Source organism: Pygocentrus nattereri, chromosome 14 (genome assembly GCF_015220715.1).
Source record: "Pygocentrus nattereri isolate fPygNat1 chromosome 14, fPygNat1.pri, whole genome shotgun sequence".
Classification (NCBI taxonomy): domain Eukaryota; kingdom Metazoa; phylum Chordata; class Actinopteri; order Characiformes; family Serrasalmidae; genus Pygocentrus; species Pygocentrus nattereri.
In genome coordinates, this window is record NC_051224.1 from 16,700,904 (window position 1) to 16,845,082 (window position 144,179).

The following is a 144,179-nucleotide window of genomic DNA, read 5'->3' on the forward strand; positions in this document are numbered from 1 at the left end:
TTTGATAAATGCAATGCAATAAATGCAATAACGATGTAGGCCTAAAATCTAATGTTTAAGCACCTAAATCTGGAAGCGAGGATATTTCATGTTTCATTTATATCATGTTTAGAATAGAATATAGACTGCTTAGACCTCTTATAGGGGGAATCTTGCTCTGGAAGCATAAGTGCAGAATCACCTCTCCAGCTCTGCAGTGACAGGGATCAGTGATTTCTCTGTCCAAAGCACAGAGCGAGCATTTCAATCAGCCTGTAAACGCGGAAACATGAGCGTATTGACTGATTAGCTTTCAGTGATGGGAAACGAATGAACTTCCTTGAGCTCACTTCTTTTGTATCTCGAGATCTGGAGAAATATATCTGAAGGGGTAAATAATGAGAGCGCGCTGAAACATCCTGAAGCCAAGACACGCCCCCCCCCGCGCCATGATTGGTTAGCGTGGCGCAGCGTCTTGCATTAGGATTGGATCGTTGCGTCCCAATTGGCTAATATTCCGCCTTCTGCGTTGGGATTGGCTGATCGTGTGCTGCCTTCTCGTTAGTGTCGGTTGCTTGTTGAAACTCCTAGCCAGTCCTAGCGGAGGGGGCGTGGCTCGCCCGAATACAGGCGGGCGGGGGGTGATAAAACCCACCTGCTCTTGCAGCGTGCGCTCAGGCAACGCGTCCAAGCGCGGAACACATGCTGTGCGAGATCCCAGCACTTCAGTACTAAGTCCGTGGCGTCTTTCGTTCTAACGCACGTTCTGAAGACGTTCTCGAGGCTTTACCCACACAAGCGGGACACCATGTGGTCAGCGCACCGGCTCGTCTTTTCACTGGCCGTGGTATCAGGTAAGGTCTGAGGCTGTTGGAGGGAGCTAAGCTGCTCTCGCAAGGCTTTAAGGTTTCAGGGACAGTGACCAAGCCTGACCAGTTCTCTAGAAGAACGTGGAGGAGCGCGATGGATGATGAGGGGTCAGAATGTGTCCATTCCCTCAGCTCCGCGTACTTCTGCACAGTTTGATGGACTAACACATTCTTCTGCACTCAGATGGATCTTCAAGGGTTCTTTAGAAAAAGGAACGGTTCTATCTAGAACCATGAGTATTACGCTTAAATGGTTCTGTGGTTCTATATAGAAACAAAAAGGATTCTTCTTTGGTTCTGATGACAAGCTTGTTACAGTAGCAAAACGCATATTGGCGCTTTATAGAATCACAGAACCATGAGTAGTATATAGAACCATTAAATGCTTAAATGGTTCTGTGGTTCTGTATAGCACCAGAAAGAGATCTATGGTTATGATATCAAGCCTGTAACAGTAGCAGAACGCTTACTGGTGCTATACAGAACCAATAGATCGGTTCCATGCTTAAATGGTTTTGTGGTGCTATAAGGCTCTTCTGTGGTTATGTTGTCAAGCTTGTGGCAATAGCAGAGCGCATATTGGTGCAGGACCATGAGTACTATATAGAACCATTTATACTTAAATGGTTCTATATAGTACCAAAAAGTGTTCTTCTCTGGTTTCGATGTCAAGCTGGTAACAGTGGAGGCTCTTTTTGGTTCTGTATAGAACCGTTTTCAAGTGAAGTGCTGTGTACAGTACATTCTATCAATCTAAAGAACACTTTCACTACACAAAGAACCATTTCAGCATGAATGGGTCGTATATAGTGCTCATGGTTCTAAATAGAAGCCTTCCCTGTACTAAAGAACCCTTGAAGAGTCATCTTTTAGAGAGTGCAAGTCCTTTTTATTTCATTTTTAATCCCTTTCTGGGCCGATTTCATTCTGTTTTTTTGTTGGTTCTTTTCTCACTTTGGCGCTCTAGTGTTTTATGTTCGACCTAAAAGAGAGGAACAGACTTCAGTTCCTATGCTGGCCGTTGCTGGATCAACTAAGACGTTCCTCTGCAGTTGAATCTGATACTTTCTTTCACTCCTACTCAAGTCAGAAGCAGCTACTTTTACTTCTATGCTGCATTGTTTCATTGGGCTGTTTGAGAATGGGTTTAAGTTGCTCTGCTTAACTTGGACAACAGATCTTTTGAATCTGCCTGGCAACATCAAACATGCCACTTGCCGCAATATCCCCTAGCTGGTGAATGAGTAAACCTGATCTTCAGTACGTCAAAAATTTGTTTATTCCCAAGCATCATGGAAGGCTTAGTGAAGGCTGGAGAAGGGGACTTTTGTGTTCTGAGTCAAGCAAAACCTTTTAGTTGATAGATGAACATTCATCAGAGGATGAAGCTGCTTTTGTGCTTCTTTTCTGACTGTGCTCATGTGATGCGTGTTTGGACATCAGTGACACATTCAGAAACTTTGCTGCCTGCTATAGAAAGTAGTGTACATGCATGCAGCATTTACAGAATGTTCATGAAGGTGTCCTGAGGCTTTGGCCTTGCTCAGGGATTCCCATATGGCCCTGAATGTCTCGCCTGCTACTTCGAGGCTTTACTCTGGAGTGAGTCACTGTGCCGCGCTCAAATGCTCATGGAGACGCTTGTGCCTGAGTCAGTGCTTTGGGATGATGGTGAATGGCTGTGGATGAAACACTTGGCTACATTCCTGCAGGTTTAGATTTGGAGAAGTTTCCAAATAGCAGCTGTGACGCAGTAGCCGTGCTGCACGTTTGCAATGATGTTGGCAGGAACAATAGAGTCTGTATGAGCAATGATGGAACAGAACACTGGTATACCAACTGATGCATTCTGGAATTTATGATTTAGGTTAATGACTTGTGGGGATGACCTGTCTTATTTGATCTGCTCTGGTCAAGTATAGGCTGTTTTGGACCCTGAAACTCTAAGGGCCCCACCCTTCATTTCCTCACTTTCAGACTACTAACTTTTTAGCTTTATAGTAGTTACTGAATGATATGTCTTATGTTTAATAAGTGAGTAATAAGCATTTTCCCCATTGTCTCCACATTTTACCCCCTAACAGATCTGTTGCGTTTATCAGTTTAAATGGTCAGGCATATTACTGTTTCATTAATATGTAACGCGTGTTCTGAGTCGATACCAGTGCTGTATGAAGGCCACAAGTACATAAGCTTTATTTTTAGACATTGTCTAAAAAATACAGCATAAACAGAAATACACAGGCCAGCTGTTCTCTGCTTTAAGCTTTAGCTCATCTATAGCTGCTTTTCTCTTGTCTTCACCAATAAAATGTCTCTTAGTGTTGCTGCTTCTCTTTAGCCAACTTCTTGTTCTAATTTTCCAGTTCCACCTTAAATGGTGCTTGAGGTACCAGAATATAACTGCTGCACCATTTAAGGTGGAACAGGAGATTTTGGACAAGAAGCAGGTGAATGAGAAACTGACTTCAGCCTCACGACTATTTATTGTTTGTCAGCTTCTCGTTGCAGCTGAAACGTATCAGGAAACCAGCTGGCGTGACTGTAAATGCTAATAAATATATTGATTTCCAAATTATCAATGCTTGTCTTAAATCTTGCAGTTTCTTTAGCTACTAGCTAGGCAAGAGTGTTGCTATGGTGACCAGCAGTTTGTGTGCCAACCTCCAGTGTCAAAAGGTAAATTAGCAGTTCTAAGCCACATTAACTCCAGTGATCATTTATTGTTAAAACTGCGTTTATAGATCAGCAGAGCTTTATTTAACTGTAAAGGAGGATTATTATATTTTTTAACCTACAAATCAATTTCTGCTGTGGAGCCACAACAGGGCAGTAAAAGAGCCGCATGTTGCCGACCATTGGACTACATGGCTCATGGCTTGAATTCATGGTTCTAGGAGGAACCCTTAACAATGAACAGTTTGAGGAAGTTAAATTCAGCTTTTTTTGTACTTGAGCCTTGAAAGCTGAAAGCCTGACTGACAGTTCACAAGCTCTGTTAGGTTAAATTTCACCACTTGAACTTAAAACAACATTAAACAATATAGCATATAATTAATATTACTGCAATTTGAAAATTGCACTTTCAAGGTTGATGTAAATATGATAAACCAGTCAGCCATAGTATAGAAGCTTTACAGTGTGTGGTGCTTCTTTAAACTTTAAGATTCTTCACACTCACAGATCTCGTCTACAAAACGGAAAATGTGTGTTGTACAAATTGTCAGTTCCCTCAAAATGCCCAAAAAAGTCTCTTGAGCTGTGTTTCACATGGTGTTTTGAGAATGTCACCTCGGTTTCAAGAAATGAGCCAAACCAATTGAAAAAAAAAAGATCAACTTTAATTTGTTCAAAATGTGCACCAACATGCCACCATACTCAGGACATGCCCCCTCCTTCTACCTAACCATTAGCACTATCAGTCCTCTTTTATGCATGCACAGGCTTGCAGGTAACACACTATTCAACCTACCCCCAGCTAATCTATGTTTTTGTATTTTGCTAGCCAGCATGGTCAAACAGTTTTCATCCTTATCCTTCTTTTCTTCAAAAAAAAAAGGTTTTGTCTATTTATTCTTTTAAATTTTTATTTTTAACTTTTTCTTCACCTTCTTTTCTTCTTTTTTATTAGCCAGCATATATTATTATTGGCCAGCTTATTTTGCAGTTTTCAAATAATATTCATATATACATACATGTAACAATGTAGAGAAAAGAAAGAAGGAAATGGAAGGGAAGAACAGGAGAAGAAAAAGCAGGTGAAGAAAAAGGTCAAATTAAAAAATTAAAAGAATGAATAGACAAAACCTTGTATTTTTTGTGAAGAAAAGAAAAAGAACAAAAGGGGAAAGAATATGTGGGCATAAAATATGTTGAGTAATAAAAAAAAACGTATTGGATGACAAAAAGAAAATAAAAAGAAAGGAATGAGAAATATTTTTTCATGTTTTTGACTAAGGACTAAGATATGAAGTAAATAGAATTCAAGTATATAAAGTAAGAAATGCATATATGTAAATTGCAATGTGTCTATTGATTTTGTAAGAATTTTTTCCTGTGAATAATCTTGCTGGCAATTCCTGTATGTTTCTTGAAACAAGCTCACTCAGGCCTGTCTGTAGAATTTGGGCAGAGGGGGATGAGAGGTGTTTGTGTGTAGGCAGACTGTGGGTCTCCCTGCAGATTCCTCAGGTAATGGCCACATTTACAAATGAAAGGATGCTAATTGGAGCCATCAGAGTCATCAGTTTGGACTAAGGGTCTTTTGACCCACTTTCAGGACTTCAGGGGGTAGGTTGAAATCTCTGGGACTTCTAGTGTTAAAGAACTGCTCACTGGAAGGTTCTTTATGGAACCAGAAGTGGTTCTTCTTTGTCAAAGAACCCTTTTTAGTTCAGTTTAGTGGTGCTACAAAAACACTTAAGTGCAAATTATATGTTATATTCTTTTAGAATCTAAAATGGCACATTACACATTTATTGTAAATGTATTACAATATTGTAATACTGACATTAATAATTATATGATAAAAAATAATAATATGGATTAGTGACATTTGATTTAATAGGGTCAATAGCAGCGCCGGTACTGATCCAGTAAAATAAGATCAGTGCTTCACCAATTCACATTGTCCTCAGAAGACCCCCATATCTTTAGAGTTTGGACCTGAGGGCTCGGTCAGAGATTTGATGTGAACTGGAAGATGCTGACGGCCACACAGGCAGGGGCAGTGGCCCGGCCGAGCCTGGATCTCAGAGTGCTTGGCCGGCCTCAGGGTGTGTCTCTGTGTCTAATAAAGTGTATGCGTGGCAGGCGTAAAACCTTCAGAGCAGGAATAGAAGACTGGCCTTGAGGGTCAAGTCCCCCCTCTGTGTCTGGCGCCACATCCACTGCTGCTTGCTGCTGCCCACTGGAAGACGTCTCGGAGAGAGAGAGAGCGAGAGAGGGAGGGAAGGGAGGGGGAGAGAAATGTAGCAGAGGGCAAAGGAGACTAAAGCTGGGCTAATATCTCTCTGGGGGAGAGAGATATACTCAGCGATGGCAACATATTTGCAGAATCATGCACATTCTTAAAGACCCTGCTGGAACCACGCAGCCCCCTGACCTAGTGCAGATATGAGGGGAGGTGTGCGAGGGCTGTGACAGAGCGAGAGTGGTGGAGAGAGGGAACGATGAGGTGAAAGAAGACAGAAACCTGGGAGATCATGTGAAAGAATGTCTCTGCTGTCTTTCACTAGCCTTTATTCACTGAGTGTGTTCTGTACCGCTGATATAGAGGGTAAGAGTGTATGAGTGCCTGGCTAGAGGATCGGTCGTCAATTCATCCATGAGCGATATAATGATCCAATAATCTAAATGAAAATAAATCAAATAAATTTCTTTAGATTTAAACTGTTCTGTGAAACATAGTCAGAATTATATTGTAGTGATAACAGAAAACTGAACATATGAAGAGTTTAATGCCTATTAAGCTACTTCACAGACAGTTACTACTTTGGTGAAATGGTGGCAAATAGTCTGGCTGATGCTTCTGACATTGTCTTGTGATAGTTTTGAGAAGGTTTTGGTTGAAAACATATATTTATAAATCCATTCATGGCAGAGAGGGCATATTTTTCAGATATATCACCATTATCAACGTTCCATATTAAACACGAGGAGGTTCACTGGTTCACTGGTTACTGTTATTTTGAAGGTGTGTGTTGTTTCAGTACTCCCTGATTGAAATGTGCTGAAAAGGTGCAGACCTGACCAGAGCTGTGCTGAGGTCATTAGGGGTCAGGCGGTGGGGTGTTCCAGAAAGGCTGTGAGGTAAGAGGCTCGTTAGTCTGTGTGTAGACATTGGTTGACCCCTGGTTCCTATCACCACCACTGTACAATTCTCTGCAATGGTTCATTTTACACTGAACCCAATTTGATTGTATACATCTCAATAATTAAATAATGCTGAATGGAATTTCTCTTTGAGGATAGATAGAACATTTTATCAGTACCCACAGAGGAAACTCATATGCCAATACACAGCTTACATATCAGCTCCACAGTTACAGAATAATTCATGGTAGTTATTGAATAATACATCTTAAAATGAATAACCTACTGGTGAGCCTGCACTTTAAAGCAGCCATTTGTATTTGGGGATTTGGACCTCTCTGGTGGAAATGTGTAATTACACAAAACATGCAGAAGAACATTTTGGTTGTACTTCGGACCCCCACAAGCAGATTAATCTGACTTTTGTAAGTTGACAAAGAGAACTCAGTGAAAGCCTAGTGAATGACGTGTTTTCTTAGGATGTGAAAAATGATCTACTAATTGTCATCAAATTTGCATTAGTATAATGTTGATTTTACATTTGAGACATTGAGCCGGGCCTTCTTCTCAAGTCTATGCGTGTAACATTCATATGTAAAAACATATAAGGTGGTTCAAAAAACTCTTGCCAAATCCGTTCCAGTACGGCTGACTTTTTAATGATTATTTCAGGCTTTATAGGGTGAATTATAGCGGTGCACACAAACCATATTTTAGCGTGTTCTTTTTTCTCCTTCCTCAGCAATGCTACTTCTTTTAGGTTTAATAACAACAAAAAATTACATAGTGCTGCTTTATGGGCTTAAGTGAATGCAAGTCATTTAATTTTCAGTTAAATCTAAACATTTCTATTCTTTAACTGGGATTTTTATTACTTAATGTGTTTCACATAACAAGGTAATGATGTTAAAGTCTGTGAATTAATGTGGTCACATTGTGATGATTTTCCTTTTTAATCACCATAAATGGTAAGAACACGTGGTAACACTTTATTTGAAGGCTACCTACATAAATGCTTCATAACACACTCATTTGGTTTATGAGGCACTACTTGAACATTTATTAAATGCTTATGTCAGTTCTCGCAACCTGACATAAGATGTTTTATTAAATAAATTACATTGTACTGACATAATAAGAATAAACCTTGAACATATTTACAGCACTAAACATATTTAAAACACTTCATAAACACATTATTCAGTGCTTATGAGTGTGTTATGAAGCCCTTATGTAGGTAGCCTTCAAGTAAAGTGTTACCGAACACGTTAGGTCCACATTTCTGTTCCTCTCTTAACTACAATAATAAAACCATGTTCAAAATAATAAGACAGGCCCATAATAATATCAGTAAGGGGCACTTAAAGGTAAGCAGGGTAGATATAACTATTTATATATCTACGTTGCTCACCTTGCAGGATTTAGTGGGATCTGTTACTGTTATTTTGAAGGTGTGTGTTGTTTCAGTACTTCCTGAATGAAATGTGCTGAAAAGGTGCAGACCTGACCAGAGCTGTGCTGAGGTCATTAGGGGTCAGGCGGTGGTGTGTTCCAGAAAGGCTGTGAGGTAAGAGGCTTGTTAGTCTGTGTGTTGAAGTGCGCAGTAATCTGGACATAGTGGGGTAATACTAATCTGAGAGTTTGTAGGTTAATGAAGCTTTGTTTCAGTACAGATTTTCTCTCTTCTCTTCGGAACAGCTAATGTACATCATTCATGTGCATTCAACATTCTTATGAGAATTTCTCACTGTGTTTGTTTAGTGAGGTTTAAGTTTCGTCTTCCTTCGTTATGATTCATTGTTTGCAGGAAGGCTTATTATTTTGTATTTGTTCTTTCTCTTCCTTCTCTATCTATCTCTCTCTCTCTCTCTCTCTCTCTCTCTCTCTCTCCTCTCCCTTCTCTCTCTGACTCTTGTTCCCATCTGTCTTTCTTTCCCTTTATGCCACTTTATCTCTGTTTTTTTACTGGTTTTCTCCCTCTTTCTGTTTCCTCTCTCTTTGTTCTTCCTTATCTCCCTTTCACTCCTGTTCTTTTTTACTGTATTTCTTTCCTCTCCTTTTATCATGTTTTTCAGTCTCTTCCTTATTGCTATCTATCTATCTATCTATCTATCTATCTATCTATCTATCTATCTATCTATCTATCTATCTATCTATCTATCTATCTATCTTTTTTATCTCTTTTCCTCTTCTCTCTCTCTCTCTTTCTCTCTATCTCTCTCTCTCTCTCTCTCTCTCTCTCTCACCCTCTCTCCCTCTCATATCCTATCAGATTAGAGACAGTAAATCTGCCTCTTTAATTGGAGGCCATGTGCTGGCTATGCTTTAATAGGATATGACACTGTGCGAGTGTATGTGCGCTTCTTCCGGGTTCTTCTGCTTCTGGAAGCCATCTGTTACCTAAGAGCCATTTAGAGCACTCAGACAGAGCAGGAAAGAAAGGAAATAGAGAGAAAGATTATAAAAAGACAGATAAGTTGAGGAGCGAGGGGGGGGGGGGGCGTATATAGCATTATTATGGGCCACAGTTTGATCATCATGGATCCATATTTTAGATGGAGAGTAATAGAGGTCGGGATGGAGGGCGGAGGGTGAGAGGCCTGCCAGAAATACAGTTTGAAGGGCCCATATCCTGAGAAACCAAATTACCTTCATGTTTCTGGAATAGAGAGCGTACTGTAGTGTTTAAAGATTGGAAAAGTTAAATATACCATTCAGAACACACACATACTCATATGTGGAAGCTGCACAACCAGCCCTCATTGTTTTAGTGATATCACAAAAAACAATGCACTTACTTATATTAAGCCTATAAAGAATACAGCTTTTGCTCCACCCATTCACAAGAAATGCACAAAAACAGAGCAGCCAATCAGAACAAAATCGTTTACTTATATTGGTCATACAGGGCCCATATCCTATGTTTTTGTTTATGAGATTTTTTTCCATATATGGTTTTATGTACCAAAACATAATCATAATTCATTTGTACATGACCAGTTTCCAACCTCTGCTTAACCACAGGTTGATTGAGTTACTGTGCCTTTAAGGATGACATACTTAAGTGAGCTCTGTTCTGATTGGCTGCCTTGTATTATGCCACTGTTAAAAAGCTGCACTCCTGATAACTTCAGTGAACTGCTGTAGGCTGAATAAGTAGATATACAGTTGATATTTGAATCAACAGCAAAACAAACAGACCCCTCCTTGTAGCGCTCCTTCAGAAGTTCCACCCACAAAATGCCTGGACCACCATTGCTGAGGCAAATGATGCTTTTTTAGATCTTTGTGGCCATAAAACTCTTCACAAACATTATAAGACAAAAACCCATTACATAACATTAGAGTGAGCAAGTAATGTAGCTAATGTTTGGGTTGTGGGTTAGCAAACTGTTGCTACAATTGCTGCAGTGAAGCTAACCTGTTGCCATCACAAACATCCGCAAACAGGTCAAAACAATACTGACCTATTGATTCTGTGGAACACAAAAAATGATGTTACCCACCTGCAACCTCCTCATCCCTTTTCAGGCATTTTAGCTCTCAGTGAAGGTGAGATCAGCTTCTTTTTCGTCAGCCTTATAGCTTTTTTCCCATTCCACCTTAAGAGGTTTAGCAGCTAAGACTACATTCCAGTGCTTCAGGTGCTCACAAAATGCTGTATGTGGGGCACTGCCTGGGAAGGGCAAAAAAGTGTAGGTAGGATGGGCAACTTTTCAACATACACACTCAGCCAGACCAAAAACCAGAAGATCAGATTACAACAAGCACAGGGGGTGTGACTTCATTCTCTGCTCAGGATGCTATTCCACTGTCTTCACATAGAAAATAACTGTTTGCTGCTACATTAAAAATGTATATATATCATGTTTTAAAAAATGAGAAAATTTCAGTTTTCTATGACAGAGGTCTTTTGAAGTACAGTATGAAAAATAGCCTGTTTAATACTAACTGCCAAAGAGAGGTCAGAAAAAGGTCATTTAAAATTATGGTTGTGGTATATAACACCAAAGCGCCTCCAGGAAAAATGGAGGATGTGGGTTCTTTAAAACTCCTGTAAAACGCAGTTATGAAAGTGACCAACTGTATGGAACTACTTGGGGTTTAGATGGAGTAGAGATGATAAATAAGGCTGCCTGTGTGAGAGAGAATGTGAGAGAGGGTTTTGTGTGTGTGTGTGTGTGTGTGTGTGTGTGTGTGTGTGTGTGTGTGTGTGTGTGTGAGAGAGAGAGAGAGAGAGAGAGAGAGAGAGAGAGAGAGAGAGAGTGAGTGTGACAGGTGTGCCCAAGGTGGAAGTGAAAGCTGCCTGTGGCAATCAGATACACACTCCCCTGGCATCTGACCAGTGGCGGACGAAGTACACAAATCATGTACTTGAGCTAAAGTAGAGATACCCAAGGTAAAATATTACTCCAGTAAAAGTAGAAGTCCTTACTCTAGACCTCACCTTGAGTAAAAGTACAAAAGTATTGAAATGAAACTTAAGTATCAAAAGTAAAAGTACTAAAAGATTAATTATGACTTTAATGTCCTTTTAACATTTTTGTACCAAGACTCCCTTCCTGAACTCATTTCAGGTGAAAATCCTCCAGCGTCTCTCTTGGTAAACCAGTCTTTCAATAGAACGTCATTAATTTGTGATGCTGACGTCTATTAAAATGATCATAAGCACAAAACACTGAAGGCAAGCAGTTTCCATCAGGGAGAACCGAGTGGCTCTGAAATCACTTTTACAAACAAACAAAGTTTCAGTTTAAGATTACTTTATAACTTAGTAACAAGTTGAACTTGCTTTAAACTCAGGATCACAAATAAGTTTTCCTTTACTGTATTGATCTGTAGGTCTCTGCTCATAAACGTAAACTAACCGAAACTAGTTTACTGTAAAATGAAAGTGTTTGTATGAATTCAGAAAAAAAACATGCCAGTCAAAACTGGATGTGTGTACATATTTCTATATTGTGGTCTGTTTACACAAAGTTTAATCATTTATGTAGATGTAGGTGCTCCCAAATCTTTACACTGCTGTGCTGACGTTGAACCGTGTGCTGCACTGGGTCGGTATGACCAACAGGTCAAAACAAGCTCAGAACAAAGTGACCGCTGTGCCCTGATTGGTGTTCTTGCTTTGGACTTCTTTTGTTTTGACATGTTAAGTTTTTTATACACACAAAAACCAAAAGGAACGTCAGATTTCTCAAAATGTAGGAGGAAAAAGTCGGATATTAGACTCTGAAATGTAGTGGAGTGAAAAGTCAGATATTTGACTTTGAAGTGTAGTGGAGTGAAAGTAAAAAGTTGCCCAAACTGGAAAAACTTCAGTAAAGTGCAGATACACAAAAAAACTACTCATGTTCAGTAACGAATTACATTAACTTAGTTACTGTCCACCACTGCATCTGACCTGCGCCTTTGTTGTTGTAGCGACCCACAACTGCAGAAAATGCCATCCTCAGGACCCCCTCTCTCTCTGTTACTCACCCTTTATGAGGAACCCCCTCCACTGTGCTCCTGGGAAACGCAGAGCTAAGCTTATATCCAGTATTAACTTTATGAGGTGATTTATTGGACTGCTCTTGTTTGTGTTCCTCCTTAATACTCAGATTGAGGGGAGAAGATGGAGGGATATTGAGGAAGGACCCTGAGGAATGAAAGGAAAAGGGCTCTTATTTGGTGCGCCCTGTGGTGAGCTGCAGGGTCCTCTCAGTCTTCAGAGTCTCACACAACCTCATACACTACTTATAAACTACTCCTCAAACCTGCAAGCACACTAGGTCAGGCTGGTCCCTTTTCACCATATAGATCTCTGAAGTTCCGTTCATACAAAAACTCTGGGTCTAGGCCTTTTCTCCTAATGTTCTCAAAAATCACTTCAACTGCAGGGTGTGGTGATCAAAAACATTCCAAAGTTAATGTATTTTGACCTAATGCCTAATATAGTTGACCAAATATCATTGGATCCTATGAATCCTATGAATGAATGTTACTTCATGCAAGCTAACACTGTTGTGGGGACTAGCAACCCCACCGAAATACCAAAATAGCTCACATATGCTTTATCAAATGTGGTGGTTAAGTGGCTGTATTATCCTACAGTTTGTGGAGTTGGTGTTGATACATGACAATGTTGAAGTACAGTGGTGCTTGAAAGTTTGTGATCCCTTCAGAATTTTCTATATTTCTGCATAAATTTGACCTAAAACAGATTTTCATAAGTCCTAATAGACCAAATTAAACAAATGAGACAAAAATATTAGACCTGGTCATTTAATTATGGAGGAAAATGAGAGTCTGTGAGTTGCAAAAGTCTGTGAAGTTTTGCGTTCAGTATCTAGTGTGACCCCCTTGTGCCACAATAACTGCAACTAAACATTTCTGACTTGGCCATTCCAAAACTTAATTCTTCTTTAACCATTCATCGGTAGAATAACTGGTGTGCTTAGGGTCATTGTCTTGCTGCATGATCCAAGTTCTCTTGAGATGTCCTGACATTTTCCTTGAGAATTTGAGGGTATAATTCAGAGTTCTTGCGCCGAAGAAGTCTCCAGTGTCCTGCCACACTGACCACTGTCCCTTTGCACTCACTCTCATCATCATGAAGTGCTTCGAGAGGCTTGTCTTGAGGCACATTAAAGACCAGCTTCCTCCTTCACTGGACCCACTGCAATTTGCATATCGCCCCAACCGCTCAACAGACGACCCCATCTCCACCACACTCCACCTGGCTCTCACCCACCTGTACAATGAAGACACCTATGTCAGAATGTTGTTCATAGACTTCAGTTCAGCATTCAATACCATCATCCCTTAGCAGCTGATTGGTAAACTAAGCCTGCTGGGCATGAACACCTCCCTCTGTAACTGGATCTTAGATTTCCTCACTGAGAGACGTCAGTTAGTCAGGATAGATAATAATATCTCCAGCACCACCATACTCAGCACCGATGCCCCTCATGACTGTATGCTTAGTCTGCTGCTGTTTACTCTGCTGACTCATGACTGTACTGGAAAGTACAGGTCAAACCACATCATCAGGTTTGCTGATGACACGACTGTGGTGGGTCTGATCAGCAAGAATGATGAGTCAGCGTACAGAGAGGAGGCACAGCGGCTAACAGACTGGTGCGGAACCAACAACCTGTCTCTGAATGTGGACAAAACTAAGGAGATGGTTGTTGACTTCCGAAGAGTGCGACGTGAACACTTAACATCAATGGCTCTGCTGTGGAAATCATCAGGAGCACCAAGTTCCTCGGTGTCCACATCGCAGAGACCCTCACCTGGTCACTCAACACCAACTCCATAGCCAAGAGAGCCCAGCAGCGCCTCTACTTCCTGCGGAGACTGAAGAAGGCTCATCTCCCCCCTCCCATCCTCACCGTGTTCTACAGGGGGACTGTGGAGAGCATCCTGAGCAGCTGCATCATCGCCTGGTTTGGGAATTGCACCGCCTCAGATCGCAAGACCCTATAGCGCATAGTGAGGACAGCTCACTCTCCCCTCCCTTATGGACATCTACACCACACATTCTATCTGGAAAGCCCCTAGCATTGTGGACGAACCCATCCATCCCTCATACAGACTTTTTTCACTGCTGCCGCCTGGCAGAAGGTACCGGAGCATCCGTGTCACCACTGCCAGACTCTGCAACAGCTTTATTCCTCAAGCAATCAGGTTTTGAAACTCACAAAGACTGATCTGAAAGCCCCCCTCACATGCATACTATACACACAAACAAACACACACACACGCACACACACCTCTTTTGATGCTCTACTTGCACTATCATTGCTGCTACACTGTGTTTACACTGTTTTACTCAGGTTTTTCTATCTCAGTAACTGCTGTGTTTATGTTTGTCATCTGACTGCGTGACTCTCAAATCACAGCATGTTAAATATCTCTGCACCTTATTCCACTACCTCATGTCCAGAATGAGTGCTATGTCAGTGCTGCACTGTCCTGTCTGTTTACTGTCTCTAATGTCTGATGAATTTATCGTATTTATTGTTTCTAGTTTAATTTTTTGTTTGCACACTGTCTGCATGTTCACACTTTGTACTTTGTGTTCTTTCTTGCACCGTGTGGAGTTAATTTCACTCCACTGTGTACTTGTACATAGATGAAATGACAATAAAAGCCTCTTGTACCATATCGTATCGTTCGCGATAATACCGGTATAACTTTCTAAACGATAAAAAAAATCCATATTGTGATAACAGCGATATTCTGACTTGTTGACGTAATGACGTCATGCGCAGGCGCACAGCAGCTCTGGTGGAGTAGAGTGGAGGTGGTTTGGTTATAAAATCTCGGATGTACAACAGATCACAGTAATATGCAAGATATACAAGAAGCCCGTAACAACAAAAGGGGGAAACACAACTAATCTGTTTCACCACCTCAAGCAGAAGCGCTCAGTTGAGTATGAGGAAAATCAAAAATGGCTGTTTACACGCAAAGACTTTTGCCAGTCTGTTCCACCGCCGTCTTTTAAAGCTCAGTGTATAAACCTCGTTTCCTCTGCAGACCAGTTTGTTGCCATGTTGAACGTTATAAACCTTTCTGTTACGCGCCGCGCATGCGCAGAACGCACTCACACGTTCCGATTGGAGTGTAATCAGATTAAGGGGTTTACACGGCTGTTATTCTTCTATTTAACAGATTATTTAGAGGGTTACCCACCTTGTTCAATCGGCTAGAAACTGTATTCCGAATGTCCTCAATCGGACTAGACTATTCCGATTGAGGTGTTTACATGGACGTATTCCGTTCCATTCTCTATTAAACGTGGCTAATGGCACAAAGACTGCTCAGCAGCTGATAGCCATGTTTAAATGCACTATTAATAATCTGTTAATAATCAGACTAATATCTCAATCGGAAGCAGTTTTTTGTGTGTCTACTGAATATTTGAAATATACTTATACTAAATAAAACGCTAACATTTATTTTGTTGCAATAGCATGTTTTTGAAATTAATAAAATGTTATTCAGTGTTTTGTCATATTGCCAAAAATATTGTTATCACAAAAATACCCTGAAATATCGTGATATTATTTTAGAGCCATATCACCCACCCCTACTATTGACTTGACTAGAGTTCCATCAATGATGGCAAGCCATCCTGGCCCAGATGCAGCAAAACAGGACCAAACCATAACACTACCACCACCATGTTTCACAGAAGGGATAAAGTTTTTATGCTGGAATGCAATGTTTTCTTTTCATTCTCTTAACATAACTCTTCTCATTTAAAACAAAACATCTATTTTCAAATTAACTGCTAATGCTAAAGTTTTACATCCTTTCGCAACTCACAGATATGTGTTATCTGATCATTTTCCTCAATAATAAAATGGCCAAGTCTCTTTAGGTCAAATTTATGCAGAAACGTAGAAAAATTTTTGCAAACTTTGAAACACCACTGTATAGTATTAGGCTTGCCTACCTTACTTCAGTATGCGGGAATGTTAGTTTGTGTGTAGCATGGATGTAGCAGTATTTCAACTACTTAAGGCTGCATTATTCAAGTTTTTTATTTATTAAAACTAAAAGCATTACTGAGTCAGGAGAAAAAAAAACTCTCTAAAAATTATGTGCATGATCTGCTGTCAGTTGCCCTGTAATAATATAGGGCCTGAAATAATGACTTAAAAATCAGGGGCGCTGGGTCAAATTTAGAGTTTACTGACCACCTCATACATCTTTATCATTAACATCACACACATAGGCTCAGAACAAAAATCTGTGTCCATGTTTACATCACATCAACATTACACTGATGAAGATGTGATGACAAAAGTAGAGAATTGACGTACATCCACAGAAAACATCCTTCACCAAGTTTAGACTGAGTTCTCTTTGAATTTGCTTTCAACACACTCGCAATCGTCAGATTCCTCCACTTGGGAAATGTTTCTCTGCATGTTACACATTTCCAACAAAGTAGTCTCCAAATCCCCCAAACTTACATAGTGTAGTTTTTACAACTTCATAATTCAGAGGATCCAGTGACATTTGGAGGAGAAAAATATATCAATGTTGTCACAACAAATTTTTGTATCTGTGCATTCTTAACTTGGTAGTGGAAGTTAATGTAACAAAAACATTTTTCTGGACCAATTTTGGACCGTTTTTATTGGTTTGTTCACGCTTACATTTTTAAACAACACAAAAGATAAAAAAAACAACAACAAAGATGGTTATTGTTTATGTTTTTGTGTACCAGTTATGAAAATGTGAATCTGGTAATTCCGTTGAATGCAGCTTCTGCATTTCTTCCACAATGTAAAAAAAAAGTTTCTCAGAGTTGCTTTATTTCTGAGTGTAAGTGGATTTGTGGGGTAGGAAAGAAATGAGCTCCAAGGTCAGTCTGCCCCCTGCACACACACACACACACACACACACACACACACACACACACACACACAGTGATTCATTCAGTAGCAGAAGTTGCACTCCACATACACACACACACACACACACACACACACACACACAGTGATTCATTCAGTAGCAGAAGTTGCACTCCACATACACACACACACACACACACACACACATACACAAGAAGACTGGAGAAAGAGGAGTGTCCGCTTCTCTCTCCAACTGAGTCACATTACCAGCAAGCGGTTTCCATGGCAACTACATCACTCTCCGCCTGTGCATCAGGGCCGAATGGCTGGCTGATGGAGTTCCCCCATAATAACAATAATAAGGGTGCATTCACAGGTTCCTGTGCTTTTCTGAGCCTTTCACAATGTTTTCCACAGCCTGACAACACTGGGCTGTGAATCAAAGGCCTCATGGTGCTTTTCCATTAGGGCTGCACATGATATTGTACACTTGAGGCAAAACAGTGTAATCAGTTAGTGGGTAGTTTGTATAACAAGTATGCTAGCTAGCAAAGTAGCCAATCCAGCTGAAGTGTTAATATATTTTTAAGAAATTGTGATCTGTAACTTACTAAAACTTCAGCGACATGAGCTGGCAACTTCAGCCAAATTAGCAGTTGTGCTAACTAGCATGCTTGCTATCCAAATTACATGCTAGCCAAGGTTTTCAGGTTATTTCCTTTAAACACAGCGTTTGCTGCATGTAGCACCTAGTTCTGCCCATCAGACTGACTTTTTTATGAACAGAAGGTTCGTCATTTGGGCTTGTATTGAACGTGGTGCTGCTGCAAGCTGTGGGAGAACAATACTGCAGCGATGGCTAAGTGGAACTAGCAAAACTGACAGGCAAAGTGGCATACCTGAAGTTGGAAATGAAAGTCTTTATTCTTTTACTACTTTAAAGCTGTTAGTCCTGATATTTAGATTTGTTTGTGTTTATTTCTCAGGCTGAAATTTCACAAGACTTAAGTTAAGGGCAAGTCCGAGCTGCTGACTTGAGGCCATTAGTCTTCATTTTTGAATTGAAAATGGGCTGTTTACGAAGCGTAGCTTCCATGTGTATATTGTACATGAACACTATATTATGAAATTCTAATTAGGTTTATGTATTTATTTTAAAATAATAAATCACTACAGATACCAAATATTATTCATGTGATATGAGTGTCCTGAGTTGTGCTAGATGTTCCAGAAGAGTTTCTGTGGATGTTTTAAGGGTGTAAAAGGTTAAATGTTATGATATTGTCTTACATTTTAAATTAATATTCATAATTTCTTCTATTGCTGCTAAGCTTTATCACCTGTCTGGGAAGCACTTTGAGCTGCCACTGGCATGACAAGGGTGATATATAGATTTCACTATCATTAGGTATTTCAGGACACGTCACATGGTGTTTTGTCTACAGCACACAGCCCTGCTTTCCAAAACAGATCTGATGTTGTTTTATATCCTTTTTACCCTTATGTTGGCATAAATGAAGAGCAAACATACTAGCTATGTTTCCTGGCATCATGGACAGATATCGACAGGCTTAATGTTGACTGTCTTGCTCCAGGAAGGAAAGAAAGCTTTTATCTGCAAAAGAAATCATGATGGGAAAGAATCAACATTTGTTCAGCTGCTAAACTCATGTTAGAAACTCTTTTGAGGGCAACATGGCCAGGGTAAGCTGGTACATTCAGAAAGGCTTTGCTGTTGGTTTAAAGGTGAATTTGACTGGTTGCTGAGATATGTGGCTACTCCCAGCACGGAGTACCCGGCATGCCGGTGTTAAAATATGACATGATTAAAGAATAAGTCCAGTCCAAAGTGCTAATGCTGCAAACAATGAACCACCAGTTAGCTTGATGCCAATGTTGTCAGGCTACCAGGCTTCCATTCATCAAAGTCCAGTTTTTCTCTTAATAGTGTTAGTGAACAATTCCGTGTTTCATTAATAAACATATACATCTTCATATCACGGTCAGAGTTGTGCTTTTAGCAGTAAATCACATAAAAGCCTCAACAAGTAAATAACATATTAAATCTATCAGTATTTAACATCACATGTCCGTACTTTACTTTTTTGCACTCTACTGCCGCTTTATCTCCTCCAGGGAAAGTAAAATAAGAAACAGAAGTAACTAGAGTTTCAAATGATGAAAAGATACAGAGAAAACTGGGCTGCTAACAACCATGCAACTCCTGGTAGACCGCCCAAATTGTCCCCATCAGATAAACAGCACTTTCAGCTTTCATCATTGAGAGAGAGGAGAAAATCAAGCTCCACTCTTGCTTCATCTGTCATCTGTCTGTCTGACGGTAAATGAAGAATTACTGCTCGTACCCAATATTTTCCCCCAATACTTTTAAACAATGTCTCTTTTATATGACTTAAGCTGGAATTCTATTCATTCTTACTTATTATTTCTAGTAGATCATAACTCTCCCCAACCTGAGTGGAGTGAGTGGTTCAGTGTCTGTTCCACCTCTACCCGCATCAGTCTTGTTGACAATAACAGCACATGTTCATGAAAGCAGTGGGGAGTTTGCTGCTTATTTACAGTGGCAACGATCTCAGAGCGCATGAAGCATTAAGTAGAGGCCTAACATATTGTCTGAGGATAATTATGTCTTGAACCCTTCATTTGAGAGCGAGGTGTTGATAGCAAACACCAAGAGAGATGAAAGGAGCAGGGAAACATATTACATCATATATAATGGTAATTTTGCAGAGGAAAGAAAAACCTGCGTTACTTTTAATTTTAGTTAGTGGAACCAGAATTTTTTCTCATAATAAATGGACCAAACGAAATGGCCCACAGTTACTTGAAAAAAATGTTTGGTTCCATTGCCTTACGTTAAAAGTACAGTAGTTTTTATTTACTTTTCATTTTGGAGATATATAGATTTATTCTATATGGCGACCTGTCCAGGGTGTATCCTGCCGTCCGCCCGAAGACTGCTGGGATAGGCTCCAGCACCCCCCCGCGACCCTGACGGAGAAGCGGCTTAGAGAATGGATGGATGGATGGATGGATGGATGGATGGATGGATGGATAGATTTATTCTGCAGAAAAGCAGATGATAGCTTCTTTTGTCTCACCTTTTGCCTGTGCATTCAGATTTGTAGGAAGTGCATGACATTTATCTGCTGAATTCAGTGGTGTGGGACTCTTGTCCTGGAGGACCAAAGTCCTACACAATATGGTGATTTTCTCACCTGATTCATCTTATCTTTTACAAAGCTTTGCTGGATTAAGGCCCTCAGTTCCCCACCCCTGCTTCACTTAGGGTCCTTTTTCAAGAACAAGTATGTGCTTGGACAGTTGCTCAAGATACAGACAGCTAAAGGCCCAGACACACTTGCTTCTCCCAGCAAGTGAAATTTCATTAGTTGCAATGGAATTGTCACAAATTTCTGGGTCGAATAAACTTTGTGTGAAATTTTGTAATAAGTGTATCTTAAATTTTGACACTCAAATTTGTTTCCACTTACAGTAGCACTGCTACATTGGCTGTGTTGACCTCTGAAGGGAAGGCCTTTCATATAGCAGCTCTGAACCTCCAAAATGGGAGAACTGCTAATTTAATCTGTGTCTAAAGACAAACCTTTTACTGTTTTTTCCCCACAGGCTGTTCATGAAAGAGAAATTCATCTGTCAGGAGGCTGTATTATTAGCTTTACTTCTGTGCTTTTACTGTTTGTTTTAGTTGCGTTAGCCAACTTGCTACCTGCAGTGTTAGTTCCTTGGCAACCACACGGGTTATTTACACTTTTTTTTAGTACAGATCAGTGGGCGTCATTGAGTATGTTGTTATTATACATAATTATGTTCACTTTTGTGTTTTTCTGTTTATGGAAAGCGACTTAGCCAGCTTGATAAATGCTTTGTTAGCTCTTTGGCTAACCACAGCTGCACACAAGTCATACCTCTGCCAACCACACCAGTTATCTATATACTTTCTACAGATCAGTGTGTAGCACTATAGCCTTGTACATAATGATATAATTATATATAATTATAAATAAATATAATTGGGTTTTTAGACTGAATGTTGAGTAAAAGTGGACTGAAAACTTAGCAGTTTGCCATTTTTGTCTTATTTGACAGTACATTTGATGGCTCACAGCCATCAACACCTCTGCGTGTGAGTCCTGGCTCGTAAAAGTTTGGGAACCCCTAGACTAGCCTGTTGTGTTTTTGCAGAGTGTATTGTTCTTCATTATTTCTCAACTGCAAGCCTTTCTTTACCTGCAGTTAATACATAAGTCTATCTCTGATATTAATTCATTTTTAATTCATATGGAGATAACCTACATGTAGGTCTACTGATTAGGAATTTTGTCTATATGTGCGCTCACACCTGTGAATGCTTATGTGAATACACTCCTGAGCTGCTGAGGAAAGTGTTTATTTGGGTGATGATTAACTCCTGAGTACCTGTATTTGTTTTGCTGTGGGTGTGGGTTCTCTATATGAGAAACAAATGGCAATAAAAAGCAGTTCAGACAGGTGGGTGTGTTCCCGAACTCATTTTTTTCCCCTTTTAATCTGTCATTGCATTTTGGTTACTAGGCAATAAACTTTGACGCACTGTATCACGGCGTGTTCCTGGAAAATAATCAAATTAACTGTCAGCTCCCAGGATCTAATGTGTGTCTGGTAGAGAGAAAGTGAGAGAGAGATAGAGAGAGACTGTAAAAAGGCCTTTTATGCATCCACTGCCTTTTTGTTTTGCTTCTTTATTTAACCTTTATGCGATCAGGCTTGCCAGCTGAGAACAATTTGTTAGAACACTGATGGCCTGGCATGCTCACGCTCTCTCTCGGCCTGTTAGGTTCAATCGGCGTGTGAGATTATCCATACACTGCCTGCATACAAACACGAAGCTGTTAAAAAAACACAGAAAACTTCTAGCCCCTCATTCTCAACCCATTGTCAATAGTACTGGTGCTGGTGGTAATAGCAGTGTTAAGTAGCAATAACAGGAACAAGCAGGTCAGCTGCTTACAGAAAATGGTATTATAACTTTTTTATTTTTCATTTTTTAAATACTGATTACCTCAAGTTATATTGTTATAGTATTTCTTAATATTCTGTGTCATTCAAGCACACATTTTGTAGCTGTAATGTCTTTATAAAACTAAAAAAAAAAAAAAAAAAATATATATATATATATATATATATATATAACTATAAAACTTACAGCCTCTTACTTACAGCCCCTGTGATTATTTCTGTTACTGCTGTAATTCTGCAATTGCTCTATCCTTGCTCTGCCCATAAATGTGTTCTTTCATAGCAACTTTTGCAGTAATGATCTACATATTACCTGTCATATTTTGGCTGATACAGATAAAATTGTGGGTTATCAAAGTTGACCGTTATAGCTTTGCTGTCGCTACAAAACCATATCACCAAAATGTAATAGCAGCAAAACTTTCTTAACTGTGAAGGTTAATGGGATAAGTTTGTTGTAGCGCTGTCATCTCACAGCAAGAAGGGCCTGGGCTCGATCCCCTGGCCAGGAGACCAGGGTCCTTACTGTATAGAGTTTGCATGCTTTCCCCGTGTCTGTGTGGGTTTCCTCACACAGTCCAAAGACATGTAGTCAGGCCATCTGGACATTGCCCTCAGGTGTGAGTGAATGTGTATGTCTGTCTGCCCTGTGCTGCACTGGTGTCCATGTTAGTGACTCACTTTATTTAGACTTTTGCTGAGTTTTCAGTTTAAAATGCTACTAAGCTGGACTGTGTTTATAAGCATGTGTTATGTGTATCTACTGATTTTGTAGTATTTCTTGTTTACTTCATTTTCTGTTTTTAATGTTTACAGCGATCATGGCAATGGATTCCAATGTTACCCCTCTCACAACAACAGACTCTCCTACAACACTCTCAACCACCAATACCTCCATTACCAGTGCCTCCCCATCAGATCCTACCTCCCCCACTTCACCCCAGACTATGGTCTTCACCCACACAGGAGCAACTAACACCTCTTCAGCACCCACCACACTTAAAAGTGAGGTCATAGGACCAGACAGTCCAACAGTGTCCACTGAAAACTCAACAGTACCACACTCCCCAAATCCAATGACTACAACGGACCCTATGAGTACCACCCACGTCACAACTGACATTACAACAGGAATACATTCTAGTCCTACAGTAACCTCAAAAATCCCAGAAAATGGCACAACTATGGTTGCTACAGTAACAGTTTCCATCACTACTGGTCACCCTGATCCAACCTCTCCAGGTAATGGCACGACCTCAACCCTGATTCCATCAGATAGTCCTAAGCCCAACACTACAGCAGCTGCTACCACAACAACTTCCATGAATACCACCATGGTTACGGGTCCTGCAAATGCAACAATGACCCCCACACCTTCCACAGGACCAGACCATTCAACCACAACTGCACCAAATGGTACGATAACAGAACCTTTACCATCACCTACCACCCTAACCACAATCTCCCTTAATGGTTCCACCACCATGTCACCCAGCAGTAATGTTACTCAACTGACCTCCACCCCTGCTCCAGCTACTAACCTTACAGTACAGCCTGTGAATGGTACTTCCCCTACCACCGCACCTCCTGGCACCATTGCCACCAACACTACTATGCCTGTTCACACCTCTGTCACCAGTCCTTCAACCCCTGCTAATGCCACCACCCATAACACCACCATCACCTCCACATCAACTGCAGGTATAGTGCTTCGTACTAACTGCTAACTGCTTGTAAATGCAGAATTAATAGAGTTAATTCTAGACATATGGAATTTGTTTGAAGGAATGGTTCTGTAATTTTCCATGTATCCCAGATCTAATCAGTCAGCCAAGACATTTCATTTACTTCTTTAGTGCTGAGCTATGAGGCTGTGATACTAACAAACACTAGAAGTCAATAGACACCCAAATCTTTTCCATGAAATACACCCAATAAAATTTCTCCCAACCCGCTCAAACCATGTCCAGGTCTTCATTAAGGTTGTTGCAGATCTGGTGTGGTTTAGGACTGGGGGGACTAAGGGGGACCATTTTGGACAACAAGTGTGCCAAATTGTGACTCCCTGCAACATCCCTACATATGGACACATCACGTGGACGTTTGGGAAATAACCACAAGAACATGAATTTTGAATGTTCAAAATAGGAAAAAGACAAAGTGTCCCTATACATTTGAGTATATGAAAGTTAACTTCTAAAGGTTAATGTAGGCATTTATATGTTTTAGAATAATTCTCTAAATTTTCCGTTGTAATGCCAGGTTGAAATAAGTGCTCCATTACCTACATTTGAGAGAAGTAAATCTGGCTGGTCTCATTTCCAGCATCCAGAACACAACTGTTCACTTTTATTATGCAGTTTAGCTCACATGATACCAGAGTGACTGCCTGGTAAACAGTGACAGGGTTGGTAAACAGGTCTAATCCTTTTGGGACGATACATAGCAATTAGACATATATTACACAGTAATAATAATAAGAAAATTATGTAAGCAATGATGATTTTCTTAAAATACTCCTTTGTGAAAGCCTTGCATTGTAGGTGCCTTTGGCACAATCATTACAGCAGATCTGTAGGTTTTCTTTGTTAGAAATGTTCTTTACTAGAGGAAAAGGCATGGAGTTTCTGTTCTTAAAGCACAGTATTTGCTTTTCTAAGATAAAGAATTTTCATAGCTACACTTCCTATAGCTGTTCTATACCCGCTGCTCCGTATCTTGTTCTCCCTTACAGAAATGTCTCTGCCAAATGCTATCATTAAGGCAATTTCCTGTTTTATTTTTCTTTTTTTATGGCCACTTGTGCTCATTTATGACTTGCACATGACAGTTGCAGTTATGATAGGGGTTCATGTCCTATGGTTAAACCATTTATGAAAGCAATTTTTATGGCACTAGCGTATTCAAGAAGTGCAATGTGATATTTATGAGAATGTGAGCATTGATGACATGTGATAAACATGCTACAGTGTTAGTACTGACATTAGCATAGTCAGAAACGTCAGGTTCTGTTTGGATTTTTGTGTATAATCTCTTTCTGTCTACTTGTGTAAGTATTTTTTTTAATGTTCTAACATTTTGACCACCGTACATTCATATTTTAACAGTTCACTGATTTATGAAAACACATATATAGATATTATTTAAAAATCCGATCTATATTTGTATATTTATATATATGTTTTCATAAAGAAATCAGTGACCAGTCATAATATGACCATACAGTGGGTAACATTGTCTCAGGCATGAATCAGAATTGTTCACAGCATCAAAGTTCTTATACTAATCTATTATGAATACACTGCCTGGTGCCTGAGACAGTGTTTTACAAGCTTTTGGAAGAGGCTTTGGTCCAAAACACAATTTTTAAAAAAACGGATGTACATGCAGGTCGTTGGAAGGCAAAATAGTCCACAAAGAAAATGGTTTACCACTAGTTTACCATTAAAAGCTTCTTTACTTTTACTGTAAGTTGGAACAAGACTTAATAATTTTGGGTTGTTTCCTTTGGTCTATTATTCATTATATTTAAAGGTAATTTAAAGGTGTAAAGGACGACCGGGATTTTTAAATGATGTCAAAAACTGAAAAACATTTACTGATCATGTCCTTCTTTGGGCTGTATTTATGATTCTTGTGTCATACTTTATTATTTACAGAGATCAATGAAACCAGTACAGCACCAAGCAATACAACTACACCCTTAACGACACCAGCAACAGCTACAACACCACCAATGACACCAGGCAACACTACAGCACCCTTAAATGCGACCACACCAAGTGCTGCTGCAACCACACCAGACAACACTACAGCACTCATAAATGTAACCACACCAACTCCTCCTGCAACCACACTAGGTAACACTACAGCACCCTTAAATGCAACTACGCCAACTCTTGTGGCAACCACACCAGGCAACACTACAACAACCTTAAATACAACCACACCAACTACTGCTGCAACCACACCAGGCAACACTACAACAACCTTAAATACAACCACACCAACTACTGCTGCAACCACACCAAGCAACACTACAGTAGTCTTAAATGCAACCACACCGACTGCTGCTGCAACCACACCAGGCAACACTACAACAGTCTTAAATGCAACCACACCGACTGCTGCTGCAACTACACCAAGCAACACTACAACACTCTTAAATGCAACCACACCGACTGCTGCTACAACTACACCAAGCAACACTACAACACTCTTAAATGCAACCACACCGACTGCTGCTGCAACTACACCAAGCAACACTACAACAGTCTTAAATGCAACCACACCGACTGCTGCTGCAACCACACCAAGCAACACTACAACAGTCTTAAATGCAACCACACCGACTGCTGCTGCAACTACACCAAGCAACACTACAACACTCTTAAATGCAACCACACCGACTGCTGCTGCAACCACACCAGGCAACACTACAACAGTCTTAAATGCAACCACACCAACTGCTGCTGCAACTACACCAAGCAACACTACAGCACTCTTAAATGCAACCACACCGACTGCTACTGCAACCACACCAAGCAACACTACAGCACTCTTAAATGCAACCACACCAACTGCTGCTGCAACCACACCAGGCAATGCAACAACAACCTTAAATACAACCACACCAACTACTGCTGCAACCACACCAAGCAGCACTACAGTAGTCTTAAATGCAACCACACCAACTTCTGCTTCAACCACACCAGGCAACACTACAACAGTCTTGAATGCAACCACACCAAATGCTGCTGCATCCACACCAAGCAACACTACAACACCCTTAAATGCGACCACACCAACTGCTGCTGCAACCACACCAGGCAACACTACAACACCCTTAAATGCAACTACGCCAACACCTGCTGCAACCACACTAGGCAACACTACAACACCCTTAAATGCAACCACACCAACTGCGACCACAAAACTGCCTGTGACAACAGTAACAACACCACCCAACATCACAATTACAGCTGGAACAATACCAATGAACACCACAACAGGCACTACACTCTTACCAGAAAACACTACAGCAACACATCCAGGCAATGCTACAACTCATCAGCCAACAACCAATGCCACAGAACCAGCCTTGAACACCACCACTCCAGAGAACAACGCCACGACTGGACCACCACTTGCCTCTACTACTAACCCTACTAACACAACAACCGCACCAGGTGTGTGAATTGGTCCCTGGCTTTAATATGTGTATAAGCCTATCCCAAAAACAGTACAAGCATTGATGTTCAGTTTTGCTCACAGCTTTTAGACTGATGTGTAGATCCTAAGTATTTTTTGACCTCATCACCATCAATATAATTATTAATTATATTAAGAAATCTCAGATGTCATACTTATTCAGTTATTTGGGTACAATTCAGAATGACCTACCATGCACCTTCCACAAGTGGATTTTATCATAGCAACTGTTGCAAGGTTGGAGGTTGGAGAACTTTACAGTCTATTTCACCTAATGAGAAATTGTAATGCAAAACTGTGTTATTGATTTGAATGTATTCATATTTGAATGGTCACAGTATTAGAATAGATCACATGTAAGTTGTAGGTTAACAAGCTGTAACTAGCTATTGTTTCTAGTGTGCCTGGATTGGGTCAGCTAAACAGCAGAGTGTAGCTTTTTATACTGGAAATCTAAGTAACTCAAAAATGTTGTGGTGATATAGGGCAGTATTTTAGGTGTTTTTGATAATGTTCAGTAAAGCTTGTCCAACCTTACAACATATGCTACAAAAGAATGCATGTAAATAATAGGAACAAATGTGAATAGAGTGTGCATGTATATATATATATATATATATATATGTGTGTGTGTGTGTGTGTGTGTGTGTGTGTGTAGTTGATTTTCTAAGTGAAAATAAGTTAAAACATACTCTACAGAGAGCACACTGCTGCATACTTTAATGTTTAATGCATTGAAGTACATAATTACTGATTATTTCCTGCATTTAACATGCTGGAAAAATTTTATGTATGTCTGTGTGTGTATTTATTTATATTATAAATAATAATTCATTTTTGATGAATGGACACCATCAAATCGATACATTGATACAAATACATCACGATAGCCCAATGTATTCAGCACCCCTAGTAGTTCCACATTAACATGATAAATAACAATGTGTGACTGTATGACTGACTTGATTAATGACCTGACTGCTCTCTCTCTCTCAGCTACCTGTCCAACAATTCCCTGTCCAACTCTCAGTGTGTGCATAAACTCCACCTGTCAGTGTCTGGCTGGGACGTTCCTGTCGGGGGGCCGCTGTGTGGAAGGTAAGAACTCGCGTCAAAAAATCAGTAATGCAAAGTCAGTAAAACCCAGCTGCTTTACTGTTATCTCTCTTCTCTCTCTCTATCTTTCTGTCTATCTCTCTCTGTCGCACTTCAGCAAAAGTGTTCCCAGGTAATCTGCGTGTGAATCGCACATTTGTTGAGGAAATGAGGAATCCCCAGTCTGCTGCATTCCATAATATATCTTCTGAGATTGTTGCAGCGGTAAGAAAGAGGTTGTATTAATTACACCAGTAGTTCCAACTCCAGTCCTGAGGATCCACTACCCTACCTAGTTTCAACTGTTTCCAGCCCCAGCCCACCTGATCCAGCTCTTCAAGTAATCGTCAAGCTGTTAATGAGCTGGATCCAGTGTGTTGTGGCAGAGAATAGTTGAAACTATGCAAAGCAATGAGCCCCCCGGAAAAGAGTTAAGAACCACTGGATTAGATGACTGTATATTGTCTAGTTGAAGCTGTGGGCAGCTGTCGGCTCCTCAGGGACAGATTTTAGCAGTGAAGTATGGTGGCGGCAGATCAGTAGTGAACCATTCTACTTCATTAGTATAGAAATACTCCATGAAGCCATTTCCACATGTTATATAAGGAGACGCTGGAATATAACAAAAACACCAAAAAAAGAATCTGCCGCCAGCTGCTAGCAACAAGCTACCAGTAAAGTACTACATTTAAGTTCAGATTAGTCTTGTTTTTTTATGGCAAATGAAAACTAGTCAAAAACTTTTCCAAATAATTGTACAAATAGTCGTTTTAATGTTCTATAGTAGATACATTTGCATAGTTACCACTTTTCAATGATACTACCTTCATTAAAGATGTATGAGTGGTTTAAACTTAGTTTATTAGCAGTTATTAATTATATGATAAATACTTGAAAAATCATTAGCATGCAGTTATAACACAAATAAAAAAGGGACCTGTTGCAATACCCCACATTTATCTATGTCAGCTTCATAAATGATTTTGAATAATTATTTTAACCATTCATAAAGCCTCTATAAGGGTAGCCTTGCTGTAAAGTGTTACTGCATTGTCCTACATGTCAAAAGCAATGCTCATTTTCATCCATTCCCTCTCTCATTACTGTCTCTTTCTTCTACAGTTGAACAGTGCTTTAAAAAATATATCTGGCTACATAAACTCTAAAGTTCTGCAGCTAACGTAAGTGGCCTCACTACTTCTGCCAACTCCTTAAAACTCTTTAGCTGCACTCCAGGGTTCTAACCATCCATCTGTGCACTGTATGTTTTCAGTCCAGGCAGTGTGGTGGCTACAGTGGACAATGTGTTTGAGCCCAACTCCCCCGCTACACGGAATACCACCGCCCAAGCCATAATGAGTGCTATAGGCAGCAGTAATGGAATCCTGGCCACAGCTACTTTCAATGGTGAGATTCACTGTAGTGCAGTAGGCTTCCAGAATCTTCACATCACAGATTTACTCACATGGCAAGATGCCAGTATTGAGTGTTTGAGGTAGCCTACGTGCCCACACTACTGATCAGTTTGGTGTGACGGTCAGGGGTTAAACTAGAGTCCTCCCTCCTTCTTTCATGTAGAACCATATTCAACTCAGCACTGATATGGAAATGTAATTAAAACTACTTTTCAGTATATTTAGTTTTATATACAGTACTGTGCAAAGTTTTTAGCACATAAGCACATAAAACCATTTATCTGGGTGTTTACTGTGTTTGAATGATAAACACTATATATCATTGGAATGAATGCATATAAATGTAATCACAGCAAAAAGTAACTAGAATGTTGTGTTTTTACAAAAGTACTTGATATCTTGTGATCTAATTTAAAGTAGAAAGTTTGGTTCCAGATCTATCCTCAAAGAACCCAATTCTATGGATTTGCTAAATCCAATCACCATCATACTTGATTTAGCACAATGAAGCATTGATTAGCCAAAACAAGTAACTACAAATAATACTGGTCTGCCAGAGGAGAAGTTTAGAAATAGTTATACAAAGATACTGACATACATAAAATCATTACTTATTGTATTAATGTATAAAGGTTTTGTGATTAGCCCAACATTTCATTGAAATTAGGACAGAAATTTTGCCTAAAAACCATGCCTATTATCAGTGCCTGTAGAATGCTGATCAACAGTATGTTTCATTATGAAGAGAGCAAAATTAGTCCCATTTGAATTGAATTTAGTGTGGCTCAGTTTGCCACATATTAAATAAATATCATTGTATTCACTTTTTCGTAGTATTTTTTAAAATGTATCACTACTGGTTCTTTTTCTTAGTTCCAGCTGATGAGATGTGTGAAAAAATAAATGTCGTGACATATGCATCGTGAACATTTCTGAAGTATCGCGATATTATGTTTTTGCCATATTGCCTCTCATTTTGAAATACAGCACTACACAGAAAGTAATGTATGCCAGTCATGTGCATGAAAGAATAACGTCACATAAGCTGTGTCTGCTGCGTCTGTAGTATACAACTGTTTAAGTTATGGACAGTGTCGTCCCTGTACTTGGAAAAGAACTTCTAAACTCTAAACTCACTCATAATTAGTTAGAACTCCAGCTGGCAAAGAAATCAGATGGGAAAGATGGTACAGGATTGCACAGGCTATGCAGGCTATGGTAACTCTGAGCTAACACCACCAGTTTACTTTATCAGCAGTTGTAGAGTTTGTCCATTTCACAGGCAGATGTTACTGAACAGTATGTTTGGTTACAGATTTAAGGGTCATGAAGAAGCCGACGTATTAACTTACATTTATTTACACCCCTGTACCTCTCTCTCTACAGTGAAAAGTCTGTGTCAACTGAACCCGCCTCCGTGTGATGTCAAAACGACAACATGTGCAGACAGTGAATCTGGCATTGCTACCTGCACCTGCATGGCAGGCTTCATATCAACCGAATTTACAACAAGGAGCTGCATAGGTGTGTGTTTTTCTCTGTGTAACAGCAACATAAGACATTTATAGGACTTCTAAAATGTTTCTCATATAATTTGATTCTAATATGATATGAAAGAATGTGTCCAGAGTGATGAAAAGAGCTGTAGATGATTCTAAAAAGGCTGAGGAAGCCTGTATATTTTAAAGAAAGAGATTATAACTGCAGTAATATGCAGAATACCTCAGGTTTCAAAACTGGTGATCGTGCCTCAAGAAAGAACAACTGCACAGAAATACTGTAAATAGCAGATCAAATCACTATATTATTTAGCATTTACTAACAAAACATGTGGAATACTGAATACAACATGTATGAGTTTTTAAACATTGCATTCAACTGTGAACAAGTTATGGTTGTATATAAAATAGCACAACTACTAATATTACAACAATATTCCAGATTTTTGAATTTCATTATCCTTGTCTTTTGAATGATGGACACTGAAAGGAAAGTGACGTGTCCTGACTTTGGTAAGGTTGTTTGAAGAAAAACACAGTTTAATCTGCTGCGGGATCTTTGACTGTTGTTGTCTTGTGTGCTGTTTCTGTGGTCATGGGTGAAGTAATCCAATATTACTGAGAGCACAGCAGCAGGGCGAACACAAATGATGCACAGAAGCCCTCTAACTGTGATGTGTCTGTATCATCCGCAGCATGCGCTAGTGGAGAGAGATCAGTGGACAACCGGTGTGAGCCGTAAGTAACACTCAGTCACCAGAGGGAGAGAATGCATGCATTATGCTCAGATGCTTTACTTTAGTCTGAAAAGCTCAGTTAAAAACAAACGAAATATTTTATATTTCATTTGCTAAACCGGCTCTTTGCTTGGTTATAACTACTGCCCCCTAGTGGTGTAGAGATGTAGAGCTGTCTCACAGCCTAAGCCAGGGCTGTCCACTCTTTATCTGCAAAGGGATGGGGTGGCTGCAGGTTTTCATTCCAGCAAAACAGGAGTGCACCTGATCAGTTCTTTGAAGAGCCGTTGATTAAGCAAGTAGAATCAGGCACTCTCCTGTATGTTTAGAGTGAAAACATGGACCACCCTCTGTGGACTTTTAAAACTGTATAATAATAACTACATGTTTATTACTTTGCTTGATAATCAGTGATAATCATATTTCTAATTTTGCAGGTGTCCTTTTGGTTATTCTGGTTTCAACTGTAATGACTGTAAGTTATTGAAATTTAACCCTTTAAATAACTATTACTAACTGATTAATAAGCCTCAATGTGTAAGAATTCATTCAGAATTTAAATAGACTTAAACTATAATATTCTACATGACTGCTGAAGATTTTGCATGTATGCATTATTGCTTCTTAAACAAGGATATGAATTTAATTTTAAGTGCACCAACAGTGAACAGTGTGTCTATGTACTCTAACGCTTTGTTTCTTTGTAATAGCATCTTTGTTAGCACTGGTGGTGGTAGCCTGTGTTTTAGGTGGGCTTTTGCTCATCCTAATAGTGGCCATGATCATCTACTGTGTCATGAACAGGTGAGTATATGTGAGAAAGTGAGAGAGAAAGAGAGAGACTATAAAGTCTATAGGCAGTTAATAGCCCATTACACAATGTGTTGTTTGCTTTCGTGTCATTATTGCGATAGCAGCCTCCACAATACTGATACTGTAGAAGGCTGCAGTATGAAAATGGACCTCTAACCAAACACTGAATGTTATATTGTGTGCTGTGAAGTTCTTGACCAATCACTGATGTTCTTTGGGTGTATGGATGTTCCCCTTTTCCCAAAAGCATAAATCAATTTGTGTAAAATGTGTAAGTGGGAATTCCACTGATTGCCTAATTCAATCACTGAGAACAAAGTGACATTTAGAGTGGTTTGATGTGAACTGGTGCATAGTACAGAAATTTACAGACTATTTACCTTGGTGTTGGTAAGAACCAGGGGTCACAGTGTCAACAACACAAATATAGCAACATCTACAACACAGGTATTTTATTTACCATCCAAAATGACCAGTGAGCCTACATGTGTCTTCGGAGTTTTATATGTAATGTTGTCAAGGGTAGAATAGTGAAATAATACTAGTAATTTACTTTGGGGACTATTTTGCCTCACAACTCCTTGCATGTATCTCTCCGCCATTAATAGAAGTCTCATCGTTAAATTAGTTACAGTATTAGAAGCCAAAGTCTTATCATTTTCATAAAATAATGTCTCAGGTATCAGGCGGTGTATTCCAAACCATTTCAATTAAAAAACTTCTGTGAGGGAGATAAATGAATAAATGCTGTGGAGATCTGGTTCTCTTCACCAACACTATGAACTATGTTGGTATGTTTCTCCAGAACGGATCATGTCACATCACAACACTCTGAATGACTTTGTTTACACTGTCACAATCCAAATATGCAGACATTCTGAAAAATCAGTGGATTTCTCCTATTGCAAATACAGTATATAGCAATATCATGGCAATATGGTGTTCTATCCATAACAGGCAGCCCTAGTTTATGTGTCCCTAATCTTAGTATTGAGTTACAAAACCGGATTATCTCAATCCATCTCAAGTAGAAACAGAGCAAAAGGCCAACTGTGATACTATTGTTTCGTTGTATGTCAGCAGGAAAAATTCTAAGCATGTAGAATATGCCAGCAGTCCTTACTCTACAGAAGAGTTCCACGATTGGCCTGCACAGGGCATCACACCCATCCCTCGTGCCACGGTCAGCTCCAACTCAGACAACATGATGGAGATGAGTGAGCCAAGAAAAAATCACTCCAATGGACTGGTGAGTTTTCTGAGATCAAATATGGCTTGATCTTCGTTTTCCAGCTTTTTGTCTTATTTTTACAGCTTTCCTCTTACACCAAATGTACTCAGTCAGCCAAGACATGTTTGGTGCTTTGCATCTTTTTGTTTTGTATAGATAACAGCATGTCAGGCAGTGTTAGTAACCAAGTCTGTTTGATTACTTATCACCCCAATACAGTTTTACACACGTTTATGATGATGCATGATTGTAACCGATGGCTACAAGATTCAAAGTATCATTCCTGCCAGAAAATAAAAGCTGAATAAGCCCTATTACACTATCTCTAGTGCAAAACTAAAGAAGCAAACTTCAGACACTAAACATGTCTTGGCTGATCTGCAACATTTGGTATAAGGGGACAGCTGTGGAAACTAGACCAAATCATCACTGGCTCATACATCCTGCCAGTTAAATAGACCTTGTCTGCTCAGTTCACAGTGGGCTAAGTCCTGGTTTTCTAAAATGGTATCAGGTCAGTAGATTTATTTCTAAATCAAAATGGTTTATATTTTTCAGCTGCTTCAAAGAAGTAAAGTAAACCAGAAATGTCTGATACATCTTATAATATTAGGATTAACCCACTGTGAATGATGATACAATCAGCATGCTTGCTTGCACACTACAAATGACAACATCACTGCCACCTTCTACATTAGAGGAAGATCACACAACCAATGCACATTATAAAGAGATCTATAACAGAGCACAATTTTGTTACTTGCTTGTCTGTAACTGTAATGTTTCATTGAGAACTTTCTGCTATTAAATGATAGAGGCAATATTTGAATGTTTGAAGCTATCTGAAATGTTTTCAACATTCATTCCAAAGTTGCCATGCTTGCCACTGCTTCCAAACCCTGTACACCTATGTCACCGCATAGAATCATATCACACCTTTTCCCGTTTTTGAATATACCTCTGTGTGTGTGTGTGTGTGTGTGTGTGTGTGTGTGTGTGTGTCTGTGTCTGTATATGTGCGCATTGATGATGTGCATGTGATGATGTGATGCCCCCCTTGCTTTGCCTTGCATGTTCCTCATTCCCTCCATTATGATGCTTTAGAAGATAGGAAGAAAGGTAAGACACTGCATGGCGTATCCCCTCACAACCAATCAGTAGTGCTGTGTACGCTTGTGTGTGGCTGCTGGTGGTATGTGTTCTCACTCATTAATCCCATTCATTCATCGCATGTTTCTCTCTTCCAAGTGGTGAACCATGACTTCCAGAGCTAGGCCTTCAGTTTGGGCCATTAATGCTAACACTCCTAAGGAACTTGTATTAGTGTGTTAGCGCTAAGCTAACAGTACTGCATGTAAAACATTTTTATTTATTCTAGATTAAATATGGACATCTGAAGCTTGTAAAAGACATTCCATGCATTTTATTTGAAACTTCTAATAGACATTAACATGTATTTACCTTGTATGTCATAGTTTTACAGTGACTCTTTCAGTAAAGAACACTTACATAGACCTGCCGCTGCTATTTTCCATTATTAACCTGATTGAAACCTGGTTAGGCTACAACCCCTATTCAGTCAGTGACATATTATCTAGGCTGGGAGTAATATTCTTCTCACAAACTGGGCCTCTTGCTTTGAAAATCAAATCATGATCACTTGATTCCACTGTCACTGTGTTATTATGTTAATGGTTAATCTTTCCGTTAGGTCTTCAGTCCAGCCCCTGAAGTCCTAACCAATTGGAGAGGTAGCATAGCTGGGTCTACCTGGATCACAGAGAAAAAAATATGATTGGAAAATTTTCTATTGGGAATTTCAACGTTTTCACGCTTTTGTTTCCAAACATCCATCTATCCATCCATTTTCTAAGCCGTTTATCCCTCAGGGTCGCGGGGGGTGGGGTGGTTGCTGGAGCCTATCCCAGCAGTCATTGGGCGGAAGGCAGGATACACCCTGGACAGGTCGCCAGTCCATTGCAGGGTGTTTCCAAACAAAAGTTAATAATTAATTGAGACAATTATCACAGGACTTGCAAAGTATATACTTGCAAAATATATTTAAATATATTTGCATTACATTTATGGCATTGAGCAGATGCCCTTATCCAAAGCGACATACAATTTGATCATTTTACACAGGTAGTGTTAGGAGTCTTGCCCAAGGACTGGGATAGTGTAGGGTGCTGGGCCAAGTGGGGAGTTGAACCGCAGTCTACAATGTAGAAGGCAAAGGTGTTATCAACTACACTATAGCAAATACAACAAGTTTGATAATTCTATTGAACAAAAAGGTACTTTAAGTGCCTGGAAAGGCCGTTTGGCTTCCCCACTGTATATTACCCACAATGTACCACAAGGTCATCAGTCCACTGTTGTCTTGATGAACACTTTTATTTGATTCTGAAGAAATGATCAACAATTGTGGCTTTATCACCTGCTTTGCATGATTTTCATAATTGTCCTTGATAAAACCAGCTGGTCTGATATCCAATGGGTGATTGGTTGTAAACTGAGTAATTCTTGTGCATGGGAATTTACATGGGCATGGGACATATTTTTGTTTGTACTGCAGTAAAATAAATATGCAAAAAAGGTCTTTTGGACAATGCCATAGAAGAACCTTCAATAAATGGTTCTTTAAAGGAATACTCCTCAACCTAGTTTTTTCCATCTGTGCATCAGAAGGAAGGACAATAATTTCAACCCTTTTCCCTGTACTTAGTAGAATAACAGAAAGCCCAATGACAAGTTCAGCATCTGCCTATTGGCTTTGTATGCACTTCAAGTTAATGAGTTCTCTGTTTTTCTGCTTAGTACAGGGCTGTATGTCTAAATTATTTTGTGTAGGAATCAACCATACTTTACCGAATGGCAAACAGAGATTAGGTTGAAAAATACTGGAGTATTTCTTTACAGGTCCACCAATTCCAAAGTTCTTTGGAAATTAAAACTGGTTTGTTTATGGCATTGTTTCCTTTTTGGGACCTTTATGCGACTGAGTGTAAAATTAAGAACAAAATGAACAAAAAAGAGGTTTCAACATACAGAGATGTTGACTATTGCATGTCTATTGTTTCTCTTTCAGACGGGCTCCTACGACCTCATGCCCGTAGACAACCTGAACACGTTTAAGGGCAAGAACCCCTCACGCTATTCTTACTTGGTTCAGGGCCATGAAAACCCCTACTTTATACCAGGAGATGAGCCAAGATCGACATGAGAAGAGGAGAAAGGAGGAATAGAGTAGAGGAGGCTAGTTCTAAAAGTAAGACAGGAGTGTAGGAAGTGTGAAAGAGGTGTAAAAAGAGGTAAAATAGTGTATATATATATATATATATATATGTATATATGTATATATATATATATATATATATATATACATATATATATATATATATATATATATATATATATATGCAAATACGAGACTAATTCATGAGTCTCTAAGCCATTGTCCACACTTTTCTTGATCAAAACAGGTCTATAAAGATGTATAGCTCATGCTGAACAGAGCCAATGTTTAAAGGAAAACTCCAGCATTTTTCATCCTAAACTCTATTTGCTGTATAATCTGTTTCTATCCGCTTAAAAACCATAAGAAAACTCATATATACTAGAATCCTTTGTGCAATTGCAGTCAGTACGTTTATGTAAAACATATTTTTGTAGAACACTTTCATTAATTGCTTAGCCAGGTTGTAAATTGATCATTATTAATTACTATTAATTTTAGAGATGAGACATGAGCATGTCAGGCCAGTAGGGGGATAAAAGCTGAACAAAACTGATGTCATACAGCTCAAGCAGAACACTGGATGCGTGTGTACTATAGGCTTTTATTTGCCACCCATTAGCTGCCATGATTCAGTACTTTTCTTAGATTCAAAGTCTGATTTTTGGCAGAAATTGAAAGCTTGAAAAGGCAATAGAAAGCCTACTGCTTGCTGTCAAGGGGTTTTATATGTTGCCTTGGTTTGGAAAAAGTGAAGCTAAATTCTCTTATAAACGTTATCAACCCCTAAACTGACAAAGACACTAAACTCAGTCACTGACCATCAGCTATGCTTTGCCCATCCACACAAAAACACTGAAAACTGATGAAAACGGAGTTTTCAGAATTGTCCACCCTGGAGAGCATTTTCAAAAAGCCATTTTCATGTGGACAGGAGACCAAAACAAGGAGAGAAACTGTAGCTAAAACTGATTTTACATAAGAAGTGATGTGTGTTGATAAAGGGAAGAGCATCCAAATTTTATCCAGTGATAAATAAGTTCATGTATCATGCAGATGCCTTCATCTCATTTACAAATAAAGTAAATTTAAGTGGAGGATTTCTGATTAGCTATAAGTTATTAATTATTTGAAAGGGGTTTTAATTCATCAGTTATTTCCATCATCATTCCAACAGACCAGATGATTTTCTAAAAAATATATGAAAATATAGAGGCCTGCTGTTTTGATTATAGGCCTAGATTTAAAAAAAGGCAAGAATAGTGAATTTTGCACTGTTTCTAGCTAGAAACTGTTAACATACCATCAAAAACAGAAATAAGGAATATTTTTGTGGCTATACTGATTTACATCAGAGCATTTTGGGGGGCATGGTTACCGCTTCTGATGTAAAATATACTTAAGTATGAGTTTTCTGTGCAGGTGAATATATCAAACCTATTGTGATGGTACGATACAGACACAGCAGATAGAGATTACACTGAAAAACACTGGATTTTCCTCTAATGGATCTATCGGTCTGCTTTTCAGACTTGATCCATTTTGTATCCATATGTCGGTGAGTGTCATGTTCAAGCAGCATTATCTGTACAATACATTTCTGTTTTGTATGAAAATATATTTCAGTGAGGTTGTGTTGGCTGGGGATCGCTCCAGCTTTCAGAACCTGTCCAAACGCTGCAGATGCTGGCATACGGCTGTTCACGTTCCACAGTGCTGGCATGTACTAATGAAGGTCTCGTCATTAGCTGTGTGGGGTGATTCACAGTATCGCTTTGCTAATGTTGAATTTTCAGCCTGCTGAAATGTAGCACACCAAAGACGTGGCTTCTGGTTGGTTGTTTTGTTATTGTTTCTGTTCTTGTACTGTTGCAGTCAGCACCATAAACCGAAAGATTAGAACAATGTTTTATACACGTTGCATATTTGATTTTATTTATTTCATCAGAGTATCTAAGTTTGATTCTTATGCTTTTTGTGCATACGTCACTTGAAAGGTGTGGGGTGTATAAGAGCTCCCTGCACGGCACAGAGGGCAATCTGGTATTTATTCAGCTTATTTCTTTCTTTAGTTACATTTTTTCTTTACTGATTCAGCAACATATTGTAGCTGCCCAAAGAAAAACAACTATCTCCATTTTTTCTACATTATATGAACATATAAGCTCCAAAACTGCTTGAAATAAAATTACTTTATATTAGCTCACATTGAAAGTAAAGTAGGTTCACATTTCGGAGACACCTGTTTTTTTTTCTGGACAACAACAATATGTGAATTGGTGCAACTGCATTTAGGACTAGCAGCTAAAGTGACTAAAGTTGGTCCTGTAAAGGTTCTGGCCAATTTTGGTATGACCTAGAAATTCCTGCACCTTTAAGAAAAAGTCCACATCATCGCAAGCACTTTCAGATCAGGGTGGGGCCGAATCATCCTTCATCTGCTTCTTGCACTGACTGCTTTATTGTTTTCATCCATCATCTCTTTATACTCATCTTTGCACAGCATTTAGCTCCAAATAAGTGAATGTTTAAGAAGGGCTGGGCCTGTTTGCTGTGGGCTCTCGGTTACTTTCTCTTTCCAGTTGTGTAAGTCACACTCCGTGCTACTGCGTTCTGTTTCTGTGTGCCTCTCAGTGGTTCTTATTACTGAATAAGAACCTTATGCAACACAGACAAGGATTCCTCTTTCTCCACCAATAATGTGCCAATAATAATTAATTTATTCAGACCAGTGAAATGTTTTGTGTGTGGCGCTTATGTATTCATGGCCACATATTATTTTATAAATGTACATGTAAATCTCTTTTTGTAAATTAACATTTTTCAAAAGAATGGTTCAGTATGTGAATAAATTCTTTTAGATAATTGAGTTGTACATTCATTTTTGCATGCACTCACAAATGTTTGTCTCTACCACCTTCCATTTATCTCAAAACAGCCATTAAGTAGTGATAATAATATAATAATACATTTTATTTATATAGCACTTTTCATACCGGTGGCAGGGCAAAGTGCTTTACAGACAGGTGATAAAGTTTAACAGTAATTCAAGAAATTCTATGTATTCATTTAAAATCATACTGTATATGATATGGATCAAATTAAAAGATAAAAACCACGAGACGTAGAGTTTTGATTAAATACTGAGTTAAAGAGAAACATTTAAAAGTGAGCACTGAGCTTGACTGTCTAACAAAAGGTGGAATTGAGTTCCACAGTTTAGAAGCAGAATAACTGAATGAAGCCTCGCAATGCTTTCTGTATTCTACAGAGGATATTTTTTTAGAAGGCCACTATCTGCAGATCAGATCATGTGAAAGAACATAAACCGACACACTGTGATGTAAGATGTGCTTTAAGGTCATTTTGAGCTTTAAAAACTAATAGTAGAACCTTAAAATTTATCCTGAATAATACAGCTAGTCAGTGCAGTTCTTTTAAGACAGGAGTGATCTGATCTCTCTGTGTTGTTTTGTTAGGATGCTGTCATATTTTGCGCGAGTTGTAAGGGATGTATTGTTGATCAACTCTGCTGTACAAATCAACAAATGCATGAACAAATGTCTCTGCATTGCTCTGAGAGAGAAAAGGCCGAACTTCACTATTTCTCAAATGATAAAAAAGCTACGACTGTGTTTACATGCAGGATAAAACAGAACTCAGAGTCTAAGATCACAACCAGGTTTAGTACTTCAGGTTTGGTAGATGAAGCTAAATAACAAAGTAAATCTCTTTTCTCTCAGTTTCTGTACCAACAATCAATATTTCAGTTTTTTCATGATTTAATTGTAGACAACTTTGTGACAGCTACTGAGAAATATATGAAACATAGCTGTCTACATACTCCTGATCATCAGAAGGAATGGCAATGTACTGTATTGCTGGGTGCCATCAGCATAGCTATGAAAATTTATATTATGCTTCCTCATGACATCACCTAGAGGTAGCATGTGAAAAGAGAAAAGCAAAGGCCCTAAAACTGAACCTTGAGGGACTTCACAAGAAATGCCACATTTTTTTGTTGAATTATTTCCCATTAAAAGTACCCGTATTCATTTTCAATAGAATTTTTCTGAGCAGAAAGAAGATATAAGATTTAATGGTAGCACTTTAAAATAAGACAACCCTTATAAAGTGTTTCTGAATGGTTTAACATTAGTTTGTTGATGGTTATTAGTTAGGTCATAAATACTTAAAAAAATACACAGTTATAACCGCCATAAAAAGGGCAAAATTAAGATGTAATATCTAGTGAATATGAATATGTGATCAAGCTGACAGGTTTAATGCTGACTGATAAAGAAGATCAGGAAAGATCCAAATCTCAAGTTTAACATTATAAGTGAATGAGAATTCACTAAAGGGTAAATAACAGCCCACTGTGGCCCTTTTTATTTATGTGCTATTAATGCTTATTAAGTATTTAAAGGACTTTGTGACCTATTTAATAATCATTAATAAACCATTTTAAACCATTCATGAACCCCTTATAAAGGCAGTCTGAAGGTGAATGTGAAAGGAAATTAAGTGAAGCAATGAAAGACTATAAACCAGGTCTCCAACCAGCGGTCAAGCATGGTGGAGGCTCAGTGTGAGTTTGGAGACGTACAGCATCTGAAGTTGGTGATTTGTTTTTGGTTAAAGGCGTCATGAATGCTGATAAGCACAGCCAAATGTTATTATGCAATATCTTGCTGGAAAATGTCTGATTGAGCAGAAATTAATTCTACCACAACATAATGACACAAGGCAACCTGCTTACAGGAGCAAGGTCAATCAAAGAGGTGGTTGGTGCTCATGATGGTTCTTAGGTGGAGGAAGAACAACAGATTGACCACCCCAGAGTCCAGACCTCAACATTACTCAATGTATTTGGGATTATTAAAATCATGAGAAGCAGAAAATGCAACAACTAAACATTGGAGGTGTGGAAAAATAGCCCTGCAGATTTCTTAAATAAAAGAAAGTCACCAGAAATAAATGATAGCTTAATAACTTAATAATAACTTTCTTTTGCACAGTATTGTATATCATATGTCCCATGTGTATTAATTGTATGTAAATAGCTATAAGGAAGAATAATATGTGCCATTTGTATTGTGTTTACACACAACACACAGCATTCCTTTATATCGCACTGTGAATTATGCTGAAGTGATATAATTAAAGCACTTACAAGTAAGTGCTTAATACAGTTACCATGGTCTTAAACACGTCAAAATACATACACATGGCAGATTACTAATAATTGCTAAAGAGGTTTGACTTGTTTGCCACCATCCATCTGCTGCACGCCTTTATAGAAACACTGCTTCTCTATGAATCAGCAGAGACGTTTCTGGTGTCCGTTTTATCAGCACTTATCAGCCTTTTCAAATGGATTCATTCTTGATGAAGGAAAAAAGGGAGGTAAGAATTAATTCTCATTAGCAGTCAGTCCTTTCATCCGCTTAGGTTGCTCTATTATGTAAGTAATAACACACAACAGGGTGTACTTTAGCGCTGGATAAGCATGTGTCTCTGGGGTGTTATGAGGCACATTGCCAAAAGCATCTTATACAATACAGTATGACTTCATAGCCCCGTGAGCTCAGTGCTGTAACAGCAGTCTCTCTGTTTCAGAGCTATTCTTCAGCCTTTATAAAGTGGATTAGCCTTTTGGGCTAATCTAAAACTTGCTAATCCAAAGACAAAATTGTAAGAGAAACTTCTGGACACAAGAACACCCAGACCTTTTTTCTGCTCTCACCACGTTTCTAAGTCATTTATCCCAGAGTCCATTTAACTGCCCGGGCAGTAAGCAAGACGGCCATTCAGATTTCATTCTTGGCCACCAGCCTGGCATTGAATGAGGTCATTCTGCATGTGTGTCAGGAAATAAATAAAAAATATGTGTTCTTATTTCACTCACTTATATTGTGCTGTCATTTCCACTTGAAATGTAGGTAGGACTCTTAGGCATGATATTAGACAGTTTATTTATTAGACAGTTCTTGGCTTCACTAGAGTCCCACAAGGTTCTGTTTTAGGTCCTATGCTTTTCTTTTTGCATGTTACCTGTACATATCAGCATCAGGAAAACCGATATCACTTTTCATACCTATGCTGGTGACACACCATTATACAACTCAATTTCTTTCTGAAAATCAAGACTCAAGGCTTGCCATTGTGCGTCACTGGATGATTTTTTTTCAACTAAAGTTAAAAAACTGAAATGCTGATTACTGGTAGTAAAATTTATGCACACTTTTCAGAAACATCTAAAATGTATATTTTAAATTTAGCTTGTAATTCAATTTAAACCTTTCTTTTTTGTATTTAACCTAAAATGTAATCTATATTATTGCTTTATATGATTCCAATTATTCTCTTTATTTATTTATTTTTTGCCATATGTGGATGTCACTGTACAGTAAGAATAATAACAAGTTTAATTTCTTCTATGATTTTATCACCTGTCTGTAAAGCACTTTGAGCTGCTACTGGAATATAAAGTGCACTATAAATAAAGTTCTTATTGTTACTATTATAAATTCTATACAGTGCAATTGTATGACTTTTAAAAGAATAGTCCAGCACATTTTTTCGCCATAATGTTTGGAAAAATTTCATCATAAATTGTATCAAAAATGTCTTCTCTCATTCACAAACATAAAGATTCCTAAATGGTTCTTGACTTGGACATACATTTCTACGTAAACCTTTAACCAATACATAAAATTATATGTGAAGGTTCTTTAAACGTTAAATGTTTTCCCGATCATACATCTGTTAAAAACAAAGAAAAAAATGTCTTCAAAGAATCATATATTTGAAGGTTCTTTAGGGAGACAAGGTGGGTCTTCCAAGTCATCACTCAAAAGAACCCTTATTAGTACCTAATTGTTTTAGAATGTATAGAACTGCATCCAGTTTCATGCTCAAAATGGTTAAAACAAGTGCAATGCTGTAATGTCCTTTAATGAATGAATCCTATAATGACTGTCCAGTCAACATAAACATACAGGGTGGCATTACATAATGTTCAGTATTTTCAGGAGAAAGACCTTCTCTCAAGGTTCCGCTGAAAATACTCTACATTATGTAATGCCTCCCTGTATGTAAGGAAAAGAAGTATGTCTGTCATTTTTAGTTCATGTTTTATTTAAAAGAATCCTCCTTCTTGTTGAATGTAATCTCTGCAGGTAGAAATGCTCTAGTTCCATAGTTAAAGGTGCAATTTCTGCTATTTTTAGTTTAAAACATTCCAAAAAGAACTAAAATGATCAACAGAATGTGAATAAATAACAGTTATAATACCACCTTGTACCTCAAGAGGTGATAGTGAGTCACTGTAGCATGGAGTCTGTCATGAGTCCATCATGAGCAGATGAAGTATGCCCATTATGAGTTATAAGACCACATGCGTTCCTTTTTTACCAGGTCTTGAAGAAGCTAATAGCAGAACTGTGGGAGAGTATTATGTTGCTGCATAAACAGTATATTAGAGTTTCTAAAATCAACTTTACAGTTGGATTTTTTGCCCTTTCTGCTGAACAGCACAGGCCAGCATTTATTTCTTGCTGGTCTAAGATAGTCTAAGCTAGTTTATGCTGGCCTAGTGCTGGTTTGCTGGTCACCCAGCCTGGTCATGCTGAGTGGGCAGAACAACAGCATTCAAAACACAATATATGGTGGTTTTGGTGGTTATCAGTTCAATATAAAGTTCAATTTGGGGTCCAGTTTTATTTAATATATACATAAATGATATTGCTGCCTCTGCTTCTACCTCAGACTGCAAAGTTCACCTTTATGCAGATGACATGATTTTATATTGCTCAGCTGATTCTATTCATGCAGCAACAAGAAAATTACAGCGCTCATTTAATGCTCTACAGGTGGCATTATATAAGCACAAACTAGCTTTAAATGCCATGAAAACTAAGTTTTCCAGATCTTTTAATACTGATTTTAGTACTGTACATATTACTACCCTGGCAGGATCCACTATTGAGAGAGTCACAGAATATAAATACCTTGACATATGGCTGGACGATAAACTCAGTTTTAAACCACACATAAATAAACTAGTCAGTAAATGCCGACAGAAGCTGGGTTATTTTTATAGACATAAGTCCTGTTTCCCCATGCACACCAGAAAAAGATTAGTTGAAGCAACTTTACTATCAGTGCTGGACTATAGCGACGTTATTTATAATTATGCTCCCTCCAGCTCTCTCAAATTACTGGACCCAGTGTATCACTCTGCCCTGAGGTTCATCACTGGAGATCCGTACAGAACTCACCACTGTGAGCTGTATGCCAAAGTTGGGTGGCCCTCTTTAACGGTACGAAGGGAAACATATTGGTTGATTTTTATTTATAAGACACTCTCAGGTTATTTCCCAGAATATATCACTTCATTGATGAATACAAATAACAGTAATTATCAGACTCGCTCTAGTAACTGGATCAGTTGCCAGGTACCAAGAGTTTTTACTGAACTGGGAAAATCTGCTTTTAGTTACAGTGCAGCAGCGAGCTGGAATTCACTACAGGAAACACTAAAACTCAGCTCACTGGTGTCACTCAGTGATTTTAAACTTTTAATATCAAGCCACCTTCAGACAGCCTGTACCTGTTTTGTTTAATCTTATTTATTCTTAACTTTTATTTCTTGTTTTAGTTCTTATCTTAGTTCTTTATTACTTTTTAACTTATTTTAATTTGTTTTTATTATTATTATTATTATTATTTTAATAATCTTATTGATTTAATCTCTTATCAATTAAATCCTCAAATTTTATTTTTATTATTATTTTTATCTATTTTTATCTTTTTTTTCCCTTTCACTGTTAGTTTTAAATTTTCTTCATTTAAAATGTTTAAATAAAGTCAACTCTGGGTTACCAGTGGCATCTGGGAATTAGACTAGATGACAACCGAGAAAGGTCGGTGACGCTGGAGAGACAGCTGACCTCCAGGAAAGTCTGGCGCGGGCACACAGGGCTAGCAATCCTGTGTGCAGCACTCGTAAGAGGGCACCATCCAAGCTACAAAGGAACTAAATGAACAATACCCCCAGAGTCTCCCGAGAGGGGGGGCGGAAGAGAGACTCAATAAGGCGGACACACCGGTATCGGCCAGGACACGGAACATGACTATGATAAAGCTCAAGCAATCTACATTGACTGGAGTGGAATACACTGTTAGGTGCCATTGCGGGAAGATCTGCAAAAGCACCAGAGGACTAAAGCAACATCAGAGTAGGTCCAAGTGCAGAACATCTGCAGCTCAGGAGCAGCGCACAGACCCAAAGTCTGGTCAGACGAAGGAGAACTCCAGCCAGGAAGCACCCCACAGTGCTGAAGATCTCTCCGCAACTGAACTGCCCCAGCACCAGAGGCCAGCTCATGTGAACCCCCCTCCAACCACCCCAATCCAACTGGCAAGGAGAGATAGGATTAAATGGCCTACAATGGCAGACAACAATGCTTGGATGCAGCTGGATGACGACCTCGAAGGTATTTTGGAAGCAACTGTATTAGGCTCGGCTCATAGGAAGATCGACGCACTAATAACCATAGTATACAACCTTGCCAAGGAACGTTTTGGCACTATGGTGCAGAAAGGCCAACGTCAACTACAGCAGCAGCTAAATAGGAGGGAGAGAGAGATCCGCCGCCTAAGAAGCGAGATAAAAGCCCTTAACAAACGTTTCAAGAACAGCTCACCGACCGAGAAGGAAGGTATCAAAGACCTAACAAGAAAGCTCCGGGAACAGCTATGCAGGGTCAGGAGAGCAGAACACATCCGGAAGCAGCGTCGGAAGAAAGAAAGGAGAAGAGTTGAGTTTGTGAAGGATCCATACAGCTTCGCAAAGTCTCTTCTATGCCAACAAAAATCTGGCTCACTCTCCAGCTCAAAGATGGAGGTTGAAGAGTTCCTTGTGGAAGCTCACAGCGACCCTGACAGGAGTCAGGGTCTAGGGGCCAACTGTAATATCTCAAGGCCTGAGAAGCCAACAACTGAGTTGAATGCAAAGGAACCCACATGGCAAGAAGTTCTGGACGTCGTCCGTAAGGCCAAAGCATCAGCTGCCCCTGGCCCAAGTGGTATACCATATAAGGTATACAAGAAATGCCCCAAGCTTCTTAAGAGGCTGTGGAAAATCTTGAGGAAGATCTGGGCCAAGGGGACAATTCCATCAAGCTGGAAGTTGGCTGAGGGATGCTTTGTTCCGAAAGAGGAAGGGTCCTCCGCAATCTCCCAGTTCAGAACAATCTCTCTTCTGAGCGTAGAGTGTAAGATCTTCTTCTCTGTTCTGGCACGAAGAATTACCTCCTACATGATGCAAAACCATTATATCAATCCATCCATCCAAAAAGGTGGCATCCCAGGTTTCTCGGGCTGTCTGGAACATACCTCGATGATTACCCAACTGATCCAAGAAGCAAAACGGAAGAAAAGCGACCTAACAGTCGTCTGGCTAGACTTAACCAATGCTTACGGGTCAATTTCACACGATCTCATCCAAGAAGGACTTGACCATTATTACATTCCTGTGGCAATCCGAGGTTTGATTACCAACTACCTTGCAGGATTTTGACTCAGGTTTACATCGGCACTCTTTACCACCAATTGGCTGAACCTCCAAAAGGGGATTCCAACAGGGTGCACCATCTCCCCCATCTTGTTTATTATGGGCATGAACATACTGTTATCCGCCGCAGAGGGCATAACCCGGGGCCCTAGATTGGAGACTGGCGTCGTGCAGCCAGTGCTGCGAGCGTTTATGGACGACATCACAGTAACCACTGTGACGCATGTCCAAGCAAGATGGGTGCTGGTTACATTGGGCAGCGTTGCCTCATGGGCGGGGATGCTGTTCAAGGCCAGGAAGTCCAGGAGTATGGTCATCAAGAAGGGCAGAGTCACCAGCAGGTTTAGTCTCCAAGTCCAGGGTGAGGTCATCCCACCCATCGAGGGCAACCCAGTAAAATGCCTGGGAAAGTGGTTTAACGTGTCACTGACGGATGGTGCCAATGTTGCCGACGCGGTGAAGCAGACCGAGGAGTGGCTGAAGAAGATTGACAAGTCTTTACTCCCGGGCAAGTTTAAGACCTGGCTGTATCAATACGGCCTCTTACCCAGGCTCCTTTGGCTACTCACAGTCTATGAGTTTCCCATGACTACCATCGAGGTCATAGAGAGAAGGATCAACAAGCACCTGCGAAGGTGGTTAGGCATTCCCCCAAGCTTCTCATCAGTAGGCCTTTACATCAGGTCTGGTCAACTGCAACTCCCCTTGTCTTCAGTAGTAGAGGAGTACAAGGTGGCGAAATGCAGAGTTGCCCTAAGTCTGGGGGACTCCAACGACGACCTCATCAGACAAGCTGGCATGATAACTAGGTCAGGACGCAAGTGGGCTGCCAACGCAGCTGTGGAACAGGCGGTCAGCTCCCTGAAGTTGCGGGATATAGTTGGCAACCAGTGCATCCATCGACAAGGCCTCAGCTCTGCACAATTCCAAACCTGGGGAGGCGCAAACACAAAAACCAGGAGAGGCATGGTGTAAGCGGAAGTAAGGAGCAGAGAGGAGGAGAAGCGAGTAGCCAGAGCAGTTCAGCAAGGTTCCCAGGGGGCCTGGACAAAGTGGGACTTGCCCAGGCGCAAAGTCACATGGAGGGATCTGTGGCGCCTGGAGCCCTATCGCATCTCCTTCCTCTTACGGTCAGTTTACGATACCCTCCCCTCCCCAGTACATCTGCACATGTGGGGTCTAAGAGAGGATCCGCTTTGTAAGCTGTGCGACAAGAGGGGGACCCTGGCCCATATATTGTCTGGGTGCAAAACATCTTTAACCCAGGGGCGGTATAGATGGCGCCACGACAAAGTACTCCTCTCATTGGCAGATACCATAGAGCGGGAGAGGGTTAAGAAGAGACCAGCCCACACAACCGCACAGAGAGCAATCACCTTTGTCAAGGAAGGAGTTAGACCCGCACAAACCACCAAAAAGAAAAGAACTAGCATTCTCCACACTGCAAGTTCCTGGGAGATGAGGGTGGATCTTGGAAGGAGGTTGCAGTTTCCGGAAGTGGTGCAAACATCCCTCCGCCCTGATATAGTGCTGTGGTCAGTCAAGGACCAGAAGATAATCCTGGTTGAATTGACAGTACCATGGGAGGAGGGCTGTGAGGAGGCCCACGAAAGGAAGGCTGCAAAGTACCAACAGCTGGCTCAAGACTGCCGTGATAGAGGCTGGCAGACATGGGTCTTCCCGGTGGAGATAGGGTGCAGAGGCTTTCCAGCCAGGTCTGCATGGAGTTTCCTTTCTGCCATAGGAATGGATGAGCACAGTAAAAAGCAAGCAGCTCGCCGGATGGGGGAGGAGGCGGAACGTGCCTCATGCTGGATTTGGAGTAAGAGAGAGGAGGAAAGCTGGAAGCCGGGAGTAGATGGGCAGTGAGCTGGCCACTCACTGCTGGCCTACCAACTGGAGGGTGTCGTGGTTAGGGCCGAAACACCCAGAGAAGGTTGGACACCACCTGATGACATCTGCTCCTGGCCAAAGGCTACAGCTACCTGCTAAGGTAGCTGAGGAAGGCACCTCATGTGTATCCAACAAATATAGATATTATTTTCCTTGTCATGTCAATCCCTGTTTTTGTAAATGCTCGGCTACATTGAAAATGAGGGTTGCCCTCAATGTACTTCCAAGTCAAAATAAAGGTTGATTGATTGATTGATTGATTGATCAGCACATGACCTTGTATTGCTGCTGACCAGCACACCAGAATCCAAACTGCAACATATGCTGGTTATGCTGGTGACCAATAATGGTCTTTGTCAATATGTCTATGCTAGTTTTTCTTGCAGGGCTGCAGACACCTATGGGACGTCATTTATTTACCATGTCCTTCCCATGAAGGCAATTATGTACATTTTTGGAAGAGTATTCAAATTCCTATGCTTATAAGCTATAACATTAAATGAGCAATTAGAAATGTTAATTGATTTAGTTAGAAGGTAATTAAACATTTTACAACCCCAATTCCAGTGAAGTTGGGACGTTGTGTAAAACATAAATAAAAACAGAATATGATGATTTGCAAATCCTTTTCAACCTATATTCAATTGAATACACTACAAAGACAAGATATTTAATGTTCAGGCGGATAAACTTTATTGTTTTTTGCAAATATTCACTCATTTTGTATTAAACTTTTTTTTAACTCATTTGAACGAATTAACCTTAATTAATTAATTAACCTAATTTTCATTAAAGAGAGCTCTCAGAATTAAGAAGGTTATATCGGTGTCCATCTGATCGACCTGTCCAGGGTGTATCCTGCCTTCCGCCCGATGACCACTGGGATAGGCTCCAGCAACCCCCCGCGACCCTGAGTGAGAAGCGGCTTAGAAAATGGATGGATGGATATCTGTGTCCATTCCTGAAAAGGCAATTTCCAAATGCCCTACAGTTTTAACACCTCAAAACTACGGCTTTGTTAGGATATGAATGGTAATTGTATTGCATAATGGCGTGCTATTTTATAGGTGAAGTCCTTGACTCTCAGTATCTCAAAACTGCACTAAAACCATATAGAACTATAATGCTAAGATGACAATGAGCCTTCATATATTCTGAGAGCATCTTTCTCTACTCACCGGTGTAGCTGAGTCATTCTCTCCAGTGGCTGGCCTGTAAAATCACATGGATTAAATTATTTAAATGTTTATTTTTGCCTCATAAAGTTTTGCCTGTGGTAGGAGGAGGTTGTGAGAGTGAGTCATGATCCTCCAGTGTCTCCCCTCCACAGGTAGAGATTACACACCTTCACCCCTCTCAGGCCTGGAGCTACACACTGTGCAGGCTTAGCGCTACAGACTTTTTTAATTTGAGATCAGAGTGCTTTTACTAGCTCACATACTATATAATCAAATAACTCTCTCTCATATATCTTACGTTCATTTGGGAACACGTAGCTTAGTTAGGCTGCCAAGGCCTAGAAGTCAGTTTTTTTAGAAACAAGAACTGACCCAAAGAGAAACTTAGTTTTAGATCTAGGTCCACATTTTCCACCTGCTGGAGAGACAAATGGTGCCAATTTAAAGCATCTAATTTGGCTAATTAGTTTTGTATGTTTACAAAACAGCTTAAACAACATGAATTTCATGCTGGTCTAAATTGGATATTGGTCTTTAGCTGGTGAACTAGGATGGTCATAGCACAAAAGATGACAAGCCTGACGTTAGCCCATAAAGTTAGCATGAAAAGTACCCCAAAACTTGAAAGAAGCATGCAAATGTGTATCACTTGTGCAGAGAACACATTACATGCTGTAAAAATAAATATCACCTCTTACAGGAGAAAACAAAAGTCAACCAGAGCTTCTTTTTTCCTACTGAGGGTGTGAACTGATGCATTTGCTTTCAGCTTCTGCTACCGCTTAAAGTTAATAGTTCTGACAATTATACAAATACGAACAAATAAAAATGCTTGTTCAGTGGAATTTAGCATGAATGCTAATGTCACCTTAATGAACTCTACAAAGTAAAATTCTACTTTTTTTGTGCTTACTTGTAATGGTGTATAGCGCACATGCAATAATGCACTGTTAGTAATTAAGGTTCTGTGCAGGCACATTTCTCGCTCATCAAGGTACAAACAATATAAATCTACCCTCAAAGGTACAACAATGGTTTTAAGGTCCAATTCTGTGCCTTAAATAAGTTTTTAAAGTGATAAAGGACATATTTGTACCTTTTCATAACTGAATGTTTTAAAACAGAACAATAAACTAAAGAGCCTGGAGATGAGACAGGGTGTATGGAGTCAGTACAACTTAGAAAATATGTTTAAAATGGTTTAATGTACACTTATGTTCCGTGACCAAAGGTACTGAGATGTACCCTTGAGGAGACCACCCCAGTGACGAGAGTGGTACTGCCCCAGTGTCAGTTTGCTACCTTTTGTGCTTGGTGACTTTATCCTCTTCTGGAAGAGTTGCTAGCTTCAGCTGTAAGTGTTACCAAAGAGAACCCTGCTGAAAAAAACACCTTAGACCAGCAGATCAGATGAAATATGCTGATTCATACTTTCCTTGTACTGGTTTAGCTGGTCACCAGCACATCAGCATCCAAAACACAACATGTGTCATGTCATTTGATTCTGGTCCTTATGAATTTCTCTCTTAAGTTTAACTTTGGAATGTTTTTTTCTAAATACAGTAGTTCCTAAGAGAAATGATGTTGCTTCTGTTTTGAACTTTTTCTGGATAATGGTCATTTTGAAGAGAAATGAGATCATTTTGACTGTCCATTTTTGGAGATGGATGGAAATAATGATGTTGTAATTCCCTTCTGAGACTGGAAATGCATATAAATGTCTCTCTCTCTCTCTCTCTCTCTCACTCTCTCTGTCTTTCTCTCACTCTCTCTCTCTTCTTTTCCTTTTGTGGGTGTGTGAGTCTGTATGTGTTTTGACAGGCAGTAAGGCTCCTTTAAATCTTTTGTCCAGAGACCGATCAGGGTTAACAGATGTCGCCTCTGAATCAATTAGACAGAAGCCCCTTAATAACCTTAACGACCCTTAACAACCTTTGCACTAATTAATGAGCCACCCTGACAGAGGGATGACCCACATGCTGTACACACACGGCTAAATGTCACTGAGCGCCACATGGTCTGGACACACACACACACAGACACACACACACAAACATGTAATAATAATGATAGATAGATAGATAGATAGATAGATAGATAGATAGATAGATAGATAGATAGATAGATAGATAGATATTCCCAATATTTGTAGTCAATTGCACAGAAAACCCTGTTTACATATAATATTTTAATCTTTACTTTAAGTTTACTGCCTGAACACAGTTAATGCCAGGGTCCATGTGTATGGGGTCTTCAGTGTTCTGCTCTGTATTACCATAATAATACAGCATATGTGTTTGATCCAGGCGATACACGCTGACAGACAAAGATGCAGTCACAGCTACACAGGCTGAGGAAGAGAGGTGAGCGCGGGACTGGAGAGGGGGATGGGCAGAGGAGGGGAGTGGTTCTTTTCTTCCTCCGTCTGCTTTCGTATCTCTCTGCCTTTGACTCTAATAAGGCAGTGAGTGTGCTGGCTTTACACAGCTGCTGAAGTGAACGCAGTTATCTAAGAAATAAAACGGCAGAGTGAGGGATGGAGGGAGGGGGGGAGAGAGAGAGAGAGAGAGAGGGAGAGAGAGAGAGATGGTGATGGAGTCAAAGAGAAGCATCAGTGTTGACTAACGACACACCACTCCTCCATCTGTTACTACACCCACCTGCTAATGTAATGACTAGACGAGAGAGAGAGAGAGAGAGTAGTGTTATGAATCAAGGGGAGGGGGTGGGAGGAGAGAAAGAAAGAGAAGGAGAGGAGGGGGCTTGTGTGTGTGGACGAGCAAGAGAGAGAGAGAGAGAGAGAGAGGGAGGCAGCAGCAGCCAGATAGTGAAAGGATCACTGAAGAGACCGTCTGGAGGAGAGAGAGAGGGAGAGAGAGAGATAGAGAGAGAGAGAGAGAGAGAAACAACCATACATATAAGGAGGGGAATAAAGGTAGGCTCTTCTTCTTTGCTCTTTTTCAACCTATTATATTGCTGCATTATTTTTGCTTTCCTGCGGTCAGTGCATCTAGAGAGGCTGCGCTTGCCAGCTGGTGACATATGTGTGGAAAAAAAAAAGCCCAGTAAGAGCATCACTGCAGATTGACTGCAGAGCGAGAGAGAGGGATGAGTGCGAAGAGAGAAATGGAGAGAGGGAGAGGCTGCGTTTAAGCATCTGATGGGGTGCTACACACCGAGAGAGCGAGGCTGGACAGAGGAAAGAGAGAAAGAGACAAAGGGGCTGTTTTTTAGGGATGTGAACACATTTTAATGTGAGAGAGCATGGTGGGTTGAGTGTTTTGAGTGCTTTATGTGGGCACAACGTCAAGAACATGCATGCTTCACTTGTGTTATGCATGTATCTGTACACGTCCGTCAGACCTATTAACACAATTGTAACACCACAGGACTAGATTACTTTCACAGCACAGCATCACTGAGCTCACTGTTCAGTAGTTCAATATGGAGCATCCCATTAAAGGAAAACTCTGTTTCTCAGCCTCATCTATAGCTGCTGTTATAAGTGCACTTACTGAAGAAACCAATGGGCAGGTGCTTCAGCATGTAAGTGGCTATATGTAATAACACATCCCATATGTATTATATAGGCTATATCTTCTGTAAGTGCTATGGTCGAGTTTTAGAGACAGACATCAAGCCTAAGAATAGAATAACAAGGATTGTTAATGGTGCATCACAAATGTCATTGCAATTAGTCCAAGCCTAGGTTTAAATCATACATTGGACACCAATTCTATATGCAATAACAATAATATGTCCCATGTATGTATACCAGGTATACAGGGTTTTGTTCCTACAGTAATGATATGTAGGCAGCTACATAATATTCCCATATGAAATATATATGTATATATTCAAGTATCTATCTGTAATAATATATGACCTATATATTGTAAATATATAAGTAACTATATGTAATGAAGTGTAAGCCCCCACATACTACCTTGTTAGATAAATCTGCAGTTAAGCTCTTAAGACACTGCACAAAAGTAGAGCTGCATAATTGAAAATGAAATGTAAATTTAAATATCGATGTGGTTGATTAGTAGGATTAGGTCTGAGTACGTTGTGCTCTACAGGGCACATATTAGCCCAGTTGATTTGGGGTCCAGGGCCCTGGCCATTTAAATGCCTAATTTGAGTGCAATAACTGCAATATCACCGGAAAAAGTAGTAAAAATAAATAAATAAATAAATTAGTCCAGAGGCCAGACATCTGGGGACAACAATGAGAAACATAGGGCTAATGTGGCTGGAAATATAGACTTTTAAATGTAGGTCCAACACTACATGACAGCAGAGGTCAAAGTAAGGGGCGCTGGTGCGCGCATCAGCATTGCCCAACGTAAGTTGGCATGGCAAGGCTGAAACTCACCAAAAAAACTTCATGTTAATAGTTTGTCTTACGTATATTCATGGCATTTGTCAAACCCTCTTATCCTGATCGACTTACAATGTGATTATTTTACACAGGTAGGCGAAGGTAGTGTTAGGATTCTTGCCCAAGGACTCTTATTGGTATAGTGTACAGTGTGCACCCAGGCAGGGGATTGAAACCCAGTCTACAGCATAGAAACCAACGGTGTTACCCACTACACTATACCAACCAAATCACATGTTGTATGATTACATTTTACATTTTTATTTCATTATTAGATACTAGAATATTGTGATATTTTGGTTGGAAAGAAAAGGCTTCAAATCTTGAACTGCCCAATCAGAAAATGATCCCATTAGAATTTTTTTTCTCTGGTATCTAGACAAATAGAGCCACATGAGATGTCCCATTGGTTAGGCCTTCAGGAGCTGAAATAAAGGCATTCGAGTCAGACATAACTGTACCAACATAATAAGGAAAGTCAATGGAATCAACCAATCGTATTTTACTTCACAAATTTCAGTCAGCAAAAAGGTCAAATAAAACATGAAATGTCTTTTACAAGAAATTAGTATAACTGTATGTTTTTTTCCTCATTTTTGTCCATGTGTTTACATTTATTGCCCAATTCAAAGGCTTAGTCCATATAGTCACAGTTCGTCACTGGGGTCTATCCTTGTTATCATCAGACTTTGCTGGAATCCAATCCTGGAAAGTTTCTCCACAGATGTATATTCTTACAGCATGTCCAACTACTTTTCTTGAATTTTATTCTTTTATCTGTTTACTAAAAGATATTTCATATGACTTTTATTTTAGACGGCCATTTACAACATTATCCCTTACACTTCAAGAAGCTGTGCTTTCAAAACTGGTGTATGTAAATGATCGCTGTTCTGATTGCCCTGCATGGTGCCTCATTCAAAAAGCAGTCTGAATTCAAACAGTCCTTATAACATTAATGTGAATGGGTGATACTAAATTGCTATCAGCCAGTAAATGGGCCAAATCATTTACATATTAGTTTTAAGTTCCCTCTGTAAGTTCATTTGATAATGTATACCCCATCTGTGGTGCCCCAGCTGGAGTTTGATCCCTTAATTATGCTGTGCAGGCCCATTTAGGACCATCAACAATTTCATTTTTCTCTGTTTAGAGTAACAGGCTTTTGCATTCAAATATACTTTTCCAACACATGTGCATTTACATAGGTTCAGTCTAACGTGTCTATTAAACAGATGCATCATGCCTTATGAAATCCACTAGAGCTATGCAGCAGAGGCTTGTGGAAAAACCCCAGAGCAGCTTGCACAGACTAAAGACACAGCAGGCCTCAGCCTGGGCAGGACTGCTACAGCGCACAAATGCTGAACGGCTCTCAACTGGGGCATTCGACCGAAGAGCATTGTAGAGAATGTGACGACTATCAGCTCAGGACTCTTTATTCGTTCTGCAGTGGAAGCTGCTTCTGGTTATTGTTGATCTCCAGTTTGTCCAAAATACCAGGTCATAACTACATGCATATTTCCAATGCTATATTTAGGTCCTTCAGGTTGTATAGGACTTGAAATACATTTGGTTTTAGTTGTAGCTTGTTACTTAAACAAGTGGAGAAATTTGGTCGAAAGTACAGAATTGAATCTAAATTTCAAAATAAAGTTTAGATTTCAAATTACATTTAAAACTAATTCCAGACTTTAGGTGAAATTTGAAAATAAATTCCATATTTTAAATGAAATTGTGAACTCAATTTTAGATTCTAAGCTAAATTGAAAAACTAAATTACAGAATCTAAACTAAATTTAATACTAAATTTCAGATTCTATATTCCAGATTTATTGTTGAGTTATTGTGGGTGTTCAGTGTTGTGCTGTGGAGGAAAAATAAAAAACCTTGTTCATCAATGAAACAAATAGAACTCTATTCTAAAGAGAGGATTTCTACTGCCAGGAAGGAATTAACCTGTACTGTACAGGACTAATCTTAGTTTGGGGTCTCTATGAACTTTGCTTATCAACATACAGTAAACACACAAAAGTCAAAGAACACCCTTCATTTACTTCATTTCCAGACAAAGCCACAATGAAGTACAAGTTATTCGTGTCTGGAAATATATAAATATATACAGAATATAATGTATTTTACAGTATTTAGCATGACCACTCTTTGTCTTTATTACACCTTCCATGCTTTTAGGAGACTTGCATTCAAACTGAAACACATCTGGGACTCATTCATTGATGATGAGGCATAGACTCTGGGGTGGTCAGTCCACCCAGCCTTTTTTCTTTTTGGTCTATTTTCTTTTCTCAGTAAGGGCTTATTGACAGCTGCACATTCTTTCAGACCCACAGTGCTGGGTCGTCATTTATTCTACCAAATTTCCTCAGAAATCTGCCCTGAAAAATAAATGGCTTGTCCTTAATGGCTGTCTTGACCTGAAATGACCTAAATGAAGGGTGGTGTGTGGCTCTTGCAATACCTAACCTGTTACAGTCTTATCAAATTGTTGTTAATGTTGCTTTCATGTTAATAAAATGCTTTATTTGCTCTAGTTTCTTTCTTTCGATTAAGTAGTAATAGGCAGACAGTAATTACCAGCTACCAACTTGATAAGGCTTAATAACAGCATTCTACAATGTTCCCATATATTCAAAATGATAAAATGCAGCTTACAGTATTTACTTCACTGTGGCCTATCAAAAGCTTTAGATATGGTATAAGAGATTGTGCTTAAGTAATGATGGGGCTAATAGAGTGCAGCCAAGCACAGAAGCACATTTGTATGAGGCTGTACAAAAAATGGGGTCATGCTTACAGCATTTCCAAGCCATAGCAGTGTCCTTGTCATCATTAGCTTAACTAACACAAAACTGCATGCTTACGGCTTCATGTGTGAAAGGAAGGAAACTGACATCTTGCTGTTATGATACTTTTACTTATGTCACTGATTAAAACTAGGAATACATTTTGATGCTAAAACATAACCTATACTTATGGAAATATATTCTGCACATAAGGAAGCAAATGTATACATCATTACTGTCATATCACGTTTTTGTATTTGCAAACCGTAGCTGCCCTTTACATTGTATGAACATTTAATGATGAATAGACAAACAGAAAGTGTCCAAAGTTACTCATGTCCTGCATTTTTCTTGTTTTTAGTTCTTTCCCTAGAAAGAAAACACAACAGACCACTTTCCAACTTCTGTATATCCCTTACAAAGGCCGATGCTGTTACCTTTAAGCCTGATACATGCCACTGAGCTCTATTCTGATTGGCTGTCTGTAATGCGCCTCATAAAGAAAAAACTCAATCTGGGATGAAATACTTTACTGAGCTAACCTGTTCTAGTCATAACAGGTGCATGTATACAAATGTGTTGGTTTTTGTGACATCACTAATGCAATGAATTCAAAGTGGCTGTTTCCATGTATAGATGGTGTGAACACTAGGTATTTACACACTACATCAAATCAACTCTTTTGTTACAATAATGCAAACATTTCCATTAAATAAGTCCTTCAACCCAAAATTTAAACCCAACCCTCACCCTGGTCCTGGCCCTAAACCCTAGTCCAAATCTTAACCCTAACCCCACCACTGTGTAGAATCAATTGAGTTTCACCAGGTAGCTTGTTAACAATTTGAACATATGTTGATAGTCTATACCAGACTACAGTGGACTATCCAAAAAAAGTGAGATCATTTCTTCTTAAGAATACTCGGTGAATGAAGCCCTTTTTTCCCTCTCTACTATGTACCTACTTTTCATTTTTGAAGTATTTTTCACATCAGTAACAGTTTGTTTTCCCTCTGTGTGGAATGTTATATATGACTGAAGCTCAGCTCTTGATGCGCTGAAGTGTGTAAGCGTGGAGAGGAATGACCTCTGCGTGTATGTTCGTACATGTACACGCGCCTCAAAATCTAATATTTAAAATCTAGAAATAGCCCTCACAGTGACGTGTTCATGTTTGCTGGCTACAATTTTGATATTTTGCCCAGAGATTATAAGAGCAAGTCCAGCTATGAGGTCATGATAACCACCCATGTCCAACCTGCTGTTGTAGTTCTGCTTATATCACAGATTGACTGAGAGAGAGTAAGAATGAAGACACGACATATACAGACATATACAGACATATACAGACATATACAGACATATACTGCATGTATATTTTAGATTTTAGGACGTCTGTGCACATACATGTTTCTTCAGACTGCAATGTTATATATAACTGAATCACAGCACTTTACAGGTGCACTGAGGGTTATGACAGTGGCAAAAGATGAACCCACTCTATGTTTTTACATAGTATTCTTGAATATTTAGTGAGTCTAATATTTTAAATCCAGAAAGAAAAATGCTATACTTAAGTTTGCTCCCTGTAGAAGATTAAACATGTGTGTACATATGGCATTCTTGGACATTTGCCTCAAAATATAATATATTTTCTAGTTGACCATTTAAATTTTTTGCCCAGAGGTTTCAAGGCCTTACTTCAGCTATGAGGCCACAGTAAGTGCAGATGTTGCTTAATACGACTTTGAAGCTTTGGAAGCTCATTTATGAGCTCAGTTTCAAAGTCTATTTCAAAGCCCATTGCTCTCACTACACTGGCTCTGAGCTACTGCACTTACACAAGCACATACACACAAGCCATTCTCTGCCTTCTGAGCAAATATGCTCCCACAGTGCACTGACATCACATTAAGTAGCCTGGGACTGGCAATGATGTCATCATCCACTCAAAGGAGAAATGAGGGAATGAGAGAAAACAACAAGAATAGCAAACATTTCATCTTTCTGCAAACTGGGAGCCCTCCCTCACTCAGGCGCAACTTGCCAGCTGCCCTTTATTCCATTCACCACTGGTCATTACCAACCACTGACCACAGGACCATTGTTGAATAGACATTATTTTGGTGGTGGACGATTCTCAGCACAGTGACATTGACATGGTAGTTTGTGTGGTGTAGGTAAATGTATATCAGACCATCAGTAGTGGTGGAGTTGGGTTATTATACACATCAGTGTCACTGTTAGGTTGAGAGTGGACCATTCCCCAAAACTAGCCAGCCAAGAATGGTTCTGTGGTCAGAAACTGACCTTTGTAGACCTCAATAGACTCTGAAGAACTGAGTCTCCTGAAAAGAATAGAATCTGTAATAAAAGAAAAGTCTGCACACACTAAATACTGAAAAACTTGATATGTTTAGTTATTAAGGTTTCTGTGTAATTTTCTGTTAATGTTTTCTGTTAGTGAATTACTTGCACTTCTTGGCTGTTTAACTGTAAATGAAATAAATGGAGTGGTCACTGACTTTTACACAGTACTGTACGGTTAGGTGTCTGTGGTGGGTTTTGCTATCGTCTGAGAGCAAAAAAGGTTTGATTCTGGGCTGGGTGATCAGGGTCCTTTCTATGTGGAATTTGCATGTTCTGCCCCTAGGTGTGAGTATGTGTGCCTGTCCTGTGACGGACTGATGGCCTGTTCAGGGTGTATCCTGCCTTCTGCCCAGTGAGCACTGGGATAGGCTCCTGCTACCCCAGGATGATAAGCAGCTTAGATATTATTTCCTGATTTATGTATTGTTATTGATACTTATGACCTCTGTATGCCTATGGCGTCCAATATATCTGTCTGCAATGTCTCTCTCTGTCTGTAGATGCAGCACACACAGATCATTAGTCTCTCTCAGTGTGCAGATATAAGAAATGAAGCTATTATCATTTTATCTCCTCAGCCTTCATCCTACATATGAACATTAATATTCATACAGTGTGGTCTGTCAGCATCAGCAGTCAGAGATAATAAGCAGGTGGAGGAGATGGTTCTGCTATCATAGATGAGTCTTATTCAGGTTTAACACTTCACTGCTGATTACATATACACACACTATTTCACTGCCTTATGAACAGAGTGAAATGTCAAAAATATATGCAAACATTTTCAAAATGTAGAACAGCCATTTCTTCGTCTTATTATTATAATACAAAAACAGTATTGTGCAAAAAAAAGGCGATTGGGATCGACAGCAACTCAGCCACAAAGTGGTAGGCCACGTAAAATGACAGAGAGCGGGGTCAGCGGATACTGAGGCATATAGTGCACAGAGGTCACCAACTTTCTGCAGTCAATCGCTACAGACCTCTAAGCTTCATGTGGCCTTCAGATTAGCTCAAGAACAGCGTAGAGAGCTTCATGGAATGGGTTTTCATGGCCGAGCAGCTGCATTCAAGCCTTACATCACCAAGTGCAATGCGAAACATTGAATGCAGTTGTGTAAAGTGCTGCCACTGGACTGTAGAGCAGTGGAGACATGTTCTCTGGAGTAACGGATCATGCTTCTCTGTCTGGCAATCTGATGGACGAATCTGGGTTTGGCAGCTGCCAGTAGAACGGTTCTTGTCTGACTGCATTGTGCCAAGTGTAAAGTTTGGTGGAGGGGGGATTATGGTGTGGGGTTGTTTTTCAGGAGTTGGGCTCGGCCCCTTAGTTCCAGTGAAAGGAACTCTTAATGCTTCAGCACCAAGAGATTTTGGACAATTTCATCCTCCCAACTTTGTGGGAACAGTTTGAGGACGGCCCCTTCCTGTTCCAACATGACTGCACACCAGTGCACAAAGCAAGGTCCATAAAGACATGGATGAGCAAGTTTGGTGTAGAAGAACTTGAGTGGCCTGCACAGTCCTGACCTCACCCAAGAGAACACCTTTGGGATGAATCAGAGCAGAGACTGCCAGGCCTTCTCGTCCAACATCAGTGTCTGACCTCACAAATGCGCTTCTGGAAGAATGATCAAAAATTCCCATAAAGACACTCCTAACCCTTGTGGAAATGGGATGTTATTGGAAATTATTGGATGTTAAAACCTAAGTTGACAACTTTACAGGAGAAAGACAAAGTAATACTGTACTTTTAATGGATGTCAATGGAAGCAAGCAATTTTGAGTCTAATTTCTTTTGGTCCATTCATCATGAAATTTCCACACTATATATTGAACCACCTGTATTTTTTAAATTATGTCAAAAACTGAAAAATGACAGAAATATGAGATTTTGTTCTGATGGCAGCGATATATACACTTTAGATTTTTAGATTTTAGACTTTATGTGGGTTTTTTTCTAATACATTAAGCAGATAAATGCTACATTTCAGTGTATTCTCTGTGCAGGATTATTCAGGGATGCCTGAACTTTTATATGACCATATGTCATCATTGTTAAAACCCAATCTCATAGCTCTGAAAAGCTAACTTTACAGAGAAATAAAAACCTTCCTTAACTTTGAATGGAAGATAATGAAAATCACTTTCACCATATTTTTTTGATCATTTCTTATTAAGACATTGTAAAAGGCAGCTGGTCTTTTTCAATTCTGTAAAAACAACAAAACTGGAGATAGTTTTGCTTTGTTTGGACACTAAAAATACATTCAGAGACCACCTTTCATTTATTTAAATTTCAGTCGAAATGTCCATTAACTCAGAAGTCTCAGAAGTGCACATTGAAACTATTTTGGCCCAAAAACAGCTTTAAACGCCTTCCAGTATCTTCTAAATATAATTAATAATGATATACAGTCTCTTCTACAAAGACATAGCAGATTTAAGATTTAAATGAAACTGAAATGAGTTTAGAGAGATTAATGATTTAAAAGTAAACTCTCATAAAAGCTGTTTTTGTCTTTAAGACTCTGAGGCTGAGAGAAACTGAACAACAGTCTGATTAATGCTGTAAGGGAGAGAACTGCTCAGGCCCAGGGCCCTCATGGAAAAACCTCCATCCCCTTCAGTCCTTCATTTAGTCTGAGGCATTTTAATGAGCTGCTTCTCTGAGGACCAGAGAAGCCCATTACTGGAACAAAGCTCCACACGCTTTTCAATATACAAGTAGTGCGAGATTACAAAGTCATTTATATTAATGAGACATCTACATTTTCTTAAAGATTTAGCTGAATTATGAGCCAGTTCACGCCAAGACAAGACCAGCTCCTTAAACTAAAGTCTGAAGGATTACAACAATGCAGCATGATGGAATATAAACATGCAGGACTATTTCAGGGTCATTAAATATTTGATGTGTTGCTTTTTCTCATTTTCTAAACAAAAAACAAAAACTTTACAGGTTTCAGCAGAGGGGATCTCTAGCAGAGAAGACTTAAATGTCAGGGAAAATCATCAAGCTTGTATTTAAACAAGGTATTGTAGTAATGCTATAATTATATTGCTATTGTTAATGAATGGGCTAAATTCTTGCCCAACAAAACATTGACCAATCAGGATTTTCCCCTGTGTTTAGGGCTTCAGGAGCCAAACTGAAGGCTTTATGCTGTAATCATGAATTCTGCCTTTGCTCCGACTCAGACCTAAAAGCCTTCATGCAACCTCGGCTGATTGAAGTCAGAAAAATGTATGTTCCCCGTAAGCTAGCACTTGTTTAGCTTCTGTACAAAGGTTATAAAAACTATTTACACTACAATACGAGCTGTTTACTTGTGATTAATTTGTTTTAAATGTGGAGGCATTAATGCATACAGGTTAATTAAAAAAAATCTTGCACCAAACAGCTGAGCCTTACAATTATAATTCTTTTGTATAACTGTTTTTAATCACCTGTCTATTAAGCACTTTGAGCTGGCATGAAAAGTGCTATAAAATAAAAATGATGATTATCGTTAAATTATTCATTACTTAAGTGTCCCAGTATGTTTAGCAATATCATAAATAAATAGCAACTGATACACAAGCAGAAACACAAAAATGATGTTTAAGAAGGACACAGTCATGATGTAATGATTTGATGGACTGGCACCTCTGACTTCCTGAGTGGGACTTATGAGTTGGAGGGATGTTACTTCATAGGTTCTAATGTTTCTGAAGGCAGGTTTTATAGTAGATTCCCTCATAGGTGTGCATTGCTCCTACTACTTTACTATTCATGATGTTTGTAGTTTATGGACCATGTAAACACCACATGATGTCCTCCTAAAAAGTGTTCAGCTCATTAACGCCTGACCCTGAGCCCTTTATCACTGTTCAGCTGTGCGGAGAGCGTCCTGCAAATCATAGGAAGCTCACCCAACACACACACACGGAGTGAAATATGATTAGCTTAAACGACAAGAGTATTGATCTGTGTCTCTTGGTCTGTTACAATCGGAGTCAGAAGCTGTTCTTAAAGGGCTCATATTGTGGAAAGCTGATTTTTTAAAATAAATTAATATTAATAAATAGTGTTTGATGTAGCATGTAAACCTTGTTAAAGTGCTCCATTTGCTCCCCAGCCTATATATGGAAAATGTAAAGACAGTCTGTTCTAAATTCGTCCCAGTTGTGATGTCACAAAGGTTAAAGAAATACTGGAAAATGTGGAATAGGACATGACTAAGAACTAGGACTAAGAAAAATGTGGAATAGGACATGATCTCTGACATTTGCACCGTTACAAACATGCACCCAGTAATCTGCAGTCTTTAGTAAAGGGTTGCATGAGGCGCTGGCCCTGCTGACCTCTCAGCTGTGAAATAAAATGCAAGGAAAGTGTAGAACATGGGTTCTTTAAAGTCAGTGGTAATGGAAAATTATAGTGCATTGTCCATCCATACTGTATTTCCAAAACGTGGTACCAGGGAGGGACTCTGAACTGGCTGAGTGTTTTCTCTTGATGATGGGCTCAACTGCTAGTGCATGTTTTAGAGGAAGGAAAGGTCATTCTATTTTGATGGAACATAACAGACAATAATTTTGTCATTTATAGACATGTAGTGACATTCACAGCTGTTGCATTTAGCTGTTATGGATTACTTAGGTTGAACATTACTGTAAGTTTATGCTGTAGTTTCGTTTTGTTCTCTCCATCAGGTTACATTCTCAGAGCTGATCCATGAAAGAAGCCATGCCAGTCCTCTCAGCAGGTGCAGGTAAACACAGACACTCCATGTTCTGATCTTTCTTTCTGGCCTTGTCTCTCCTGTATGTTTCTGTATGTGTTTGGATGATACAACTGCCAGTCGACAAAGCAGGAAACACATATTTTACAGAAAAACCACCAATGCTAAATATAATATCACATCTATCAGCATTTAATTAATCCACTCTTTACTTTTATGCACCTACTGCCACTTTAACTCTGTTATCCTTCCAATTGTAAAACCAACCAGTTACAGCTGCATCCTCCCAACAATAGCTGCAAGAAACTACGTAAACTCTCTTAAACTGCCTGCAGATTTCTTTCTCATTAGTATCTGAAATGGATAAAGTAGGTATTTCTGAATCTCAAAACTAGAATTCCTTACCATGTTGACAGATACAAAGAAAATGAGACCCCTAAAAAAGACCTGGTAGAGCAAAAAAATCCACAGGTTTCTGTCCATCCTTCCACTGTGAGAAGACAGCTCAACACTATGAGTCTGAAAGGATGTGTAGCTGTCAAGCAGCTCTTAAGCCAGGCATGCACTGTGTGATTTTAGTCCCTTTTTAAGCCCCATTTGGTCAGAGCTGACTGACTTTCATGATCGGGCCGAATTTCAGCTTCATTTCACACATTTTGGTTGCTTGTCTCAAAGTCTGAGCAGCCTCAAACAGTGATCCCCATCCTTACTATGTAGTGCACTAGATTTCTAAACCAAATGAATGTGCGAAAGGCTATTTATTAGAGATATGATGCATTGGATGTGTGCTGGAGCAACTATTTTAATATGTGGTGCACTATGTAGAGAGCAGGGAGCTATTTGAGATTCAGCCAATGACATGGAGGCGCAGGGTGTTGTTTTAAATGAAACAGGTTTATTGTAAATTGTCTGTAGACAGATCTGACTGTAGGGGTTGTGTTTCACGTGCAGTGTGAGCATCCATGTCATTAAATGTCATTAAATTAAGTTTGTGATCTTTGACTTTTGCACCATTACAAACACATGCACACTAATCTGCTGTCCTGTTCGAAGGGTTGCATGAGACGCTGGCCCTGCTGACCTCTCAGCTGCGTCCCGATGCCAATCACAAAGAGGACATGGTCTTCCTCAAAGATGTCTTCAGCGAAAAGAGCCTGGCCTACCTTATGAAGGTGTGTGTGCAGGTGTTAAGTCCACAGAGTGAACAGTAAGCTAACCTACAGTTCACTGAGCGATTCATTCTGACTTGTGTGTCCATGTGTTTGTATCTGTGTTCCAGATTCATGAGAAGCTGCGTCAGTATGAGAGACAGAGCCCCACGCCTGTGCTCCACAGCGCCTCCTCTCTGGCAGAGGATGTAAGTGACATTATATCTGAGTTCACATTACAGGGATAAAGTGGCAAAAATCAGATTTTTAGGCCTAAATGTGAACATAGATCTGATGGATTTAGAGCCACGTGGCTGCAAAAATCAGATCAGTTAAAGTCAGATTTGGAACACTTTCGTTTGTGGTCCACTTCCATATTTGTGGTTTTTTTTTTTTTTTGGTCTGTTTGTTTTTGTTTTTGCTGCACAGGAACATATATATTACACCTCATTGTTTGGTGGTGGCAGCAATGGTTTCATTTGAAGGTAACATTGTTGCTGTTTTTGTGAGAGTTTGTGAGTCATATGTAAGAGTTCGGGCATCTCTGGTCGAATTACAAAACACATCATCTACAGAGAACACACTTCTGCACATTTTAATGCACAATTACTGTTTATTTGATGAATTTGAACTTTAACATACAGAAGTTATGGTACATTTTACACACTATGTGATCAGTTTTTTAATGATAAGTAAAATTCAGTAAACCAATGGAAAATGTGCTCTAAAATGTTCAGAAAAATGCCTTCTCTATAGAGGATGTGTTAACTTATGAGCATAAAAACAGCCTGCTTAACTGTACAGGATACAGCAATGTTTGAAAATGGTCATGCAGAAATGAATGACAGTGTTTGGTGCATAAAGCCACACACATCACAAGTGAACCTCAGGAGAACGAAAGATATGCATATAAATAAAATAATATACAGGACAAATGTAGGATATGGGCCCTTTAATGACAGATATGGTCCAATATGAACAGCCAGAAAGATCTGACCTGAGCAACGAATCAGAACTAGGCAATAATAAGCAGTAATGTAATGTAATATGAATGTAACCTATGCATCCTGCCCAGCCTAACAGTAGAAAGCATGTGGATTAGATTAACACTCTGCACTCAGATTATTAGACCTGAGCACCTTACACCATAATGTTCTCTGAGATCAATCACAGGAAGTCAGAATGGCCTCGTAGCAACTGGAGGCATTATAAAAGGAGGAGAAGGCAGTTAAACAGTTATATGAAATATGAATGGGATAGCTCATAACTCTGTTTACAGACAGCTCAGTCTTTGATTAAAGGAGCCAGTACAGTAGTAGGTGGAATAACCTTAGAAACAGATTCTTTGTGAGTTATTTGACATTTGACAAACTACTTCTACATTTTTTTAGGATTTTACCTGTTATTTCAAATACACTGGCTATCAGTCTGAGCTTTAAAGACCTCTCACCATTTAAGTACATAGAAGCCTGGTCTTGCATGACTGTAAATAACTGCCCGGGGGCATTGCTAAGATAGCTGCTGAGTGGACAGTTTTCCTATACGGACTTTATAGCAGCTCTTCTGTAAAGAATATTGTCTTTGTTGTAACAAAAGTTCATACCTCTGAAGTTGTATTGCCACAGAAGAACAAAAAAACATCCATTAACATTGACGTTCCATTGAACATGAAATGTTCCTACAATGTGGACTAAGGACAGCTATTATTTTGAAACCATGAGAAAAGGGTGACACTTTACTAGGGCAGTACAATGCTACAAGACACCTACATAAGCTTGTTGTAACAACTGACTTAAACCTACGTCAAAAGGCTTATTCTAATGGGCAGCATATGTTATAAAAGCTGCTTTTTGGTCAGCTAAAACGTGTGAACGTCCAGTTACATCAAGTTTTTGTTTATGATGGATCAGATAAAGAAACTAATGTAAGTAAATGGCAACAACAGTTATCTTTAAATGCTTAACCATTAGTTGATAGAGGTAGGAACAAGTAACAAGTAAGTCTTAAGTTTTCACACCGAGTCAAGTGCCAAGTCAAGAGAGTCAATTCTTGATTTAAGTCGCGAGTCAATAGTCTTAATTTTCGAGCCCTAAACAATTCATTATGCAATCTTCAGCTAATTTGAGGCCATAACACTGGACAATGGTAACAATACTGTACCTTTTTGACAGCATGTTAGCAGCATATGGCAGTATATTCATTATTTATTTATTTATTTATTTTTACCCTTCCAACTAAAATACAAAATCCATGAAATACAGATAACCATGACAGGCATCCTGTATACACAAAGAGTGGTGCACTGTACATGAAAAGAATTTGGAAGTACTACTGGAAAAAAACAGTTATATTTTTGGGTACACTGGGATTAAAGGATAAAAAAAACTAGCTCAACCAAATAAAAACAACCACTAGTTTGAACTGAATTTAGACAACAATAGAAACCAAAACGACAAGGCTGAACACAGTTTACAGTCAGACGCCTCTCCGTGTTTTTTCCCAGTCTGGGTCTCGAATCTTTCCAAGTCTTTAGGCTGAAGTCCGAGTCAAAGTCCCAGGAATTAGTGCTGAAGTCAAAGCCGAGTTGCAAGTCTTTCTTGATTTTCTCGAGTCGAGTCTCAAGTTATCAAATTCGAGTCTGACTCGAGTCCAAGTCATATGACTCACGTCCACACTTCTGCCAACTAATAAAATAAGTAGATAAATAATGATGCTTTTATGATCTAATAAGTATTTTAAATGAGGACTTTGTGCCGACAGAGATGGATGAGCACTCTGGTGGAGTGAAGTGAACAGAGCTGAGTATGTGTGTAGGTTATTTCAGAGTGATTTGTCTCATGATGACACTTAACGTTTCCACTTTTGACAAGCACCACAGACTCAGAAAAGCTGAGACACATTGGTTTTGAACTTGAAACAGGGAAAAAAATGCTCAGTTCTCTGTTCTTTCATTTTAAACACTGTTTCCAATGTTGATTCAGAATAGTAAATAAACAGTAATAATAAATAAAAATAAAAAATCTGTGAAACTACTTTCTTTCTGACCTGATCTCTAGCCCTATAGCCTCTGTTCCAGTGAACTGCCTTCTGCTAACATTATTTACATAAATCCATCTGATTGGATGAAATGCGCAGGACTACTACACAAGATATGTTGGATCATGTTCATGTGTGTTGTATGTCACATACACGACCATCTGTTTTTGTTGTTGTTTTTATGTGTGATAATCAGCTTTGATACAGATCTGGGTCTGTATCTGGACCAGGGTGAAAACCCCTGCAGCAAGGGTGTTACTCAAAAAGTGACAAGGTTTAATGGCACTGGCAGTATTCAAGCTACAGCACCCACAAATATTGGCACCCCTGGTGAACATGAGCAACACAGGCTATAAAAAAGACATTCTTTATTGCTGATCCTTTTGATATTTTAGTCAAAATATCAAACAATCTAACCTTTATTTAAAATACAGTGATTGATAAAAAAATATATCTTATCAGGAAAGAAATATTCTTCTCAAATTTGTGTGTGCTACAATTGTTGGCACCCTTTCATTTAATGTTTTGCTCAGCCTTCCTTTGCAAAGATAACAGTCTGATGTTCTGATCTGATCTGATCTGAGCAAGTCCTCCTCACAGAATCTCTCCAGATCCTACAGATTCTGAGGTCCACACTGTGACCTGTCTTCTTAAGCTCAACCCACAGGTTGTCTATGGGATTTAAGTCAGGGGACTGTGGTGACTATGGCAAAACCTTAATTCTGTGCCTTAATTCTGTTGATTTTAAGGTGTGCTTTGGATCGTTGTCCTGGTGAATGATCCAAATTATGGCCTAGTTTAAGCTTTCCGGCTGAGACAGTCAAATTTTAATTTTGGTCTCATCTGACCACAGAACACAGTCCCACTGAAAGTTCTAGTAATGTCTGGCAAACTGTAGGAGCTGGAATTTGTTGGTCCTTGACAGCAGAGCCTTTCTTCTGGCAAGCCCTCCAAACAACTTGTGGCCATATAGGTGGTGTTTGAGACATTTAGTTTGGGAGACATTCTGAGCCCAAGACTTACTAATACCTTGGAGATTTTTTGTCCACTCAAATCATCCCCCTCACTGTGCATGGGATCATATAGACATATGTTCTCTTCCCAGGAGATTCTTAACATGTCCAGTTGTTTTAAGCTTCTTACACATTGTCCTGATAAGGGAAATGGCCATTTTCAACTGTGTACTGTTTCCTTGCAGCCATTTCCTGATTTGTGCAGCTCAACAACCTTGTATTGTTCATCACTGCTGAATTTTCTGGTCTTTCTAAAAGTGAAGAATGAGTGAATTAGAAAGTCATAGCTGGGCATTTAAGTGTTCCTAATCGCTCAATTGAACTTTAAAACACAAAACATGAATGGGAATGTACAACTGCATTCCACTGTTAAGAAATTTTAGGGGGCCAATATAGGTGCAAATTTTAGTGTGCCAATAATTGTGGCACACACAGATTTGATTTTTATTCACAATAATATTTAGTTTTTTCTTTCAATCATTATTCCTTAAATAAACGTTACAGTTCTGCTAATATTTTGAATGAAAGATCAAAAAGAAAATGTAATAGAGAACATTTTCTACAGCTAATTCATGATTACCAGGGGTGCCAGTACTTGCGGAGGGTTCAAAAGAGCAAAGATAATTCATCAGTTCCCCTCTGTTTGGCAGGTTGCTGAGGAGTTGCAGAGTGGCCCCATGAGTGTGGAGGAGAAAGAGCTGCTTCACTTGCTGACATCACCTCACTTACGGGTACATGCACCCTCTAATGCCCACAGGGAGTATCAACCACAGACAAAGTGTGGCAACTACAATAGACAGGGCTGCTGTCCTTAAACCACCTTTGTGTACCAGCTTACCATTTTAAACCGGTCTTTCTGCTACAAATCCTTTTGTAAACCAAGTCTGTCCAAAGGAATCCCTTAACTCCTTAAACTACACCTAGGTCTGAAAGTGGGCCTACACTTCAGTCCTTCACTCTCAGAACTACATGACAGTTTCTGAATTTAGACCATGCCTTTAACATATGGTCATAGTTAAAAAAGTAGAGATGGACATTTACAGAAGGTTAACCTTTTTAACTCCTAGGAACCACTAGCTGGCATAGGGTGGCATATTCTTTACTTAATAACTTTTATATTTCATAAGCTTCATTCAAAAGGTGGGTGTCATATGAGAGCTAGTTCTTACCAGTCAAATAGATGGGTGATGTAATTTTTGGCATCTCTTCAGTGATCTGCTCTGTAAAAATAATTTTTATAAAAAAATACAAAGAGTGTCTAGATTTTTATCTTTCAGCAGTAAATTGTTCATTTGAGGGGAGCTTTTACAAAAAACATTGTAACACCAGGAAGCAATGATGAGGCAGACACATATGCAGAGATAAGCAAGATTTATTACGGGCAAATCCATATCAAGACAGTCCAGGGCCACAGAGCCAATATGTAGAGAATACTTCAAACAATACATATGCTTCAAACACTACTAAACAATTCAAACAGTACAAACAAAGACCAGTGACCTAACACGGGAAAACACAGGACTTAAATACAACAGGGAAGACGAGGGACAACAAGACACAGGTGGCAAACACAGGTGGTTACGATCTACGAGTCTAGAAACAAGGGGGCAGGACAGGGAAGAATCAAAACAAAAAGCACATGGACAAGTAAACAAAAGCACATGGACAACTGGGAGGGGCCAATCTTGACATAAATTCAGAGGGAAAAAACGAAATAGACACATGAGCCAAAGCTCACCATTCCTAAAGCACTGACCAGAGGGGATTATAGCCCCCCAGGACTGGAATGTGAAGCAGTGGAACTGCATTCACTGGAAGGAATGGAGCTCCAACCAAAACATTTAGGATACCAAGATCCAAAACTAATCTTCCCTCATCAGTACCTGACCCCACTCAAATTTTCAAATCTTTCACCACAATGTTCCCACATCCAGCGTAAAGCCTTCTAAAAAGAGTAGAGGCACAAACTCAGAAGAAAACATGAGTGAGCAGGCGTCTGCAAACTTTTGGACATACAGTGTTTTGATATGATTTTCTGTTGTACTGTCACTTTAAGATTAATAATAACAATTCTGAAGTTTAAGGGGTTAATATTGTTTATTTTCCCTCTCTTTCTAGGCGGTCCTGTCAGTTCATGACACAGTGGCCCAGAAGAACTTTGACCCTGTGCTGCCTCCTCTTCCTGATGACTTTGAGGACGAGCTGGAGGAGGAGTCAGTCAAGATTGTACGCTTGGTCAAGAACAAAGAGCCTCTGGTGAGAGATGGAGAGTGAGAGGAGTGGGGTAAGGGACGGGACTGAGAAAAAAAAGGAGATAAAGGGATTATTTTGGCAAACAAAAGTGGATTTATGAGCCTCAAGCCTCCTTCTGCATTTTGAAGATTCAGTGTGACTCATTTTTGCTCTGACTTGCTGAAGTGTTTGATGAATATTAGGATGGTCCAAATGACCTGATTAGACAGATCTAATAAGAAATGTCCTCTGTATGTCTGTGTTTTTGTCTTTGTCCATCTCTCTGACTGGCTGACTGGCCCTGTATGTGTGTCCTCCACTCAGGGGGCCACCATTCGGCGTGATGAAGCTACAGGAGCTGTCATTGTAGCACGTGTTATGAAAGGAGGGGCTGCTGACAGAAGCGGTGAGTGGTACTATGATTAAACTGCATTTTAAAGTGAGAGACTGGCAAAGAAAATCACATTAACCGCAGTGTTTCCTTACAGCCATATACATAATACAGCCAATCAGCCAAAAGTATGTGCACCAAATAGCATCATGCAAAACACATTACTAAATGATCACACTTGCAAGTAATCTCAAACATCCTTGCTTAGTTTCTGATGCTGTTTGACATGTTATTGCCTATAAACAGGCCTGGGTAATGAAGCTATAGGAGACAACAGGTTGAAGGGCCCCTACTGAACCACCTTGATAGTGTCAAGAATTAATTTATGATTTATATTATCATAGGTTACATGAGAGCTGTGCAGCAGCAGTATACAAAATTACAACCAGGTTGTCTATGGTGCTAGAAATTCACCTCATGAATGAATTATTTGTTATCCAACATCCTACAGTGATACAACAATAGCAAGACTGATGGCAGCAACGGCCACTTTGAGCACATCCAAAAAACATGCCTCAGTCATCTAAATATTTCTTTGTACCATAAAACATTAATCAACATAGGTTTATATGAACCCAACAACCAGTGCAACAATTGTAAAATATCAATTAAAACCACACAGTTAAGATGTAGACAATTTGCTAGAATGTCTGCATTGTGCTTAAATTATGACAAAGCCTTTCTGCTTGGAGAGTGAGAGTCTCATGAGGTCCATTCAAAAGATTCAAACACTGTAGCCAACCATGTGACCACAGCTGCTCCCAGAATATGATCTATAAGTCGTTTTTATTCAGGTTTGCACCTTCGTGTGTGTCTTACTAAAAAAATCACCCTACTACTAAACCTCAGTGAGCATGTGTGCTTTTGTGTGTCTCTCTCATCGATTGTGATCATCATTCTTTTGCCCCCCCCCCCCCCTTTGTGGATCTCCCTCTTCTCTGATGTGCCATTGATCTGTTGCTGAGTGTGTGGATGGCCTAATCACTGCCAATAGATGGAGTGCATCATGTTAAATCTCACAGCAGTTCAGCAGACTGTAAGCCTGCTCATTACTGTAATAAGTGTACGGGTACACATTTAGAGCTGTGTGGGAGTGAAGGAGCCTCACCGGTTCAGTAAATCTGAAACCAACTGTACTAAAAGGCGAACCCAACATAAACCTTAAAGAGAAATAAATGACCTGTTTATTTTTCCTTGCAAAAACTTTCCAATCAATCCCCACTCCATGCACTCCATATATGGGAACTTACATGGCCAAAAAACAAGCTGTTTTGAAATAATCATGGTTGTGATGTAAGCAAACCATGTCTTCATTTTCCTATTCTGCCAAATTCATTTATTTCAGTTAGGCCACCATTTCCCCATCATTTATTTCTCAGCCTTTTTGTTTGAAAAATTGTCCCATTTCCACGTCAAATGTCAAAATTGTAAAGGAAAAACAAGCAAACAAATGAATACATAAATGATTAATAAATAAATCACAGTATTTTGTTGTAATTGTTTTTCAAGGTGTCCTTTGTAATGCAAATGTGTGTGCATGCATGTAAACAAACAGACCAAAAACATTCTAAAAATTCTAAGCACTATGTGCTGTGATTTTACTCACAGCTCTAATCATCACCCTGGTTCAAACTCCAGGCATGAAGCTAAACACCCACAGCTCCAGCTCAGTGAAACTCATCAGCTGCACAAACGGCTAAACTGACCTGCTGCTGTGTCAGTTAGCCAGAATATGTTGTTTACAACAGAAATATTAAAGAATAAACAGATAGTGGCTGTAGATAATTAGTTTTATTCAGTTTAACTTAACATCATCAGAGCCAACTTCCACTGATTTTCCATGGCAGCGGATTTTAGATGGGTTCTTATCATGTTATTGTCATGTTAAAGTGATGCACTCATTAGTTAGTTTTTACTTAATAAGACATGACTTATAGATTTGTGGTGCAACCAAAATTATTCAAAGGATAGTTTAAATCTAACTAGTGTAACTAAGGGCTTAGTAAAGATTTTACATACAAACTAAAGTAGAAACTTACGCAAATCTGGTGCAACTCAGTCCTGGAGTATGTATGAATGGGTGATGAACGTATTGACAAGTCAACAAGTTGCTTCATTGAAAAAGCTTATTCATTAATGTCCCCCTTACCACAACAGTACAAATGTAGTCAATCGGTTGTGATATGTTTCGTGATTTAAGTTAACTTCACTGAAATTACAAGGCCAAAGTATTTAACAAGTAATGGAAGCTTATAACCTACCATTTATCACTGTGCAAACCTCTAGAAGAGAACTATGTCGAATGATGTACTATATACTAGATCACGCGTACTATATACCACAGCTATAGAGATAAGAGATAATCTCTTACCCTCAATGTGCTCTGTATTTCTGTACAGGTCTTGTGCATGTAGGTGATGAACTGAGAGAAGTCAATGGAATTTCTGTAATGCACAAGAGACCAGATGAGATAAGCCAACTCCTGGTATATCACTCCTCTTCATTATCATGATTAAGTACCGTAATCCATTTTTGCAGGATGGGACTTACTTTCTAATCTGTTCTCTTCTATTAGTCTCAGTCTCAAGGCTCCATCACTCTGAAGATCATCCCAGCCATTAAAGAGGAGGACAAGCTGAAGGAGAGCAAGGTGTGTGACAGTAGTAATCTATTAAAATCCCTCATATGGGATGATGCAGCTATTGCAGAAAGCTTCAGACACACTAAGTGTAATTTCTGCAGGTCTACATGCGGGCTCTGTTCGACTACAACCCGCTGGACGATAAGGCCACACCCTGTCAGGAGGCAGGACTTCCCTTTAAGCCTGGGGACATCCTGCAGGTGGTGAGTCAGGATGACGGTACCTGGTGGCAGGCGAAGAAAGTGGGAGACAGCAACCTGCGTGCAGGACTCATACCTTCCAAACAGTTTCAGGAGAGGTGAGATGAAGTCTGCAACAATTCGCATTGTCTCAGATGGGTTTAGTTATGATTCAGTGAAATTAATTTTAGCGACTATGAATTTGAATTGCCATTAGAAGAAGTGAATATAATGAACTCAAACCTGCTAAAATGGCTATAAAAGTCCTTAAAAACTCAGCCTTATTGCACGCTGGGGCTTACTATTCAATGCAACTATTCAATTCAGTTCAATGCAAACTGGCTCAGCTATTCTTAAGTCATAAAAGTATGTAATAAAAGTTTAGAACTACCTGAACTCCTAATTGAAGGGGTTAAAAGCTGCTGGGGACTGGCTAGCATGAACCCCTTTTCCTAAAATTAACCTGGCTTCTAGGACCAGTGAGGCAGTCAGTCCTCACTAGGTTTCATTCATTGTTAGCCTTTTTGCAGTTTTTCACTATCATTAAATGCAGAAATTAGGCTGCAGAAAAATGCTACAGATCTCTACAGGGTCATAAACTATTGTCAGCATGTTTTCATGTAAGTCATCAACAGGACTTCCTGAAAGGAATTTGTTCACTGTGCTGAATGACCAGGATTAAGCCTGAAAGAGGTCTCTCTGGTTGTCTTACCACACCTAATTCATCACAAAGACTTACTTCCTCATCTCCCCTTCCTTCCTGTAACACCAACCTCTTTCTGATGGTCATTTGAGCTTCTCACTTAAGACCTCTGTCTTATTCTTCACTTGCTCTTCATCTCTTACCTTCAGGCGTTTAGCCTACAGACTCAAAATGGGGACGTTGCAGAATCCCAAATCGCCCAAAAAGCCTGTCTGTAAGTAGAATTGTCCTTTTTCATATTTTAGCATTAAAAAGGAATTCCACTAATTTATCAAAATGTCCAGATTATTCAATCACTGACCTGTAAACATGCATTTAGACTGGTTTGATGTGAAACTATTCATTATAGAGAAACTTACTGACTCACTTACTGAATCTCTTAACAGTGGTGGTGATAGGAACCAGGAGTCACAATGTTTATAACACAAATACAGCCATTTTATTTACTATCCAAAATGACCAGCATACCTGCACTTCCACTCTGAGTTTTAGTATATTATGTTGATAATAGTAAAATAGTGGTAAATCTGAAAAATGAGTTTTCTCTTGGGAAATATTTTGCCTCACAGCTGAATGTACCTCTGCCATGAACGGACTTTTACAAAATATGTTTTAAAGCAAGGTAAGTTTATTTATGTAGCACCCTTCATACACTGCCATCATTCAAAGTGCTTTACAAAAGAGAAAATACACAGTCAGAAAATAGAGTTGTTAAAAAAATAAATAAATGAGAATAGAAAGTAAAACATGACTAAAACAATAGATGTATAAAAAGTGCTTCAAGACTTTCTCTCAAAACTGTCATACAACATCTCAGCAAATGAATAATCCTTTCATTTAGTAGCTTTTTTTAAAGGGAGCTGATAGACGCAATAAATGCTTCAGACATCTGGCTCCTATCACCACCACCTCTGTCTCAACAGGTTTCTTTAGAATGGCAATTTTCACGTACACCCACTTAATTCTGAATTATGAATTAAGTTAATTTTTTTTATTAATATGAAAATATTTCACTTGGTGCTCTTGAGTGTGTGTTGATTCTACCTAAGAACAAATACCAAACACTGGTAAGTGTCAGAATCTTCATAAAAACTGCATAAGTGGATTTTAAGAAGAAATTCCTTTTCTAAGAACAGTTGGTGAATGAGGCCCAGTGTTTTTAATCACTGTTTCTCATAGTCTTAGGTCTTGACACTGTCGTAGGCCTTTCCATTGCATCCCTACCTTCCTATAGTAGCTGAGCTCTTTATTGAGACTGTTATGCCCAAAATGTTAGACTGCTCATCTGATTTTTAAATACTGAATAATAAACAAAGTTACTGCTGTTCTCTTATCAGCCCATATTTTAAGGTCTGAGTATGAAACACCACAATTTCTGACACTGAACGTCTGCCTACTGCTTCTGGACCCAATCAGATTAGACTGGAGAGAAAGCAACACTTTAGTAATACATCCTCCCCCTCCTGCCTTTGCTTACTGCAGCACAGAGTCGTAACCTCAGCTTTACTTTGTCTGTTGTGATATAATCAGCCAGAGGATGAGAATATTTATGTAATTTCTATAATAATCCATAATTCCAGCAGCATGCTCTTAAAGGCCTAATCCCAGTTTGCCAAAAAGTAGGCAGCAAAAAACAAATGGACTCGGTGTAATCTGTCTTTTTTTCTTCTTTTTTTTATGGCTTGCACTAGATGACCAGGGATGTGAAAAAGGTAAGTATGCTATAATGTAGTTCATACAAACATACAGACACAAACACACACAGCTCATGATCACAGCGATTAGGAAATGAGAGCAGTCTGTCACTTAATCCAGCTTTAATGCCGCTTCTGTGAGTCAGTCTGGACAGATATTCATCCTGCTGTGCACGTACATACACAAACACTAACACAAACAAATACACACGCACAAGCACAGCTGAATACAAGTGCTGTGATCATACAGTGTAATATTATGAGGACTGAGGGTAATGGCTGGAAGAAAGTGCTTAAGAAGCACTTAGACTGTTGATATTGGGTGGAGATTATTGTTCAAGTGCTCAAGCCAGTGGGCTGTGGTGATAGCATCTAATATTCATACAAAGGATAAATCTAATGCTGAAGTCTGATTGGCTGAGCCACTGAAATCATGCTGTAAACTCTTAATATATAAATATGACTGTGAATATCAACTGAATTCTGTAATGACACTCATGAGATAATCTTTAATCATTATGTTGCTTGGCAACGACAATAACACTAACCTACATTAACAACAAACTGCTAGTTAACAAACTACATTTCTTGATGAAAGAATAGTTTATTGTGACTGTCATGGAAAATGAATTATGTTATTTTCTGAACATGAGTGTGTTCTATCACACCGTAAAAACAGTCAGTTCAACTTCAAATTTTAAGGCAACCAGCTACAAATCACTTTTGAGTTGATTCTTATTTTAACCAGACGTTCTTCTAATATGAACTTATTTTAACCAGACGTTCTTCTAACTCACATTTTAGAACTGCTCTGTATTAGGTGAACAGTACAGTGTAAATTAGATTATTCAAAAATAAATCAAACACTATGTGGACATCTGGTTTTTAAGCTGAAATTGCTTTACATTTTTGTTGGATTTTTCACTTAGTTTAGCCCCTTTGTTTTTACTAATTTGGTTATTGGTAAATTCCACCCATAGATTAATTGCTGCCCCTCCCCCAGGTTGTGGGTTGAGGGCTTAATCCCCTCCCAGACTCCTGACCTTGGAGGACCATCATTTCACCAGGATTTGAACTAATGATCTTTTGATGATTAAGCAGTGAGACTGAACTTATGATCTACTGATGATCAGCCACTCAGACAGGCCACTCTGGCAACTTTATATACACTCCCTATGTATATAAAATGTTAGGGATTTCAGTTTGTTTATTAGCCAACACTCACATTTTTTGCCCTTTAACAGTTATAAATATTACAGTAGTGAAGTAAAAGTGCTTCAATTAAAAGTAACAGTATTATGATTTAATTGTACTCAAAAAAGTACCATTGCAGGGAATAAATGTACCCCCCCTCCCCAAGTCATGTTTCTTAATTCGTCTTTTTGAAATGTGCAAAAATCAGGTATTCTTCATGTATTTCTTCACACGTTTCCACATGTAACACATAAGACATGGTTGCCTTTTTAACTACATCCCACAGATAACCACAGAAAATAAATCAGAGCACAAACCTCCTCATTCAACATGTTTATGATCCCAGTATAGACACTTGTTTATGCCAACAGTTACAACAGTGACATATGACAATCACACCTCCCTATGGTACGCTGCCACACTCTACCAGATGGTCTTTCTCTCTAATGGGCAGCCCCTTCCCAGTAAGGCGGTTGTGGCCTGCTGAAAATCTGCTATAGTACTGACTGTGCTGCCTGAGAGTGGATGACTCACTCACCAAACCCAGTGGATCAGCATCATAACAGGAACTTCACAATGATAACTGTCAAATGACCTAAGCATAGTACTGCCCCATACCTGCTGCCTGCCTGCCTGCCTATGTGTGTTCCTCTGCCTGCACCCCCCCACCCCATTGCTTCCTTCCTCTCCTTCGCCTCTCTTCTTCCTCGGCTCATTCCCTTTCTCTCCCTGCTTGCCTCCTTACAGACGACTGTGACTGTGAGGGCTATTTCAATGGACACTACATAGGTGAGAGCCTGCATGCCTCCTCCGCTCCCAACCACCCATCCACTCACACTCCCACCCACTGACGGCACTGACTGTTTCAGAGTGCTCTGCCTGCGTCCCACATGCTGACCCGCCGTTCAAAATACACTGACCGCGTGTGCTTGGTTTTATGTCAGATCATGAGTAGTAGCAGCAGGTGCAGGAAGGGTCAGGTCATGAAGAGAGCAGATGGTGAAAAGGGGAATGTAGGGTGAAATAAAACAATATGGGGAGGTTATTTTACTGTCGAGAGGCTTTCAGACGCAGACCGGCAGACTAATGTGCAAAACTCAGCAACAACCCTTCATTTTTTTCAGTCAAAATGGCCATCATGTACAAGTTATTCCTATTTCAAGAGATATTTCTGAAAATCTGTAAATTATATATAAAATAATTTAATAAAATATAGAAATTCAAGAAAAAATACCAAGAAAAAAAGAGTTTCCAAAACTGGAGTTTATAAATAGCATAGAGAAATTTGGGTTCCCAACATCCATGCAAGACCTTGTCACTCAAAGCCTTAATCTTTGATAGAGAGAAGAAAATCAAGTTCCACTCTTGCTTTAGATCTGGAAAAGATGCTTCTGTCCATCCTTCCGCTGGGAGAAGACATCCCTATGAATCTGAAAGGATGTGTAGCTCTTAAGAAGCCCGTACTGAGAAAAGAACACAAACAAAAAAGAAGAACATTTGAAAATCAAATAAAGATGTTGCTGGTGTTCTCAGAACTGACTGACCATCACAGAGTCCAGACCACATCATTGTTTAATGTGGTTAGGATCACTTGGATCGTGAGCAGCAGGAAAAAGAATGGAAGCTGTAATAAAGACAAAGAGAGGCCACACTATTTACTGAATAATGATTAGTGGTTCAGGCTTCTGTGTAATTTTCAGTTCAGTATGTTTTATGCTTTTTTACCTGACACTGAAAAAGTGAATAACTTGAACTCAATGACCGTTTTGACTGGAAATCAAATAACTGGAGGTGGTTTGTGACTTGCACTGTACTGTATGCTTGAAGGTAATATTTATCTATGAGGAGGAAGTAAAGGAACGTGGGTAGAGATGTAAATTGTAAATACCAGACGAATGCTTTCATTCACACTTCTGTTTCACTCTGAGAGTGAGAGAGAGAGAGCGTCGCCTCTTTCTTGAATGTGTTACAGACAAGCCTGTCACATTAGAACCTCATTTACTAAAGAGTGCTAATATGGCTTCTACTGTGAGAGCGAGAGAGCGAGAGAGCGAGAGGGGGGGGGGTGATAAGCGTGTCTAGGTGTTTAGCAGTCTTATCAATCTGAAAATTCAGTCATTTATAGCAGACGGATCTAAGGAGACAGGCACAGGCATTAGAAGGTGTCTAAGAGCAGTTTCCCTTTCTCACATCTTCCAAGGTCACCCTGACACCATACAATCCTTGTTCCATCTGTATGACCTGTAAAGATGCAGGGAAAGTTACATGTAAATAGCGCCCTCTACTGCTGAAAGGGAGAGTTGTCCGTTTAAATTAGTTTAGAGATGTCTGTAACCTGATACCAGGGGTTAAAAGAGTATAGAGATTAAAGTCAACAGATCTAAATAGAGGGTCCTACCAAAGGCTATTAATATGTATGTACATTTTTATGTAAAGAGAGAACTGAGTGTCTGTTGAAGGTTCAAAAAGTACAAGTATAACTTTCCATGAAACTCATAAAAACAGACTTTAGGCCCTTAAAATCCCAAGTGCATACTAAGGTTTACTATCCAGTAACTACAGAGACTTCAGTGCAAACTGGCTGAGCTATTCTTAGGTTCTAGAAATGTGTGCTAAAACCTTGGGCCCACTGGTGGACCCTGGCCATTTAAGGGGTTAAAGGATGTTAAAGCGGTTAAAATACCATGCAGAGTATTTTGATGTGCAATGATGCACTGTAGAGAAACTTAGTAACTTGGGTTTGTTTACAGTGGTGGTGACAGGAGCTGTGGGTCACAATAACTACAACACAAATATAGCCATTTTAATTACTATCCAAAATGACCAGTGAAACTACGTTTGCCTTCTGAGTTTTTATCTATGTAAAGTTGAGGAGGTAAAATAGTGGTACATCTGACACAGTACATTTTCTTTTACCACCACTGTGGGCAGTTGTGGCTCTGTAATTTTCTCAACAGTGGAGCAATTCCCATCGAACCGCTCTAATGACGTGGGTTAGATCTTCCCAATTCAATTGTGCTGAAGTTTTCAGAAATCAATGCACTTCCCTTTTAATACATCAAAACAAAAAAATGAGCCCAGTGTGTTTTGGTACAGGCTTTCATCAGAGATAGCTTCATATGTGTCATGTTGAGGCATTACCCTCTCCTCCCTCTCTCCTCCATCCATCCTCCCGCCTCTGCCTCTGTTGCCCTGTGCCTTGGTCCATGACCCTTACCCACTGACCTTCACCCCAAAGCCACCGCCAAGGCTGCTGCCCCGCTATTGGCCGCTCGTCACACTCCGCCCCGCACGATTGGCTGCTCGTTCACTCACTGGTTTAAGTGTGTGATGGCTGATGTGCGTGATGGGAACACTCTGCCCTTTACAGCTGACCTGGGGTCAGGCTTACAGTGACAGCTATGTCAAGATGGTTAGCTTGGCTTAAAGGAGATGATTCAGAATCTGGTTTTGTTCTCAAAGGAAAAGTCAGATTAAGGTTGGAGGAAGATGTCTCTTTCATAGTGCTGGACATATTCACTGGTCACTTTGGAAAACCAGGACCAGGAAAAAAAAAGGCTGATTCAGAATCTGTTATGTGGAATACTGTGTAAAATTCAGAGACCACCTCTTGTGCATTTATTTAATTTTGCGTCAAAACAGCCATGAAGTTCAGGATCCATTTCTGAGGAGATCAGATATAAAGTAATCCATTTGCACAAGAGCCCACAAGAGTCAAAGCAAAATAAAGGAAAAACAGGAGTTTACAGTGCAATACAGACAATCAAGCTCCATCCTTCTTTTAATAAAAAGAATAAAATAATAAAATTGCAAAAATATTTAGCTTTCAAGGCAGTTGTTGAGGATACTGTAGCAGCTAAGAATACAGTTACTTATTTAGAATGCATCTTGGACAGTTTTTTTTATCAGAGCGGCTCAGGCAGATAAAATTTTGACTAAGGTTAACCAAAGGATTTGTTTTCTTACCAGAATTTTGAGGTTTTTGGATGGGAAAACAATGGCTACCTTGGTGGGAGTTTTGGTTCAGCCTAATTTTGATTATGCTTGTTGTTCATGGTATGATGGTATTTCAAAGTACATTAAAATAGGCTTCAAAACTTATTTTAAAGCTTGCTATCAGAATTCGGGTCGCATTATGAAATGCTTGGATGGTAAAATTTGCAGGACAAAGTTGTTGTGGTGTATATAAGATATATATATAAAGTATATTGGGCTGTTCCTCCATGTCTTAAAAATGATTTTACTCAGGTGAAAGATGCTCTACAAGAAGGTGCTCCTAGTTTTAAAGTGGGTAGGAACACTTTTAGGTAGGTAGCAGCAACTTTGTGAAACTGGTTGCCAGGAAGTTACTGTTAATACTGTGTTTTAATTGGTGCTATGTTTGCTATGTTATATAACTATGTTTGTTATGTCTGCTGCCTACTGTTTGATGTGTTTAGTTTAGGAACCTCAATAGAAATAAGTCTTAATACATTTTTTGTCTTGTTACCAACTATTTGTTTTTTTAATATATGCATTGCTTCTTTTGAATTATGGTGAATGCTGTTGCTTTAAAAATATGAAATGTTCTAATAAAAAAGTAATCAATCAATTAATCACCCAAACAAAAAATCTACTGAAGCTCTCAGAACAATAGACTGGTTAACTAAGTCCAGACCGCAACATCACTGAATGTGTTTGGAATGACTTGGATTGCTAAAAAGCAAAAAATGCAACCAACTTCTAAGACTGAACTTTGTAGGTGTGGAAAAAAAATCATTAACAAGCATTTTGACTGTAAATTTCATCAATCAAAGGTGGTCTCTGACTTTGGCACAGTTCTGTAGGTCTGATGTTTTTTGGGTACGACCAAGATTAGGTTAGTAAAAGCAGACCTGAAGTACAGACTGCTGGCCTAGGGTCAGTGTTGAGGGCAGAGGGTGGCCTGTGCGCGAGTGTATAGTGGTCTAATACGCGTTGTAGTCTCTCCGAAGTGTAAAGCGGTGGCGCCCTCCTGTGGCCAGGTGTTTTCCTGGGACTTTTATTCAGGTACAGTCCCTGTTCATTCCACTCAGGTGCCACCACTAACCCCTTAAAAATAGCTGTGCATTTCACTTTCTTATAGATAGAAGGACAGATTATGCCTGCTTCCGCTGAGACTTAGCTATGCTCTAAGCTAATATTGATGAAATGATGTAAAAGTAAAGTTTTAACACTCGTTTCAAAACTACAAACCAGTTGCAAAACTCATGAAGCATGGACATAACCTGTCAGTAAAGAAAGGACTTTTCAAATCATTAGTCTTCCCTTTGGAATTGTGCATGCAATGTCAATTGTAAATGTATTCTTAATACTTTGGTTACTTATGACTTTGATTATTCTGCTTGTTTTGAGAAACGCTTTCTCAATTTGTAATTTTCAATTTGTAATTTCAATTTTGAGCTCACCACTGAATCTCACATGTAAAAATCCACTTCTTTGCGAGTCTTATTTCAGAAATTGGGCTATTCATCCACTCATAGGGTTCAATTATGTTGTGTACACATCATTTTAGTAATTTACAGTTCTCCGAATCTGTTTTACAGTCTTTTTTGACCTTTTGACACTTCTTGTCTCTTTGCATCAGCTGGTTTGCGAAGGAGTTTCCGTCTGAGTCGTAAAGATCGTCAGGGGTCATCAGGAGAGGCCAATGCATCTGAGCCCGGTGAGCCAGAGTTCCTGACCTATGAGGAAGTGACACGGTACCAACAAAGACCCAATGAGAGACCTCGGCTGGTGGTGCTCATCGGTAAGGCAGCGAATCATTTGTTTTTGGAGGATTTGTGGGAAATCACATGAATTTGATGTGAATAATCATGGTTTTTAGATGCATCACACGCTATTTTTCACAAATGTGGACTCTTCATATGTAGTACACATTTAAAATTGTTCAATATTAATTTAAATATTTTTACATGTGTAACTGAAGCAGAGCTGTTGAGTTGCCTAAACCCTAGTGTTCTTGTCAAGACCATTAGAGGAGAGTCTGAGTCAGGATCCCGACACATCGAGTCTGATTCAAAGCTGGGACTATGTAGCAGTAGAGTCTGCATCAAGACTGAGACCAGATTTATAAGATTTATCCACATTAATAAAAAAAAGAAAAAAAAAAAGAAATTCATGTGTAGTTCATTGCACATTTATTAATAACATATTAAGTAGATTAAATTATATTAATTGAATTATATTCAAGTTTATTAAAAAGTAATATAAATTATAACATTAAACAGCACACAGCCAAAAAATATATAAATATTATTACTTATCATTATATTATATATTATCGTCTTAGTCCAACTTAGCATTCTAACTTTTGGAAGCAAATGATGATGAGCTTCTTCTTTGTCCCTTTTTCTCATCATTATTATTAAATGAAAACAGTAATAGTAACATTCTGGTGTCTGAATTTAAATATATGAAACCCAGTTAAGTCCTCATGAAAAGATCATTTAGATTCTAAACCTGCAGTGAACAGATTTGATTTAAACATGTAGAGAAAGGACTGCTTCCTTCTGCTCGATGGTTTTTAGATTTTCAATGAGGATTAAAAAAGAGTTCTGTTTCCAGTTAACTCAGACTGAGGCATCACACCTGATGTGTTTTAAGAACAATTTGCGAGCCCCCTAACCCTGACCCTGAGACATGACTGAAATAAGACTGAGACAGTTGGTCTTGAGTCTAGTATTGATACCAACACCAGCCTGAGTGTTACAGTATTACTGTGTTGTTTAATCATATAAAGCAGTTTGACTGGGTGTGCAGGTGTGAGTGCATCTGCCGTCTTACTGATACAGAATGGCATAAATTACTCAGCAGTATGTTAGAAAAGTGGCCTTAAGGAGCACTTATGATTAGCTATGAACATCGGTTTATTTATAGAACATGAAGCTTTAAAAAAAGCTTGTCCCTGTTTCATTGGTAGGTTATGCTTTCTTGCTGTGAGCCACTCTGCTACTCAAAGCTGTATGCTTTTTGCTTTTTGTCTCATAGCAATAGCAATACACACACACTCACTCACACACACACACACACACATATATTTACTAAGCCGCTTCTCCCTCAGGGTCACGGGGGTGGGTGGGTGCTGGAGCCTATCCCAGCTGTCATCGGGCGGACATACCCTGGACAGGTCACCAGTCCATTGCAGGGCAGCAATAGCGATAGATAAATTAAATCTTTTCTACAAAAAATTAATCCCCACAGACACCCCCCCTCCAACCGCCACTGTCCTCACAAATATCCTTAAGTAGAAGTAACAGTATTATTATTCTAAATGGAACCCTGACTGAAGACTTGTAGTGTACATGTCTAATACTATTAAACTCTATTAAATGCAGTGTTTCCCCTAGGTCTCTGGAAAAGCACCATGCCCCTCATGGTGTAGGGTGTAGTTCTTTTGTTATAGGCATATCTGAACTCGTCATAGCATTTGCTTACTTATTTGAGTATTTGAATAAGGCAGGGGGTCCCCAGCCCTGGTTCTGGAGAACTACCATCCTGCACTGTTTAGTTTCAACCCTGATCTGACACACCTGATCCAGCTGAGGAAAGTTTTCAGGAGCAGCTGAATATGACAGCCAGATGTATAGCCCTGAACTCTACAGGGTGGTAGATCTCCAGGACTGGGCACCCCTAGAAATAAGGCATCAAAAAAGTGAGTATTCAATGCTCCATGTTTTCCTTTTTTAGATGTTAAGGACTTTATAGACTTGGTTAAAGTGAACATTGATGCTTTACAACATAAAATGGAAATCAGACATTGTCATTTTAGTTGGGGAGGGGGGAGGGGGGAGGGGGGGGGGGTGGGGGGGGTGGGGGGCAAATGGAAATTGTTTATTATAGAAAACATTACAAACAGACAAAATCTATCTACATGTAGGTGCTTGTTATCATACTGTGATAATGTCACATGGTTGCTTATTAAAATCTGAAAGGTTTTCTACTGGGTAAAATGAAGCTGGAATGGCTGAAGGATATAACTGAGTAAAATTAGATATTTAGCTTGCTGTTCCACACACAGTGGACGAGTTAGAGAGAAACTGTTTGATGCCACAGGTACAATAACAGCCTACGCACTGAAAAGAGAAAGTTCTTCATGGGTTCTTTAATAAACAAAGTGGTTCTATATAGAACCATGAACACTCAATGTTGCAAAAGGTTCTATGCTGCGCCAAAAAGGGTTCTGCTATTGTTATAAGCTTGATATCATAACTATAGCAGAACTCTTCTTTGGTGCTATTTAGAACCATTTTCAAAGATGTTCTATATAGGACCGTTTTAGCACATTCTCCATCAAGCTGAAGAACCAGCTGATCATGCAAAGAACCATTAAAGCATGCAATGGGTTGTTTGAGTGTTCATATGTCACGATTGGCCCCTCCCAGTCCTGTCCATGTGCTCCTGTTCTCTTTACTTCCCAGTCCTGTCCATGTGCTTTTGTTTTGGTTTTCAGTCCTGCCCTCTTGTTTCGTGACTCCACCCTTGATTGTCTCCACCTGTATTTCCACCTGTCCCTCATTTACCCTCATGTATTTAAGCCCTGTTTTCCCCGGTGTGTTTGTAGGTCTTTGTTTGAGATGTTTGGATGTATTGTATTCTTGTGTTGTTTGGTTCTTGTTTGAGGTTCTGTGTTTGTTTATCATGTCTGCACCCTGATCTCTTCGCATTAGCTCTATGAATCTGGACTGTCATGACCACGACCCTGGACTTGCCCTCAATCAAAGTCGCTTTTCTCAGCGTATGTGTCCGCCTCCTTGCTCCCCGGCGTTACATCATGGTTCTATACAGAACCACTTTCTTTATTAAAGAACCTTTGAGGAACCATCTTTTTAGAGTGTACTTGTAGAGGAATTTTGTCTATTTTTAATAACAAAGAAAGTATTTTGCTCGGTTTAATCTACATATTTCAACAGTAATAGATATGTGTACCATGCTGGGACAACAATCAACATCCCCTTTAAAAGGCTCTGTAAAGAATAAAAGAATCATAACTATTTCCTGCGCCGTATATAAGTACATCAAATCAAAATAGGCTCTTCATTCTTGTATCTGCAAATCTTAGTGGCCCATTTTAGACTCACATTCAAATTTCAAGTGGTGATACTGACCCCTAGTGGTAGTGAATAAATCACACTGCTGTAAATCTGCTTCGCAGTATGTTTTATGTGGGTAGAACAAGGACTAAGGCAATGAATTCATATTTAAGGCCGATATCACTAGGCAGTCATATTCTGAAAAAGTTATGGCTCATACGCTCTGCGCTGAATGACTGATGTTGGGTTTATCTTGCAGGTTCTCTCGGAGCACGCATCAATGAGCTGAAGCAGAAAGTAATAGCAGAAAACCCCCATCGCTACGCCGTGGCCGTCCCCCGTAAGTCCCTCCACATCGTCACGTCCTCCACATTTACCTTTTTTTTTTATTCATAAGTGCTAACGATGCACCTTTACAGGTAACCTTACAGGAGAAGGAAAGTCAATTTGGGCTGTTTCTTTTAGTCCATTCATCATGAAATTTACACACGATTTAAAGGCACTTTCAAATTAGTTAAAACTGAAAAATTATTTTGAAAATGATTTGTTCCAAAAGCAGCAACATGTAAACTGATTTCCTGCCCAAATATTCCTGCAAGGACATCATCTAAAGTAACATGTTCTACATCCTTCATAAGGTTGCCACAGTTTATGATCTTCCTACACAAGTTATATACACTGACATGCCAAAAGTCATGGGACTGGAACTAGTATCATGTAGGACCCCCTCCAGCCCAGCGAATGTCGAACATGCAGGCCACACCATTAGTCATAACTCTCCAGAATGCTCTTCAAACCAGTTCTGGACACCTTGGGCCTGATTGCACAGTGCATTATTCTGCTGGAATATCATGAGGGAACATGAAGTCCATGAAGGGCTGCAAATGGTCACCAAGCAGTAAAACGTAACAGTCACTGGTCAGTGACATTTTTAGGTGGACCAGTGTACCCAACCCATGCCATGAGAACACATCCCACACCAGTATGTGGAACCACCACCAGCCTGCACAATGTCTTGTTGATGACTGGGGTCCATGGCTTCATGGGCATGGGCACTCACTGGTATGACTCATTGGACCACACTACATGTTGCCAGTCTTCTAGCATGCTGGCCAGCGTTTAACCTCATTCACAAGATAACATCTCATAATATATACATGCATGGCTTTTGGCATGTCAGTGTAAATATATCCATTAGTGGCAAACCTTGCCTATTAAAGCTAGGCCTTTAGTTCAAGATATAAATGTTAAAAATTTTGAGTTAGAATTTCGTGGTATGCTACCGCTAAGCTAATTTAAGTGCACATTTTGGAAAACGAACATATTTCCTGATTAAATGAAGACATTAAAATAGATATTCCACATGTTTTATTTATAACTTGTATCAGATGTTATCATATAACATGTTAACCTTTACCAGGCATGTAGGTTTAGCTGTACACCTTCTCTGTAGGCCAAGAAACCCTAAGGGTTCCTTGTGCACTGCATAGCAAAGGGACAGTGATTAAGACACAGCACATTGCGTCTGTCTCACCCTACATGCCGTTTCTAGAGGAAAAACAGCTTTGCAGAGGCATTTATTGAATTAGGCTGTAAATGTCTCTCCCTTCTAACCTTTCTAAAGACACCACACGGCCTAAGAAAAGCCACGAGAAGGAGGGTGTGGAGTACCACTTTGTCACCAAGCAGGCCTTTGATGCTGACGCCCAGAACAACAAGTGAGTGAGAGAGCACAGCTGTGAGCTTTTGAGCGCTAAAGGATTAAGTCGGTTCTGCTCTGATGGTTTGGCATTGATTTTCTGAGTAAAAGTGCACATCAGCCAGCTGAAGCAGAAAATGGGCTCACACAGAACAGTGATTTGTGGGAAGTTCACATTTAAGCCTCAGTCCAATAAGCTGATTTTCCTTAGACATAACCATATGGCTCATAATCACAGTTAAGTAACAACAATTCGAATATAATAAGTTAATAAGCATACTTTTATTGTGGATGTAAAATTTTCCTATGTAGTGACCCAAAACTGTCACCTCTCTGTGGTGATCACTTACTGTCTCAGTAATGATGATGAGAATGATGAGAATGATGTACTCAATCCAGTTCATCACTGGTTGCTCTTGCTTGAAACAGTTTTAACGCTAACAATAGATTAATATTCCACTGATGTATCTGACCCTTAAGGCTGTGACATGCTGACACCGGCATTCTGATGTTGACTGCTGATTATACGCTCTTCCCAATAAGAAGACAAGCCAAGTGAACAGTGTGAATGGAGGGAGGACATTTACAAACACTGTGAATGGGGGAAATATTCTAGAACATTATGAGACAGAAGAAGATCCATGAATAGTGTGAATGGGAGAGAAAACACTAGAAAAGTGTGAATAAGGAGAATATTCTAGAATATTCAATGGAGAAGAACATTCTAGCATAGTGTGAAGGAGGAACACTTCAGAGCTTTGTGAATGGGAAGAACATTCTAGAAAGCTGTGAACTGGAGAGAACATTCTAGAAGAAGCATGAGTGGGGAGAACATTTTAGAATTGTGAATGGGGAAAACATGCCAAAACATTGAATGGAGGAGAACATTCCAGAAATGTATGAATGAGGAGACCATTCTAGAGCTGTGTGATAGAGGAGACCATTCTAGAAAAATGAGAAGTAGAGAAAAATGTTCTAGAAAGGGAGAACATTTTAGAGCCATGTGAATGGAAAGATCGTGTAAGAACAGTGAATGTAGGACAACATTCCAGAACAGTGTGAACGAGGGAGAACATTCCAAAAAAGCATGAATGAGGAGAACGTTCTAGAACTGTGTGAAGAAGAAAACATTTTAGGGAGATTATTGGGAATGGGAATAACATTCTATAACAAGTGATGGAGGAGAACCCTCAGCAGAAATAGGGAGAGTGTTTTAGAACAGTGAACAGAGGAGAACATTTGAAAACAGTGTGAATGAGGGAGAACATTCTAGAACAGTGTGATTGGGAAAAACTTTCCAGAGCAGTGTGAATGGAGAACAAATTGGGAGATTGTTTTAATACAGTGTACATTCTAGAACAACGTGAATGGGAAGAACATCCTAAAACTGCATAAAGGAAGAGAATGGGAAGACCTTTGAATGGGATGAGATTCTAGAACAATGGATGGAGGGGAACCCCTCAGCAGCAATGATTATTTTAGCAGAGACTATTTTAGAAGTGTGTATGGGATGTATATTAGAACAATGTGAATTTGGAAAACATTGTGGAAGGGTGTAAATAGGGAAGAACATTCTAGAACAGTGTGTATGGGCAGATTGGGATAATATTCTAGAACAAAGTATGAAGGATAATCCTCATGAGGGATGTACAGACTATGTTAGAACTGTGTTTGGGGAAAATATGTAAGAACGTTGCACATTCTAGAACAGTATTATGGTGGAGAACCTTCTAGAACAGAACAAATGGAAGATTATTCTAGGACAGTGTAAATGAGGAGAACATATGTTTTCATCATAAACGTATTTCTATGCTCTGCTGTCTCCTGCTGCGCAGGTTCATTGAGTACGGAGAGTACAAGGAGAACCAGTACGGCACCAGTATAGAGGCAATCCGCTCTGTTCAAGCCAAGAACAAGATGTGTCTGGTGGACGTGCAGCCTGAGGTATGGAGGATGTTTGAGGCCAAACCGTAAACCAGACCTTCTACTTTGCTTCTAAAAGAGAACCCTGAAAACCATCTCAGCAACAACAGGCAACATCTAGCAACGTTTTAAGGTGGCGCTCATTGTTGTAACCTTTGGAATTGCTTCTTCTTGCCACTTGATTGTTGGATGACATCTTTCTTCTGGTGGCTAAACAACAGACTGATCAGTCTTTCTAAGATAATCCTATTTGTATGCACAGCTAGAGCAGGCCTCAGTACTTGCAAGGAAAGAAAACTGCAACTTTAAGAGGGAACATTTCATTTCATATAACACTTAAAATGTAAATCTGCTGCCCCCTAGTGCTTCACTTGTATTGTGTGCATCTAACTAGCATATTTCACAGCAGCCAGAGAGCAGAGAAAAGAAAAGCACTTCACATGTGCAAAAATGGAGTTTTCATTGTAAATGAGCCCTTGAGACCAAACAGGCAAACAGCACACTTCAGAGTGAACAGAGGACTTTTAAAAACATCACCAGGCAGCCATGAACCACCACGATTATCTTTATGAGCTTCTCATGTTAAATATTAGATTAGAGGAAAATAATTATAGTAATAGGCATATTAATACAACGTGATTTCAAACAGAGTTTAAGCATAAGCATTTGTTCAAGAGGGAATACACGTCTAACACATCCTGCCTGCTGTAGTGTCTGAGGACCTCTCTTTTCAGCCTGCCTCTGTAAAGTGTGTCTGTGATTGTACCTGTGCTGGACAGTTCTGCAGTTAGAGTAAGTTATTCCTCTCAGTCTTGGTTCCTCTGTGTTTGTTTCTCATATTTCCTGGGACTTTTTCGTTTTTAGTCTTTGGTTCCTCTCTGTGGTTCTGCGTTATGTTCTTAGTGAGTTCGCCTTTTGAATGTAGGTTCTTCACAGTGGTTCCTCCTCATGCTTTTACATGTTTCAATTGTGAGTCTTGGTTCCTTTCAGAGTCTGTTCCTCATGTTCTTTGAGACGTTTTTGAGTTGCAAGCAGTGGTGGTTGAAATCTTCCCATCAAATAAAGAATATTACTTTATTAACAGGTTACTAGCGCCGCTCTGCAGGTGACCCTGACAGTCTGCAGTGATAGCAGAGGAGGGTCAAGTTCAGCTCCTCACTGCTGGGCTTTAGTTCCATTTAGGGCATCATATGCTTTCAAAGGGGGGGTGACAATTATTATTTATCGCCCACTCCTAGTTCTTCAGTGATATGAAGCTGAAGTCAGTTATTCACCAGCTTCTCCTTAGAAGTTTCCTGTTCCACCTTAAATAGAACAGCGGTTACATTCTGGCAATTCAGACCTTAGAACTGTTGGACTATTTAAGGTGGAACGAGAAATTTAGCTAGCTAGCTACCGAGACATTCGCATATTAGCGACTTTTCATGCTTGTAATAAAGACAATGCATTGAAACAACATCACCATAAGGTCTTATTTTTAAGGGAAACATACATTTGTGGGTTTCTTTGGTCTTTTGTGCAGCCATCTGACTGGTTTTTCTTTTTTTCTCATAACACTCCATTTGGAGTGTTTCTCTGAAAAACTTCTGTTTGGAGGGCCGTTTAGCCCTGAACACTTCGCCCTACCCCTCTATCTCAATACAAATCAGGACACCTCTCCTCTTGATGTGAACGCGCAAAAGGAGGGCTAAGGGCAAAGTGGTAGAGGTGAGGGGTGAAATGGGATTGGGCCTTGGTTCCTCTTTAAGGTGTTTTTCTTTTTGAGTCTAGGTTCCTTTCAGAGTTTGTTCCTCTTGCTCTTGGGCACTTTCTCCCTTTGAGTCTATGTTCCCCTCAGAGTTTGTTCCTCGTGTTTTAGAGACTTAGTTTCTCTTAGTGTTTCTTTCTCATGCTCAGGTGTTTTTTTCACCTGCTGTCGTCCTGGGTGACACTCATTAGGGGTTTTTTACCCACATTTCTGGAAAGCTTCTTTAGCTCAACATCTGTTGTAAAATGTGCTTTATAACAACAGTTGGCTCGAGTTGATAAAATCCTCTTGTGCTTTTCTAGGCATTGCACACCCTGCGGACTGGTGAGTTCAAGCCCTATGTAGTCTTTGTGAAACCTCGGATCCCTGAGAGTCGCAGGCGCCGTAGTGCTGCCACTTCACCAGCAGGGGGAGAGCATGGCAGAATTACTGTGAGTCCTGAGCATTTGTTCAGTGTTTCCCCTGCTTGGACTGGGGCTGTAAATGTGTCTTTAGAAAATGAATCATGAATAAATGCATCATGTCAGATTTTACAGTAATTTGATTTGTTTATATTTTGTTTGATTATTTTGGTACAAATCAGAAATATTAAAAAAAAATAAACGTCACTGGACAGCAGTGAAATATGGTCAATAAAAACAACCCATTTGTTTTTTTTGTTGTTGTTGTTTGTTTTACTTTTTTAGGGGCTGGACTTTTACATCTGTTGATGCATTTTAATTTTGGCCCAAAAATGAATGAATATTATAATGATTATAATAATTATAATATAATAATTATTAATTATTGTAATTGATTAAATCTATTCACGTTTGAAAATACACAAATGAAAAAATGACATTATGTTATCAAATGTTATAGATCCAATATGTCACAAGGCCCGTTGGCCAAGTCAGGCCCATGACACAATCACATCCAGAAATGATCACCAGCATGCACTGCAACATAATCTTCGCTTTGACCATCCCGCCCCCACCCCACCCCCACCCCTTCCCCAACAACAAACTGTGGGACAGCACCACAAAAACATAAGATGGCAGTTGTCTATTTCAAGCAAATGGGCAGTTTTAAAAACCTACATCCTTCAGACATTTAAAGAGGTTTAAGAGTTATCATTAGCAAATGTAGCCTATTGTTTTACATAAAATATTCATTTTTATCTAAAATTATTTAGATATTTACAGAGTGGTTTGATGTGAAAATGACTTTACACTTTCTTTACAGTGGTGGGGTTTGGAACCAGGGGTCAAAACATCTACAACACAAATATAACCATTTTATTTACTATCCAAATTCAGCAGTGAAGCCACACATGTCTTCTGAGCTTTTATATTTAATTTTCATAATGATAAAATAGTAATAAATCTGAGAGCATAACTTTTGCATGTACCTCTGTGCTATTAAAGTACTTTCAAATTCCATTTAAAGCCAAAAGCTTATCAAAACTATCGTGAAACAACGACTCAGACATCAGTAAATTCACAGCCATTTTGTCTAATGGAATTTTCTGTGTGGGAGCTTTTAGAGGTGTTACACTCTTCAGATGTCTGGTTCCTATCACTACCATTGTGAACAATTCTGCTTCTCTAACAGAATTCTTGTTCTCTAAAATGACTTCAGATAAAACAAAAAAATCTGACAATTTGAAAAATCTGTGAAATTCCCTTTTCATGTCTCTGTGTTTTTCAGGAGGAGGAGCTGCAGGAAATGCGCCAGTCAGCCCAACAGATTGAGCAGCAGTACGGTCACCTGGTGGACCGGGTCCTGATTAAGGAAGATTCTGCCAGTGCCTGTGCTGAACTGCGGGGCATTCTCGAGCGACTGGAAAGGGAGGCCTTCTGGGTGCCGATCAGCTGGATCAGGACCTAAAGACATACTATCCCCCAAAAGCTACAGAAGCCACCCCCCCAATGCAGGGCTGTTTTGGCAGCACGGACACTGGACTTTTCTCCATATCCATTGGACTGACCTCCAGCATGGCCAGAACTGCGGTGTCCAACCACAGGCTTGGCTAACTGAGCTCTGTCTGTGAAAGGAAATACCAGAAAACTAGGAAGTAACACAAGCTCAGTGTGGCTCAGCAGTACTGATGGAAAGAAATGAGAAGAGGAGAAGAGAATTAAGCAGATGCTTTGTCCCTTATAGATACTGATAGACTTGGGACATCAAAAAATACAAGAATCTGCTGTACAGAGATATGCATACAGTGTTATGCTGAGGTCAGAGACCACTCTTCATTAAATCTTCAAAATCAGACAGATGTTGGATTGTGAGAAGCAGAAAATGCAACCAACTGAGACTGAGCTTTAGAGGTGTGGAAAAACATCCTTGCAGATTTCTTAGGAAAACTGAAAGTAAATCTTCCAAAAACACTGCAAGACACAGCATCTTGTCAAGTGAAATTAACTTAATTCTAGTCTACATAACTAATATGTCTATGTTTGGGATGATTGGGCACCAATTATTATAAGTTTATTTCGCTGTTTTAAGTAAATTATCTCACTATACTAATACACTTAATTTAGCTTGCAAACACATTTCCTAAAACAAGCAAAATTATCTGCCAATATAGTGAGATAATTTTACCTAACCCTCGTGTGTTGTTGACGGTTTTTGTTACTCAGTAGTCTGGGGGACCCACTGCATTATTGTTTTATTAAATCATTACAGGCATAACAATTTATGTAAAAACGGCAGATGTTTAAATTAGCACAAGTGTCCAGCGTAGGGTTCTCCTTTAGCAGCTGTAGCCAGTCAGCAGCCTGACCATGTTGTCCACCCATGTAGGGGGTGAACAGAGTGAAGTCACTGAAAATGTGTTATTTTATATGTTCTTCACAGAAAATGAGCAAAGGCAGACTAATACTAAATCACATCATTTTTTTTCTTTTGGTAAACATTGGAAACGGGTCCCACAGACCCCAGTAAGTAAATAAATAAATCAATAATAAAATAACTTAAAACCAGTAAAAAAAATGTTTGCCAATAACTTAAATAATCTTAAAATAAGCTTGCAGGTTACTGGATTTTAATATTGGAATTTTCAAATAGATTTAACATCGTTTTAACTGACAACATACTTTTTTGCAACATATTTTTTGCAGTGAAGAATAGAAAGCAAAGGCTGGACATGATAATACTGAGAAATGTGATGTTAGAATTCATTTCTGTGGCTTCTGTGTGATTTTCTCAAACATATTTCTACAAAGTGACAGTTTTGGCTGGAACTTAAGTAAATGAAGGTTGGTCTCTGATGCTCGCACAGCGCTATATATGGAGATTGAACTGTACAAAGCATACACACCATAGCTGCTTCTTCTTAACTTGTAGTGTAGATCCCACAGTTTATCCAAATGATGTAAATTATTTTTGATCACCGTTCACTTCCTAATTCACAGCTTTATTTAAACATTTTTTGAAGTTTGTTTAAAACTGACCATGGTATCATATTCGTTCATGCATTTTTGTTACATCCTTGGTCACAATGGCAGTTATAACAAAAGCAGCAATAGGACAGTGGACTTGTTGTCATGACAACAATACCACAGCGCGCACTCACACACACACACACACACACACACACACACACAGTGCTTCATTGCTAGACAAGCTGTAGTTGTACAAAATTGAATGAATGTCTGAGTTTCACGCTCTTAATTTTGAATTTCACTTCTAAAACCTGAATCTGCTGCAGCTGCTAGGATAGTTAATCATGCCATACAGATACAACAGGAGCATGCTAGCATTCATCCAAACTGCACATGCTCTCCAACTCAGAGCTCGTGGGTTAAAGGGTCTTAATAATGCATGACCAAAAAATCTTATTTCTCAACAATACAAGAACGAGTAGCCTTCTACTGTGCCAATGACTGTTCTCGTAGCACTTAACTCTGTCCTCTTGACCCAGGAGAAGCGCTTCACTGGCTTTAGGAGGTGTATGCACATGCACTGCTATGTTTTCTTATGTAAATATGTAACAAGTCAATAATTCACTGATGTCACTGCATCTGTCGTGCATTGTAATTGAGATAGGACTATATGTGTGGACTAAACATTCCATGTGGGTAATACATCTGATCTGACTGCCGCCTTCAAGCAATACTTCTCCTTGATTAATTGTCCAACTGTAGCTGCATTCACACATCTGAATACCATCCAGGTTACTGGTAGGCCAGGTTTAAGGAATGATACAAGCATATGGGGATGGGCGATACAGTAAAAATTATAATATTGCAATATTTTTACAATACATAGTACTTTATTGTTTTTTAAGGTTTGTGAACGAAGAAAAAACCACAGTGGCACATTTGATCTGAGTAAATTATGTACGTGAAAAGTTGGGACTTCAGCTCACTATGAGGAAACCGACAGGAATGGGAAAGGTAAAGACTGCTAACTTTACCACTGTCGATGAAGATGGACAGCTTTTGCCTATTTGGAACAATTATGAACAACAAAGGATCCAAGATAGATTGGCAAAACAAGGATGAAGAACTGGAAAGGTCTTCAAATGTAATGAACTGTCCAGGTTATGGTTTTTCTTTGCTCTTTGTGGATGTGGAGGGCAATAAAAAAGTGAGAAAGGGAAAAAAAATATGCTTTTGAACTTGGTGAAAAGATTTTCATTGGATGGCAGAAAAATAGGTCGCTGACCAAATCCAGCATCACCTCTGACTCACGGCCCAGAAAACTAAAGTGCTGGTGCTTTTCACTGCCACATGGTCACATACCTGCTTTATCAGGAAGAGGCCATTTGACATGTCAAACGACCAACCACAGCCCAAGGGAATGGGAGGCCTTTGTAAAAAAACCTATGGATATATCATGTTTTAGCCTTAATAATAATTAATAATAACTTAGCAGGAAAACAAAGTTTTCTGTCTGAATCATAAGAAGTGTATGTATAAGGCCTCGTAATAGCCAATCAGAACGCACCTGACAAAATCCTAGTTGTGTCGAGCGTTGTGGGCGAAGACGTGCTGTGTCTCTGTGGGCAGAGCATGGCTTGTAGAAGCACAGGGGCAACCAGGCATTTGACCAATCACTTTTCAAAGGACTGGGGTGATGCCCCACCACAGTTTGATTGTGCTCAGTATCCTTACATTGAAAAAAATCATCTCCAAACTGTATGGACTGCTGACTTATAGGCTGAACAGATGGAGTCATACATCCAATCAATCAAAATTTCCACTTCAGCTGGGGGGTGGGGCCTTTGCCTAACATAAAATGGGAAAGGGGTATGGTGGGGAACAATTTTACCAAAAACACAATTATTTATTCATTTATTATTTTTTAATTAATGCACATGGGTTTTCCTGTAGACAGACACCAAGCTGAGCAATAAGAGCTATCTTAATTTTTTGGAACCCAGTGAATGTGTGGGCTCAAACTGGGCCAGTTTGGTCTGTCAGTCAGCTGCAGCTACACCAGCACACTTTGTTTTTTTGTTAAGCACCAGTGGATCTTGCCCCACTGCATTTGGAGGTATGGCACCACACCTGGGGCAAAGAATCTGTGGCGGAGACTATTTTGGACACATTATGAGAAGAACCAATTCAATGTAAAAGAAAGAAGAGATTAACGAGGAAGTGGACAGCCAGCAACAAAACAGATGGACACAACTGGAGATATTCTTAACAAGCCATTAAGAAGCACCAAGAACCAAAAGAAAAGACAAGATATCCTGGAGAAACACTATCCACCTGGTTGCCAGGAGACAGAACTGACTTAAAGGCACTAATAATAATAATAATAATAGTAATAATAATAATAATAATAAATATGTTGTGCCTATATTTGCCTGATCTCTAGATAGGATATGAACTAACACAAGAAAAGACAGAAATAAGAAAACGAAGTTTTGATGATGAAAAGAACATCTTTAATAATTTAATAAGGATTTTTGTTGAGGATGTTTAAAGGGCCCACTTGATTTAAAAGGAATTTATTAAAAAGAAAGGTTTGTTTCTACATTTTGTACATTGTACACATTTATATCCCACATCCTGTCTACAGCAGTCTAGACTGACTCTTAACACTGAAGGTCTTATATTAGTAATTCTGTCTGGACTGCTTTTTGAAGCACAATCCTGAGCAGCCACTCACAACACTCATAATATATGAATCTTAAAGGGACAGTAACAGAAAGAGTATGATTTATGTTCAAGGATAAGGAGAGGTTGGAAATGGTCAAGTAAAAATGAATCATGTCTGCTTTTGGTACATAAAACCACACAAAAGATATAAGTGGGCATCAGGGGGAAAATAACAGAAGAAAAATGTAGTACATGGGCCTTAAGCTCTCATAAACATGACACTTGTGAATAGATGCCCCTGTATGTATCCTGGGAACTGCAATTTGTAAGAACAAAGTAAGATTTATGAAACTTTCTCACTCTGTACTTATGCTTATACCATTCTAGGCCATCTAAAATTATCCTGGTATATCCAGGCAATATTTCTTAAAGCATTCCAAGTTTCTCAGTTACTTTAATCCGAGAAATGCAGATCTGGCGCAAAGCTGACATACATTTTAAGAGTTCCAAGATGCAAGGGCCTGAAAAGTGTGTGTGTGGGGGGGTTATAAAATAAAATAAAAGATTTGGAGTTGAAACAGTTCCTTTAGGACAGGAATAGGCAATCCTCCTCCTGCAGTGCCACAGGGTATGCATGCTTTCATGCCCAGTCCTACACAAGCACACCTACCTGAGCTCATTAAACCACTGAGGAGCCACATTGTAGTAAATATGAGAGTATTAGATTAGGGTTAGAAGCAAATCCTGCAGGAGGAGGCCTGCCACTGCTTTATTAAACCCAGTTAGTTCAGAGAGATTTTCATTCTTGCTTCCTAAAAACTTCAACTCTCTTAATTCCCAACTTACCGTGTACCTGTTTTCCTGAAACTGCCATATTCTGTCATATGAAACGTCGCAGATTGTTTTCTTTCTTTGTCGAAGCAGATTTAAACTCAGATTCAGCACTACTGCTTCCTTTTGAGAATGTGTACATTAAAAGTGAAGTAGGTTTTTTCCTTCTCCTGTAAAGTTATTATTTTGGAGATATGAAGTTTTGTTCCGACATCAGCAAAATGTTGGCAATGTAGTATAATACATGTTGTGTAAAGGTCAGGATGCACCGATACAGCATGTCAGTCCATTACTAGTCTCATAATGATATAAAATGTATGTGTGCAAACAGCTAATTAGGGTGATTCTGATCTTCAATCTTGTCACCATAAAGGCAGCAGCAGAAATATCTGACACTTGCAGAGTTTGCTGTATGATAAAGCTCAGCAGACAGAAGCATGCTGGCACTTCATTTCCTGCAGTGCTCCCTCTGGGAGCTGCAGGTTGGAATATTGTTTGCATTGGCTGCATAATGCTAATGTTTCACTTGTGCTAATAAGATGCACAGCATAACTCATCTCTCACTCATCATCTAAGCCACTTATGCTCCTGGGTCATGAAGTGAGCTGGAGCCTATCCAAGCACTCAAAGGGCAGAAGGCAGAAAACACCCTGGACAGGCTACCAGTCCTTCACAGGACAGCATAGCGTAACTATGTACTTATACTACGGCTAGTTAATGGAATGTTAAAGAAGCATGTCAGCCAAAATAAAGATATTAATCACATACTTATGTCACTAATATGTCAACTTGCCTCCTAGTGGTGCTGTAGCAATCTCTACAGTGATATTTTCTTATTTAAAGACTTGAAAAAATCCCCTTTTATAATCTTGAAGGTGGGAGGAATTGTGGAAAGATGATGATAAATGTTTTACTTCATTTCTTCACAGTCTGTTAGCTGGTTAATGCAAAAGCAGTGAAAAAAAGTGATTTTCTAGCTTACATGATTAGATCTACATTATCGTAACTTGTTTGGGGGGTACAGTAGCCCTCTGTTGATGCTTTCTTTGCTGTTAGCTTTCTGACAGCCAATGCAAATGGGAGTAAATACTTTCCAACATTGTTGAACCACTACAGGTCCAATGTTACCTACTGTACTTTGGAGTTTAGGTCAGGTTAAGTTCAGAATCTTTCCAAGTACACCGTCTGGCCTTGAAGAAAACTCTCTTTTCTCATCTATTCTTATGAGACTACGTCTTGATAGACATTGCTTGCAGGCTGTTTGAACATAGCCTGTATCTGTGTTCTTTGGCAAAAAACGTCTCTCAAAATCACCTCCAGGACACTCTAGTGAAATAAGTTCAGTTTATCCAGGCCTCAGGCAAGGTTCATACATTTTATCTGCCTTAAGGTGCCTTAAAGCTGCACTCTAGAACAAATTCATAATGTATTATAAGCTGTCTTGTCATAAGAACATGGTGGAGGGCCTTAGCTAGCCTTGAAGTAGGAGGCTGAGATGTGGAAGAATAAATAGTAGCATGGTTCAAGCATATCGGAAGTGAATTCTACTGAAAATCTTGTGTAGCCCTGGCAAAACAGACAATGTCCTTGCTGCAAAAGCACACAATACATGAAAAATTGGCTTCATTGTAAGGAGTGACATATTGTGCTGTACTACTCAGTTACAATTGAATTCCACTTGCGCTTGGTGAACATAGTCTGCTAAATGCATTCTTCAGCAACTGAGATCCATTTTCGGGCAAAGGGCTTCTATTTAAAATGTCCCTCTTAAATGAATCAGGAATGAATCATCCTTCAACTGTCTATATTCACATTTTCTTTAATTTTTTTTGTGTGTCCATATTTATGTGGGTTTATTTCTTACAAAAGCCGTTTTTTGTCACTGTGCTTTTAAGACTAATATATGTTAATAAGCTCTGTTCTGATTGGCTGCCCTGTGATGTGCCTCATTTAAAAAGCAGTCCGGGATGAAACACTGTTAGTAAATTCTGCGTTATTGGGCAGGGCTAAACTGATGTAGGTCAGTTGCATTCAAATATTTCACCCAAATTACATGCAGTGGTGCTTGAAAGTTTGTGAAGCCTTTTGAACTTTCTATATTTCTGCACAAATTTGACTCAAAACTTCAGTTTGTTTTTTACGCAAGTCCTAATAGTAAATAAAAAGAGCCAAATTAAACAAATATTAGACTTGGTCATTTGGAATATTGGAAAATGATGCAATATTACAAACCTGTGAATGGCAAAATTATGTGAACCTTTGCATTCAGTATCTGGTGTGACCCCCTTGTGCAGCAATAACTGTAACTAAGCATTTCCAGTAACTGTTGATTAGTCCTGCATATCGGCTTGGTAGGATTTTAGCCCTCCTTACAAAACAGCTTCAAATCGGTTATGTTGGCGGGTTTCCTCCCATTAACTGCTTCCTTCCACAAAATCTCTCTAGGATTATGGTCAGGACTTTGACTTGGCCATTCCAGAACATTAACTTTATTCTTCTTTAACCATTCTTTGGTAGAACGGTATAATTCAGAGTTCAATGTTCCATCAGTGAGGGCAAGCCGTCCTGGCCCAGATGCAGAAAAACAGGCCCAAACCATGATTCTACCACCACCATGTTTCACAGATGGGACAAGGTTTTGATGCTGGAATGCATTGTTTTCCTTTCTCCAAACATAAAGCGTCTAATTTAAAACAAAAGGGTCTATTTTGGTCTAATCCATCCAAAAATTTTGTGACAAAAACAATAAATTCAAAACATGCGGTTTCATAGCTGACATATAGATATAGCCTGTGTGGACTGGAAAGTGGATGGTATATTTTGAAATGTTCACTGATTACATACTACATCAAACTCTTATTTTATGAAAATGGGCCTTTTAGCAACGTAAAGAGTTAAATATTCATCATCTAAGATTCTCCTATGCAAAATCTACTATGTTTAACTTTGCCTTTTATGAGATGAGAAAATATTTAAAAATGCTTAGTGGACTCGAAGAATTTTCACATGAAAACAAAAACCTGCAGTTAGCAGCCAAGCAGCCAGAGTCTGAATGCACTAGTAATTCATTTCATTAGGAGATTATAGCTTTTAATTGGAAAAGGCACAAAATGTCCTGACTCACTTGAATCTGCCGCAGCCTTATTTCACAGGTTTCTGAGCAGGGCTATAACTCTATGTCTCAGAATTTCCTTCATTACAAGGAGCAAGAATAGAAGATATGCTGCTCATTAGCTGACATTTGTCTGACTGCGTGGGATGAAACGGTGTTTGTTTGATGCTGGGCCGTGTCTTTCATGCAGATTTCTGCGCTGTTTCTTTCTCCTTCTCTGGCAATTAACTTCCTTAGCACTGTGTGCTGCCTGGAGGGCTGCTGCTGGCGAAAAACAATTAAAACTGATAACAATTGATCTCACTAGTGCAGCGCTGTCCACAGAGAGAAATAGGTTTCTATTACCGGGCCAGAATCAGAATGTCACTCACACTTGGTGACATTTGTTAAAAGCAAGCACAGCAGTGCTTCCACACTCTCGCTTGCACTGTTAAATGTACATTGACTTCGCGTTCTCTCTTCTTTTTGTTCTTATCTGCCTCACTCAGTTTCACACACACACACCCACACTCCCCACACGTGACATTAGGCGAAGCCTTGAAAAATGGAAAAAGTGACATTCATCTTCATGAGCAGAGACTCAAGGCTCTAATTAACTCATTTGGCCATTTATCTGCAGTCTTTTGTTAGGAACACATCTGAAGCCAGGCTCATTTACTCTGGCTTATTTTATGAATATTAAGGTGGCGCCGTCTCCATTGCTTAAGACCAACATTATTAACATTTAGAAGAGCTTTGCTTTTCATTTTCATCATGATTATCAGTTCGATTGTGAGGCGAATGTGAGACACAGTGGATATATTTTTGCTGGTTAATTAAGCTCCACCACTGAAGTGTTGTTTTCAGTGATAGAAGATGGTTTGGCTGACTGATGATTTAAGGCCTGTTTACTCTAGTAACAGACTACATGTAGTCTGGATCATGTAATCTGTTTACTAAACTGAAGTGCAATTAGGGGCAGAAATGGCCAGATTGTACTGGGAGAACATTAGATTTTTGCAAAAACATCTGAAAATGCCTGTTTCTGGTTCATTTTCATGTTAAAATATGCTTGAACCTTTGATTTTTTATAATCAACCAATAAATGTTTTGTTATTAAAAGTGGAAAGCTTGAATGCTTTTTCTTAGAAGCTTAACATCATTATCATCTTACATTTGGTGTCTCTGACCTGAATTGCTGTCAACAACTGAGCATTTGCCAGTTGTATATAAGCCAAGGTCTCTATGCAGCATAGACATCTTCATTACAGACTGCATCATTGTAACGTGGAGCAATGTGGAGGCGGACGCATGTGCAGAGAAAAGCAAGATGTATTTGGGGTAAATCCAGGGTCATAGTTAAGACAGTCCAAGTTCAGTGAGCCAACATGGAGAGCAGAAGGGACAGACATAATGAAACAAACACAGAATTTTAACAATACTCTTCAAACAGATCAAACAATACATACAAACACACAAACAAAGACCAACACAAACCAGGGCAAACACGGGGCTTATATATCACAGGGATGGCAAGGCACAGGTGGAAAACAGGTGGAAACAATCAGGGGTGAAGTCATGAAACAAGGGGGCAGGACAGTGAGGTAAACACAAATGCACATGGACAGGACTGGAAAGTAAACAAGAGCACATGCATGACTGGGAGGGGCCAATCACGACAATCTTCATTAATACTTTGATTAAACACCAGGAATTCACCCACACAAAACACTTTAATTGCAACTTCAACCTCAGTGCTTAAAATCTACCTTTTATCTGAATACAGATTCTACATACATACTGTAACATCACCACCGAGGAAGTCAGAAGTCTATAATTCCATCGCAAGAAGTGTTTTTATTAAACACCAAGGCAGAAAAGTGTATATAAAGAACTCAACTCTTGAGGGAGGTCAGCACCAGCTACAGGTTTCATCTTCACCATGGACCACCAACACAAAACACACTAACTAAACCCACACATTAACACAAAATAACATGTAACACATCTCTACACTAACAAACAGCAACATTTTAACACATTCAAGTCCTTTTAAGTAGGGTATGTGCCTACCATGAGCCGCTGTGCATGACCATTCACACGGCCACACCCCCCCAGCCTCTCAGAGCAAGGGCCAGCCAGTAGTTGGTCAGGACAATACCATTGCTATGGAGAGCAGGACAATTTCCAAGACACTCTGTTTCATGCACACACTTTAGAACTGGGTAAAACAACTAGACATGTTTTTTCTATGAAACATGTTAGTGAGATTTTTGCAAAATCTGCAACACGGTTCCTTCTTGAATTTTATTCTCAGGCTGGTAGGACAGGTCATTGAAATTTAGTTGAATGTTCTATGTAGCACCAATAAGTGTTACACTATTGTTTATGTTATAGAAACTTTCACGAGACTATGTAGAACCCTTTTTTTGCTGAGAGTGCACTTAAACATTTGTTTAAATACATTTGTAATGTTAACATTTTTAAATGCTGAAATATGTAAATTTGCAACCCAAATGTTAAGAAGAACCATTTTATCCTTTCAACAAAAATCAAACCAACTTGGGAGCCACAACATTTTAACTTATATGCACCATTTTAACATATAAGCTGTAAATGTGTCTCAGTATGTGCTAATGTACTAGTACAGGGTAAAAAATCTTATACATAAAAAAAATGCAGACTTACTCGCTCTGCTTTAAGCTTTAGCTCAGCTATAGCCGCTTTACTCGCATCTCCTGCAGGGAACTTTTCCACGAAAGTTTTTTTAATGAGGCTGAAGTTGCTTCTCGTTCTGCAGCTTCAGGTTCAAATTTTCCAGTTCAACCTTAAATGGTGCCTGAGGCACCAGAATGTAACTGTTACACCATTTAAGGTGAAACAGGAGAACTCAAACAAGAAACTGGTGAAAGAGGAGCGACTACAGGTTAGCAACTTTTTAGCATTTGACAGTTTCTCACTGCAGATTAAACATATTAGGAAACTAGCTGGAGTGATAAATACAAATATGTCCAATTGTTTCTAAATTACGGATGTTCAGATTAAATCTTTCTCTCTGCCGTTTCGTAAGCTACTAGCTACATGAGATTGTTATCTGCGTTACTGTGTGACCAGCAGTCTGCATGCTAATCTTCAGGGTTAAATGGTGAATTAGCAGTTTTGCATTAACTCCAGTGTTTAAAATCATTTATTGCTAAAACTGTTTGAACAATCAGCAGAGCTTTATTTTACTGCAAAGGACGATTATTTTATTTTTTTACCTAAAAATCTAATTATGCCGTGGAGCCGCAACAGGAGCAAAAGAGCAGCATGTTGCCGACCCCTGACAGAGGCTGCGCCCTAAATCAGACACATTAAATTTCATCCATCCATTTTCTAAGCCGCTTCTCCGTCAGGGTCGCGGGGGGGTGCTGGAGCCTATCCCAGCAGTCTTCGGGCGAAAGGCAGGATACACCCTGGACAGGTCACCAGTCCATCGCAGGGCAGACAGACAGACACAGACAGTCACTCACACCTAGGGGCAATTTAGCATGTCCAATTGGACTGATTGCATGTCTTTGGACTGTGGGAGGAAACCGGACAACCCGGAGGAAACCAACGCAGACACGGGGAGAACATGCAAACTCCACACAGAGAGGACCCCGGTCACCTGGCAGGGGAATTGAACCCAGGCCCTCCTTGCTGTGAGGCGACAGCGCTACCCACCACGCCACCGTAAAATTTACACCGTAAAATTAAATTTCAGACATATTAAATTGTGGATGACCTAATTAGGCCATGAAGGGTAATTACTAAAACAAAACAAATATGTAGAAAAACCCTTTCTGAAATTTGTGATGTCTCACATTAAATAGACTAATATATGCTTGACTCCGACAGCAACTTGCAGGCAGTCCAGTTAACAGTGAAATGACAGCAGTTAGTGCATTGAAAACTCAAATGTTATAGTGTGTCTAAAAGTGTATCCGTGGTTGAAATGTTGAAGCTGTTTGCAGCTCGGGATTTGAGTGGTTTGGTTTGTAATGCGTTCTGGGATCCACATAATTGGTTACATTCGGCTCCTGCATTTAGAAGCCTACGGATGAATGTTTCACTGTCCTACCATAATTTCTACACTGGAACACTCTTAAAATGACTGAATACCCAGGTGGTTTATTAGCCTACATTATGTAATAAGGGGTTGATTTGAGATGCATCCTTAATAGGGTTTTTTCTTCATATTTGCTGGTTAGACAGCAACTGTAACTAAGAGGGCCAGGGTTTGCTAATGGTCAATTAAAAAGTCATTCTATGTTTATATTTTGCTTTGTCTCTCTGATCAAACAGCACATGGAAACAATGTTGTTAATGAGTCACTATGGTGCTGCTAATTCAGCACGTATCTAACTTTCGGTTTGGTGGTATATGTGTCAGCATGACCACTTCTGCTTTTTCTAGATGAAGAGAATTAACCTAGAGTTGTGAGTCACGATCGGGGGTAAATAATGTGAGAAATTTATACAGCTAAGATACTTCACTGATAATTAAAGGCACACAGCTTAAATGTCTTTCCAATAAACAATATCCAACATACGCTTGACATCAGACATCAATATTGTTGCCTTCTCTTATTGACTTGCTAAGAATACACTGTATCTATGTGAAGCAACTGAATGTCAAAGAAATATTGAGTCCTCCTGCACACTGTTTATACAAATGTAAGGCCACCAGTTAATAACATCGATCTACCTGTAACACCTGCAAGTTCAAGGACCTACAATGAGCATGCTTGCCACTTGGATGAAATAAGCTTAGAGTAATTGATAGAAAATGTATGCACATAATTAGTTGCTGGAAAATGAGGCACTGGAGGGGAAGCAATCACCAATTAAACCTTTGTACTGGTCTAAAAACATTCGGATGTGCTGGTTTAGGACAGAATGCCGCCAGCCGTGCCTGAAAACAACACAATGAATGGAGTATGTGTTATAGAGCAATCTGAACGATGGAGCTGTTCTAATTGGCAGTTCATTCTCTATAGCAAAATCCCCAGCAAAACCCTGTGAGCACAAAAGGCTTCCACAAAGCACATCAGTGTGAGACTGGCTTATCACCACTGATCCAATTAACATGCTGAGGGGAAAAAGCACAGGAGAGCATGTTACTTAGCTAAATCAAGGACTTGAATACATATTGTACAGATATACACAAATGCACACGTGTTTTTCTGTATATTTATAAGTTTACAGGAGAAGGAAAAAACATATTTTACTTTTAATGTAAGTCAATGGAACCAGACTTTTTCCCAATTCATTTTGGGTCATTTCCTTTGGTCCTTTCATCATGAAATTTATACACAATGTAAAGGGCAGCAGGTATTTTGAAATCATACCAAAATACATAAAAAAATGGAAATAAGAGGTTTTGTTCTGACAGCACCGATATGTATACACACACAGTGGGCACTAAAATTCTGAGACCATATTGAAATTCTGGAATTCTTTTCTTTAAACCTGACAAAACAAACAAACAAACAAACAAACAAAAAAACAACAACAGAATATTCTAAAATGTTGAAAAAGAAAATAAAAATGATTAAGCTTGTCTATCATTCCCACATGAGTAAGTACACCAGTGCAGTTACTACTAAAACTGTGTGGATGTAACCTATTTTATTCATAAGGAAATTATGTGTTTGAATCAAGTAAATTAAAAGCCTCACTTTCATTAATTCATTTTCATTTAACATTAACTTTAAGAAAAACATTTTATACAGACAGATGTTGGAGGTAATTCATTAAGCAATTTCTACAGGTTATACATGAGCCTGATGGTTAGAAAGTAATAAGCATGATGAGCGATTAAAATCTTTGATGGTTAACTCATCTTACCATTGACCAGCCTACTTCATAATGTAGCTTATAGAGCAGCACTGCTGAAGGGACCTGGCACAAATTTACTCACCAGTGTGCTCAACAAATTAACCTGTCACAGCCAGTCAGTGAGATATGCTTCATAACGATTAAATGCAGCATCATCATACTCTTGAGTGAAAAGTAGAATCTCCTGAGCTTTTAACAAATTTTGGAGTTTCTTGCAATTTTGATGTGCCTTTCCTTTGCTTCAGTGACACTCGTGCAGGTCCAGTCTCAAGTCTGTGCCAAAGCCTTTGATGATTGGATCAAATCCTCCTGTGCTGAACACGAGCTTCAGTGGAAGAGATAAGGCTAAAACAAAACCTGTCCTTTTTGTACAAAGGCCTCAATAAGGTAAGTTTCACAAAAACGCTCAGATTTAAATAGTGGCCTAGACATCTGAGGTTCATGAGGTTCTGAGTTTTATGCCTCTAAAAACTCCCTCAGAGAAAGTTATTACTTGAAGGGGTTGGTTATATGCAGCCTGGTGTCTGACACACTGCTTTATGATAGTTTTGTGGTAAAGTTTTGGCTTAAAATGTATTTGAATCCCTTTATTTCAATCCGTTCATGGTGGATGGGCCCATAAAGGGTGTTGTGAGGCAAAATAGTCCCCAAGGAAAATGTATTTTTTCAGATTTACCACAAAATCTAAGATATATGTTTTTCTACAGTGAGCCATTTCACATCAAACCACTCTGACTTACATCTTGAGGATTGAATGATGCAGAAAATGTGAAAAAGTATTTTTAGGCATGTGTACTTTACTTGAGTATTTCTGTCATAATAATGTTAATACTTTTTACTTTTATTCACTACATCTCAAAAGAAAAATCTGTACCTTTTACTCCTTTTGTTATGTTTTCAAAACAGGCTTCTTACTTTAGTTTCATGAATCTATTTATTTGTGTATTTCTAACATAATATTTTTTAAGCAGGCAATTATTTTCAGGTACCTAATGATTCTACAGGGGAGGCGGGAGCAGAGAGAACCTGATTGGTTACTTCCAACAGGCCCCAGCAGTGAACGCGCGGGAAAAGGGATAAAGAAAGAAACAAGGCGACAGCATCAGTGCATCGCTAACGATGCATTGAACATAAAAGCACAAGAACATGCAAATTATATTACATTCAAGTGTATATCTTTAGTAAATTAGGGGTTAAACTAGCGACTCCCACCTCCAGTGATACAGCCCCAGTTTGCTGGCTGTAACTGAGACAAAGCCTAGATGAAGATAGTTCCCGCTCCACCTTAAATGATGTAGCCATTACATTCAGACCCCTGGATGAACAATAGTGCGCAACTGCAGGAGTTTTTAAGGTGGAACGGAAATTTGAATAAATTGATTTCAGCCTGTGTGAATCTAGCACCAATACTACCCAGTCTGACACAGCAGGCAGCCCTACTGTGTTTATAAGCTTTAGTCCTTCGGTCCGTTATCAGCGAACTGAAAATAAACCCCACTTCGCCCGTGGCCTTAAAGGAATTTTCTGATCTGGTGTTCAGTATTGACTGCTAAAATAAAACCAACAGTTAACAGTATCCTTTTAAAAAATTAAATTAGCAATAATGTTTTAAAAATACTTATAACTTATCACTTTAAGTAGATTTATGAGCTTGTACTTTTATACTTCTACATGAGAAAAACTGTTATACTTTAACTTTTACTTAAGTATTTTTTACTAGATTACCAGTACTAGCACCTCTGCATATGTGTAGTAAATGTCTATCAGGATTAAATAGTAAGAGAGTATATATAACATATTTACATAATCAGGATGCAAAAAAGGTAGATGTAGTGTGTTACAGTTACAGAAGATTGCAGGTATGTTATAAAAACAGGGTGGTCACTAGGAGGCTTACATTACCTGGACTGCACCAAACACAGTTTTTCAGATGGTAATGAAGTGAAATTGTTTTATTCAATTAAGCAGTGATAATTTAATAATAATAATAACAATTATTTTTGATCTTAATTGTAGATAATTTTGTTGTTTTTTACTAAACTAATTTACCAGGGATAACAAAAGAAAGAAATTAAAGAAAATAACAGATGGACTCGTGACCTGTCCAGGGTGTACGCTGCCTTCTGCCCAGTGTCTGCATGCACAGGCTCCAGCTCTCCCGGCAACCCAGAAGGAGAATTGGTTTAGAAAATATATGTGTGTGTGTGTGTGTGTGTGTGTGTGTATGTGTGTGTGTGTGTGTGTGTGTGTGTGTGTGTGAAGGGAAAAATGAGTGCTGAAAAGTGACGTTTTGTCTAATGACACTGAGCAGAAGGCCAGTAGGTTGCAAGCTTTGCCGTTAGTGGACTAACAGCGGCATATAGGCTTCTTCTTACAGAGCTATAGTGAGCGAGATAAGCAGTAAAGGTGACCATGATGTCAAAAAGAAAGTTCAGAATGAAAAGAAAAAAAAGCTGGAAAATTGCAGCATTAAACCATTTTCCCAGATATTAACTTGTTTGAACTTGCCTTTATTAATATGGCTTGAAGTAATATGAAAATAGGGAAAAGTAATCAGATTGTTACTTTGAATTAGTAATGCTTTGGATTAGGTTACATACTACATTTTTGGCATTTACTACTGCACTGGAAAAGTAGCCCGATAGTGTTTCGTTATACTGTACTACGCTGTATTGTATAATGACAATAAAGTTGAATTGAATTGAATTTAATTCAATTGAATATAATCAGTTGTCTGTACCTGATTCCTTTTTATACAAAGGTCTAGGCCTTTCCTGGATGCTGCTTTTGTACCAAATCATGATTACAGTCACCTTTTGACATCACCCGCTATTATTAATCATTTGACCTCAATACTGGCTCTAAATTCCCCGTCCCAACTTTTTTGGAATGCATTGCAGGCAGAAATAGGTGTATATTTACAAATGAAATTAAGTTGACTAGACAAAACACGAAACAGCTTGTGGTCGTAGTGTCTACCGCGAAACAAGTCAAAGTAAATTTTCCATACCCTCCCAGCCTTTTTTGATTTGGGGTTGTGTATATACACACCGGCCACTTTATTAGGTACACCTTGCTAGTAACAGGTTGCAAACATTCCTCAGAGATTTTGGTCCATATTGACAGGATAGCATCCTGCAGTTCCTGCAGATTTGTCGGCTGCACATCTATGATGCGAATCTCCCATTCCACCACATCCCAAAGATGCGCTATTGGATTGAGATCTGGTGACTGTGGAAGCCATTGGAGTACAGTGAACTCATTGTCATGTTCAAGAAACCAGTTTGAGGTGATATGAGCTTTGTGACATGGTGCATTATCCTGCTGGAAGTAGCCATCAAAAGATGGGTACACTGTGGTCATAAAGGGATGGACATATTCAGCAGCAATACTCAGATAGGCTGCGGCATTTAAGCGATGCTCAATTGGTACTAAGGGGCCCAAAGTGTGCCAAGAAAATATCCCCCACAGCATAACACCAGCAGCCTGAACTGTTGATACAACGCAAGATGGATGCTGTTCTGCGTTCCTTGGTTGTAAACAAGTGATTATTTGAGTTACTGTTGCCTTTCTTTCATCTCGAACCAGTCTGCCCATACTCCTCTGACCTCTCACATCAACAAGGCAATTTCGTCAACACAACTGCTGCTCACTGGATATTTTCTCTTTTTTGGATAATTTCTCTGTAAACCCTAGAGATTGTTTGTGTGAGAAATTCCCAGTAGATCAGCAGTTTCTGAAATACACCAGCCCGTCTGACACCAATGACCATGCCACGGTCAAAGTCACTTAAATCACCTTTCTTCCCCATTCTGATGCTTGGTTTGCACTTCAGCAAGTTGTCTTGACCACCTCTACATGCCTAAATGCATTGAGTTGCAGCCATGTGATTTGTTTTAACAAGCAATTGAACAATACCTAATAAAGTGGCCAGTGAGTGTAATATGTCCATATCTATTATATGTATTATGTCCATAATATGTCCCATCTTTTTGGAAAGAAAACCTTGTATGTTCAAAATGGTCAAAAATTATAAAATTGTTTTAATTCATATTAATTTTGGACCATTTATGTTAGTCTGTTCATGGAATGTTGTGCAAATGATGACTGTGGTTTTCAAATTGTAGGCAAAAACACCAAAAATGGAGTTTCTGATGCTAGTGATATGTATGCATCTATATAAATTAACATGTCCCATATCTGTTATGTAAGTGCACTATATGAAATGAAATGGCTCATAAATATTAAACATATGTATACATTTACATGTAAACAAGATTTGTCTAAACTGAATCCTGAGACTTACCATAATCTTAATTTCAGTGAACTAAAAGAAATGGTTTTACTCTTCATGGATCTGTCTGGATCATATCATTTCTCCTGTAGGTCAATCCTGTTGATTCTGGATTTAATACAAATCTACAAAAACAAACACATGCATCTTCCTGGCTTTGCCTCAACAGCAAGTGCTCTAATGGCCCCTTATTTCTCTTCATTTGTTTGGTCTTGCAGCTTTATTGTTTAAGTGCCGTCCAGCACAAACAACTCCAGAGCCACTAGAGGGCAGAAGAACAATTATATTTAATTGTAGCCTTTATGCAGATCAGTAGTTCAGAAGATTTCCCAATAATATTTAAAAGGAGAGATGCATTTTCCCTTCCTCAACCAAACATGCACTCTGGTATTTGTGTGCTTGAACATCACGCAGCCCTGCCATATATTAAAAGATAATATTACTTCTCGTGAAGGTCATCAGAAGGTGATGGTTATATGATCTGTGAGAGAGTCCATATGGCACACTGCTGTGGTGATGAATACTGAATCAGTGTGTTATCTAGGGCTCATATTCCCTTTAGAAGTTTACTATTTACCCACCAACCAGCCTTAATCAGGACTACATAAAGTAATTTGAATTTGCGTGACACTTTCACAAACCAGCGCCCTGGGGACAAATTATAAACGTAGGAAACCAGAATTTTCCATGACTGAGAGCTGAATTTCAGGCAGCTTATAAATATTACACTCTCATTTTGAAGCTTATTAAAGTCTTTCAGTGCGCTGCTTGATTAAAAGTTGCCTGCACTGGAAGGGCCCATTTACCGAACAAAAAATGATGTCTTTTAATTACATCTGTTCAGAAGGATTTAGGCAGCTCACCTCATATTTAATCAATCTGTCACACGTAAGCATATTGTGCACCCCTAGCAAACCGTCTTAAAGAGAATAAAGAGGATCGCTCGCTTCTGTATCACACACATTGCTGGTTATTGTGCTATTAGATAAATGGAAATGAGTAGCTGTCGGCTTGATTCATGCATTTTTCTCTGCTGGGATACATTAAACCAAAGGTGTTAGACTCACGTCCTGGAGGGCAGCAGCACAATTTAACACATTACCTCATTTAATGCCCCTCATTCAATTCATCAGCTCATTATCGAGGTGTTCAGGAGTTGCATCAGGTGTGCTGGAGCCCCCCCCAGGACCTGTTCGACAACACTGCACTAAACTCATTTTCATTTGGCCATGGACATGGAAGACATGCATAGGCTGACCATTTTTGCTCTGGTCAGAATGATGACAATTATTATTTTATATTTTTCATTTTATTATCTCTGCAGTTCATCATGCTGTCTTAAGTGACTACAAAACACTACAGCCCCTGGATAATTACAGCAGTTTTCCAGTAGGTTTGTTTAGAATCATTGCTCTTTAAAGTGGTATCTTTACAGTGGAGCAAAAGCATTCTTCACTTTTAACATAAGTTAATATAAAGATTTTAATCCAAATTTTTGACCACTTTTGTTGGTTCATTCATCATGAAATTTTGCAAAGAGCAGCTGCTGATAATGTCGACCCAGCTGTGAGGAAATCTGGACATCGGATTAATATCAACACAGGCTTTGCTGAAAGTTACCTCAGCTTGGAAAATGCTTCACCCACAAATGCCTTCTGTCATAAAGTCGGACATCATGAATCATTATGTACTCATTGTCATGCCGGTGTAAGGAACTCTGAGTCTAAGCAGTTTTTCTTTATGGGAAAAAATGAATGCTGATGTTAAAAATATGCCATTATTACACCATGTGGTAAACACACGTTTCAAAGTTGACTCAGTTTGGCCTGTGTGCACTTTTGCTCATGGACATGATGTAATAATTCTACCAAATGCTCTTTGTATTCTTTGCTTTTCCGTATCTCCTTAGTATTTTTGAAACAATTACATTTGTAATTGCTGCCGCGTCCAGTTTACAGTAAGTTAATGTCAGTGAACAGGTCACAAAGTGTTCATAGTAATGCATTATTACATTCCTTAATCCCTTAAATAAAATGTAGGACTTGCATCTTATCTTATGCATTTGAAGTGGACACATAGCATGAACATCATATTGGATCCATATAAGAGCCACTATGCTGCTCTGGATACATTGGATACACTGGACACATTTAAATCCAGCTCAAAACGTTCCTTGAGCAGCTTTCAGCATATTTTAAAACACTGTTAGTGTTTCTTTAAATCCTAATTTAACTTTTCTTTTTTTATTAGATTTTTTTTCCCAATTTAATTTCTAATTTGTTTTTTAGGACTTTCTCTTGTTTATCTGTTTTTATCATGTTTTTAATTTCTATTCTTTACTTTTTTTTTTAAACAACTGGTTTTCTGTTTGTAGAGCACTTTGAATGACAAGTGTATGAAAGGTGGTATATAAATAAACTTGCCTTGCCTTGATCTAATACAAGCTATGACAGGACTAATCTGTTGTGTGCTTTGTATTGAATTATGTGCCCATTGCTTTTCAAAATTTGTGATGAACAGACATTTGGCCAATTTTTTTCCCCCTAGGGAAGAATGCCCCCCAGACCCCTATGCAAGGCTTAACCCTGTCCTGTCGATAAATGTCTAGTGATGCCCCAGGCATGCATGCATCAGTGCATCAGTATTCATACTTGGACCACCTAATGATGCAATAATTCAGAGCGTCCAGTGTCATTCACAGGAAAAAAAGTATATTAGAAAAAAAGACATATCAACTTTCTTGTTTACCACAAAAGTGACACAGTTTTCAAGAACACCGTTCATTTTCTTATATAGAAAATAAGACCTTTTTTTGATATAGTTTTAATTAATGTTAATGTTTTTGATACATTGCCAACTACAAAATGACCACACTTCATTGGTCTGTAGTGTGTTGTTATTAATTAGCTATTAATTAGTTTCTTTGTTAGTTTATTTTGGTTTCCAGTTAACTATTTTGCTGTTAATTGCTACACTACTGAAGTGGACTATGATGTTGTAGCTTACTGAAACTAGGCAGATTGGAAATAATGTATCCTACAATGTAGCCTGATGTATCCTAACTACAGATTTTCAAAATGTGGTATAACAGCGCACAGTAGTGTTTGGATTAGGATTACAACCAGGGTGAGGGTAAGGTTTAGGTTTTTAGTTGAAGTTAAGGTTAGGGTTTGGATTTGGAAATGTTATGGTACATTTTTAATATATATATATATATATATAAACATCTAGCATACAGTGGAATATCTGAATAAAGTGTAACCAAAACATTATTTCAAAAATGAGTGCTAAAATTAAATGTTAATCATAATTAAATATTAATTTGTCATTGCAGTTACTTGACCAGCTTTGATACCCAACACAATAAGCTGTGACACAAGCTCAGTAACGTGGGGAAATGTGATAATTTACTAAATTTCGAATGGACTCTTGTATGCATAGTATGCTAACGCTGAAGTAATTAGGAGAAACAGCAGAGTTCTGATTTAAATGCAGAAGATGGCTGATGTTGAACTGGGCGGCGTGTTGGACAAAGCACTGTTGTTTTGCAGTTGGTAGCCAGCCTGTACTGGCAGCATGCCGCTGTCCACCATGCTGATCTGGCAAATGTTCATGCTGCACATCTGATAGGTAAGAATGTGCCTGTTGCCCAAACACTTCGCTGGCTCATTCTCTGTCAGAACAACTGTTTGTTAAGAAACGGATCAACTTTACAAGCAAGTGGCCACAGCCAGTGGTAGATTAGTAGAAGGATGTGCTAGGCATTCCCTACTGTCAGAACAGGGTAGTGTAGAGGAAGCATGTTAGAGGAGGGAAAACACTGATCTCTGCAGGCTTGTGGCACTAATTTTGACACTTCTGGTTTGTAACCTGCAGTGGCACAACACAGAGAATTAGTGTCAACTCTTTCCTGCTCCTGCCTGAGCCATCAACTGTAATTAACCAATTAACCAGTCCAGGTGCAATAAGAAGTGGAGTAGAACAACAGACTTACAGCAGGTAAGTCAAGGATGGCAGACAGTAACCAGGGCTCTCTCTGGATGGGTGGCCCTCCAAAAGCCCTGGAAATAAATAGATTTTGTTTTCTTATTTTGATCATCTCTGTTTGGTAGAAGTAAACAGTGCAAGACTGCATCTTCTATGATTGTCTGCCTGTTGTTTCCTTGATTCCCCAAACCTCAAAAGCAAAAGTCCTTTGATCTGTCGCTTTATCTATCATGTAACTGATGTTATTGGCTAGAGAGTTCAGTTAGTGGCTGTCTAATTCTGGCCTGGTTAATATGTATCTCTGCCTTCCATACATATATATTACATCTTAGACACATCCACTCTGCTTTTTTCATTAACACAATTAAAGATAGTTCTTTACGTGCGCTCATGTCAGCTGTGTCGAATTTCATTTTAAGCTCTTTAAATTCTTTCTCAGCTGTTTTTTAGCATGCATGAGACGCAGGGATGGGGGAGTAGCTAAGAAGCGCACTACTTTTTGTAGTTGGCTACACATTTTAGTAGCTAGTAGCTGCAGCCGCTACAGTTTTATGAAATGTAGCTAGTAGTTGTAGTGCCTACAAATTTTTGTGTAGCTGTGGCAAAAAATGTCCGCTACAATTTCACTACAGGCTTCAGTCAATCTGAGCAAAATGAACCACAGAAGTGGTCATTAACTGGGCTGGTGGCGATCATCCAATCCTGCCTGAACCATGGACAGCTCAAGCAAACAGGCACGCGGTTGAACCACGCGCTGATCACCCCTAACTAGCAGGCTTAACTCAGGGGTCGCAACCGAAGTGTTAAGAAGAACCGTCTTGACCTTTCAGCAAAAAATCAAACCATTTTACCATCTTGGCTGTAAGTATGTCTCAGTGTGTGCTGATGTGCTAATACAGGCTAAAAACATCAACGAAAACTCAGACTTACTGCTGTGCCTTAACCTTTAGCTCAGCTGTAGCCGCTTTTCTCGCATCTCAGGAATCTTCTCTGCGAGCTTCTTGTAAAATGTCTCTCAATGTTTGGCTTTTAATGACCTTGAAGTCACTTCTCATCCTCCAGCTTCTCATTCGAATTGTCCAGTTCCACCTTAAATGGTGCCTGAGGCACCAGAATGTCCTGCTGCGCCATTTAAGGTGGAGCAGGAGAAAGAGAAACTGACTTAAGTTTCGCGAGTTGCTGTAGATTAAACGTATCAGGAAACCAGAGTGATTTCTAAATGTAAATAAGTCCATTCAACTCCAAATTATCGACGTTCGTCTTCTCTCTCTTTGCCGTTTCGTTCTCTGCGTTGCTGCATGTCCAACAGTTTCAGACCAGTGAACTGAACTGTGTGTTATAAAGATTTTACAGCAAAGGAGGATTATGATGTCATTTCACCCAGAGATCTAGTTCTGCTGTGGAGCCACAACAGCAACAGTGGAGAGATTATTCAGGCCTGGCTCAGTGGAGAGATTATTCAGGCCGGCACTAAGGCGGGGCTCACCCCCAATGCAAGCCACGGGTATTTTTAAAATTATCTATGAACCAATCACAAAAACGCATTTTGCTGTGCAGCGTGAAGGTATTTCCTTGCTTATTTCTGATTGGCTCCTTGAGTCATATAAAACTGGCAGGTCAGTATAGCAGCACAGGTTCTGTCAGTGAGAACGTGAGAGGCAGGTGTATATAAGGGCAAATGAAACAACTTGACTTCCACATGGTAACGTTTGCTTAACTGTGGTGAGTTGTTGCTTCATCTTACTTGCTTGTAATATTTTTGTTAAGCTACTTAACTTATTTTATTAGCAATTAGCAGCTAATCTCTCTTAACACGGATTTAACTTTATTGATGATTTAACTTTCTGTATGTATTTTGTGCATTTTTCATTTAATAAATATACATTGTAGGAAAACCTATAATGCATCATTTTCTGATTTCAAAAAAATCAACTGAACTTGCAAGTGTCGCATCCGAGAGCTCCTCCACATCATGTCAGACTCCACCAGTGTTAGCTGACTGTTCTCCTCCACATCATGTCAGACTCCACCAGTGTTAGCTGACTGTTCTCCTCCACATCATGTCAGACTCCACCAGTGTTAGCTGACTGTGCTCCTCCACATCATGTCAGACTCCACCAGTGTTAGCTGACTGTGCTCCTCCACATCATGTCAGACTCCACCAGTGTTAGCTGACTGTGCTCCTCCACATCATGTCAGACTCCACCAGTGTTAGCTGACTGTTCTCCTCCACATCATGTCAGACTCCACCAGTGTTAGCTGACTGTGCTCCTCCACATTAAGTCAGACTCCACCAGTGTTAGCTGACTGTTCTCCTCCACATTAAGTCAGACTCCACCAGTGTTAGCTGACTGTTCTCCTCCACATTAAGTCAGACTCCACCAGTGTTAGCTGACTGTGCTCCTCCACATTAAGTCAGACTCCACCAGTGTTAGCTGACTGTGCTCCTCCACATTAAGTCAGACTCCACCAGTGTTAGCTGACTGTTCTCCTCCACATTAAGTCAGACTCCACCAGTGTTAGCTGACTGTGCTCCTCCACATCATGTCAGACTCCACCAGCGTTAGCTGACTGTTCTCCTCCACATTAAGTCAGACTCCACCAGTGTTAGCTGACTGTTCTCCTCCACATTAAGTCAGACTCCACCAGTGTTAGCTGACTGTGCTCCTCCACATCATGTCAGACTCCACCAGTGTTAGCTGACTGTGCTCCTCCACATCATGTCAGACTCCACCAGCGTTAGCTGACTGTTCTCCTCCACATCATGTCAGACTCCATCAGTGTTAGCTGACTGTTCTCCTTCACATCATGTCAGACTCCACCAGCGTTAGCTGACTGTGCTCCTCCACATCATGTCAGACTCCACCAGTGTTAGCTGACTGTGCTCCTCCACATCATGTCAGACTCCACCAGTGTTAGCTGACTGTTCTCCTCCACACCATGTCAGACTCCATCAGTGTTAGCTGACTGTTCTCCTCCACATCATGTCAGACTCCACCAGCGTTAGCTGACTGTTCTCCTCCACATCATGTCAGACTCCACCAGCGTTAGCTGACTGTTCTCCTCCACATTAAGTCAGACTCCACCAGTGTTAGCTGACTGTTCTCCTCCACATTAAGTCAGACTCCACCAGTGTTAGCTGACTGTGCTCCTCCACATCATGTCAGACTCCACCACTGTTAGCTGACTGTGCTCCTCCACATCATGTCAGACTCCACCAGTGTTAGCTGACTGTTCTCCTTCACATCATGTCAGACTCCACCAGTGTTAGCTGACTGTGCTCCTCCACATCATGTCAGACTCCACCAGTGTTAGCTGACTGTGCTCCTCCACATCATGTCAGACTCCACCAGTGTTAGCTGACTGTGCTCCTCCACATCATGTCAGACTCCACCAGTGTTAGCTGACTGTGCTCTTTCCCCCACCTTTGGCCACACAGCACGGGCCTTTAATCCAAGATGGTATCAATCCAGGCCATGGCTTGAATACTTTTGCTTTCCGTGTCATATATATTTGGGGGCAAGTGTGATAAAAGATTCAGCATTCACAAAGCATGGATTTACAAACTGCTACTATGTTTGATGCTTAGGGCATGTGGTGTGGTGTTTGGCTGTAAATTAACTGCCTTTTCGTGGGACCCAGGAGTCGAGTCAAAATGATGATACATCAGCTGGTCTTTTCTTCAAGCTTTTTGAATATACTTTGTCCATGGACCCCAAATTGGCAGATATAGCCAACATATTCCTCAGTAAACATATTCCTCAATAAAACATATTCCTCAGAATATTCCTGCAAAATATACATCGAAAGATATGCAAAGTGAAATCATTGATACACTAGCAAAGATGGTACAGATTGAGATTAAACACAGATATGACAATGCAGACACAGCAGGCTTTTGTATAAAGAGTGATGGAACCCGAGACAGGTGTAATGTAGAGAACCTTTCCCTAATGATCAGGGTCATCTGTAATTCTGTTCCAGAAGAGCATCTTATTGGCTTACTTGACTGAGATCAGCTAGATGCTGAATACGTAACTGATCAAATACTAAAGCATCACTCTGATGAGGTTACTGTGCTGGTCACATCATAAGTCAGTGCTATGATGGAGCAGCTGTAATGAGTGGGGTGAAAGGTGGAGTGCAGACACTGCTTCAAAGAAAACTTGGTAAAGAAATTCTTTACATTCACTGTTACAATCACCAGCTACATCTCACAGTGGTCCATGCAATGCAAGCAGATTCATGTGCTAAATTCTTTTCTGAGCTTTCTAGCACACTTCATTCATTTTTCCAGCCACACTATGTGGTTCGGCATTATGACCCCATACCCCCCCCCCCCCCCCTTCAGAAGGCTTCTTGAAATCCGATGGACCTGTCATTTTGATGTAACTACATGCTTAGTGCAGAATGAAGATTTTATTTCATTTTAAAGGTTCTGTCTGATGTGTCTGAAGATTCTGATGCACCTGTGGATTTATGCACAGGCATCAGGGCTCTTAGTGCAGATGAGAAAATATCATTTCTTTGAAATAGGAAAGTTCCTTTTGAAAGTTCTTGCCATTTTGAAGCCGGCCAATTCAATCTTGCAAGCCAATTCTGTAGACCTCTGTAGGGCCGGGGAGGTAATCAGTGCATCTCTAAGAGCTTTAAAAGATGTACATACTGATGATTCCCTGAGTGATCTAGCTATTTCAGAGAGACCAACTTCAAAGCAGAAAAGCACTATGAACGCACAGTTGACTGACAGCTTGGTGCTTTCCACTGTAGGGCACAGACCTGCTGGCTCATCCTGTACACCAAGTCTTTGAGGAGGCTCCTTCTGGAAATTTTAGACAGAACCATTGCTGAAATGGAGAACAGATTCTGTAAAAGAAATCTGGATTTAGTGACAGCTGTTAATGATCTCCTTCCTCACTCTAGCTCTTTTCTTGATCTGGCCTTATTAGGCCCTCTGCAGCAACTTGCAGGTACTGACACAGAAAGCCTGAGAAATTAAATAAACGTGGCAAGGCCTATGCTGCAGAAGCAATTCTTAACAGGACCAGCAGACCTTTCAACAGTGTGTAACCATCTTCAGGCTTATGAAGAAGCTTTTCCTGTCCTTTTCCTGTTCTTACTCCCTTTCATCGCACAATGCTGCATGACAGAAAAAAAAATTAGTGATTCTGGCCCATGAGAAGTCAATAACCAATAGACTTGATACGGAGGAGTTTGTGAGATTATTTGCCAAAAGAAACAGAAGACTGCTTCTGTAAATTCTTTGTTCTGAGTTTTCAGAATACAGGCTGTTTTTGCCCAGCTGAAAGTTTTAGATATTTGTATCCACAGTTTGCTTATAGAGATTTCATTTTTGTATATAGTTTGTTTGTTGGTTACATGCCTTTTAACTTGGCTATTGAATACAGGACCTTCTCGTTGCAAGGCAGTAGTGTTACCCATCCTGCCACCCTTTATATGTGTATAGTCGTTGTGTTCATTGAGAAAAGGATTACTGTTGTTCATTAATTTTTGCTTGTAATCTTTACATCATTTACTGTACAAAAATCAGCAAAAAGCTGAATTTTACCAGTACATTTTCCATAACATCAACTGAAAATTCTCTCAATCTTTTACCAGATTTTTCCATTAAAGTACGGTATACAGGAAAATTCCTCATTTTATGTATTTCCATAATTGTACCTTTTTTTCTTTTCAATATTAAAATAAGGTTTAAACTATAAAAATAATTTGTAAATTTTGGTTGAAATTCAAGTGAAGAATATCCCAAAAAAACAGTTTTTAAAAGAATTAGTATTATTTTGTTCTTTTGAAAGATCAACTATTATTAACGATAATCAACGATATTTTAATTTCCTCATCATATTAGTATTCTCACCTATTCCTATTTCTACTTTTGAATATTATATTCTCAGCCAGTGTCTAGGTACTTTTGTCAGCTTTGATTTAAAGTTGTGCTAAAGCTTTTCACAAAAAAGTTATTTTATCACTGTAATGCTAATTTAATTAAGGGGGGTTATTGAAATGAATCACAATTAGATAATCTTTTTTAAAAATTTACATAAGAAAAGTGTGCTCTTCAATCATTAGATTTTAAGTTTAAGTTTGAAGAGACATGCAACATTTTTATTTCTTTACCTCATATATCAATTTAAGCCAGTATCATTAACTCTGCTGTCATCATCCACGCACAAATCAAGCCCTGAATATATTTCTGGCTTTAAAAATAGGACTATCAATATGCCCACCCTTTATGTTTTACTGCCCCCCAAGCAAAGCAGTCCAGAACCGGGGCTGCTCTCACTCCTAACAGAGTCAGAGTCAATGATGACGATTTTGAGGCTAAAATGTTGCTGAAGTTTAATAAAGACTCTGAATGTGAGTGTTTGTACACACACCGATCAGGCATAACATTATGACTCCTTGTTTCTACACTCATTGTCCATTTTATCAGCTCTGCTTATTATACAGGAGCACTTTGTAGTTCTACAGTTACAGACTGTAGCTCATCTGTTTTTCTGTATACTTTGTTAGCCCCCTTATACCCTGTTCTTCAAGGGTCAGGACCCCCATGGAGCCTCACAGAGCAGGTACTATTTGGGTGGTGGATCATTCTCAGCACTACAGGAACACTGATGTGGTGGTGATGTGTTAGTGTGTGGTGTGTTGGTACAAGTGGATCAGACAAAGCAGTGCTGCTGGAATTTTTAAACACTGTCTGCTCACTGTCCATTCTATTAGACGCACCTGCATTGTTAGTTCACCCTGTAGATGTAAAGCCAGAGACGACAGCTCATCTCTTGCTGTACAGCATGAGTTAATCATCCTTTAGTCCTTCATCAGTGGTCACAGGACACTGCCCACAGGACGCTGTTGGCTGGATATTTTTGGTTGGTGGACTTTTCTCAGTCCAGCAGTGACACTGAGGTGTTTAAAACTCCAGCAGCACTGCTGTATCTGATCCACTCAGACCAGCGCATCACATACTAACACACCACCACCACGTCAGTGTTACTGCAGTGCTGAAAATGATCCACCACCCAAATAGTACCTGCTCTGTGAGGGTCCATGGGGGTCCCAACCACTGAAGAACAGGGTAAAAGGGGGTTAACAAAGTATCAGAGAAACAGATGAACTACAGTCTGTAACTGTAGAACTACAAAGTGGACCTATAGAGTAAGTGGAGCTGATAAAATGGACAATGAGCACAGAAACAAGGAGGTGGTCATAATGTTATGCCTGATCAGTGTATCTTGCTGAAATGTTTAAATTGGAGCAGTTTTATTTGAACTAAATTCTCTGGTTGGTCTTCGGTTGTTATTGTTGATTTTGTTGTGTTTGAAGTGGACGGTTGTTCAAGTAGATCTTTGTGTGCATCTTTCTCTAGTTTATTGGTCCTGACTGAGTCAGACAGGGGTTCTGGATAGGTGAATGCCATGTGACGCTAGAGCCCATCAGTTATGTTTTAAGATGACAGCAATGAGAACAGTGAACCCTTTTCATAAAGCTCTATATATAACCATACACAGCACATTCTCCATCAGTCTGAAGAACAGTTCCACGATTCAGAGAACCTTTTAATAATGCAATGGTTCTATATAGAACCATTTTTGTTACCAAAGAACCTTTGCAGAACTTTTTTTAAGGGGGTAGTCAGGTTGTAAAATATAATGATACTAGCGTCAGTGACCTTTTTCTGTACATACAAAAGTATTATCTAAAATTCACACTTTGTTTTGTCATGAAAAAAAATAGCTTCACACTACAGTTTCTCCTTAATTTGACATCATTAGATTTTTTGCCAATTTTCTGTAAAGACTGTCCAGCCCATAGATGTACATACCTAGCATTGGGTCCAGCCAGGCACGTCAACTGTGCTGCCAATTTAGGACGGTCAATATTGCTGCTGGACTGCATTCAGTACCATTACAGAGCGTCAATTTAAGAAAGATATTGTGCAAAATTCTGCCATTTCGAGAATATTGCACTCAGAAAGAGGGATAGGATTACATAACGAAGGGAATGTACGCTCATGTTTGTGTGATGTTTGTGTAGAGATGATCATGTGGATGGTGAGGCACAAAGAACCTGATGTGATTGTTTTTACTTAGCTTTTATATTAAGCTTATTTAATATTCTATTCAGGGGATGTAGTATGTAGTACTTTATGTAGTAGTTTTTTATTTACAGTACTGGTTAAGGCTTTGTAGCTCAGTAAGTTATAGCATTCCTTAATCCGTGTAGATATTCATAATAGATTAACATTAACACCGTCTTACAGGAACCTGAAGTTAGCTTCTCATTTGCCAGCTTCTTGGTGGAATTTTCTCATTCCACCTTAAATGATGTAGCTTCAGGCACCAGAAAGTGACTGCTACACCATTTAAGGTGGAATGAGAAAACCCAAACAAGAAACTGGCAAATAGGAAGGTTTGTCCTTTTTACTGTGTTTTGGGGGTTAATTTTATTTTTATGTGTATTGAAATTAGAAGTTCTAGATTTGCTGATATGTGTGAGATTATGCTTCTACTGGAGCGCTAAACTCGCTTTTTAATGTCACGTGTAGACTGAATACTTCTCTGCGAGTGCGGACGGCTATTTAGCACGATCAGTTATTAAGTTAAGTGACACTTTTTTAATCCCACAAACAGGGAAATTCCTCCTCCGCATTTAACCCATCCGTGAAGTGAAACACCACATACACACTAGTGAATATACACGCACTAGGGGGCAGTGAGCACACTTGCCCGGAGCGGTGGGCAGCCCTATTCACGGCACCCGGGGAGCAGTTTGGGGTTAGGTGTCTTGCTCAAGGACACCTCAGTCATGGACTGTCAGCACTGCGGATCGAACCGGCAACCTTCCGGTCACAGGGCCAATTCCCTAACCTCCAACCCATGACTGCCCCTTATTAAAGAGATAAAAGCTACCGAGAGCAGCTCATGCAACCTAGATTAATCTATGTCTGAGGACTAGAACAAAACAAATTTGGTAAAAATCATTTGAGTATAAGGAGGTTGTGGCAGATTTAATCCTGAAAATTTGTCGTCTCTCAGTACTATTGAATTTATTCACAAGCGGATCTTGACCACTCCAACATGGCGGACGCACAGACGTATCGCCTCAGATAGAGAACAACAAGCAATGCGGCATATAGGTGTATCTATCCGTGGTCCAACCTAGCAACAGTAGGTAGATTCAAGATTCAAGATTCAAGAGTTTTATTGTCATGTGCACAGAACAGGCAGTTGCACTGTACAATGAAATTCTTACTTTGCTGTTCCTCCATTCACCATATATACTCTTAAGAGAATAAAAAAAAGAAAATATAAAAATAACTCTAAAAAACTGTAGTAAAAGGTAAAAGCAGAAAGTGTACAGTATGTGCAAAGTTGAAAGAAAATTGGATAAGATAGTTCTCTGCAGATTAGGGTTTCTGTGCTCTGACTGTTAGGCCATCTTGTACTGGTGATGAGAGAGACTGAGGGAATGGATTTCAGTAGCTAACAGCCTTCAGGCCTTAGATGTTCTCCTTTAAAGCTGTCGCTCATTAGAGTAGCCCCTCATTTCAAAATGCCACTGATTTCCCCAGCCATGTTATGCTTACAGTGCTCATAGCCCAGTAATCACTAGAGACACCATTCAATTAGCCGTCAGCCTCTCAAAGGCAATAAGCAACAAAGACGAGTGAAATATGGATTTAGTTCTCGTCACTAACACAACTGCTCTGTTATTCTCAAGACACACTAATGGACAGCATTGTGGCATTGACAAGCAAAACAACCAGTTAAATCACTGCATTTAGTTTTGGTCTGAAGATTTAAGGTTATAATTAAGAGATTTAAAATAAGAACAGTGATCTTACTAGTGTCTTTAAATGTGAGCTGGAAACTGAATTGGTGAGAAAAGAAGAGAGTGCAGAAGACAAATCATTTTATTTTATTCCTTCCCCTTTTGTGACACGCATGAATTTAAGCCCAATTAATTCTAATTAAATTTAATGAAATTTAATTATTAATTAATAACTTTGTTGAGAGTGATATATGTAAATGAGCTGGTCTGAGTGGCTGGTCTGTAAAGCAGTCTGGGCTGAAATACTTCTTTTGGGCAAAGCTAAACTGCTGTCAGTTGAATCAATACAATTATTTTTCTGCTCTTTAACAATGTGAACAACATGATCTCTGTTGTGATTGGCTGTGTTGTATTGTGCCTCATTTAGAAAGCGATCTAAGCTGAAACATACTGTACAACTCCAATAGGAATGGGCGGAGCTAAACCACTTTATGTTAAATAGACAGGTGTACAGTATGTCAATGTGTTGGTTTTTGTGACATAAAAACAGTGACTTCAAAATGAGCTGGTTTTGCAGCTTAGTTTCCACATATGGACTTAATGGATTGAGGACTGGATGGTACATTTCGAATGTTCAGTAGTGTTTACATACATGGGCCCTTAAAAACCCAAAATCTGGCTGGTCTCTCAGCTTACAATAAGCATTGACTACACAAACAGTGGTACAGATGGCTGTGGTCTGAAGGCTTCATCTGTTGTAGTACCTGAAAAGAATGCCTGACAGCTCTGCAGCCCATAGGCTATGGTTGCTATGACTCCTCTAAAACCTGTTTGACTTGGCAAAAGCAGTAATACATAGTAACACACAGGCATATCAGTAAGGAAAAGAACCAGATTTTGTGGGCCTGCTACTTTTTCTATACACACACACAAACACACACACAGGCGCACACACACACACGATTAACGTCATTTCACACCATTTACTGGCACCAGGAGAGAGAAATTAAATAGAGGCCTATCCATTTCCCTCTGATTTCACCCAGCCCTGACAGACTTCAGAGTGCATGTGGAAGCTGCCTGCAGCACTATTCCACCCGTATGCATCTTTTCTGAATACTGAAAATCACTTCGATTTGGCAGTATTTTACATCAAGCAAGGTTCACATACAGCTGAACTATTACTGTTCAAAAATTTGCAGCCACTGTATTCCATACGTAGTAACAGGAACATGTATAACATGATTCCAATAATATCTACAGCTTCATATCTTACCATTTGTAGGAAGCTGTTTTGAGTTTTTTTTATAGATACATCCAGAACGATGATGAGAGCTGTAGATTATTCAAAGCTGTGTAATATGAAATTATAATAAAATGAATGTCTAGACCACCACATATTTGAATTGTGGTGATCAAATCTCAAGGAAGGATCATTCAAAATGAAATGACTATAATAGATGTTTACTTTATATTCTGTATCATTGTAGGATAGCTGGTAGCCTAGTGGTGCATTAGCAACTGGAAAGTCGTGGGTTCAAATCCCAGGAATGACTGAACATAGTTATGCGGAAAAATGATCATTTCCATTCCAGTTTCAAAGTATATACCATGATATTGTTGTTCCGAAGAAAACCCTGATGCCCTGAAAACCCCCCAAAAAACCTGATCTGTAGCTTTAGATATGAACGAGCTTTGCCTCCCCACCACTTACTGCAGGCATGGAAGACAAGCAACAAGACCCTTCTTCATCCAGCTGGCAGCACCCTCACCATCTTCAAAAGCCAAAGGAAGACCCAGCTATTTGAAAATTAAGATTATTAATATTATCAGATAGTTTCCAGATGCACTCATCACAAAGCTCATGTTCAGCTCACCCCAAACATGTGTTTGTGTATGGAAAGTCAAAATAATGCCTTGTTTTCTCAAAAGAATTTGTGACAATTTTTAATTACGATTAATTTTTCGCACTTATTTTTGACTTACTAAGTCAGAATCTCAAAAATTGTCATTATTTTGATGTATGGTCAGAATTTGAAGCATAAAAGTATTGTTTCCCTTTTTTACCCTCCCCCCCCACCCCACCCCCCCCGCTTATCTCTCCTCTCCCTTCTTTACAGATTCCCCTGGCCTGTCAAGTCTGGCATGATGCTAACACATTTTCATTAAAAATATCAAATGTATAAACAAAATGAAATCAAATAATTAAAAAATAAATAAAGAAAAAGAAACACTGACAAGATGAGCCTATAATCTATAGTGCTCATTTTGGAAAAGTAAATCTGTTTGGCACAGTAACGCAGTCTGACCATAATTCTGATTGCAAATCTGCCAGACAAGACAGGCAAAAAAATAAATAAATAAATAAAATAAAAATAAAAAAAATAAAAGTATTGTTTCCTCCTACAACCTAAGAAAGATGGGTTTTCAATGGTTCTTTAGGAAAGAAAATGGTTCTATCTAGAACCATGAACACTTAAACCCTTTGCATGATCAAAGGGCTCTTCGTGTGGTGAAAGGCTTCTTCAGACTGATAGAGAATGTGTTTTATATGGTTCTGTATAGCACCAAAAATTAGTGTTACAAGTTTGTAAAACTAGAAGAATCTTTTTGGTGTTGTATAGAACCCTTTTCAGGAAGTTGCTCTATATAACCATCTGCAGCATATTCTCCATCAGTCTGAAGGGCCCTTTCACAATGCAAGGAATAATTTCGTCATGCAGATGATTCTTTGAGTGATTTGTGGTCCTATATAGACCATTTTCTTTACTAAAGAACCCATGAAGAACTTTTTTTTTTTTTTTAAGTGTGTACCTGGTGGAAGCTTCTACAACCCAAATTCCAATGAAGTTGGGACGTTGTGTAAAACATAAATAAAAACAGAGTACAATGATTTGCAAATCCTTTTCAACCTACATTCAATTGAATACACTACAAAGACAAGATTTTTAATATTCAAACGGATAAACTTTGTTTTTTGCAACGTTCACCATTTTGTGAACAACTGTGTGAGCAAATAGTCCAACAGTTTAAGAACAACGTTTCTCAACGTGTAATTGCAAGGAATTTAGGGATTTTATCATCTACAGTCCATATCATCATCAAAAGATTCAGAGATTCGAATCTGTCTGTAATCAGCACCTCAGTGATATAATCTGTAATCTGTGTCAGATGGCATTTCTGAAGTAATCCACAGAGCTGGGTTGTACATGGACTATTTGTGCAGAGTAATTTCAAATCATAATACTTTCACTTCTTTAGAAGTATATTAGTGAGGAAATTAATCTCCTGATTACTCGTTACCATTTAACCATGTATATATTTTATTTCTTCCATTTGCTGGAATTGAATGTTTTGTTGATGCTTTGTGATCAGTCACATCTCTGACCTGGAGATTTATCCTTTCATTTTAGACCAAAAGAATCCCCAAAAAGAGAAGAACTGAGGAAGTTTCTATGCTGAGAGACGCTGGATTTACTAAGAAATTCCTCTGCAGTTCTATATATTACTCAGTTCTTCAGTACATCAGTTCAGAAGATAACTGGCAGGTGGGACTGAGACTGTGAATGAGCTCACAAGCGGCTCAAACGGTTCTGCCAAAAGAAATCTGTCTTTTCTATCACTCCACCACTGCATTTAAAGATAACCCTCGGCCTTCCTCTGTTCTGTCACAGAGAGCCTGTCTGTGTGGGTTTGAAGAGAAATGAAGTTTTCTTTGGGGAAATTCAGTTACTCTGTGTTTCTCTGTCCACTTTACTTGCTGAGGAATGCAGTGACCTGTATATACCAGTATTAAGTAAAAAGTTAATTTATACCAGTATCAGGTCAGTTATTACTGCTTGTTCTACCAATATGCCAGATTTGTCACATACCATTTGGTATCTATCTCAGATATTTCTGTGATTCCTAAAATCGAACTGATATCTTGAGCTTTCCTGTGAATATCACGTTTTGAGGAGATTTACTACAACGTGTTCAAAATGTCTGAGCGACCTGTGCAATGTGGTGAAAGCGATAACAAGCCAAACAGCAACAATTCCATTAAAGTGTTCTTATTTAATTTTTACGGTGGAGCTGAGCTTTCTGATATTCTGATAGACGCGCCATCAGAATCACTCGTTTCATTTCAATGTGTTTAATTTGTTTCTAAGCTGCCTCTGTGTATACAGGCCTCAGAATTCACTCTCTCAGTCTGGCATGAAGAGAATCATTAATAAAACAAATAAAAACACAGTAAACAAGGAAGGGAAAAAAATTGATTTAATCACATTAAAAACACAGATGCATATCACTTAATGAAAGCAGTCCTGCAGTTACCATAAAAATTAAAATAAAATCAAAATATAAATAGTGCCATTTCTACAATTCTCTGATAGACTGATAGATTCTTGTAGCTGTGGGTTAAAAGAAACAGAGCAGATGAGAGAGAGAGACTGCAAGGAGAGAGAGAGAGAGAGAGAGAGAGCAAGCAAGGGAGAGACCTTAACATCATAACCTTCACTCCTCTTCCCTGATCATATCTCATATGTAATATATTTTAGACTTTATACTGATATTGTATCTTAAATAATCCAACTTTTATAATAATCATTTCTATTTGTTTACCAGATGTGCTAAAAGAGCACCTAAATCTCTTTATTCATGACTCTATGTATGTGTTTATATTCAGAGCTGCTAGTTTATTAGATATACATACCACAACCATTTTATCAGAAACACCTACTCTATACAGTGACACTCATTTTCTGCTAATTTTAGATTTCTATTTTTGTGATTATACATATAAATTGCTGTTGTTGGAAGAAAATATTGTATCTCCAAAATAGTAACCTGACAGGCAAAGGAAAATCCATACTTTTTACACACACACACACACACACACACACACACACACACACACACACACACACACACACACATATATATATATATATATATATATATATATATATATATATATATATAATCATGTGGTGTCGGCCCTGGGAATCGAACTGGCAACCTTCCAGTCACAAGGCTGGTTTCCTAACCTCCAGCCCATGACTGCCCCCATATATATAGTGGCAATCCGAATAGGAAATATTTAATGAACTTTGATATATATGGACTGTTTTATTTATATGTTACAATGAATATTGATATTTGTTTGTTGTTCCTTACTTACAGTCTGTGTATGTGTACTGTGTTATTTTGTGTCCAGCTCAGGGTGAGTTGTTTAGAGTGTGTTTGGTGACTATCAGAAGAAAGAGGAGGGCTAGGATTGACTTACATCAATTTTCAGTTGCTTTTCAAGTGGCATTGTTTTTTCTTGCTCTTAATAGAAGAGAAACAGAAAGTATGGCCTCATCTGATTCTTCTTCTGCACCACGACACATTATGTATCTACTGAAGCTCCACATTATATCTCAGCCACTCTCAGATCACTCTATCCAAGAGATCACTGTGTATACATAATGTAAGCTCCACCTGGAAGTTTGTTAATGCCCATTTATTGATGCACAGTTTTTGTGGGCAATCCTCAACCCTTCAACAGTGACTTTCATTCAATATATGTCAATGTTTATTGTATATATATATATATATATATATATACATACATACATACATACATATATCAGTCAAAGTTCATTAAATATTTCCTGTTTGGCTTGCCATAATATATATTTATATAATACATGCATACATACATACACACACACACATACACACACACACAGATAGTGCTATGAACAGTCCACCACCCAAATAATAATCTACACCATGGATGGTGTACTGATGGATGGTGTAGAGGTGTCTGATAAGTTGTGCACCAGCAGACAGGCTACAGTCAGTAACTGCAAGCCTACAAAGTGCAACTACGGTGGGTGTTTCTGATAAAATGGCCAAAAAATGAAGGTAGAAGATTAATGTTTATAATAACCTGGCAACTCTGTGGATATCAGCAGTAAAGTCACCTTTACAAAATAAACACTGTAGCCTGGTTTAGCTACATGGCTTACATTACTACTGACCAGTTTCCCTGACCCAGCCCAAGTCTAAGCATAGACTAGGTGGAATTTTTAATGGTAAAACACCATTGACATTGTAGTTTAGTCTAAGAACAGGCTTAATCCATATCCACAAAACCAGCCTTATGTGTACACCAGTTTAATATTAACATATCATTTGACACTTGTTATCGTTACTGAGCCACTTGTGAGAGAGCACAGAACCTGTCCATTCATTGATTGGTTGAGGAGGTATACAAATGCGGTAATGTACAATGGCTACAATTAAAACTTTCAGAGTGCCTTATAAACCCAGCACGCCAAATGCTGAATTTGTTAATGAACAAACTCTTCAGAACACATCAGTTTTAAAAACATACCTTCACAGAGCATTTAATCAACACAACCACAGTTGGGCCCCAAAACAAATGGATGGGAGTCACAAACTCACACAGACCTCTCAGAGAATGACTCCGCTAAACTGCAGGAGCTGTTATTCACTCTGTCTGCCTGTGTTTTCATTTAACCAAACGTGGCCCACAACTGCATTAACACCACAATATCACTCTCTTCACCGCCACAAGCAGCCAGCACCACACAGTCATTACTCCACTTCGCTTTAGTCACATTAGCGTCACACCTTCTCTCTATCATGGCTGCTAATTCCCTTCGTTGAGGAGTTCTTCTGCATGAATCAATATTATGGCATTATGATGGGGGGGGTGTGTGTAAATGGTAAACATGCCCTCTGAATAAGGCTGACAGAGGAGGAAAATAATAATGCTAGTTCATAATGAAATAAAAGCATATTAGCACGGAAATTTACGACTTTACATTCTCGCAGAGCCCGAGGTGTGTGTCAGGAGGGAGCAGAGGGCCTAGAGGGCTCGTCCGAGGCCTAGAAAAACCAGGACCTCGATTTATTTAATTAAATTAATTTGTTTTCTTTTCCATGAGCCCCCCGAAGCTGTGCAACAGATGCCGACGGTTTCCATGGTGATGAGCCAGAGGAGGTGGTCCCAAAAGCAGGGGAGTTGGAGAAGTCTTTAGCCAGTAAAACTCCAAACTGTGTTAATGAGCGCTTCACAAATCAGCTCAATCTTGGTGCACTGAACTGCACATCCAAGACCGCTATTCAGTTGGCTTATGAATGAACACTCATTCTCCTTAGAGCCACTTTATGGGATGATAAACACGTCAACATCTGAATTTATTAGGTGCGCCACTAATTAAAATGATTAACGTTTAATAACCCAGAAACCTGATGCAGTAATGAGCTACAGTGAACGCATTTTTAAAACGTATGACAATGTGATGATGATGAGGCTTAATTTTTATGTCCCACAAACAACAGCAGAGACTTAAGTGTTCAAGGCTGATAAAACTGTGTGGGGGAAGAGCGAATGTAATGACTTACATCTGAAAGCACATCTATTACAGTGCGAGAGAAAAAGAGCTTTTTAAGCCTCTTTGTGTGTGTATGTCACGTTCTTTAGTGGTTTACTAGGAGAACAGCAACCACAATGCTAATGGCTACCGTTCCATGCCATTAGCATCCCATTAGGCTTGTATCTTATGTCCACTGTATGATCTATATGGTGGGGTGGGGGGGGGGGGGGGGGGGTTGTAGGTACTACTCAGTAGTATATACAATCTCTGCTTTGTAATCTATATATGTAAATTTGAACCCTCACACTTGCATTTTGTAAAATTTTCTTTTTTTCTTCAGGTTATCGTAGATTTGCTGTCATCACTGACCTCTTTGCCCTTCATTTTCTATGTATTTTATTTTATTTATAAGGTCCACTTGTGTGTTTTTATATACCTGAAACAGTTATAATTCATTTGTGCATGATCACTTTCCCACCTCTCTTTATCCCTTAGAATTACACAGCCTGTTTTAGATATTATGCCTTTATGTAAATGACTTCTGTTCTGATTGGCTGCCCTGTTTTGTACCTCAAGGAACATTTTGGGCTGAAAAACCTACTTTCTGTCAGTTAAATAAGCAGATATATGTAAATGTATTGGTTCTGTTGACATCCTAAAACCAGGCTGTGTTTGATGTTTATTTTCCATATACATGGATTGGGGAGTGAACAGGTCCAATGCATTTTTTCATGATATGGGCCTTTCAAAAGTGCCAAAAAGTGTTCTTTGGGCTGATATCATAAAGGAACAACTTTCAATGGCCTTTCAATGGATGGTTCTTTTGTAAAAGAGATACAGTGACAGTTAAGAACCCTTGCAATGTTTAAAGAACCTCCACATAATGTAAGGCTTCTATTATAGCGGTGATTCTTTTCCTAGAATTATATATCCAAGCCAAGAACCATTTGGGAACCTTGCTGTTTTACCTTAGGTAATGTGTTGTTGATCATTTGATGAAATAAGCATAATAACAAAAATAATAATAATAATAATAATAGAGATTTCCAAAGATGCGGCTGCTCATAAAGATCTGAAATGTATTGAAAATATGGGAAAATTTAATTTATTGTCTGGTGAAACAAAATCTAAGCAACAGGAGCTCTACTCATTAACTACAGCTCATCCTCTAAGATGAACAGAACTTAAGGCTTCGTCTCACAAAAGACACAGACACTTTTTTTAATCTTGTATTTTTCTGTTCCAAAGTATTGTTCTTCCTTCTCTTTAAGTAGTGAGGGGAAAAGTTGAAGGCTGGAGACAGACCTTCATTAGCCAGTCAAAAGATGAGGCCACAATAGCAGAACTGTCACTGTGATTTGTAGGGATTTTTGGATTCATTAAAAAAGGGGGTAAGAATGCATGAAGGAGGAAGAGGAAAAGGAAAGGGAAGAGCGCTGCTTTCGGGTTCAGGACATTCGTACATGGAGGCATCTCACAGGCCAAACAGACGCAGAGACACACACAGAGAACAAACAGCAAGAGAAAACCGCATCGTAGCCCGAGAAACAGACACATGCAAAGTTAGAGGAGGTTCACCATGTTTTCTCTGGTATTTCTTCATGTTTTTGGCAGTAGACTTCAAAACGGCGGCTGAGCGAAGAGAGAGACATTTACACACTGAAGTCCTACGCGAGAGCACATTCACACACACTTGGTTTTTGTTCGGAATTGTCTCAAACTTGTCTTGCCTCAGTCTCGGCTTTGGGAACTGTATGTGTGTGTATGGAAAGAGTTCAGCATCCTCCTTGCTTTATGTTGCCTGTCAGAGCTGCTGCAACGCTTGTTTTCATGTGTTTGTGCAAGATGATCTTATAACAGTTTGAGCAGAAAGAGAGAGAGTGAGTCTTTGTTTCATCTCCTCTTTTCATTTTGTCCCTCAACCCCAGACGCCAGCCCTGTGAGTAGGGAGAGAGAAGAATTTGTGGTTGCACCTCCGGTGGTGTAGAGGGGATGTGCGCTCAGCAGGCAATCTCCTCCAGCGTCCCTAGAGTGGTCTGTAGTGGAACACTGACCGTGTGGCTGATCGTCTCTGAGTGATTCACTACAGGATCACAGGTACTCTGGGAAAGGAAAATATTTCTATGCTTAAAACATATTTTCAAACTCCAAGACTCGCAATGCATGAGGATGGAGCAAAAATAAGCGCTGAATTCAGTGCAGACAAGATTTGATATTAAGGCTGTTTTCTCACTAGTTCATTGGCTGGGGTCCGAACAGAGTTTGGGTTTTAGTGACATTATACCTGTTACATTTGGTTCAGTTGGTTTGACACTGTAACAGATAAAACTGAGACCTGTGTGTTTTGGCGAACCACCATTCATTAGTTTAGTGCTCAGTTGTGTACAGGTGGTGTGTACACACCTGTTAAAATTCAGCATCTGAGCGCACGTAAGGCTTGTGTTGTTTCATGCAGACTGTTACCTTGTTTCATGTGGATTGATCAAACCCTTTCTTTAGTTTGACAGGTATGAACAAGGTATGATCTGTCCATACTCAGGTCTGCGTTAAACAAAAAACGCAGGTCTTTGTGTTTCATTTCACGGCTGGTGGAAGTACAGCTGGATTCAGAAAAAAAATGTGTCAGGTTTTCAAGAATTCAACACCAGAGTATGTCAGCACTTTTCGGGGGTGATTCAGCACACCCTGGTGCTGTGGTTGCTAACGACCGGTTTGGGAACCACTGCTCTGCAGCTTGAAATATTTGTCCAAACCTGACAGGGCCTGAATATTTACATCGGGTATAATTTAATGATAGCTGTCATTGTTGTTAGAGGGTAACTAGTACTACCAAATTGGAGAGAATGTAGGTTGGCTGCAATGAGATTTAGGGATAATTCTGTCAGGCTACAATCAGCTAAAGTCTGCATCGTCATTTTGGAGGATTCCTAGCCAGGTGGTGGCAATGACCAAACTGGCAAGAGGGGCAAAATTAGTAAAAAGGCAGTATTTTCATAAGGGAATCAATTTGTCTGGCTACAGTCGGGTTCAGACAGACTTTTGTCTGGTTAAGACAACATTTTTTGGACTACAGCTGGGCTGGGGCCATAAACTTGGAGCCATGGGTCACACTTTGGCAACATATTCTGTCTATATTCAGGTTTTTATTTAAAAAAAAAAAACAAAAAAAAACATGGTACTTTCACTCACTGGCCACTTTAGCCTCCACCTACTTTATGTATTTTTAAATAAAGTGTTCAGTGATTGTACACAACCTATATGCTTACTGCACAGCAACTTCAATTACGGTTCTTAATACAAATACATCACTGTCAGATCTGATGAACATGGTAGTACTGACTCCATCTGCCTGGATTTGACCACTAAAATTTTCTTTTTCTTTAGCCTTTGCTCACTTATTCCTGTCTGTTACTAATTATGGGTTGAGCCAAAGAAGGAGGCTGTGACTATAATCTTAAACTCAGAAAGGTAGAAGAAAAAGAACATCATTGACATTTAAATGAATTTACATAACTGAGCCTGCTTTATGATGCAAGTAAACATTCATTACCACGTCTTCTCCTCTGCTCTCTTCCTCCTCGTCTCGACTCAAGAGATCCAGGAGTCTCTCCTTCACCACCTGTGGACACAAGCATACATACACTGTTAAGGCATTTGTTCAAGGAATAAACAGGCTTTGGTGCTGTTTTTGAATAAGCCTACTCAAGAGAAAAACAAATTACAGTCATTACTGTTCAAAGTGTTTATCTGACGTAGTAGTCATTTATTGCTTTATCTGAAATTACAGTACATACTCATACATCAAGCACTCATGAATCGTACAGTAACGTTACAGTGAAATTATGTTAGTGCTCTGGTTCTGTGCTGCCAGGTGAAGTTTGTCTTGTTTGTCTTTGTGCTACATAACAGTGCATGGAGTGAAGACTGAAGCCATAGTGAAAGTACAAGGCTAATGGCTCAATATCCACCTAGAAATATTATATTATTGAGCTTTTAATTAAGGGATCATTGCAATGCAGCACATATATGTTTTGAAAAACAAAGCATTTGTATTTTAATGTATTAATGATCAGATCATGAAGTATCCACTAGTTTCCAATTCAATGTAGAATTTACTTATTACTAATTTGGTAGATTTTTTTTCACTCAGTTTAATCAAATCCTTTAATTTGTTTTACTTTTATCAGGCTGCCTTCAGCTAAAATCAGCATCATGCAAATTGGAGAAGTCCAAGAAGTTGATGGGAATTAGCAATGACCAAATTGGCAAGAGGGGCAAAACAATCTCATGCTATACTAGAGTTTTAATAAAAAACATTTATAATTCCACTCACTGATCACATTTACTGTTTTTGAGTATACTCAACTTAAATACCATATGGAAAGAAACGTATATGGATATACATTTTCATTTATTTGAAATACATGTCAAAAACATTGCAATCCATGCAAAAGTACATTCTAAACACAAACATATTTCAGAATATATTGCCATATTAACCAAATATATTTAATTTTAAAATATACGGGGAAACATTGTACATAAAATTCTACCACACAAAAATAAATTACAAAATATTTGTGTAATGCACTGTTTGAAATATCTTTTTAAATGAATTTGTATTCCAGTATCTTAATTTTAAATATTAGGAAATAAACCTTTAATATGGTATTGATAATCTGTTATGATTTGACAGTCTGTTTATGTGAAATACACTTTGTGTGAATGTGTCTTACGGCATACGTATAATGGTTAAAGAAAAGTACAGTGCAAAACACAGCAGTCAGTACAATTTAGTTAAATCTGTAACCTTTGCTGAAACTACATACAATTGAAAAACTATAGTGACAAATACAATAAATGCAATTCAAAAATATACTAAACAAATTTACATTTCTGGCCATTTTTTGCGTACACTGCAAAAATATATTTGATTAAATAATTTGGAATATACTTTTACCATATGGGATTGCACTGTTTACATAACCAAGATTCTGTATAAAAAAAGTTTTCATCAAACTTTTAACAAAAATTAATTTAGTTGATCATTCAAAAAACCTGTGCTGACATAAAAATGTACAGAGTACGTTGTTTGATTATGTAACTGTAGTATTGACTTCTAGGGGGCTCAATTTGCATAAGGATCTCTGTAGATGGGCTAGAATCATTAAAAGCGAGCTAGTAAGTAGCATCTGTGATTGCAGCTCATCTGATGCATCAATTGTGGACTTTTACTTCACTATTATAGATCTGAAGTAGCCCTTAGCTGCCTCCAGGTTTCATGATTGTGGCTTTATGATTTAATTTTGTAGATTATGTGTTTAGTAGTTGTTCGTTTTAGACATTTGACCATTTTCATTCAGTCACTCCCGCAATCCGTTCAGTATGTATGAACACACATGCCCACTTTTCCTGAAAGAGTGCAGAGCCAAGACATCCAAAGGGGCCTGAACTTGGAGAAGTTCCAAAAATTGTCTACCCACGTAAATGTAGTTTGCACAGGGAGTTCATTAAAACCAGGAGAGGCAGGCAGGTGTGTGTGTGTGTGTGTGCGGCTATAAGTGCAGTGAGTGGGAGGTTAATGCTGGTCAGAGTCTTTAGACCAAAGAGACCAACAGCAACAGAGACTTAATGAAAGAGCATTATGATGAAACTCTCCATCACTTGGCTCTGCTCTGAAGCTTGTCTGATTGTTTGAATCAGCCTGAGTGAGTGCATCTGTGTATGTATGTGCGAGCAAGAGCGAGGATTAACATTTTTCAATGTAGTTGACATGGCTTCTTTCAAATATATCATTTTTGTCTGCAGAGGGATATGGATTCTTTATGTATTCCAGGAGTCTGCTCATTTTTTTTTTGAGTGCATTTGAGTGCTTGTCTCAGTCGGACAGAGAAAAAGTGCTCTTGAATGACCTCATAGGCGTAGTCGAACAGCTCAAGGATTGTCAGTATGCTTGCACCGATGAACAACCCCATCTGACCGCCAATATCGCCTAAACAGGAAGCAGATAAGGCCAGGATGAGTAAGAGCAGAACGAGAGATGAAAACAAAGAGAGGAGATTGAGGGGGTTGAGGAAGAGGGAGCAGAGAAATGAAGGAAATATACATCTGACTGTACCTAGCAGGCCAGCCACCTCATACGCTTTCTTCTGCTCAATGGTCTCATAATTTAATGCCTCAAAGAAGACGTCCAAGACCAGGATGTTGTCCCTGTGAATGCACAAGATAAAAAAGGTCACTTTAATTCAAGGGTGTAGAGGCAAATCCAATTTACACAAGTTTGCCCTTTCCTTAAATGTACTTGATCAAGCGAGATGTGTTTTAAAACTGTATGACAAAATGGCAGTAGCAGACATCTTAAAGCCTGAATCTGTACTCTAGTCCACTAGTTTAGAACACTGCACACATTGGAAGTGTGTGATTAGACTTGGAGGAGTTATGCTTCATTCATGCGTTTTGACAGACATACAACTTGTGTCTAGCACAGCCAATTTGGACTGGAACATTGACTGAAATGGACGTGTATCTGTTCTATCAGACTGACAAAAACATTTCACATGATTCTTTTTAAGAGTGATTTTAAGAACAAGCATTTGAGTACTTATTCAGCGGCTGTTTGAAGCCTGTAATATACTGTTTGGCTACAGAGAAAGTCAAATGAAGCATTAGGTCTTGCTAGCTGTGGAATAGAACCATGGCCTACAATGTGCCATGAACTATTGCTTTAAAATGTATAACAGCACATATTCAGACAACACAAATGAATCATTTTAGCTCAGCAAAGCTGCTCTTGGAAGTACAAGTTGAAGGGATCTTTAATTAGCATTGTGGTTTAAATATGGTGTTTGGTTCTCCACGTTCAATGGTATCAAAATCATGAGATTGTCTAGACCAGAGGTTGGCAACATGCAGCTCCAGAGCCACATGCCTATCTTTTTCTGTCCTGTTGCAGCTCCACAGCAGAATTTTAGTTTTAGGTTAAAAAAAATCCTCCATTGCAGTAAAATAAAGATTTGCTGATCGTTCTAACACAGTTATAACAATCAGTCTTAAACACTGGAGTTAATGTGGCCTACAACCAGAGAACTTGTAGAGAAAAAAGTTTGCTACAACTGTCAATTCACCAACCTTTAACCATGAAGATTGGCATGCAGACTGCTGGTCACCATAGCAACACAGACAACAGTCTCACCTAGCTAGCTAACAAAAAGGCAAAGAGCAAGATTTAAGACGAACATCGATAATTTAGAGACGAATGGACTTACTTGCACTTACAAGCACTCCAGCTGGTTTTGTGATGCATTTAATCTGCGACGAGAAGCTATCAAATGTATCAAAAGTCGCAAAGCTGAAGTTCGTTTCCCATTCACCAGCTTCTCATTTGAATTTTTCAGTTCCACTATTAATGGTGCAGAAGTTATATTTTGGCGCATAAGGCGCCATTTAAGGTGAAACAGGAAAATTCGTACAAGAAGCTGGCGAATAAGAAGCTTCAGCCTCGTAAGAAGTCGAACACTGAGAGACATTTTACAAGAAACGCGTTTGTTTTATGCCTGAGGTGTGAGAAAAGCAGCTATAGCTGAGCTAAAGCTTAAAGCAGAGCAAAGTAAGTCTTTTTTTGGTAGTATCATATTTTTTTAGCCTATACTAGTACATTAGCACATACTGAGACATTTACAGACAAGATGGTAAAATGGATATACAATATTGTGGCTCCCAAGGTTGTGGCTGAAAGGACAAAATGGCTTAGCATTTGGGTTGCCGACCACTGGGTTAGACTGTGCAAGCACCTTCAGCTTCTCTTTTAGAGACCAGCCTTGAATTACTTTGGCCATGTGTTGGAAGTCATTATGTTGAAACATCCAACTTCTCTGCAGATTCAGTTTCTTGGCTGATGAGATAAAAGCCTCCTCTGATATGAGCCGGTACATTGTTATAATCATGTTGCTTTTTGCAAAGCAGCAGCCACGTATCATAACCCTCCCGCCTTCACAATTCACAGTGTGTACTTGATCATGCATGCAACCCTTCTTTCTCCAACCATGAGCTGAATTATTGCCAAAGACTTCAAAATTTTGTTCAAAGAACACTTCTGAATTTCCTAAATGCCAAAGTGCAAATTTCAGATGTGCGTCTGTGCTTCTGTTTTAGCAGAGGAGTTTTGCATGAGATGTAGGAGCGGAGATGACTGTGGTGTAGTTCTCTGTAACTGCTGTTCCTGCTGCTTTCAGGTCATCCTGCAAATCCTTTTGAGTGACGGCTGGTTTCTCTCTTGCCTTCATCATTAGTCTGGGAGCATGTTCTTGCATGGAATCTTGCATGGTGCACATGTCCAGGGATGATTAGTTGTGGTTCCATGCACTTTCCACTTGCTCATAATCAAACTAGTCATACTGACAGGGATGTTTAAGGTCTTTGCTAAGGGTGTGTAGCTTTTTCCATTCAGTGCTGTTTTAATAATGTCTCTGAGAACTTTCAGAAGCTCATTCACAATGATTGCTACTTGTTGCTTGAAATCCTTATTTTATGACACCAGGTGCAGTTATCACGAACATTTTTATTGCATTTCTCTAGCATTTAGTTTTTTATATTTTTAAACATTTGTTTATGCTAATTAATACATACTTTTTTGTCATATTCACCAATTAGCCATAACATTATGATGTCCACTCATTGTCCAATTTATTAGCTACACTTACCATATATGTACACCTTGTAGTTTTACAATTACAAACTGTAGTCCATCTGTTTCTCTGCATACTTCATTAGCCCCCTGTTCATCAGTGGTCAGGACCCCCACAGAATAACCACAAAGCCGGTATGAGTGGATCAGACACAGCAGTGCCACTGGAGTTAAACATGTCAGTGTCACTGCTGGACTGAATATAGTCCACTAACCAAAAACATCAACAGCGTCCTGTGGGCAGCGTCATGTGACCACTGATGAAGGACTAGAGGATGACCAACACAAACTGTGCAGCAGCAGATGTCTCTGGCTTTACATTTACAAGGTTGACCTACAAGT

The 144,179-nt window shown here is 39.2% G+C and overlaps 3 protein-coding genes across 9 annotated transcripts in view; 2 read left to right on the top strand and 1 right to left on the bottom strand.

The window, feature by feature from the left end:
- Window positions 1-667: 667 nt before the first annotated feature.
- On the top strand, window positions 668-37,381 carry si:ch211-198m17.1 (mucin-2). 6 transcript variants are annotated; one of them, XM_017705625.2, is made up of 14 exons: window positions 668-833; window positions 22,880-23,764; window positions 25,723-27,252; window positions 28,271-28,372; window positions 28,488-28,594; window positions 29,492-29,550; window positions 29,643-29,776; window positions 31,171-31,308; window positions 31,979-32,021; window positions 32,458-32,495; window positions 32,731-32,824; window positions 33,914-34,082; window positions 35,169-35,183; window positions 37,153-37,381. In XM_017705625.2, exons 1-14 carry the CDS (start codon window positions 788-790, stop codon window positions 37,285-37,287), a joined length of 3,495 nt encoding a protein of 1,164 aa, XP_017561114.2. In that variant the 5' UTR covers window positions 668-787; the 3' UTR covers window positions 37,288-37,381. The 6 variants fall into 6 exon arrangements, with proteins under 6 accessions (XP_017561114.2, XP_037400881.1, XP_017561115.2 ...); XM_037544984.1 differs by having other exon boundaries at window positions 35,172-35,183; XM_017705626.2 differs by having other exon boundaries at window positions 33,917-34,082.
- Window positions 37,382-53,736: 16,355 nt separating this feature from the next.
- Window positions 53,737-96,724, top strand: mpp3a (membrane protein, palmitoylated 3a (MAGUK p55 subfamily member 3)). Of its 2 annotated transcripts, XM_017682840.2 has the most exons (20): window positions 53,737-53,887; window positions 65,209-65,267; window positions 66,291-66,409; window positions 66,517-66,594; window positions 71,085-71,165; window positions 72,553-72,690; window positions 72,991-73,072; window positions 75,457-75,542; window positions 75,633-75,707; window positions 75,800-75,996; window positions 76,730-76,794; window positions 78,272-78,292; window positions 80,216-80,257; window positions 84,431-84,496; window positions 85,074-85,235; window positions 88,778-88,858; window positions 90,143-90,236; window positions 92,053-92,161; window positions 94,190-94,318; window positions 95,577-96,724. In XM_017682840.2, the coding sequence occupies exons 2-20, from the start codon at window positions 65,231-65,233 to the stop codon at window positions 95,754-95,756; spliced, it is 1,842 nt and encodes a 613-aa protein (XP_017538329.1). In that variant the 5' UTR covers window positions 53,737-53,887; window positions 65,209-65,230; the 3' UTR covers window positions 95,757-96,724. The 2 variants fall into 2 exon arrangements, with proteins under 2 accessions (XP_017538329.1, XP_017538330.1); XM_017682841.2 differs by lacking the exon at window positions 84,431-84,496.
- Window positions 96,725-132,021: 35,297 nt separating this feature from the next.
- asic2 (acid-sensing (proton-gated) ion channel 2) overlaps window positions 132,022-144,179 on the bottom strand; it is a 230,702-nt gene continuing 218,544 nt past the window's right edge. Inside the window, exons 7-10 of the mRNA XM_037544501.1 lie at window positions 141,273-141,364; window positions 141,067-141,146; window positions 138,705-138,773; window positions 132,022-137,256 (exon numbers count right to left, since the gene is read on the bottom strand). Of these exons, the coding sequence (XP_037400398.1) occupies window positions 137,155-137,256; window positions 138,705-138,773; window positions 141,067-141,146; window positions 141,273-141,364 (343 nt within the window). The 3' untranslated portion in view covers window positions 132,022-137,154. The remainder of the gene's footprint in view (window positions 137,257-138,704; window positions 138,774-141,066; window positions 141,147-141,272; window positions 141,365-144,179) is intronic.

Bases quoted from the DNA above. Each gene is read 5' to 3' on its own strand.
- si:ch211-198m17.1 (XM_017705625.2), top strand. From the start codon at position 788: ATGTGGTCAGCGCACCGGCTCGTCTTTTCACTGGCCGTGGTATCAG. The intron at 29,551-29,642 runs GTAAGTGGCCTC...GTATGTTTTCAG, and splicing joins TCTAAAGTTCTGCAGCTAAC to TCCAGGCAGTGTGGTGGCTA. The intron at 32,022-32,457 runs GTAAGTAACACT...CTAATTTTGCAG, and splicing joins GTGGACAACCGGTGTGAGCC to GTGTCCTTTTGGTTATTCTG.
- mpp3a (XM_017682840.2), top strand. From the start codon at position 65,231: ATGAAAGAAGCCATGCCAGTCCTCTCAGCAGGTGCAG. The intron at 72,691-72,990 runs GTGAGAGATGGA...TCCTCCACTCAG, and splicing joins TCAAGAACAAAGAGCCTCTG to GGGGCCACCATTCGGCGTGA. The intron at 80,258-84,430 runs GTGAGAGCCTGC...TACGCGTTGTAG, and splicing joins TTTCAATGGACACTACATAG to TCTCTCCGAAGTGTAAAGCG.